This window comes from Theropithecus gelada, chromosome 18 (assembly GCF_003255815.1).
Source record: "Theropithecus gelada isolate Dixy chromosome 18, Tgel_1.0, whole genome shotgun sequence".
Classification (NCBI taxonomy): Eukaryota; Metazoa; Chordata; class Mammalia; order Primates; family Cercopithecidae; genus Theropithecus; species Theropithecus gelada.
Genome location: NC_037686.1, coordinates 18,675,819 through 18,819,997, shown reverse-complemented (window position 1 = coordinate 18,819,997; position 144,179 = coordinate 18,675,819). Strand labels below are relative to the sequence as shown.

The following is a 144,179-nucleotide window of genomic DNA, read 5'->3' as shown; positions in this document are numbered from 1 at the left end:
ATAGTACTAAGGGGTGTGTGTGTTAAATCCAAGTGTAGGACCTTACATTAATCCTTGCTGAAGTCTGTCTTGTAAGATTTTACTCACTGTTCTAATAGTTCTGGATTTGTATTCAGTCATTCAATAGTTTTGCGAAGCTCATCCAGCTTCACAAAATCAACAAAGGTGATCAGCATGTCATCAATAATCTCATCCAAGTTACTGATAACAAACATTGAACAGTACAGATTAAATACAGCCCTTCTTCAAAGCTCCAGCAAGTTGACAACGATCCATTAGTCAGCAGGATTCAGGAACTGGTGGGTCCATCAGGTGACAATGCTGCCGAAACGCAGAAATATCGAATCCGCAGGTTCCCTCTAATTCATAAAAGAATTTGCTAAACTGCCTTGCTGAAATTCAGTAGTTTGTTTGCCCATGTAGTTCTTGTGCCATGCTTACAGGCAGCACAGTTAAGAAATGGAAATACAATACTCCTGTGAGTATTAACTTTACCCTCCTCTACCCATCAGGAAAGAATGTGGCCAGGGGCCAAGGTTCAGGATGGTGTATCTCAAGCCATCTAGACGAAGAGGGGTCCCTGGCTACACCTGCGGGCAATTACTGCCTGCTCAGACCTGATGGGCTCTCTCCCACCTCTCTGAGAACTACAGAGGGTCCAGATGGATTCCCCTGCCTGCCCTCGTTGGATTTCTTGAGGAGGACAGATTGATCACATACCCATATGGCTGTAGTTCAAAGCAGTGAGTTAAGAGGCAAGGTGCCTGAGGGAGAGGATGTCTTTCTGCCAGAGTGAGAACACAAGACAGCTATAAATTCAAAGTCCAGAGTCCAGACCCAAAAGTGCTACCACAATGGAATAGGAATGGGGAAGCCATTCAGGGAAGTCAGCTCTATCTTTTGAAAACTTTTTGTGCTATAAAGGAAGGAAAGATAAAGACAAAAATGACTTCCTCTAAAGAAGAGTGGGAAGGCTGCCTCCAATCTGACCTTCCTCTCGCCTCCCACGTGGTTATGATCTCTGTGTCTAAAAAAGATGTACCAAAAAGTGGAGGAGGTTAGGAAAAAGCAAACTAATTGTTAATTATAATATGGCTTGTTGTTTTTGTATTTACATTTTCATTGTTCCCCCACCGCCCCGCCATTTGACTAGGACTGACTAATTAGTGATTGATATATGTCTTTCTTAACACAGATCTCAGCAGCCAAAAGAAAAGATTTGTCAATACCACAAATGCGTCATCCTTTTAGGTGAGTGGCATGAAAAATGTAGGCAAAGGCAGTCAGAAAATAATCAGGACCCAGAATCTGTAGGTCAAATATATTTCACCCCACTTTCTAAGCTATATCCTATTTGGTTCTTCATTAAGCCTGCAAACAAGTAGAACCACTCATTCTCCAAGTTCCTAAAAAACGAACAAACAAAACAAAACAAAGTATAATGTTTTGTGGAAACAATTTTTCTTTATTAATCAAGAAGGAATAAGCATGAACCGTTTAACTATGTGAACACAGCAGAATCAGACATGCCAAATATCAGAAGGCATGAATCCAAGTCATTTTTTGAAAACATCAAGAAAAATGTACCTTTATTCATTCTTTCAAAAAATATGTAATGGCATTTACTATATGCAAAAAAAACAAAAAACAAAAACAAAAACTTTTACTAAATACTTTGAGGGAGATGCCAAGGCACATAGACAGTCATCTCTGGCCGGGTACGGTGGCTCACACCTGTAGTCCCAGCACTTTGGGAGCCCGAGCCAGGCAGATCACGAGGTCAGGAAATCAAGGCTATCCTGGCTAACACGGTGAAACCCCGTCTCTACTAAAAATACAAAAAAATTAGCCAGGCATAGTTGCACGTGCCTGCAGTCCCAGCTACTTGGGAGGCTGAGGCAGGAGAATCGCTTGAATCCGGGAGGCAGAGGTTGCAGTGAGCCGAGATCGCAACACGGCACTCCAGCCTGGCAACAGAGTGAGACTGTCAAAAAAAAAAAAAAAAAAAAAAAAAAGACTCATCTCTTTCCTCTCCAGAATTTTGTTATAACATTTTTATAGGCTGGATGTGGTGGCGCATACCTGTAATCCCAGCACTTTGGGAGGCCAAGACAGGAGGATTGCTTGAGGCCAGGAGTTGGAGACCAGCCTGAGCAATGTGGCAAAACCCCATCTCTACAAAAAATACAAACATTAGCCAGGCATGGTGGTGCATGCCTGTAGTCACAGCTACTAGGGAGGCTGAGCTGGGAGGATGGCTTTAGCCCAGGAGTTCAAGGTTTCAGTGAGCTGTGAGCTTGCCACTACACTCTAGCCTGGGTGACTGAGTGAGACCCTGTCTCAAAATAGTAATAATAATAATTGACATTTTATACAGGTAAGAAAAAACAAATGTCTGTAACAATGAAGGAATTATATGTGACAGCACTATATTATTGTTTGTATTAGTTATCTGCTGCTGTGTAACAAATTGCCATAAACTTAGCCACTTAAAACGACACACATTTATTATCTCAGTTTCTGTGTGTCAATAACCTGGGCATAACTTAGCTGGGTTCTCTGACTCATAGTCTCTCATAGAGCTACAATCAAGGAGTCAACTAGGGCCAGGGTCTCATCTGAAAGCTTACTTGGGGAAGAATCTGATTTTTAGCTTACATATGTAGTGTTGGCAGGATTTGATTCCTTTTGGCCTATTGGGTGGAGAATCTCAATTTCTAGCTAGCTATTGGCTGCAGGCTGCTCTCAGATCCTTGCCACATGGGCTTCCCCAACGTGGCAACTTGCTTCATGAAGCCATCAGGGAGGATCTGCTATCAAGATGGAAGTCACACTCTCTTGTAATGTGATCCCAGAATTAGCATCTCCTCAAGATCGACATGTCCTACTCATTAAAAGCAAGTTACTCAAAGGGTTGAGATTACACGGGCAATGAATACCAGGAGATGGGGACTATTATAGGCCATCTTGGAAACTATGTAGTGCAATATTTAAATAGAATAGGAAACATAAGTACTCAAAGGCATCCATTCAAGTTTGCTCAACATTTTTTCTTTATTACATAAGGAGAAACAGAGGAAAACCTCTTAACCTTTACAGCCCCCTGGTATTGGGAAGATAAGAATCGCAGTTACCCTAGAGGTACCCTCACATGGAAAAGAAAATAGAGAGGAAAGGGTGTGGGGAGGAACAAGGCTTTACTGAGTGCTGCTCACAGGCCAGGCACTAGCGAAGCACCAGCTATTCACAGGGCTCAGAGAGGGCGCCCCTGTGGACTGGAGTGTGTAAAGCATCAACGTGATATAAGATAATGGAGATACTTCATTGCATTGTTAGAAAAGTAAGCTTTTGACTTGAAAACAACAGAATCCAAGACACCTTCCCATCATCAAGGGATAGAAACCTTCTACTTTCTTAAACCTAGAGCAGTAAGCTCCACCTAAAAAGGCATGTGTCTCATAAACTTTTCATGATTGAAAAGGTCACATGTGCTCACCATTCCTACAATGTTATCCTCAACCAATAAGCCTTGTGAAAATATGAAATTCAGCCAGGCACAGTGGCTCACACCTGTAATCCCAGCACTTTGGGAGGTAGGTGGATCATGACGTCAGGAGATTGAGACCATCATGGCCAACATGGTGAAACCCTGTCTCTACTAAAAATACAAAAATTAGCTGGGTGTGGTGGTGCATCCCTGTAATCCCAGCTACTCAGGAGGCTGAGGCAGAAGAATTGCTTGAACCAGGGAGTCAGAGGTTGCAGTGAGCTGAGATCACGCCTCTGTACTCCAGCCTGGCGACAGAGCGAGACTACCTCTCAAACAAAAAAGAAAAAAAAAGAAAAGAAAACACAAAATTCAGAGGAGTTCTTATATTTGCAATTTGTCTGGCTATGACTCTTATTTAAATGACTAGCAGGCTGGGCGTGGTGGCTCACGCATGTAATCCTAGCACTTTGGGAGGCTGAAGCAGGTGGATTGCCTGAGCTTAGGAGCTCGAGCTCCTGCGCAACACGGTGAAACCCCGTCTCTACTAAAATACAAAAAATTAGCCAGGCATGGGGGTGTGCACATGTAATTCCAGCTACTTGGGAGGCTGAAACAGGAGAATTGCTAGAACCCAGGAGGCGGAGGTTGCAGTGAACCGAGATTGCACCACTGCGCTCCAGACTCGGTGACAGAATGAGACTCTGTCTCAAAAAATTAATTAATTCATTAATTAATATAACATAACACTCTGCCCCCATATACTACTTCTTTGAAATTCGTGGCTTAAAAACTAGACACTCCATTTCATTTGCTGCTTTCAAGTGTCCTAGTATGTTTGCCATGAATTAGGCAGGGGTTGGGGGAAATTTGAATGGACAGGACAAGCCATATCCACAGTAGAAAGTTGAAACCAGCTACACTGGCTCTGTTTTTCTAAGAGGAAAGTGTAAAGGAACATTTGTTTCTCCCCCTTCTCTCCAACTCCAAGGCAAGCTATTAAGAGTTCTATGGGACACACTAATAGGGAATAAAGCATCATGGATTTGACTTTGCCACTGAACTACTAGTGTCAGGTTGCCAGTTGATCATCTTATCCAAGTTTGAGATGAGAAAGCTTTCCACTGATTTCCCTTCCTCTACCAGATTCTCCAAGGATGAAAATCTTTAATCTGTGCAAAGCAAATTTTGATTTTCCTTTTCACCACAACAATTATTACGAAATGCAAGAATCAGTAGCTAAGAAACCTGAAGTAAAAGCAATTTCCCATGACTTGTTTTAGTGGTACTGAATGGAACCTAAACCTGTTATTGGCAATTCCCATTAAGTGTCGTATGTACTTTCCTCCCTCCCAATTTATTTTCTTTCTCCTCACCCAATGTCCCTCCATCCTTCTCTCCTGACAATCTTCAAGACAAAAGACCCCTCTCCTCAAAGAGCAATGTTGGCTTGTGAAGGCTGCCATCCCGAGTAGTGCAGAGAAGTTGATGTGCTCTTTAAGCTCTAGGGTCGAGTCCAGGCATCCATATTTTTTGTTTCTTAGGTAATAATTCTACAGTGAAGCCAGAATCAAGAGCTTCTTTCATGTTTGGCCCAATTCTCTACTGTATTTGGTGCCTATATTTGAAAAATTAGAAAGCTTTTGATTGAGAAATAGAAAGCAGAAGAACTTACAAGGCATGTCAGAAAGACAACACCAGTGTGTCTATAACACCAAATGAACGTGTTTATCCTTAACAAGGTGGGTTCAATTAAAACTGAGGATCGCAAACCATGCACATTAGAATCACCTTATGAACCGTTTTAAATCCTGATGTCCATACTCCATACTATGTAGGTCAGAACCTTAGGGAGCGGGACCCAGGGTGTTCTCCCGAGAAGGCTCCCAGACTTGTTCCTCTTCCACTGAGTCAGTTTCCTTTCACCAGATTACCAGATGTCCAGGCAATTGCCAAGAGCGGCAAGGTTGAGAACTACCAATTTAGGATCTTTTCATTTTACCATCTAGCCAAGCAAGACATTTTGAATCAAATCCTTTAATATGCAACAGACCAGGACTTAAGGGAGTACAAAAGAGGGTCATTTCGTTCAAGGTGGTGGGTAGGGGAGAGGACAGGGAGAATGGGAGTAAACGAGCAGCTTCCTAAGGACAGTTCCTAAATGGAATGTTCAAGGTGGCCATGAGCAGAGGGTATCCCAGGTACAGGGAACAGCTTGAAGGAGCCAAGAGGTGTGAAAGTCCATGACACATGAAGCCCAGCTGTGTGCTGTAAGGCCCAAGAGAACAGAAATGGGGCTGAAAGTAAAGCCCCAATTAGGAAGCGATGGCTGTATCCAAGGGCTGGGCTTTTTCCACCAGAAAGGGGCATGCTGAACATGCAAGGGAGTGATTGGAGCAATTCTGCATTTTAAAGAGGGGAGTCTGGCACATCTTGACTGAATTTGAGGGTCATAAAGCCTAACTAAAAGGAATAGAGAAATTACAAGGACCAAACTAAGCCCATGGCAGCAGGAAGAGAGTAGAGAGGTATAATTGGAGATCTTAGGGTATGGGATTTGGTGACTGATCCAGTGTGTCCTGACTCTCTGGGTTGAGCAGCAAGGCGAATGAATGGTGGGGTGTGAAGAAGGGAATATCTGAGAGGCTCTGATCCCAGGAAAAGATGAAGTCTGTCTGTGCACCTTCTTGGAAGAGCATCCTAATTATCATAGTTACAACATGTGACGGGTTTTCATACGCACTCCAGGGCCTGGGACTCAGCTGCTGTTGGGAGAGCTTAGCTGAGCGCCTCCTCAAGCCCATGACTCTAAAACTAGACAGCCATTTAGGGTGCCTGCTGGAATTCCTGATTATATGTTAGGATGATCACTCTCATTTCATCCAGAACTCAGATGAGCCCAAGAAAAACTCATCCTTCAGTGCTTGCTGGAATATGGCTTTACATCCCATTCTCAACCTCAGAATTCCAGGACCAGAGCCCCTGCAGTTCCAATCAAAAGGGAAGGCTTGGACTCATTATGATCCCCAGCCCAGGGGACAAGCAGGAGGCCTAATAGGCTGTGCACCACAGATGGGTCCATATTAATTCTATAGCAGTAGGTGGCTCTGACAAAGGAGAAGGAAAATGGGGAGGTTAAGGACCCTACACCCAAACCTTTAGAGCATTCTCCAAAGCCTGGATCTCTGGAGATGAGCTGCATTAAGCTGACTTGAGCTGAATCAGACTATACCAGGTCAGTTAGTAATACTACTTCACCTGGAGGGTCTCACCCAACACTTTCCTCTAGGAAAACAATGAGAATGGTGATGTAAAATCCTAGAAAGTGAATTAACTGCTCCCCAAACTTCATGCTATTTTAACATTCTGTGGTCATGTTGTTTTTTGTTTTTCTGGTAAACGCTGACAAATGCTGAGAATTTTGTCAAAACAGACCGAACTGCAATCATGCTGTGTTACACTGACATTATTCACACTTGCTAATGATTAACTCCCTTTGACACTGTAGCGTTGTAGAAGGCAGAGTTGAACAAACAGCTTCAGGGGGCCCAGAAATGAGTTACACGAGACTGGGCCAACTGACTTGGAAGAGCTCCAGTGCTATTTCCCTAGTTTAGACTTGTCCTAAGGGGCATTTCCATTTGGGGACCTGAAGTCCTGGAATTCCTTCCTCTTCCTGGTTCAACAAAACTCTAATTTATTGACCTGCAGGGCACAGTCTAAGACATCTGTTAAGTTTGGCATTTCCTTGACCTGTACAGAGAATTCTGTGGAGTAAAAATGGTTTGCCTTTTTCATTCCAGTTTTTGTAGTGTGCATGCATCCCAACTCTGATCTAAAGGAAGTACCTTCTTATCAGCCCAAGAAACAAAAGCGTTTTGCTTTTTTTGCATCAAAGCTGCTCCCTTTGGAGCATCACCTCAATGCAGTCTTCTCTTTTCAGTGTGACAAAACTTTGGATAAATATCCAAGAATCCTTCCTTTACTGTACAAGGAGAAAAGAAGAAAGTGTATTGAACAGCAATTTTTTGTGCTTTGCATGAAGAAAATCAGCTGCAAGAATGTGAGAAATTTCGGTATACAAGCCAAACCATTGCTTCATGAGCACTGCCTAACAGCTTATGTTCACCTTGGAAGAAAAAGGTAACGAAACATAAACAAACTTTGGAACGAAGGAGAAGGAACAGAAACGCTTACAAAGCTCCCACCCTGCACAGGCGGCAGACACAGCTACTGACAGCCCAGGCAATACTTGGCAGGTGTCAGAGACGGAGGAAAGAGAGGCTAAAGGTGATTCGTTCTCAACTTCAAATGAGAGGTCCCCTGGGTAACACTTAATATTGCTTCATCTCTGATTTCCTATCAGCTGCCTTTGCCGTAATGGGAGATGTCCATGGGAATTAAACTGAAAAGAGGCCTGGGGTTAAATCTCTATAGTCCTTCTGTCAGCTAAGGAGAGAGAGATGGGAAACTTGCACAGGGCTGGTGGGCTCCCCACCCCTCCTTTTTATCAGGAACAGGCTCCCCTAACTTTAAAAAAAATGAAAAAGCTTTTATCCCAAAATCAGAGATTTATTTTTCAGTATATCCAGATCAAAAGGAGAAATAATTCCAATTTGTTTATAGAAAATGCAGACATGCCCAGGGGTTATGATAAATTGAGATCTAGACTTCATGTGGGATTTGAGGCTGCCCAGCTTACAATAATGCTAGACTATTTGCAGTGTCTTTAATGCAATGTCCTCAGACCTTTCAAAGCCGGTATAATTGAAAATCGTAGGCAGGGGAAGATTAAACTGTTTGATCAAGGATAGGAAGAGATACTTTTTCATTGAAGTTTAAGAGGATCCAGGAAGTTGGGGGGGGAAAGGCAAAAAGTAGACTTTTGTCTATGCATAAGAATTTCAGGAGTGAACACATAACACTATGTAAACTTAATAATCTAAAATGTGAAATATAGCTTAAGGTTTGATGAAAAAAGGAAGCTATTTTCTTATGTTTTCTGTACTTAAGTATTGAAAGAAAGCAAAATATATATTCTTAAAACATCTGATTATACATTTTTGGCATGTTTCTAAAGTACACAATAGAGTCCACTGAGAAAGAAGAAAGAGAACCTGTTTATGGTTCACATTAAATTAACTAACAATAATCAAAAGTATTACACTTGGTAGAAGGTCAAAGATACTGCCCCAGTGAGTCATTTTCTTTCAGATTTCCAGCACTGGCAATGAAATACATCGACCTGCCATACTAATTTTTTCTAGAAACAGCTACGAAGACTGGAGTGCGATCTACAGTTAGACAGAACAGCTAAGTGGTGCTTGCCCAGATCTGAACCATCAGATTGGTTTTCATGGGCACCCTTAACTATGCCAGAGTCATCCAGCAAAACAGAGCAGGACATTCCCTGTGTCTCATGTGGTTTTGCTAATTGAATGCAGACTAGTGCCGGGTCCTTCTTAAATGTATCCTAAACCCTGTAGCCATTTGCAGTGGTAAGGAAGGGTTGGAAGCCAAGATTTATTTGACTTTAAGACTTCTTTCAACTTTTTATGTCCTGCCCCAAATAGCATTATTATGAGAGCATTGACAGGGAACTCAGGTGGGATCAAGTTTGGCTGCAAAAGGAATGAAAACAATGAAGAATCTGATTGTGAAAGTAAGAAATGTATATGACAAAATCCACACTTATATTGGTTTGCATAACAAAATTCCACAGACTGGGGTGGCTTCAACAACAGAAATTTATTTTCTGACATTTTTGGAGGATAGAAGTCTGAGATCAAGGTGGCAGCAGCGCTGGTTTCTTCTGAGGCCTCTCTCCTGGGCTTACAGATGGCCGCCTTCTCACTGTGGCCTCACATGGCGTTTGCTCTGTGTATATCTACGTCTTAACCTACTCTTCTTATGAGGATACCAGTCATATTGAATTAGGTCCCACCATAATAACCTCGTTGTAATTTAATTACCTCTTTAAAGACTCTATTTCCGAATACAGTCACACTCTGAGTTACGAGGGGTTAGGACTTCAATATATGAATTTGAGAGGACAGAAATTCAGCTTATAACAACAGTTAAACATGCTAGTATCCCCCAAAGGGACCACTGCAAAGAAGAAAGGGAAGTACAGACTCAGAAACTTGAAGAACTGCATGGGGTTTATTTGGAGCAATTGGATCTGCCACACGTGTAGCTAAAAGTTACCCGCACTTGAGATGAAAAAATTCGAGTCCTGCTTTCCACCCCTCAATAGAAAACACCCAAATTCATCCCTGAAGTGTGGTTAGGTGGCTTCAGAACTAAACAGGACCACAAAGAATCATGCTCCATCCTTTCTACATGAAAAGGAGGTAAGCATTTGTTCATCTGTGAGGGTACCTTCTGTGGCCAATGAGAAACATGGATGCCACTTGGCATAGTACCCGGCACATGCAGGCCCCTCAGTAAAGCTTCTTTGTATCATAAGTATCTGATTTGAAACAGGTATAGGCTGTGTAATTACAAATATTGCAAATAATTTTTTTTAAGAATTCAGAAAACCTATGCCTTCCCAGGGTCAGAGGACAAAAAGGCATTTGTTTCCTACCCTGCTTCCCTTTTTACTATTATTTCATCAAGTAAACATGTATCCAGCAGTGACTAAATTCCTGGAACCACACTAGGCACTTCAGATAGTGTCTACCCTGGAGGTAGTCACAGCCTAGGAAAAAAGGCAGATATGAAAACACATCATTAACCAACTAACAGACAAAAGCTACAGTGTCGGTGTGATGGCTACTTTTATGTACCAACTTGGTTCTGCCAGCATGCCAAAATATTTGGTCAAATAGAATTCTGGGTGTTTGTGTGAAAACGCTTTTTGGTTGAGGTTAACATTTAAACTGGTGGACTTTCGGCCAGATGTGGTGGCTCACGCCTGTAATACCAGCACTTAGGATGGCCAAAGCTGGCAGATCGCTTGAGCTCAGGATTTCAAGACCAGCCTGACCAACATGGAGAAACCCCATCTCTACTAAAAATACAAAAATTAGACAGGTGTGGTGGCGCATGCCTATAATCCCAGCTGAGGAAGGAGAATCGCTTGAACCAGGGAGTCGGAGGTTGCAGTGAGCTGAGATCGCGCCACTGCACTCCAGCCCGGGTGCAGTGACAGGGCGAGACTCTGTCTCAAAAAATAAATAAATAAGCTGGTGGACTTCGAGCAAAGCAGACTGTTCTCCACAATGTGGGTGGACCTCACCCAATCAGTTGAAGTCCTGAATAGAACAAAACTTGCCCTCACCTGAGCAAGAAGAAGTTCTGCCAGTAGACTGCGTTTGGACTGAAACTGCAAATCCCTGAATCTCCACCTTGCCAGCCTACTCCACCTGATTTAGCAGATTTTGGACCCACCAATCCTCCATAATTCTGAGCAATTTCTTTAAAATAAATCTCTCTCTGTATCTCTCTTCCTGTTTCTCTCTCTCTCTCTGTCTCTCTGTGTGTGTACATATATATACATATATACGTATGTATATATATGTATTATGTATATATACATATATGTATATATAAATATGTGTACATATATACATAATACATATATACATACTATATATGTATATATACATATGTATATATGTATATATACGTATGTGTGTATATTATGTATATATGTACACATATTTATATATATATTTATATACGTGTACATATATGTCTATATAAATATGTTCTGTTTCTCTGGAGAACCCTGACAAATACAATATGTATAATGTTTTTAAACCTTTAAATTACAGAAGGCTTCCCAGAAGAACTGGTATCCAAGTTGAACCTGGAGAAGAGATTATTTCCTAAAACTGGCCAGTTAAAAATCTGGGCATTAAGCCAAGGGACAGTTTTTCTAAAACTAGTGTCTGTCAACGAGACAAATATTCCAGAATCCAAAGATCTCTCCAATAATTTTTTTTTTTTTTTTTTTTTTTTTTTTTTTTTTTTTGAGATGGAGTCTGGCTCTGTCGCCCAGGCTGGAGTGCAGTGGCCGGATCTCAGCTCACTGCAACCTCCGCCTCCCGGGTTTACGCCATTCTCCTGCCTCAGCCTCCGGAGTAGCTGGGACTACAGGTGCCCGCCACGTCGCCCGGCTAGTTTTTTGTATTTTTTTAGTAGAGATGGGGTTTCACCGTGTCAGCCAGGATGATCTCGATCTCCTGACCTCGTGATCCACCCGTCTCGGCCTCCCAAAGTGCTGGGATTACAGGCTTGAGCCACCGCGCCCGGCCTCTCCAAGAATTATTTTTCATTTCATGCTTCCATTCTGATACTCTTTAAGATTAACATGAGCATACCTAGTATCACATGGATAACTGCATAGAACCAGAGTACTTTCATATAACGTTAACATCTCCCATTGCATTTATGCTGATGATCAAGTTTGCAAGAAATCACATTAAAATCATATCTAGAAACGACATGATGAGAGAATTTTAACACCACACAGCATGCCTGTGCTGAATTGCCCAATAGTTAAAGAAAGGAGAGGGACATGCATATAAACACACACACAAAGATTCATTCACATGTTTTTTTATTTTTATTTTTTTTTAACGATCTTGATATTTCAATAAGCCTAGAAAATGGTAGATTTAAACTCATATCCAGCTGGGCACAGTGGCATGTTCCTGTGGTCCAAGATACTCAATAGGCTGAGGCAGGAGAATCTCTTGAGCCTGGGCAACAAGACAAGACCCCATCTCTTAAAAAAGAAAACACACACACACATGCACACACACACACGCGCACACACACACATACACACACAACAGAAATCCTTTACCTGCAGATGCCTAGAAATGCTGCATAAAAATGGAATAGTTGAGCTCTGAAAGAAGAAAAAGAGGGAGAGACAGGCCTGTTGATACTAGAAATAAAAATGAAACTGAATCTTGATTCTGGCAATCACTCATGCTGATGAATAAGCATGGGGCGGGATAGGGGAAGGGGACTAATTGAAGGCAGTGAAGCCTAAAGTCTTAAGTTTTATAATGAACAGAGAGTTATACAATGTAGAAAGCTGGAAGTGTAACTCATACATAAAGTCACATCTTGGGCCAGGCCCAGTGGCTCAGGCACTTTGGGAGGCCAAGGTGGCCAGATCACCTGAGGACAAGAGTTAAAGACCAGCCTGGCCAAAATGGCAAAACCCTTTCTCCACTAAAATACAAAAATTAGCCAAGCACAGTAGCAGGCACCTGTAATCTCAGCTATTCGGGAGGCTGAGGCAGACAGAAGTGCTTAAACCCGGGAGGCAGAGGTTGCAGTGAGCCGAGATTGAGCCACTGTACTCCCAGCCTGGGTAACAGAGCAAGACTCTGTCTCAAAAAAAAAAAAAATTCACGTCTTGAAGGGCTGCAATTCTGGCCAAGTAAAACTAGAAAAACTCTGCAGGCTGTCTGGAACCCAGCAAAGAATATCTCTGCTTTGGCTGTGTGTAGGGGAAAACATGTTAAGAGAAAGCAAAAGACTTGGCCTGGACCTCTGATGGGTTTTAAGTCTGAATGCTTTTCTTCACAAGGACTGGGAAATCCCAAGTCAATAAAACATCACATATTTGCTCACAACTTTGAGGCACCTTGCAGAAGACATGCAAATCCCTTTTCGAAGGATGTTACTGCATCTTTGTCACACAGAATTTTCACTTTAAAATGTGCAAGTCCTGTGTAAAATGAGCCCACAAGAAGAAATTACAAGAGAGAGTCAGCAGACACAACAGAAGGATTGAGTGGCCTAGAACTAGAACTAATAAAATCATAATCTCAGAGCTAATATGAAAAATATGAAAAGTATATTTAAGCTGATTAAAGACATTAAAAAGCATAAAATAAACAGAAGAATATAAATGACAAAAAATAGATTTGAAAAATAATTAAATAGACATACTAGGGAAAAATATACCAAAATTTAAAACTCGATGAGTTAAAGAACCAATTAGATGCAATTGAAAAGAATCATTAATGAGTAGCCATGAAAAAGTTAACCAGAATAGATCCTAAAATTATAGATATTTTAAAGGATAATTATGAAAAATTAAGACATTTAGAAGAGAATAAAAATGTTTAACAATCTATTAGGAATTTAGAAGAAAAGAATAGAGTGTCAAGGAGAGGCAAGATTTGAAATGATAATGGCTGAGTATTTCTCAAAAGTGATTGAAGAGATGACTTCTCAAATGAAAAAATATGAGTCTTAACCAGACTAACTAAAGTAAAAATGCTCTTTGATATAATATACCATTGCGAAACAGAAAGAGAAAATCATAAAACTAAAGTAAAACAATAGGTGAGCCTAAAAAGAAAAACATTCAGACTAGCAATTGACTTCTCAGTAACAAAAGTAGAGACCAGAAGATAATGGAATAATTTCTTCAAAGCGCATAAAAAAGCAAGAATTCTTTAACCACCTAAACTACCATTCAGTAGTGAGGGTATTGAAATATATACATATAGATAATTAATATATAATTTAACATATATAATTTAATATAGATAATATTTGTCTATTATATAGTATATAATATTAAAAGGATTTATTCACAAACCCTCAATGAAAAAAATTTCTGTTTTAAGGACTCCAACCTCCCCTGTCCCCACATAATTAAGTTTGAAAGAAATGATGAGGTTGGGTGCAGTGGCTCAGACCTGTAATCCCAGCAGTTTGGGAAGCCAAGTTGTGGGGATCACTTGAGGCCGGGAGTTTGACACCACCCTGGGCAACACAGCAAGGCCCTGTCTTTACAAAAAGCAAAAAACAATTAGCCAGACTGGTGGTGCAAGTCTGTGACCCCTGCTACTCGGGAGGCTGAGACAGGAGGATTGCTTCAGCCCAGGAGTTTGAGGCTGCAGTGAGCTATGATTGTGCCACTACACTCCAGCCTGGGTGACAGAGCAATTCCCTGCCTCAAAAAATAGTGATAATAATAAAATTTCAAAGTAAAAGAAATGATGAGCAAAGTAATTGATAAACATGTATAGAAATTTAAACAGCACTATTTTTAAAAATACAGGGAAACAATAAGAAGGAGTGATTTTAAAGCATTCTAAGAGCTTGGCATTTTTAAAGAAAATAGTAAATATACTGACAACTGTAGATTTGATCTGGTCAAATGATCATTTAAAAAATTGGGCCAAGTGTGGTGGCTCACGCATGTCCAGCACTTTGAGAGGCTGAGGCAGGCGGATTGCCTGAGGTCAGGAGTTCAAGACCAGCCTGACCAACATGGAGAAACCCCATCTCTACTACAAATACAAAATTAGCTGGGTGTGGTGGTGCATGCTTGTAATCCCAGCTACTTGGGAGGCTGAGGCAGGAGAATCGCTTGAATCAGGAGGTGGAGATTGCGGTGAGCCAAGATGGTTCCATTGCACTCCAGCCTGGGCAACAAGAGTGAAACTCTGTCATAAAAATAAATAAATAAATAAATAAATAATTTAAAAAGTCACTAAAAGAATAGAAACCAAATGTTTAAAAGAAGATAAAGGGAATTTTTTTTTTAAGTAGAAAAGATGGTAAGAAGCACCAAAGAACAAGCAGGCAGTTAGAAAGCAAAAATGAGATGGTAGGAATTAATTTTAAATATCAGTAATCTCAACCAATCTAAATGGATCAAACTCCTCTGTTAAGAGACAAAAGCTCTCAGGCTGGATTATTTCCATTTAAATGAAACATAGGCGCTATAGAACAGGACACATAATGTCACAAAGGAAAACATAGACTTCAGAAATGCAAGATATGGAGCGGCCTACAAGAAACTAACCTGTCTCTGAAATAAGTCAATAGCATGAAAGAAAAAAAAGGGGAGCTGCTCTATATTAAAATAGTTTGAAGAAGTATAACAAATTAAATACATTGACCTTGTTTAGCTCTTGATTTAAATTACCAACCATAATAGGGCCGGGCGCGGGTGGTGGCTCATGCCTGTAATCCCAGCACTTTGGGAGGTCGAGGCGGGCAGATCACCTGAGGTCAGGAGTTCAAGACCAGACTGGCTAACATGGTGAAACTAAAAATACTAAAAATACAAAAATTAGCCAGGCATGGTGGTGCGTGTCTGTAGTCCCAGCTAGTCAGGAGGCTGAGGCAGGAGAATCACTTGAACCCGGGGTGAAGACAAGACACAGACACAGAGGAGAAGCCATATGAAGATGAAGGAAGTGACTGGAGTTATCAGCCAAGGAATGCCTGGAGCCACCAGAAATTGGAAGAGGGAAGAAAAAAATCTCCCCTAGAGAATCTTGTTCAGAGGGAGCGTAGCCCTGCCATCACCTTGATTCCAGACTCTCGCCCTGCAGAACTGTTAGAGAATACATTTCTGCTGTTTTAAAGCAGCAAATTTGTGGGAATTTTTTACAGGAGCCCCAAGAAACTAACACATATATACCTCTCTGCATAGTTGGTAGATCAAGCCAACAAAAAGTAATAAAAACATACAAAAAATTTCAAGCGCATAGTCAGCAGTTTTTATCTAATGAGCATATGTGCAATCCTGCACTCAATTATTTGTTAAAATACCCCTTATTTTTCATTGCACATGAATCATCTATATAAATTTGAGTCATCTTGTAACAAAATGATTTGTCAATATTGTAGAGCTGAAATCATTTTTATCCTCTAAAAGAGCAGGTGCATTGCCCAAGTAAGAGGAAAATTGGCTAAGAACTTTCTGACCTTTTAGTATCCTAGAGACAGCTTGTCTTTTTTTCTGCTTAGGAGAGAATATAGTTCACTAATTAACCACAAATAAACAACTACAACCAGGCTCTTAGTTTTATCTATTTTGGACGACTCTTACAGGAATTAAAATTTTCAAGGACACACAGATTCCTTTGTCATTTCAAAGTAAGCACTCATGTTACAGGCATTGTCATCGTTACTAGCAGCATAATTACTCTTAAAGTAACAGTCCCCAGAAGGAAGACGGTTCCCCCCTCCACCCCCGCCCCCCGTGTTGCTGATCAGCCCTGAGGCTTCATAAGTAAATACACACAAAGTTAACATGCTTAAATAAATGTTGCATGAATCAGATCATGCATTTTATATGCCTCTCACACACACACACACACACAAAAGGTAGGTTCACAAGTATAACACAGTGAACATCCAGGGAGAAAAAAATAAAATAAAAGTAATTTTCAGAAAATAGCCCTACCTATCCTTCTTAACTAGTATACCAACAAAAAACAACAATCAAAATATAGCAACATGACGGGAAGATACTGACAATATAAGCTGTCTTTTCCTTTCTCCTTGAATTGCATCATTCATACCGTTACCTCCTCGGGGCAAGGACTAGGTTATTATTTTTTGGCACAACTCTATTTAACCATGCAATGTGTGTGCACTTCCAGCTTGTAGAAATATTAGATAATTTTATTAAAAGAAAAAAAATCTTCACACTTTTGCACCCTATTGTGTCTCCTGGCCCCCAGCAAGGAAGGAAATCTTTAGAACTGAATCCAGTTTGGAAGAAGGGATGTTTGCCTAGTGAAGCATAAAGTATATCCTAGGATATCTGGGAGAAAGGTCACCATACCAGGGTTTCCATTTCATCAACTATACACTGTCACGGCATTTCCTGGAGGGATTATGTAATGTATTTGGACATAGACCTCTCTGGTTGCCCACTCTTAGTGAAAAGTAAGCTTTGGAAAGAACAGTTAAGGCATAAAAACACAATTCCTGAGGGCAGCTTTGCAGACAGGGCCAAAACGTCTCATGACCCATAAAATACGTTAAGTTCTAACCAGCCCTACCACGGAGAGTGTCAGAATCACATCGAACAGCATGAGCCACATCTGCCAGCAGACGTCACACGATGGGTTCCGAATTTCAGTTTAATTCTCATTCTTCCTCATATTGTGCTTTCTTTCTGAACTACGTTGATTTCTTTTCAATTGTGACCTAGGCAGTTTGCATGGATGCCTTACATAGGTAAAATGGTACCTTCTGAAGAGCCATCCAGAATGTTAGGTAACATCAAATTCCTTGTGCCAGATTTTCAGAGAAAAAATATTGATGTTCTAATTGCCCTTTCTGAAAACAATGATTTAAAATTTTCTTTTCCTTTCTGAAGGGGTCATCCCAACCTATCTGACGATAAACTGATGTGTTAATGTTACTCCTTGATTTGCAGGAACAGAGCAGTTAGAACCAAAAATCTTAAGTGAATTACAGCATGCAAGTGTCTCCTGAATAAATAGAAGCACATTCCTTTAGGGAGGTAGACATCATAAGCCAGGCGTTGTTAATGAGTGAAGAGAAATGCTTAGAGCTTGTGCTTGAAGACACAAGTCCTGCAGTAAAAGGACTTAGGAGTTGCCCTGTCCCTCTGATGTTCCCTGGATCTGCAGCTGTAGAGCTTCTCCCTGGTTACTCCTATATCTGGACCATTACAACTTTCTTCTCCAGTAGATTCTCCATATTACTGCCAAAGGTTGTCTTTTCTTCATTGTTTTCAACTACCCATACATTTCTGGGACGCTACGGCCATTTTCCATTGCCCTAGGCAGCAAGACTTAGACTCGAAGAAATTCGGCCCTGACAGTCTCTGAAGACTCTACAATCAAAATACCCTATGCTTCAAAGTCTCCCAAGGGCCCTCCCAAATGGTCTTTATTCCCTTGTTTTCTCCCTTCCTTTGTTTATTTGCTGCCTCTACTTCCCCTCCCCCCATAAGAAAAAGGAGAAGATATACAATGCTCTACCAGTTATGCTGAAGTCGCACTGACCCCACGACACCAGCTCGTAGGCTCACCCTGCCCTCTCCAAGGTAAACAGTGCCTGAGCCCTTCCTGTCCTCTTTGGCAGCTTCATCAGCCACCTGAGAGCTGTCGCTGTCCAGTGCCAGCTTCCTTGTTCTCTGTCATCCACCCACCTCACCCCCACCCCGCTGCGTCTCCCTAGTCCTTGGCTTTTTAGTGGGTTCCAATCAGACTGCCAGGTGGTGTACACATGCATCAGATAAACACGGTTTATCTCACAGGGGTGACCATTTTTCTCAAATTGAAGATGGGTGGAATGAAGGGAAAGGAATTAAGTAACTTATCTGAGTCATCTGAAACATAATTTTTGTAGTAAACAAACACGGATGTGTTACGGAGTAGAATGCAAAATCTACATTAATTTTTAAAATGAAAATGAGACTTCAAAGAAGTTTAGCATCTGTGGAGGGTGGCTTCTGGCGGCACCAATAGGTCTCTCCACTTGTACATTTTCACTTTTCTCAATCTGAGGGGCCAGGAGAGACACAAGAAAACGCATGCCAAAATCCCAGGCTGTTCTTGACTTATTAGTCAATTTCTTCCTTCACTGATTTGAGCACCTCCTATGTGCCGGGCCCTGTGAATATAAATATGATTTAAACAAGTCCCTACCTTCAAGCAGCTCACAGTCTAGCAAGATTAATGCAAATAACCGGCTCTAACAGAATGTAATCACTTTTACAATAAAGGTATGTGCAAAATGTTATGGTATCACATATAACATAGCAATTAACCATTACATATGTTTTTCTACCATATGTTTTTCATATGTATCATATGTTTTTCGTATGTATCATATGTTTTTCTACCATATCTCCTACCCTCAACAAAGACTGCCTCAGGTGTTACATTTCTGTGTCTAATTAATTTACTTTGCATAGTACCAAATGCATATAGAACCCAATGCATTATTTTGATGCTGGGAAGTGGTCATGGTTAAACACATTGTTGTGGATTGAATTGTATTTCCCCCAAAAAAGATATGCTGAAATCCTAACCCCTAGTACCTCAGAATGTGGCCTTATTGGGAAATAGCATCTTTATGGAGGTAATCAATTAAAATGAGGCCATCGGAGTGGCCTTAGCCCAATATAACTGGTGTACTTATAAAAAAGGAGAATTTTGGACACGTACACACAGAAGGAAGACAACAGGAAGGCAGACAGGAAGAAGGTGGCCATGTGACTGGAGTGATCTGTCTACAAGCCAAGGAGCACCACGGATTGCCAGAAAACACCAGAAGCTAGAAGAGACAAGGAAGAGTCCACCCCGGAGCCATTAGAGAGGACGTGGCCCTGCCAACACCCTCGGTTTCGGACTTCCAGCCTCCAGAACGGGGAGAAAATAAATTTCTGCTGTCTTAAGCCACCCAACTTTTGGTACCTGTCATGGAAGCCCTAATAAACAAATATACAGATGCATGTCATTTCAGTGTAAGTTTCTAATATTTTTTGGAAAATTAAACCTCGCCTTTGTCATTCTTGGCAACATTCTTTGCTTGAAGCTAACCTCCAAGTCATTTTCTCTACTGCAGTGGTTCTCAACGTGTGGTCGCTGGGCCAGCAGCATCAGCATCAGCAGGGGGCTCATTAGAAATGCCCTACACTTCAGGTCCCAGCCCAGACCTTCTGAAGTCAGAAACTGTGTGAGCAAGCCCTCCAGGTGATTCTGGCTTGAGAACGATGGCTGTACTGAATGCATGAGCCAATCTCACTTTGCTTCTGAATCCTGTTCTATTCCAAGTATTAAGGATTATTACAGATTAGTTCTCATCTTCCGAAATATCGTAACAATAAAAATAAGCTACAGCTTTCATTATCATTGTCCCCAAGCTAAACCTCTAAAGATCCAACAGAGTTTCTTTGGAAGGGCTTTTAACTCCGTGATAGACAAAACTGGCAAGTGAATGCAATGTAGAGATTTGGGGAATTTTCTCCCATACTTGGCACCGCCCTGCTGCCTTCGAAGCACCTCAGTGCAGATGTTCTCATGCCACAGAATACCCACCCAACTCACCCGACTGCCCCATCCAGGCCTTGTCCTGTCATTCCCCAGAATCCCAAATTTCCTCCTCTCTTCCTTCAATAAAATGTCCAGGCCAGGCACGGTGGCTCACGCCTGTAATCCCAGCACTTTGGGAGGCCGAGGTGGGCTGATCATGAGGTCAGGAGTTCGAGACCAACCTGGCCAATATGGTGAAATCCCATCTCTACTAAAAAAGTACAAAAATTAGCCAGGCCTGGTGACGTGCACCTGTAGTCCCAGCTACTCGGGAAGCTGAGGCAAAATTTCTTGAACCCAGGAGGCAGAGGTTGCAGTGAGCAGAGATCGCGCCACTGCACTCCAGTCTGGGCGACAGAGCAAGATTCTGTCTCGGAAGGAAAAAAAAAAATCCATTCACTTGCAAGTTTGGTCTCAAGAGAGTAGTTGGAGAAAAATATTGATTAATTTATAATTAAAATATTAATCACTAACGACCTCCCTCCTTAATTGATCCAGGTTGTATAATTTTCTAAGTTTTTTTTTTTTTTTTTCCAACCTCAAAGAACTCTATTTGGGAAGGTTTCGAGTACTGTGTCAAAACAAAATGAAGGTCTTTTGTTTGTTGTTTTTTTGGAGGGTAGGTTTGGAGACTGGGGTGGCCAGTGCCCTTTAAATGACAGGTTCATGGAGCAAACACTCAGCTAACACGAGGCCAGTCCTGTTTGGCAACTGCCTCCCATTCCTGGGTCAACAGCCCATCAGTCTGTTGACCTTGAAGCCATGGTACCAGGCTTATCCTTGTACTTTTGCTGCATTCCATACTGGGTGGGGTTTTGGTTTGGGTTTGTGTGTGTGTGTGTGTGTATGTTTTGTTTTTTTGTTTTTTGCTTTTTCTTTTAGATATTTCAATTTCTTAACAGGAAATTTTAGCTGCTGGTTTGAATTTAATTGAAGTATTTTGTATGTACACCTAGAGACCCTCAGGCTAGGGTATATTTTTAATAAATCAAACAAATAAATTCCAAGTTTGTACTAACTGAAATGTCCTCATGTCTTCAATGATGGCCCTCTAAACGAAAATACTGAAAAATGCAAGAATAATGCTGCCTTAGTGGCAAATATATATATGAAAAGCAGCCCAGATTTTAAAAGAGAAAAAAATTCATGGCCTAAATTTTCCTGGAAATTAATCCCAGTTCCAACTTCCAGAGATCACTCTGAACCGAAAGCCCCAAATAGGAGGAAAGGGAAATTGGTGTGTAATGAACATTGTGCCAGGTGCTTTATTTCTTTATGGGACAGTTGGGTTAAGTGATTTCAACCAATCAGATACAGCTCCCTGAAGAGAAACTCCCATTCCTGGTCAAACTGTAGGACTGACTCAGGTTTGCATATAATGCATCAACCAAAGTTAGGCCACTGTATCAGTCAGGATATTCTTTTAAATAACCAGAGGGCTTTGTTGTCTCTTAGAATTGGAATGTCAAGTGGGAAGATAAGTTTCAGGGGCTGTTTGATTGAGCAACCCAAAAATGTCATTAAGAAAAGATCCGGTTTCTTTCCATCTCTCCACCCACTCTGCTTTTTACAAGTCAATCAACCCAAGTTGTCTTTTTGTTTTGTTTTGTTTTGTTTTCATGATGACAAAATGGTGGCAGCCATTCCAGACTTCATACTAACACGCCACAGCAGCTGGAAGAAAGACTCTTTTCCTCTGTTGCCTCTCTCAGAAGAGTGAGGAGGCTTTTTTTGCAGAATGCCCCAACAAAACTCTTTTCTATTTGTTCTTTCATCGAATATTTACTGAGACTTACTATGTGGCAGGCACTTGGGTTTTATTAGAAAACAAAACAAGATGTTTGCCTTCATGGAACTTCAGCAGAAACTTACATTTTAATGTCTTTTGAGTCTGATTTGAGCTGTCCCTTGACTTCTTAGGTTCTGGTAACCTCACTTATTCCCTTTGTCCCACAAACGTAGGTGTGGTATCTGTTTTTAGCCATTAGTGATCTCTGGTTACCTGAGTGTTCCTTTTTTCTCTCTTAACCTTTCAAAGAACAAATATGTATCTCCTTTCTGAAAGGGATCCTGACTGATATGGGATGAAAACCTAAACAAATATCTGTTTGCAATGAGAAAAAGTTGGGAAGGTGAAAGCAAAGCCTGAGTAGGAACCCAGTCTATAATCACTAGATGATGTATCCCCAGCTGGGACACTGCCAAGCAAAAGGCCATGGGTCAGCTATACTAACAGAAATTGAGGACTGATTTCTGTAAAAGCAGCGCATATCTAGGCATCACCAGTAAATTTATCCCTAGGCATCTATCTACATGAATGGGTTTGTGTTGAACAGAAAGAAACCTTCTAGGAGAAGTTTTCTGAATAGGTACCCAGTGGCAGAGAAGGTACCAAAGCGGGGAAGGAAGAAGGAAGAGACTGTAGAAAGAAAGCGCAGTGATGCTTCCTCTGTCCACTCACAGGGTCTAGGTCTGCCCCCCATGGAGAGACAGGGAGCAGGCTGGCCAGAGAAGACAAGTAGCACTACTTGAAGCCCAGGTGACAGCTGGCTGGAGCGTTCTCTGACTCTGAACTCTGTGGGGTCTGGCTCATTCTCTCTTTGGGCCCACTTTATCTGGGCTTTCATCTCATCATTCCACCAAAACTGCTCTTGTAAAGGCCACAAATGACCTCTGTACTGCCAAATCCATCACTAAAATGTCAGTTCTCATCTGACTTCAATATCAGCATTGCTAATCTTTTGTTTTCTTCTCCAGAAGCTTGTATTTTAGAGACATTCAGCTGCTCTGAATGAGTGCCAAATAGCTAAAGGAAAATGAAACCATCATCTAATCCATTTGACTAATAAGAGTGATGACAATAGTAATAGCTGACATTATTGAGCATTTACCATGTGCCAGACAACATTCTAAGCACCTTATGTGGATTATCTCATTTAATCCTCACTGCAGTCTTGTGAGATAAATGCTATTATTATCTTCATTTTATAGATGAGGTCTCTGAGGTACAGAAAGATTAAGTAACTTGCCAAAAGTCACACAACCAGTAAGTGGTAGAACCAGGAAGTCTCTGTATTTCCATTGTTTGAACTCAAGCGAATCGAATTCCCTATCAGAATTTTCAAATTGTCCTCCGCATATGTTTTGGTGATGTACATATCAGAAGGAGAGAGAACTGAGTTTAAGGATGTCAGGTTCTTAGAAAGATCACCACACTATTCTGCCTCCTCCACACTACTGTCTTAGTTCAGACCATGGCTGGCCATGGTGTACTGACCTGCAGCCAGAGGGGTCAGAACACCATTCAGAGGGACCCGGAGGGGCGTGTAGTCCAGCAGACAGAAGGTCTATGGATGGCCAACAACATTCAAGAGGCCCGGGGTTCACAGAGCAGGACAACAGGAAATCTCAGGAGTGGATGATATTCTCATCAAAGACCAATGGAGACATCCATTGGAGGGTTCCAGGGACCGAGACACCGGGTTGAGATTCAGGAGTAGAACTATTACCCCTGAGAAAGGAACTGGAAGAACAAAGCAAAACAGGAGCCCTAGTGGGAAAGATATTTCAGCAGATTATAAAAATTGAGACTCAGGAGCAACATACAAAGCATAAAACCATAGGCTCCAGGAGGGCAGGGAACCTGTTTGTCCTGCACCATCATATTCTCCTACACAATCTGGCACACACCCCATACTGTTCTATGACTTCCAGGTATCCAGTCTCAAACTGAAGGCCTGCCACCAATAGCATGGTCAAGTTCATATTCAGTGGATATTGAGCACTACAAGAGGTGCTGTGCCAGTTTCTCTCATGCTGGGTCTAGGAGCACTGGACTAGGAGTTCTTGAATGTCCTCAGCTAAGGATATACACACACTAAAGACCAGGTTGAGGCTGGATCTGCAGTCTGTTGTCTTAGCAGCCAACAGAGAAGGCATGTGAAGGATAAAAACTAGACACACCAAGCAATTTCCTTTTATCTTTCTTTCCAGAAGTATTCTTCATATTTCTAAATTTTTATATAATTGCTCATTCAAGTCATACTGCTGGCAGAGGCTGAATGTATCACCAAGCACTCTCAAAGTCTGATAAAAACTGATCGGATAGTCTGATGTTTTTGAATAACCTTAGCAAAGAAATCAATTAAGATCAGAAGCAGATTGTTTCCCAAAATTTTTTTTTTTTTTTTTTTTTTGGTAAATATCCTTTATGTATTGATTTAGACCTGGCTAAAATGTTACTATACATTTTTAACCATTGTTGAAATACTTCATAAAAATGACTAAATACTAAAACTAAGTGACATCAGTATTCAAAACAAAATCAGCTAGTTAAAAAGGACTCATTCACATAAGTACAGAAGCACCTTTTGGTTTTATTATTGGTTAATTATTGCTTTATTGTTAATATGGTTAATATATTGACTTCCTATTATTTCAAAATGTAAAATCGTGCAAAACTATGAATTCGTTACAGCAAAACTTCCAGTGCTCTTAAAATATATTTTGTTTCTTTGTGACAATGGTGCACTTCCCTTTCTTGTTGGTTTATCATCCCATGAACCGTAAAGTCCCAGTCTCAGTGACTGAATCTTTAACTCCGTGAAGTCTCTGCATCATCAGAAAGTTCATGTCACTCAAAGGATGACACGTAGAACAATGGTCCCCAACCTTTTTGGCATCAGGGACCGGTTTCCTGGAAGACAAATTTTCCATGGACAGGGTGGTGGGGATGGTTTTGGGGTGAAACTGTTCCATCTCAGATCATCAAGCATTAGATTCTCATGAAGAGTACACAGTCTAGATCCTTCACATGCACAGTTCACAATAGCTTCGTGCTGCTCTGAGAATCGAATGCAACTGCTTATCTGACAGGAAGCAGAGCTCAGGTGGTAAGGCTCGCTTGCCCACCACTCACCTCTTGTTTTGCAGCGGCTTCCTGATAGGCCATGGACTAGTACTGGTCTGTGGCCCCGGGGTTGGGCCCCCGAATGTAAAGTCAACTGTCCTTGCTCATAGAATTCCACTCCATCTTATTATTTCCATCTGACCAAAAATACTTCCATTATAAAGAACGATGAAACAAGAGACTACATCAGAGAAGTTAATTTAAAACATTGTAGTTCTAAATTTGAATTGAAAGTAACAGTATAAATTCAGTATAAACTGAAACATTGGAAAAGAAATTTTAAGACAACTAGAAATATGAACACTGACTGGATATTTGGTAATATTAAAGAATTATTGCTAAATCTCTTGGGTATGATAATGATATCATAGTTGTGTGTTTGTTTTTTTTAACAGTCTTTATCTTTTAGAAAACCATACAAACATTTTCAAATAAAATGATATGATGCCTGAGATTCTCTTAAAAATACTGCAGGAGTGGAGGAAGCAGGTGTTGAATTTGGATAATGGGTATGTGAGTGTTAACAGTACTAAACCATCTCTCTCTGTATGCTTCTACTCCTTCTGCATCTCAATTTTGTTAATTTTCAATAGGGCCAATAATAACAGTCATAAGATTATTATACATATGTATACATATGAGTGTGTGTGTATATGTATATGTGTATATGTATAGGTATATACACACACATACTGAAATAGCTTGAGTATGACTGGAGAGTCATACTTGCCTAGCGGCTCAACAATGTTTTCCTCCAGAAACTCTTCATATGTTTTTGCAAATTAAGATACTTAATTCTCTTGCTTTCAAATAATCTTAATTGTTTTGCTTTCCACTATCATAGGGTTTCCCACCACACATTCACCTCATCCTCCTCTTTCATTCATAGAAAGCAGGTTGAATCAGATTGAATGTGAATAAAGAGAATCAAATTAGACAGCAATCCAAAAGGAAGTCAATTAGACATGTCATTTTGAGGGGTAGAAGAAGTGGTAAATGCTGGCTTATTGTATTAGTCCATTTTCAAACTGCAATGAAGAAATACCCAAGGCTGGGTAATTTATAAAGAAAAAGAGGTTTAATGGACTCATATTTCCATATGACTGGGGAGGCCTCACAATCATGGCAGAAGGTGAAGGAGGAGAAAAGCACGTCTTACATGGCGGCAGGCAAGAAAGCATGTACAGGGGAACTACCCTTAATAAAACCATCAGATCTGGTGAAACTTATTCACTGTCATGAGAACAGCATGGAAAAAAACCCACATCTGTGATTCAATTACCTCCCACCAGGTCCCCACCATGACACACGGGGATTATAGGAGCTACAATTCAAGATGAAATTTGGGTGGGGACACAGCCAAACCATATCACTTACTTTTTTAGTTTCTAAGGAACGTACTGTTTATTACTAGTCTTCAGTACTAGAGAAAAACCTTTGACCATCATATAGCATAAGACAGCCCTAATTCTTCTGTGCATCTGGGGAAATGTTACTTCTGCAATCTCTAATATGCAAAAGGCTGAGGAACATTACTGTGTCTCTTGTTACACTTGCAGAATTTTCCCTCCAATCCCTTGAGTTACCAGCAGTTAGCATTCATTAAGAAGTCAAGGCCAGGCATGGTGGCTCATCCCTGTAATCCCAGCACTTTGGGAGGCTGAGGCAGGTGCCTTGCTTGAGCCCAGGAATATAACACCAGCATGGGCAACGTGGCAAAATCCTATCTCTACAAAGCGGGGAGGATCACCTGAGCCTGGGGAGGTTGAGGCTGCAGTGAGTCGTTATCGTGCCACTACACTCCAACCTGGACAACAAAGTAAAGAAAGTTAATACCAGAAACAAGTTTCTGAGGGCTAACTTCAGTCCACTAATGTAAACAATAATAATAATAATAATATAAATTATTTCCATTTTATGTATAGGAAAACTAATGTTAAAGAAGGTTAAATAACTTTTCCAAGAAATTCAATAACCAGTGAGAAACAAAGCCAGGATTCAACCCCGATCTCGCTTGATTCAATGTCCATGCTCTCCGCCATGCTCACAGACCTCCTTCAAACTTAGAGAAGCTACTCCAGGGAAGTGCACACCATGTTCTCTCTTTAAATGCATGACCACAAATTCTCAGTAGGTGCTCAACTCTGCTGGGAAATCCTGCTACACTCCTCTATTTAGGTCAGTCCCTCTCTATTATCTATCATTTATAATAAATAAAAATCACAACACTGCCCTTTGCCACACATCTCCCTCCAACTACTGCCCCATTTCTCTGCTCTCCTTCATAGTAAAATTTCTTGAATGAATAGCCTCCTTTTCCTTCCTTCCTTTTCTCTGCTCCCCTACTACAATGAGGCATCCATCTCACAATAGAAATTGCTAATGTCATAGGCTCTAATGACCCCCATCTTCCCAAAGTTAGTGCAAGATCTTCTCAACCAACATCAACCACTCTCAACACAGTTGATCATACCCTCCTTGAAACTCTCATCTCTTAGACTCCATGACACCAAGCCTTGGTGCACCTAGGCAGGAATGAGGGTTGGGTGAATTCAGGGCATAGAAAGAAAACCAGTGTGGCTGGAGGGTGCAGAGTGATGGGAGAGCAAGATGAGGTATTTGAGGTGCTAAGGAGACATAGCATCATGTGAAAATCTAAAAGGTGAAGGGAAGAGTTTGCGAGGCTTTAAGGGGATTTTAAGCAGGTGACCAGTGTGCTCTTCAAAGGTCACTCCAGCTGTTTGGCAAGTGGACCATGCAGGCAAGAGAGTAGGAACAGGGACAATTAGAAGGCTCATAATAAATTCTAAAGAAGTGTTTGTTGGCTTGAATTAAATTGGGAAGAAGAAGGAGGGCACCAGTAAGCAGAAATGTCTGGAGGACAGAAACAGAGCCAAAGACTGCAACTCCAGGCAGCAGATAAAGTGCTCTACGAATTAGTGAGGGGACAGTCTCACCCGTGGGATTCAGCCCAGTTTCCAGCAAACCCAGGAAATTGCCAAATGAGGCCCCCTGTCCAGAGGTGGCCGTGGAGTCCAGTTGCTCCTCTAAGTGGGGAGTAAACTGCCTTCTTCAGCACCTGCAATTCCTATCAAGTAATGTTCGGCAGTAGGGAGAATTTGACTCATTATCTTCCACTGTATCTGTCATGTCACATTACTCCTAGGGCCCTGACAGAACACTCTAGAAGCATGATGCATTATGACTTGACACCAGTTACCCAGTGCTGTACCTCATTAGAGGGAGCAGGGAAGGCGTGAGCTAGGGGTAACCCGCTTTGTACTATCCCAACTCTCTCCATGACTTCATTAGTCTCTTGATCTTTTTGTGGTTGTCATTAGGGGCTCAGAGTTTTATGTCCCGGTCAATTTCCAAATGACAGCTTTTAGTGTCAAAGTGATCAAGGAGAGTTGCTTTCCCCTCCCCCTGTGACAGCGGCAGACAATCACAGGAAATTGATCATGTTGGATAAACTCACCTGATCCTAAAAATGATATTGGCTTCATGCTCCAGGGCAGGGCAAAAACAACTGAAAAATAATTGCCAGTACACCCCAGAGGGAAATTCCTTCCCTTCCCCAAATTTGACAATCAATCTAATCCAGTACACGTGACTAAAAATCACTGCTGTAAAGAACGTAATTCCATTTACACACCAAAGACGCCATGGCAGTTTGGTTTGAATAGGGGATCATTTTGTCTAGGCTTTTATTTTTCTTCATGAGAGACTATATTTGCAAGACTGGCAAGGACATACAATACTAAAATAACAATCACATTTAGGACAAAATAAGCATGTCCTGATGCATGTTCTTACCAATCTTAGATTAACTTGTCTTTAGCCGTGTTTTGATCATTCCTTCTCAATTTCTAAAAACATTCCAAAAACAAAAACTATATGCATCATTGCAATGTTCTTTTCCACCTAGTCTCAGAGTTAAATATGCTAGCTATCTTCAGAAAACACTCAAAACACTCAACATTTTGTGTTACTTTAGGCTTTTATAAATGGAAAGTTTCCAGATGGGTTTATTCATCTCTCTGGAAGTGAGGAATCAACCTGACCAATCTGATTCAGAGAGAGAGAAAGAGACTTTCTGTAACCAGGAAAAACAGTTTACATTCCTTTACATTTAAACTCCAGATGCAACCAGGCTTTGAATTTTTATATTCCTTGAATTCTTAGGGAAGTACTGGGGAAGGCACTTGGGTAAAGTTGCTCTCTAAATTAGTATGAGAGCGTTCATTTAGAGGTTGTGACCCTATAGTGTGTGCTTCTGTCTTGAACATATTCAGCCAAATATGGCATGTCTACTCATCACTTAAGAGTACCTGGCTGGGTGCAGTGGCACACTCCTGTAACCCTAGCACTTTGGGAAGCCAAGGTGGGCAAATCACTTGAGCCCAGTTGTTCGAGACCAGCCTGGGCAACACAACAAAACCCCATCTCTACAAAAAATAAAAATTAAAAAAAAATAAAATAAAAAAGAGTACCCAACTTTCCACAACAATATGGGCTGGTGCTCATTTGTATGTTATTAGAGTCTGTTTGATTTGTTGTTTTTCTTCTGAAACCTCTGCTCTCTCCCTAAGTCCTTCAAGGTCCAGAGGTCCTCACCTGCCATGCACCTGCCTCAGGGCCACCCACTATGCCAGTTTGCCACCATGCCTCCTGTCTGCTTTTTTCCAACTAGGAAAATGGTCCTGATTAGTGTATAAGAAACCAAACTATTTGGGAAAAAAAAAGCCAGAGTTCTAGCAAACGAACCAGGATTAAATTTCAGAACTGTGTTTCCTAAACTCTACAAAATGTAGTTGGAAGGAGATTCAGTAGCCAATAAACATACAAGAAACTCTGAAAGTGTTCAGCAAGGAGGTAAGTTGATAAAGGACAAGGGAGACATCAGAGGACACATGACAAGCTTGCCCAATGTCATCCAACAACAGCATCTAACTATAAGCAGTATGTCAGTAATATTTCCCATTCACAAAATATGGTCTGTTTTTATATCCACGTATCTATCTATTTATTTACTCACAAGATGAATGTATGTGTTTTTCTTCACATTTTCCTGAAGATATCAAAGGCCATAAAACTTAGAAAGTAAAAACTACAAATGAAAATTATGTGGTGTACATGTTTTCTGGATTTGTTTTAGAGGGCTTAATAGGCAAATATTTTTGTCAAATGAAGGTTAAATTTACTTGGATATAGGGTGATCTAAGAGCTCAGAATGAATGGAGCTATGTCACCTAGTTAGGCAGCGTGGACTCATGCAGGATCCTAGCTCTACTATGGATTTCTTGTTGTAATTCTTTGGGTAAGCTTCTACTCCTTCTGCATCTCAATTTTGTTAATTTTCACTGGGGCCAATAATAACAGTCATAAGATTATTGTAAGGATTTAGTAAAACAGTATGTGTCAGGCAACAAGCATAGTTCCTAGCATACCTTAGGTGATCAATGGATAACTAGTTCTTTCCCCTTTTACCTCCAGTTAGATTTTAGACATATACAACAATCTAGGTTCATAACGTTTTTTAGAAGTCCGTACTTACATTGTAGTATAATCTGTAATCAGCTTGAATATAACTATGAGATGTTTTTCCTTCATTCTAGATTCAGGTTTATGTCTTCCTCTTGCTTATTTGAGGACTAAAGTCAAAATGTCTATACCATCCTGTATAGCCACGTATGGGTCTTGAGCACTTGAAAAGTGACTGGTCCAGCTTCAAATGTGCTGTAAGTATAAAAACACACCAGATTTCAAAGACTTAGAACAAAAGAGAGAATGCAAAATATCTCATTAAGTTTTATAGTGATTGATTACTTTTATTATTATTATCATTATTTCAGAGAAAGAGGCTCTGTCTTTCTCCCAGGTGGGAATTCAGTGGTATGATCGTGGGCTCACTACAGCCTTGAACTCCTGGGCTCAAGCAGTCCTCCCACCTCAGCCTCTTAAGTAGCTAGAACTAGTGCCACCACACCCAGCTAATTTATTTTATTTTTAGTAGAGACAGGGGCTCACTATGTTGCTCAGGCTGGTCTTGAACTCCTGGCCTCAAGATAGCTTCCCACCCTGGCCTCCCTAAGTGCTGGGATTACAGGCATGAGCCACCACACCTGGCACATTTTTTAACGACAATATTTTCTGTATAGTGGGTTGAATCAAATCTATTATTAAAATTACCTTCACCTATTTCTTTTTCCCTTTTTAGTGTGGCTACAGGAAAATTTAAAATTATATATGTATTTCATGTTATATTTCTATTAAACAGCATTAGTCTAGAGAGTAAAGACCCAGAGATATCCCAAATAAATCTCGAAAGGTGGGGCTGAGTGTGGTGGCTCACACCTGTAATCCCAACACTTTGGGAGGCCGAGGCGGTCAGATCACTTGAGGTCAGGAGTTCAAGACAAATCTGGCCAACGTGGTGAAATCCCATCTCTACTAAAAATACAAAAATTAGCTGGGCAGGGTGGCAGGCACCTGTAATTCCAGCCACTCGGGAGGCTGAGGTAGGAGGATCACTTGAACCCTAGAGGTGGAGGTTGCAGTGAGCCAACATCACACCACTTCACTCTAGCCTAGGTGACAGAGCAACACTCCATCTAAAAAAAAAAAAAAAAAAAAAAAGATAAACAGTGAGCGTTGACCATGTTCACCAACAGCCCAAGGGCCAAACTCAGAATTCAGAGTCCACAAACTTAGTGAGCTCAGTCCTCCTGTTGCTTTATGTCTGGCTTAACTGACCACTCCCCTTCGGTTCCTGCTTTTTCTGACGATGAGAAGTAACCCACCACTGCAGGAAAAGAGCTAAACCAGGGCTATCAATCTAAATGAACCATACTTCCAGTGTTCAGTAGCACAGGTGATTAATGGGGACTGCACTGGGCAGCCCAGTTCCAAAGAACAACACCCTCATATCTTCCCGACTATAATAAGATAGTTCCCTCTGGTGAAATTGGGGTGGATTTTTACAATAGAAATATAGCCTCCCCCAAAAGAACCAAGCTCAAGATATTCCCCTAATCTTAACCAAGCCTTACATTTTTATGTGTTAAGATTATAATAAGGCCTGGCGCAGTGGCTCAGGCCTGTAATCCCAGCACTTTGGGAGGCTGGGGCAGGCAGAGAGCTTCATCTCAGGAGTTCAAGATCAGCCTGGGCAACATGGTGAAACCCCTTCGCTACAAAAAGCACAAAAGTTAGCTGGGCATTGCGGCGCATACCTGTAGTCCCAGCTACTCAGGAGGCTGAGACAGGGAGATCACTTGAGCCCAGGAGGTCAAGGCTGCAATGAGCCAAGACTGCGCCACTGCACTCCAGCCGGGGTAACACAGTGAGAGCCCATCTCCAAATTTGAAACAATTACAATAACACCCTTAACTCAAATACTAGCCTCAATTTAATAGTTTAGGTTTGGCCTGGCAATGAGAAGAGCTGGTCTCATAATAGGCTTATAAAAGACTGATGGCCTAAGAGAAAGCAACCGAATTGCTCATTTGCTACTAGGTGCCGGATGTTTAATTTTAACCCTTGAAGAATTCAGAGGCACACACCTCGACTAATTGCACACTGGGTATGGAACATAGAAAACAGTGGCCACGTAGGAGTTTGAATCAGAAGGACTTTTTTAGGTTAAGTTGTTATTCTTGCCTTTCACTGAATGACAAAATATTTTTTTAAATCATGAAACACCATGCAGTGTGTATCTCAGGTGTCTAAGGCCCCATTAGTAGACCAGTTGTATTATGGAATGGTGTGTGATCTACAAAACCACCCTGGCTTATTTTACACTGAAGATTGTACATAGGATTTTTAAAGTGACACCTTTAAAATACTGGGGAAATAAGATGAACGCTTTCCATATAGAATTCTGAAAACTAATTTTTGCAAGGGCATTAATTATTATTCTGGGATAAATGCAATTTGAGATTTCCCCACCCCCAAAGAAAGAAGGCTGAAGTGGAGCTCGTGGTCAGGGAGAATGGGGGAGCTGTCATGAACTCGCCAGAGTTATGCTCATGTGTTATGCTCAGAACACTAACCATTTCTCCTCGCTCCTTGATTTGACCAGATATCTTAAATTGATTTATCCACTTCATAAAATGTGCTCCCTTTAGAAAAGCAAATCTGCGCTTTTTAAAGAGCAAATGTCACTTAGTTGAGTTGTTGGACCACACGGGAAGCACAATGGCAGGAGCAGTGGAATTAGGAAAGCCGTCCTCTCTTTCTCTCAGTTCTACCCAAATAACCATGAACTAATTATTCAGCCCCTCTCAGTCTCTGTTTCCCATTAGTAAACTGAAAGCAATGACTGCAGCTCTCCTTACCACACAAAGACGTCTGGATGGCTAGCAGAAATGACAGCATGGCTCCTTCCTCTACTTCGGGCACACAGGGGATAAGGACTTGACTACCGATTCCATCCCCTAATCCCCCTCCTTCTCCTACCACCCCATGCAGCTAAGAGCAGAGAAATAGAAGACAGTTCTGTACAGCAGGACTCAAAGAAAAAAGTAGTTAACTGAAAGCAATTAATTCTTGGTAGTTTTGAGAAAACCCAGAACTCCTAGCTAACTTGATCTAGCTTCGTAAGTCACTGAAAGCCCAGTGCCTTTTCTGTCTCCAGCACTGTACCAGCCTCCGGAGGAAATGCAAGAGACCTTCCAGACCTGATCACCATACCATATTTATAATCTTGCCATGGAGAAGACATCCACTCATGAAGCCAGCAGAACAGATGTGGGCAACTTTCAAAAACAAAGTAACAAATGGTCAGCTCCTGTTATTCTGTAGTGCTAAGGATGGAGAGAGAAAGAGTGAGTAAAACATACGCCTAATCCCATACGTGGCTGACAAAGTGTAGCGGGGTTTGCACAGGCCAGCTCTTGAAAACTCATTATGCAGTGGTCAAGGAACAGCAGGGATTCGGGTGCATTCAACCACTGAATACGAGGAATATACCATTTCAAAATCGGAAGCATACACAGTTAAATCCATAGATGTCTTCAGGAATTTTTAGTAGAAAATATGAAATTTCAACAAAATGTGTGTACCGTGCTGTTTCAACTTGTCCTGCTCGAAAGGACACATTCACTTCCCTTTGCCCCTAGTGGTTCTTTAATGTAACTTACATTACATTCTTTTTGAGAACTTACATCAAATTTCTTGAGCTTTTTTGCTACCACTAATGGTACTTGTCACTCAAGTGTTTCAATAGACATATTCTCAGAGAGGATCCTCTCAGGCACAGGGATAAGTGCTAACCTTCATTCTTCTGAAAAACAAATGTAAAATGGTCAAGCCAAAAAACAGGACCACCTCTGGTAGGTCCTCAGAAGCATCAGGCCACGCTGTGGGGCGTTCCTAGAGGCAAACAGCACACGTCCATGAGGAGCTCAGTGTGTAGTAAACAGATCCAGCCCATCTTTTTTATTTTCAATTTATTTGTCAATACGGCCAAGTTTAAAAAGTTCTGGAGTTGTGGCAGGCAAGTGGGTTACATTAAAGGTTCTGTTTGGAGGCAGAGAGATGGAAGATAAAGGATGTGCCTTTAAATTTCCCCTGAACTTGTTACTTTCCAACTCTAAAATGCTTTTGGCAAGAGAAAATAACACATAAGACAACTTCTGCTTATAGATGAAATATCAGAAACTGAATTTATCCTCCTGCTTAAACAAGAGGAAAACAGAACAAAACCTGTGACTGGTTTTCAGACATTAAACAACAGGCAGTGTGAGACTGTGATGTCAAGAAGATAGTCACTAGCTACAGTTGGTGAAAGCCATTTTCAGGCTGCAGGACAGGGAGGATGAATCCAAACACAGCCCAGCAGTTCTATTGAGTTGTAGAGTCAGAGACTAGAAATCAGAGAAGCCAAGGCAGCTAAAACTTGAGGGGCAGAGAAACCAGGAGCGAAAGGACTGTATATACAGAGAGAACTCCAGTATCTATAAAGGAAGGTCCTCAAGTATTTGGCTGAGTACTGATCTGCAATTGCAAAGATGAAGGAGGAAGAGGAGGAGGAAGAAGAGGAGAAGGAGAAGAAATTGCCAGGATCGAGAAAAAGAATCACCGGCAGTGATACACAGAATAATTTCCAAAGCTTGTTCAGGGCTGGAAATAATTTGTACTCCACCAGGCAAAGTAGTTAACTGAAATCAATTAATCCTTTATGGTTTCACGAAAACCCAGAACTTCCAGGTTATTTAATCTGGCTTGGTAAATCAGAAAGATCTCATAATATGGGGCATCGGGTAGGATCCACAAAAGGGTATTACCTTAACAACGAGATTAAATTAGACCTAGATTAAAGATTGCTGTGAAACTGCCCTAACAAAGTATAAAAGCAAATCAAAAAGAAAAGCTAATTCGAAGTCACTTAACAGTGCACAAAATCCAGCAAGTAACAGTATAACCTTCACAACATACAATATCTGATTTTTAAAAAATTACAAGGTATGAAAAGAAACAAGAAAATGTGTTCTATAGCAATAGAAAATCAATACATGGAAACAAGCAAAGAAATAACAGAAATGATGGGACTAACAAACAAGAGTGTTATAACCAATAAATAGTGATAAAAATTGGAAATGCATAGCTACTAAGTTAAAAGAAAAGATGACATGAAACCAAAAAAAAATTAATCTAGGCCGGGCATGGTGGCTCACACCTGTAATCCCGGCACTTTAAGCAGCTGAGATGGGAGGATTGCTTGAAGCAGTTTGAAACCAGCCTGGGCAAAAAAGAGAGATCCTGTCTCTCCAAAACAAACAAACAAACAAACAAAGAAATACAAAGAAAGTTAGCTGAGCATGGTGGCGGCTACCTGTGGTTTCAGCTCGGGAGGCTAAGGTGGGAGGATCACTTAAGCCAAGGATGTCAAAGCTGCAGTGAGTTGTGATCATGCCACTGCACTCTAGCCTGGGCAACAGCAAGATTCTGTCAAAAGAAAGAAAGAGACAGAGAAAGGAAAGGAAGGGCAAGGCAGGACAGGGCAAGGCAGGGTGGAGAGTAAGACATGGATAAGTTAAAAGTAAAAGGATGGAAAATTTTATGCATGAAAACACGAATCGAAAGTTGGAATGGCTATATCAGACAAGGCAGATTTTTAGAACACAGAATATTACCTAGGATAAGGATATTTTATAATGACAAAGGGATCCACTTATCAAGAGGACACAATAATCCTAAATATATGTACCTAATAACAGAGTCTTTAAATATATGAAGAAAAATTGACAAAATTCAAAGGAAAAATAAATGAATCCACAATTATTGTTGGAGAGTTTAACACTCCTCTCTCAGTAACTGATAGATCAAGTAGACAGAAAATCAGTATAGCTATGGAAGATTTGAACAACACTATCAATGAATTTGACCTGACATTTATAAAACACTCCAGTCAACAGCAGCAGAAGGTATATTCTTTTTTGAGTACACCTAGAACAATCACCAGAATAGATCATACTGGGGGCCATAAAACAAGTCTGCGTGTGTTCACTTGTGTATGCATGTACATATAGAAATTAATTTAAACGAAAACAGAAAAACAATGGAAACAAAAGTTGTTTTTTGAAAATATAAATCAGATTGATAAAACTCTAGCCAAACTGATGAAAAATAAAGAAAAGAAGATACAAATCACCAACATCAGAACTGAAAGATAGGCCATCACTACATTTTCGATAGCAATTGAAAAGATAATAAGGGAATATTATGAATTTGATGCCAATAAATTTGATAACTTAAATGGAATGAAAAAATTCTTTGAGATGCAAACCTCATTCAAGAAGAAATCAATAATCTGAATGGCCCCTTCACAATAAAGAATTAAATTAAATTATTAAGTAAATTGAATTCATAGTTTAAAACATTCATATGAAGAAAACTCCAGAAAACTTCACATAAGGAATTCACTGATGAATTATTCCAAACATCTAAGAATTAAATAATACAAATTCTATACTCAATTTTTCCAGAAGAATACAATACTTCCCATTTCATGTTATGACATCAACATTACCTTAATACAAAACCCACACAAGATATTATCAGAGAAAATTACAACCAGTTTTCTTAATAAATATAAACATTAAAAATTTTTTTAAAGTTTGAGAAAATCAAATCCATCAATACATAAAAGGGATAACACCTTATAACCAAGTGAAATTCATCCCAGGAATGCAAGATTTAACATTAAAAACCAATTGATGTAATCATCATGTTAATAAATGCAAAAAGAACAACCACAAGTTCATCTCAATAGATTCAGAAAGAGAATTTGACATAAGTCAGCCTTCATTTATGATAAAAGCTCTCAGCAAAGTAGAAATAGAAACTTCCTCAACTGGATAAAGAGCAGCTACAAAAAGCCTACAGCAAACAGTATCCTTAATGGTGAAAGACTAAGTATTTTCACCCTAAGATCAGGAGCAAGGTGAATTTCTTTCTCTCACAGACTGGGAGAAAATGCTTGCAAAATATATGTCAAATAAAAGACCTGTATCTATAAAACTCAATAATTAAAAGACAGGCCAACTTAAAAACAGGACAGGGTTGGGTTCACACCTGTAATCCCAGCACTTCAGGCGGCTCAGGCAGGAGGAGGCCAGGAATTTGAGACCAGCCTGGGAAACAAAGTGAGACTCTCTCTACAAAACATTAAAAAATTAGTCGGGCATGGTTGTGCACGCCTGTAGTCCCAGCTACTCAGGAGCCTGAGATGGGAGAATCGCTTGAGCCCAGGAGTTCAAGGCTGTAGTGAGCTATGATCACACCACTACACTCCAGTCTGAGTGACAGAGTGAGACCTTGTCTCTCTTAAAAAAAAAAAAAAAAAAAAATTAACCGGGAAAAAAAAGGACAAAAAATTAGAATAAACACTTCACTAAAGAAGATATATAAATGGCAAATTAACACAGGAAAATATGTTTACCATCATTAGCCTTTCAGGAAATACATATATGAAAACCATGAGATACCATTCCACACTCATAGAATGGCTAAAATTTAAAAGACGATGCTGACTAGGATGATGACAAGGGAAGTGGAAGAACTAGAACCATCCATCATACATTGCTGGCAGAAATATAAAATGATACAGCCACATTGAAAAACAGTTTAAAAAGTTTGTTTAAAGAATGCACATACCATATGACTCAGCAATCCCTTTCAGGTATTTATCCAAAAGCAATGAAAATAAACGTTTTCACAAATGTTTATAGCATTCATCCCAGGAATGCAAGATTTAACATTCAAAACCTTCATGTGAACCAAAAACTAGAAACAATCTAAATGCTCATCAACTGTTGACCAGATAAACAAACCTCTGTATGTTCAAATAACAGACCACTACCTAGAAATACGAAGGAACAGACCAATGATACACACAACGATATGGATGAATCTAAAAAATGTAAGCCAGACGAAAGAAACCAATTACAAAGGACCACACGCTGTGTGATTCCGTGTAAATAAAACTCTAGAAAAGTCAAAACTCTACTGACAAAAGGCAAATCAGTGATGGTCATACATAAGAGGTAGGAGGAGAGGAATGCCTATAAAGCAGCACAAGAGAACTTTTTGGGGCGATAAAGTTTGCTGCTGTAGACATTTGTGTAGACATTTTTGCGTGAACATGTTTTTGTCTTGGGTACACCCCCAGGGAAAGGAAATTACCAGATTGCGGATAACTCTGTTTAACTTTCTGAGGAACTATGTCTCTATCATGATTGCAGCAGTGGTTACACACTGTATACATTTGTCAGAATTGTACACTTACAGTACAACTAAGTAACTTATTGAATTGTCTGCTTAAAATTGGTCCATTTTCTTGCATATAAATTATACCTCACAAAAGCCAATTTCTTAAAGCAAAAAATATGAAATCCAAGAAAAAGAAACAATTGTAATTAATCCTGAATTACACACTTTACTAAAGTACAGTGCTCAAATTAATAAGATGCAGCCAAATTTCTACTTACTTTGTGCTGTGTACACCCTGCTAGTCTCCTGTGCTTATTCTACAAACTGTGGTGGAAATATGGCCACTAGAGAGGAAAGGCCTGGGTTTCCCTTCTGGAACCATCACCTACCACCAGACGGGCATGTGGCATGTTAGTTGCCTCCAAATCTCCCCTGCTTCAAGGGTCCTCCACCTCCACCTCCAACAAAGAGTGCCTTCTCTGAGCATCTCTGATTGGAGCTTCTTCTTCAACCTGATTCTGTCTGTTTTTCCTTGCCAGGATTCCTCACAGTTTATGGTCCATGGGAAGATTCCTACTCTAGTCTCTGAATACATGTATGTGTATATGTATGTATTAACATGTTTGTGTGCATATACATGCACATGTATGTGCGTATTTCTATCATTTCTAATGACCTGGAACAGGGGAACACTGTGTGTGCTTAGTCCACCTTCTTGTACCTCTCAGAGCCTAGTTTCAAATAATGACATAAAGGAGCTGCATAAATGGAAAGCAAATAAAAGGCTTATAATTAAAGCCAGTGTGTTATTTCGACTGACTTGGAAGTCAAACATGAAATTTCTCATTAAGAATTTAACTATTTCACTAATAAATTTATCTAGTCTGCATATGTCCTATTTGAGGTCTCTCACTCTTCCCAGAAAAGTCCTGAAGTGTATTTACCCAGAACGACAAAGTATATTAGTGCTGGATTTTTAGAATGATGTATAGATGATAGAGGTAGCTAAATAGATCATTGATTGATAGATAGACAGAGAATAAATAGATATAAATAAAAGGTTTTCTTTATTTTCTGTTTTTTAAAGGAACATTAAATATATCTAGATGTGTTTTTATTTAAAAGCAATGAAACTGCCATCCTGTACATAAGAAAACCCCTCCCCTGCAGTGACCTTCTAAAATTCTGCCTTAAAACACAAGTGGAAGTACATTCGATATCTCGTTCTCTCAGTCACAAAACACAAATTCAAAATCTCAAAAAATTTTCTTAGCTCCTCTCAGCAAACAGAAATGGGTTTTCTGCTTCTAGTTGTACAAAATTTCACACAAGCACTCACTGGATGGTGTCTGCCCAGTCAGGCCTGCAGTTGCCCTGCCAGAGGTTTTCTCAGGACTGGAGAAAGTGCCAGAGAAAGAATTGTCAGGGAGCCAAAGTCAGAACACCTGAGACAAGAGTGAGTTGCATGGGCAGAGCTGAGTTATACTTGCACTGTGCTGGTGTCCAGGTACCAAAGTGACGTTAACTATTTTGAAAGGTAACAAATGAAACTTGCCATGCACGAAGGCATGCAAATATCTGATCTAAATGCCAACTCTATTTCACTAACAAAGGAAAAACCGGACTTGGCCAGAATTATGAAACCCTAAAAACAATTTGCAATCATTTCACCATTCTAGCAAATGTTGGACAGCACCCACAATCAGGAGACACAGCCAGAAGGTTGATAACACACACCACTGCCCCACTGCGGTGGCTTATCCCGTCCAGCTGAAAGAAGAAGGCAGTTGTGATCAAGACATTTGCTCAGAGGATTTCCAACGCAATGGAGGCGAATGTGAATATGGAGTAATAGAGAGTGACATTCCTTATGTTGTGTCAGTTTCGAAATCCAGATCGACGGAGATATAGATGTCAGCTCGGAGGACAGGCAGGCTTCATTGCCCATGGACATCACACTGCCAGCACCTGTCCACTCAGCAGGTTGTGTGCCTTGAAGTGGAGGAGTACACATGATCTCCTCCTCAGCCTCCCCTCCCCGGGCTGCAGCGGCCGTAAAGGGGACACCTCCTCTCAGTCTGTGTCAGCACATGGAGATCAGTCAGGGGAGACCACTAATAATTATTTGATGCAGATGGTCACTTCATTAGCATACACACCAAGCAGCCAGTTACAGGGTGTTACCCTGCGTCCCCAGCCCTCTTCCTGAGCCGGCCTTCAGGCTATCAGGCAATATATTTTAAGCAAAAAAATAGCCCGCTCATACCACTCTGGAGTCCTCTTTTGTGAGACACGCAGCCCTTTCTTTTAGTAAATCCTAAAAGAACGACAAGTTTCTGGGTTCCTGGGACTTAACAGCCAGATGCAGAGACTCACCTATTCCTAAATGAGGTCATCAGAATGCCTGAAACTTGTAATGAGAGCTGGCAGGCTCCTCAGCTCCCCTTCCATGGGTCGAGCCTCTGCGCATTTGTGGCAGGTCCTGAATCAGAGAAATGGGCTCTCACAGTGACACTGAGCTAAGGCTTGGTAGGTCCACAGCCTCATTTTGACAACTCACCTCCCCCAACACAAAGAAAGGACCTGGGGAGCAGGGAACGGCTAGAGATGCAGGGCTCCAAATTTTAAAGTGAAAAAGAAATGTAAGAGACACACAAGTCCAGTGGGTTTTCAATATTTTTTAGTAGGATATCTCATTTTGCAAATAACACCATGGAATGAATGCTAAAGTATAGAACAGGAAAAGCAAAACTGCTTTAAAGGAGAGTTTGGGGCTCCAGAACCCCATCTGCCTGCCTCTACCCCCATTCCCAGCTGCCACAGAATTATCTGACAAAACCTAGGTCTTCTCACAGAGCAATTTGGAAAGCAGTGATTAGTCAGATGCTCCTACTGGGGAGAAGAAACAGAGCCCCAGAAAAAGGAAGTGACTTGTCCAAGGTCAAACCATGTGAGTCTTCTAAAGTGGCAAAAAATAAAAATAAAAAAATAAAAACCCCCGTGAACCTATAATCTCATCTCCTTATTCCCCATGCCAGGCAGTGTTCCATACTGACCCACTCAATTTGAAGTGTTATTTACAAAAGTGCAGTAACCTCCTTGGACAAAAAGTAATTTCTTTCACCTTCAGCCCCACATTTTCTCCCCATAAGAAATGATCACCATACAGGGGTTACGCATATAAGATCATCCAACACAGCCCGCAAAACTCCCCAAAAAGACACCTTATTCTCACCATCAGCCCAGCATAGAGCTCCTTGTCACCAGAAGGGCACGCCCAACCCATGCTATGCGACATATTTTGTGGTGAATTGATAAGTGAGTCCCTTCTTCCGAGAGAAAATGAAACAGGGACTCAAGCGTTTGAACGTGATCAATAGGGACAGACCATCTGTAAGAAACCAGGATCCCCCATTCCTTCTCATCCTCCCCTCAACAGGATGCTTCTGCCTGAGTTACATAAATAAATGTACTTTGCCTGACCTCTGTATACACAACAGACAAAATTATTCCTGTTCATAAACGGGAATTTGCCCTGGCTCTTATTGATACATCTTTTGTGCATTTTAAGGTCTTTTAACAGAAACTTGTGCCATTCTTAAAAGCGCCAGCTATCTGGAGAGCGTATCTGAATCTCAGAGTACGAGGTTGATTTATATTTCTGAGGGATCACAACTAAGATATGCTGTAGCCACATTGATTTAATGGTTCCTATAAGGCTCCTTGCTTGGTGCAGTCTCCATGCATCTTTTCACTAGTCAACATTCGTGTCTTTTTAAAAACACAGTAAATCTCTTTGATTGGGACTTGAGGCTGGAATCATTCAATTTGTGTTAAACTAAACTGTCTTATCTCCTTGTGTGCCAGGCTGTCCCTGGCATGTCCAGAACGGCATCCCAGCATGGCCCGGGATGCCCGGGCATAAAAGCAGCAAACAGTATCATTCAGACAGGTCAGACAGGCTTTCTCTGGCCCTCCCACTACTCAGCTCCAATGATGAGAGACAGGAAAATGTCACGTGATTACTACGCCATGAAATAGAAGAAGGCACTTTCTCCTCTATGGAGACAGACAGAAGCTTGAGCAAAGACCAATTAATTTCAAAGGGGAAGAGACAGCTGCACATATGTTCCCTATGAGTGATCTTAGGCAGAGTCTCCCAAATGCCAAGAAGAATATTTCTGTTGGGAGCTTCTTTAAGAATAGCATTTTTCCTGCAGTTTTAATGCTCTTTTTGATACATTCATCTCATTGCCTAACATTTATTGAACACCTACTACATGCAGGCATTTTCTTGCTCATGGATGCTTTCAAGCATCTCCTCATCATGGATTCATCCATTGAACAACTATTGAACAAGCTCTTTAATGTCAGGACCCTTGCCAGGTGCTGAGCACGCAGAGAGCAAGGACACCATTCCTTGCTTGGAGAGGATCAAGGAGCATAGCACTGAGTCAATTCCCACTTAGCATTGACCCCTGCTAAGAGCTCTATGACTGTTGTCTTGTTCACAACTCACAGCGATCCCGGGCACATTTTACAGATGAGAAAACAAAGGACTCAGAAATTTTAAGGCACTGTTCCAGGCCTTTCCAATTTCATTGTGGAAATTCTTTCCAGCTCACTATTGACTATCACCTCAGAGAGCAAAGAATGTGCTATAAGAGAGATACATAAAAAATAACATGATAGCACCATCCTTTCCAGCCAAAGATGACAGCAATTTCCATTTTTCTTTGTGCCCCTGCAGTTAAAAAGAGATAAATGATGTAAAAAAGAGTTTGGCAGTTCTTTAAAAAGTTAAACGTGGCTGGGCACAGTGGCTCACACCTGTAATCCCAGCACTTTGGAGGCTGAGGCGGGCGAATCACCTGAGGTCAGAAGTTCAAGACCAACATGGCCAACACAGTGAAACCCCATTTCTACTAAACATACAAAAATTAGCCAGGCATGGTGGTGGGCGCCTGTAATCCCAGCTACTTGGGAAGCTGAGGCAGAATCACTTGAACCTGGGAGGCAGAGGTTGCAGTGAGCTGAGATCACTCCGCTGTACTCCAGCCTGAGCAACAGAGTGAGACTCTGTCTCAAAAAAAAAAAAAGAAAAAAAAAAGTTAAATGTAATTACCACATGGCCCAGCAATCCCAATCCTAGGACTGTACCCAGAGAAATAAAAACCTTTATTGAACAAGAATGTGTACACAAATGTCCACAGCAGCATTATTCATAATACCCCAAAGCAGAATCAACCCAGACGTCAATCAAATGATGAACAGACAAATCAAATGCGATATATCCATACAAAGGAATAGTATTCAGCCATAAAAAGAAATAGAATGCTGATACATCCTACAACATGGCTGAACATGAGGGAAGCCAGACACAAAAAAGCATAGATTGTGTGATTCCATTTATATGAAAGTCCAGAACAGGCAAATCTGCAGACAGAAAGTAAATTAGCAGATGCCAGGGCAGGAAGGAGGAATGACAGCTAGTGGGTACAAGATTTCTTTTTGGGATGATGACAATGTTCTGGAATTAGATAGTGCTGATGATCAGACAGTCTCGTGAATAAACTAAAACTGCTGGATTGTATGTACACTTTAACGTGGTGACTTTTGCAGTATGAAAATTATATCTCAATTTAAAAAGTGAGATGAATGGGCTGTGGTGAATCAAGATGCTGGTAAGGATCCTGCATCCTGCCACCCTGAGAGTCACAGCCCAGGAAGAGCCTCAGAATGGAATATACTCAGCCATAAAAAAAAGAATAATGTGTACACATGGACATAGAGTGTGGAATAATAGATATTGGAGACACAGAAGGGTGCAAGTGGGGTAAACCGTGAGAAATTACTTAATGGGTCCAAGGTACACTATTGGGGTGATGGTTAAGCTCAAAGCTCAGACTTCACCACTACCCAATATATCCATGTAACAAACATGCACTTGTGCCCTTTAAGTTTTTTTTTTTTTTTTTTGAGACAGAGTCTCGCTGTCGCCCAGGCTAGAGTGCAGTGGTGCAATCTTAGCTCACTGCAACCTCCACCTCCTGGGTTCAAGCAATTCTCCTGCCTCAGCCTCCCCAGTAGCTGGGAATATAAGCATGCACCACCACCAAGCCTGGTTAAGTATTTTATTATTAGTAGAGACAGGGTTTCACCATATTGGCCAGGCTGGTAACTCCTGGCTTCAAGTGATTCACCTGCCTGGGCCTCCTGAAGTGCTGAGATTATAGGCGTGAGCCACCACGCCTGGCCTACCCTTTAAATTTATACAAACAAAAAAAAGAAGAAGAAGAAACACAATCCTTAAAAAGAAAAAACAAAAGAGCTGGGCGTGGTGGCTCGTACCTATAATCCCAGCGCTTTGTGAGGCAGAGGCAGGAGGCTCACTTGAGGCCAGCAGTTTGAGACCAGCCTGGGCAACATAGTGCAACCCCATCTCTGTAAAAAAAAAAAAAAAAAAAAAAATTTAAAACCTAGACAGGTATGATGGCACGTGCCTGTAGTCCCAGCTATTCAGGACGCTTAGGCAGAAGGATCACTTGAGCCCAGTAGTTGAGTCTGCAGTGAGCTGAGCTACGATCATGCAATCTCACCACAGCACCCCAACCTAGAAGACACAGCGAGACCCTGTCCCTGTCTCAAAAAAAAAAAAAAAATTGCCTCCTTGAAGAGCACCTTTGACAGCTCCTGCTGCTTCTGCTGCTCACAGCAAGGATGTCACTCTGGGGGGACCCAGCATTGCTAATGCACAGGTGCAAGGAGGGCAGCCCTCAGCAGGGCCCAGAAGCAAGTGACAGCCAGCCCCAGGCTATCTGTCCTTGTCCTGAGCCGGCCCTGGGCAAAGTGTCAGGGACCCTCGGCACTCACTTGTGTTTTGACTTCAGACAAGTCTTAGTGCTCTTTCCAATGGGCTAACCCTTCAGATTCTTTGCCTCAAATTAACGAATGAGGGAAGTGTGTTCACCCACAGTAATTTTTTCTCCTCTCATAAAATAGCAGCTGCCTATTTAATCTTGGGCTTCAGCCCAGCAACTGGAGGCTGCAGTGAGCTATAATCGCACCACTACCCTTCAGCCTGGGTAACAGAGTGAGACCCTGTCGCAAAAAAATGAAAAATAAAATAATATAAATTAAAGTAAATTAAAAATCGAGCAGTCACTGAATGCAGATGTAAAGCCCATTACTACTCAGTCTACCCATTCTGAAGTGAGTCACTGCAAACTGGAAACCTCCTCCCAACGGGGCGCCCCACATTAGGGGCATCCTAGGAGGCTGAGAAGCTTCCTACTCCCCTGGAAGGGCTGACTGGGTGCTTCAGTTCATTAAGTCATACATCTTCCGAGCTGGAAGGATCTTCCAAACCGTTTCACTCAGGCCCTTCGTTTTATAAATGAGAAAGCTGAACCCTGGCCACTTAACTTCCTTATCCCCAAGTCACAAGCTAATAGAGGCACAACCCCATTCTCTGCTGCTTCCTGCCCAGGGCTCTTTCTAACCCAGCACACTGCTTCTGTAGAGTCAGCTCTTATTTGTAGAAATTCTACACTCAAGATGACCAATATACATTTCTCCTAACGCCTGCGTCGAGCCCAGTCCTCTCTGAACACACTGCAACCTAGATATGAAATTTCACTAATTAAGGTCTTTTTTTTTGCAGGTTCACACAGAATGGGACCCTAGTGATATGAAAGTCAAGAAAAAGCGACGAGTATCATTAGGGGAAAATAAATGCTGGACCTCAAATGCTTATCTTAGCGGTCTTAACTCACGAAACCATTCCTCACCATTATAGCATCTGTTTGATGGGTGAAGGCTATTGTTATATGTTGTGACTATCAGAACTCTTGATTGGGAGTAAGAGAAAAACCAGCTCAAACTAGCTTATGAAAAAGGAACATAATTAGCACACAGAAGTAGACTTTAGGAAAGCTTGATCAGGGCTTCAAAAATGTCACCAAAGATTCAGTGTCCCTTTCTCTATCTCTTGACTCTGCTCTCCTCCAGATTGGCTCCACACGCATGGCGGACTCACCCCATTCCAGAACATATTCTTACTTTTAACTGGTGGAGAAGAGTAAGTGTCCACTTTCCCGAGAGCTCCAACAAAAGAGAAGTGAGGCCCCAGGTGCGGTGGCTCACACCTGTAATCCCAGCACTTTGGGAGGCCGAGGCGGGCGGATCACCTGAGGTCAGGTGTTTGAGATCAGCCTGGCTAAAATGGTGAACACGAAATACAAAATTAGCCAGGTGTGGTGGTGCATGCCTGTAATCCCAGCTACTTGGGAGGCTGAGGCAGGAGAATTGCTTGAACCTGGGAGGCAGAGTTTGCAGTGAGCCGATACCACGCTACTGCACTCCAGCCTGGGCGACAGAACAAGATTCCATCTCAAAAAACAAACAAACAAGCAAACAAACAAAAAGGCCAGGCACAGTGGCTCAAGCCTGTAATCCCAGTACTTTGGGAGGCTGAGGTGGGCGGATCACAAGGTCAGGAGTTCGAAACCATCCTGGACAACATGATGAAAACCCCTCTCTACTAAAAATACAAAAAATTAGCCGGGCGTGGTGGTGGGCGCCTGTAATCCCAGCTACTCAGGAGGCTGAGGCAGGAGAATTGCTTGAACCCAGGAGGCAGAGGTTGCAGTAAGTTGAGATCGCGCCACTGCACTCCAGCCTGGGTGACAGAGCAAGACTCTGTCTCAAAAAAAAAAAATGAGTCTCAATACTTCAGATTGTCCCAACAGATATTTTTTTTCTTCCTCCCATAGAACCATAGTCTGATTTTTATTCTTTCTATGATGCTGAGGACTAATTAATAAAGGGCCATTAAACATAGAAGAGAATTCTGCAACCATTGGACCTACACTTATTAATAAAGAGATCTCAACATCAGATTCTACTTTCTAAAGAGTGGCTTTCTCAGTCAGCTTGGACATCTAAAGAACTCAGTAAAGGGATGAGGAAAAATAAAGCTTATGAGAATACTCTACTAGATCGACACAATATTTTCTTTAGAGTAAGAGATGATTCTCTGGAGGTTTGCATTGCTAATTATAATACACAGTTTGAGACCTTAAATTGATCTAGTATATAAGCAAACGAAAGCCTCCTGCTATCTGGGGTGATTTATCAAAACCAGGAAGTGTGCCATGTCACCCCATCCCCCCAAAAAGGAAATTGCTGGAAAGCATGTTATCTTTATAGAGTCATTTGGCTCAGCAAATACTTTCCTGTCAGTCAGCGTCAGCCACAGGCAAAAGTGTGAAATTAAAAAGGTTGGATCTTCACTATGAGCAACATCCCTCACCCAAGCCTCTTTTTGGTTGTTTTGGTTTGGGTTGGGTTGGGTTGGTTTTTTTGTAGAAACAGGTCTCACTAGGTTGCCGAGGCTGGTCTCGAATTCCCACCTCAGCCTCCCAAAGTGATAGGATTACAGGTGCCTAGCTCCCAGCCTCCTTTTGGAGCAAAATTTTTCTCATTTTCAGTGCCCTTGACCTTTCCCACACCCCCAGCAGCACCCTCATGTGCCCCCAGATGCCCAGAATCCCCCTCTTTGGATCCCTAGTCTTGCTTTTCCTGCAAACACTTCATCATCATTATCAACACACATTAGTGAAGTACCTATAAGGTGAAGGCATTTGTGGGGTGATTTGGACATTGTTACTTTGTTGGTTCCCTATATCAGTTTCTTTGTAAGACTGCCTCTTCCCTCTTCCCTGCAGCTCTGGCAGGGATGTCAATAAAAAGAAAACACTGTCCTCAGCAAATGGTAGACCTGCAAGTCAGGCTGGCCTATCTGCATAGACAACTATGTGACCCAAGTAAGACCAATGAGAGCCCTTTCTAGGGATTGCTATGAAGAGTGAGAGAGTGACAAAGAGTATTTTCCTTCTGCTACACAACCATGTGCTGTAAGAACCACCTAAGCCAGACACTGATGGTGTTTATCTTTGGGCCTGAGAATAACGTCAACCCAGAAGAGAGGAGAAGTGAAAATGGGAGAGACATGGTTCTAATGGCATTTGGAGTCTTGGATTAAGCTGCATCTAAAATTTTATCCCTAGCTTTTTATTTACAAAGCCCTTAAATGTTCTCTTTAGTTAGGTTACCCAAGTCATTGTCTTGCATGCAACCAAACAATCTTGAGTGATCTAACAGAATATCAAGAAGTATAACGTATCAACAGCTTACTATATAGTCAGCTGAAGAGGGCCATGGCTACATGACCCAGATAAGAAATTTTAAAAACAATGCATCAACAACACAGGCTTCCTATCAAAGCTTATTGCATCCCAGAATTTTGTAACCAGCTGACTGATCTTCCTGTCTCCTGGTCCCTAATCTTCACTTTTTTTTTTTTTTTAAACCAGGCCTTGGGTTGGTTGAGTCGCTATACCTGCTAACCAGAAGTTGGATTATTTTCCAATGACATGATTCTGTCACAGCATTGACCTGCAAGCCCGAACCTGATACCTAGTGTCCTGCTAGAGCCAGAATACCCCTTTATATGACCAAGGAGCAAGAGGTATAGTGATTCCCAGAGTGGGACTGGTACCTGCATCCATTCATTGCACAGACCTGCCTACCAGAATGAAGGAACACCCACCCTACTAGCAAAGTGGCTCTGCAGTGATTCAGGCCTTGACAAGTAACAGTGTGTGTGGCCTCTGGATCAAGGGGTTAAGGACTACCTGAACATTAAAACCAAAACCAAAGCCAGAAAGTCACTAATCCAAAGGAAAGAGGTAAAGGGAAGAATCCAGGTAAAAGCATCATGACAGAACCCAGGATACTTCAGGAACAGGCAGCAGTCGCTGCTCTCCGCTCTCACCCAAGTTAGCCTCTCTCGTCCCTCAGATCACTAACTTGGTTCCTGAGCACTCTGGGAGCTGACTATAAAGTTGGTGAATAAGATGTGTACAAATGAAAGAATGTCTACAACAAAGATAAGGTTTTTTTGTTTTCTTTTTTTTTTCTTTTTTACTTTTTTCATTTTTTAAATTTTTAAAAAATAGGGCCAAGAGTCTCACTATGTTGCCCTGGCTGGTCTCAAACTCCTGGGCTCAAGTGCTCCTCCAGCACCGGCCTCCCAAAGCACTGTGATTACAGGCATGAGCCACTGCACCTGTCTCTTTTTTTTTTTTTTTTTAGAGGCAGGGTCTCGCTATGTCAACCATGCTGGAGTGGCACAATCAGCTCATAGCAACCTTGAACTCCTGTCTTCAAGAGATCCTCCCAGCTCTGCTTCCCAAAGTGCTGGGATTACAGGCATGAGCCATCACACCAGCCCAAAGACAAGATTTGACTAATGAATGATACAGGTAATGAACGTGAGGAAATCAGATGGAGGAGAGCTTACTTCTTTCTAGGTAGCTCAAAAATACTGCAGAGAAAAGATAAGAATTGAAGTGGACAGTTGAGGCAGAGTTGAATTTCAATGGCAGCAAGGGTGTATTTAAAGCAATAGAAGATAAATTCACAAAGGCCCCATAGTCAAGACAGCAAAGGGCCTGTTGAAAATACTTTACCCAGCCTCTTTTCCAATCAGACTAGGCTTTCTATCTCCTGTTCCTTGGGGTCTTATTTTCTCTCCTCTGATCTGATAAACTAATCCTTCCTGAAGTGCAAATGGATTGATGAGTAGCCCTTTCTGAGTAACATATTTGCATTTTAATAGAGACCTTCTGGACAGAGAGCCTTAAACCAAAGAAATGGCTGTGAATACTGGTCATTTCTGCTACTATGATAAATTGGTAGGAGAGAAATTTAGGACAGGAAAGTTTTCCCTCAAATAACTATTTTCTTGCATGTAGAGTTGGTTCTCATCTCAGAGTTCAGAGTTTAATAAAACTCAATTTGCCTGGTAACCCGTATTTCTCATGGGAATGCTAGCATTCACATGCCAGCCATCCAAATCATAGCTACCTAAGAAAAGCTTACTTACCAATCACTGGTATGTTTCTAAATGTTCTGTAGGTCAATTGATAACTTCAAATGGACCAGAGCTTTCCCATAAGTGCCATGGACCTGTCATGCCTGCTAAACTGGATGGGAAAGTCCTTTAAATACAATAAATATTACAGGTTACTTTAGGTTTCTTGAGTCTAATGCTCTCAAGTTTGGGAAATCTTGTGAAGCAATGATTATGTAATAAAGATAAATCACAAAGGAAATTGTGTCAATTTTTTTTTACAATAGCAACAAGTCTTTTTTTTACTTTAAGGTTGTTTTTTATTAGTATTAGTAGTAGCATTGTTCTGGAAAGAATGTTCCATTCGGAAGCATAAAATGGGAAGTAACTGTGAATTTACCATTTTCTGACTCTAGCTCATATTTATTTCTTTTAAACACAAGTACTTGTCATCAAACCAAAGTTAAATATTATGATGTCACAGATGCTGAACTAATAAGTACATTAAGATACACAAAATACACGGGTACTATCAGAGTCCATGACAGAAAAAAACTCATTAATTAATCTTTGAGACAAGAGAAAAAGGTTGGTTGGAACCCTACCTCAGCTTCTCTCATGACATGAATATGTTCATTAATCTTTCTACACTTTAATATTCCCATTAGCAAAATGTAGGCCTTGTCAACCCCAAAGTATTGTCATCATAGCTTGTCAAATTGTTTCTTTTGAAGACTCAACTGAATGCCAAGTTTAAAATATTAATTATTTTGTATTATTTCACTCATTACAACTCAGCTTTAAAATATAAGGGAATATATTACACAACGTTATTTTGGAAGTAATTCTATAAAAACTTCAAAACCAAAGGATATAATTAAGTATATAATTAACTTCTACCATATCCATATGATAGAAAAATTGGCCTTCTCCTGTACCTTTACTGGAACATTGATTAAAGTCAAGTCCAAACTGACTGTTGTTGGCCACAATGGAGTACCTGATATTATATATCAAATACCCCTGGTTCTCAATACAGTCATACCTTCAAAGAATTTTTTTTTTTGTAATTCCCAGAAGAACCACTGTAGGAGGCGTCTTACTTTCTCCAGAGTTTAACATATGTACAATTTCAGACCAAACACATTTCTTTTAAAAGCCCACATATCAAAACTGTGCACTGCATCTTAATGCTGTCTGTGCCCCAGTATGTAATTTGTTTGGGGTTTTTCTGTTGCTTTTTTGTTGTTGTTGCCTTACTTTGAATAAGTAAATTAACCAATGAATGCCTGAGGACACGCAGCACATGTTCAGGGCTTGTGACACAGGAGGGCATAAAAGCAAGGATGGTAATATCTGCTAATAGAACTTCCCATCCCAGGAGGGGGTTTTCATTTCTTTTGTTTGCACAATTTAAATAGGCAAAGCTACCCCTTTAAATGACACGAACCTTTTGTCCCTATGAGATTTCGGTTATCAGGCCACAGTCTGTCAGTTTGAAACCATTTCCTTCCCAATTAGCTTGCAGTTGGGTGGTGCGTCGTGCTGTTTTGCGGTTTCTCCACCTTCATTTGACCTTCAGCATCATCTGCAATGCTCTCTGTTTAGCACCAAAAATCACAATCAATGCAGAGAGGCACCTGGTGTGTTTGCTCAAGAATTTCGTGCTTGAAACCTTATAGCTTGAAAGGATTTGGGGACTGTGGTTTGTCTGTAGTTGAAGGTTTCCTCTGTGACTGGGATACTTTCTCTTCCTGAGACTGCAGGGAATAACAACCCCAGAAAATCTCCCGCACATTTAATGCTCCCGCGTATTAGTGGCAGTGCAAGGGAACACACCTTTATCAGGAGATTCTATCTCTTCCACGTTTATCTTGTTTTAACTGAGATTTGGGCTATTTCCCCTTAAGCCAATTCTCTCCGGCTATTCCCATCCCCTTCCTTCCTGCTTCACAATGATTGCCTACAGACAGCGTACTGCAGCCCACCTGAACATCATTTCTCATACTTTTCTTTCTCATCACTGCAACTACCCAATTATAAAATACAACTGAATAGCATAGAATGACAATGTAAGTGGTGGGGAAAAAGTCAATGAGTCCAGTGCAGACATCCAGTCTGTCTGAAAGAATCCCAGAACAAATGTAAAATAAATACCAGTTTACCCAGTACCTCTGCAGTTTGAGACTGAATCCTACCGGAGTGAAACTGCAGCATCTGAAAACAGTAAATGGCATAATTAAGGAAACCCTTAAATCAAAATATAAAAGTGAGACCTGTTTCCATGAAAATATCAGGTTATTATTAAGCCATTGGAGAAGGTGTAGGAAATACTAAAGAATTACTTATAATTTTTTAAAGCAGTATCTTCACCTCCAAGCTTTAAGAAATTTCTTAACTTCTAACAACATAGAAAGTTAGTTTTGAAATTTCAGAAAGTCCTAAATGCCATTTCTTCCAACCACCCTGTTCTACAAGTGAGGAAACTGAGGCCCCAGAAATTCAAGGCACTCAATCAACACGAATGAAGAGACCCAGAAGCATAGCTGCACACGTAAGAGCAGAGGCCTGTCCTTCCAACCCCTACCTCATTTTTTCCATCCCATTCTCTGGGAATCAGAAGCAGCTTGAGAAGTAGTAATGGCAGAAAAGAAAGGTCTAAGTCCTCAAAATTGTTTGTTCAGCATTTTATGTGGAGTCTGCCTCTTTTGACATTTAAATCATCAACGTTTTGCCAGGTGAAAACTCTGAAAAAGAAGAGAAATTGCAATCTGGCTTAAGAAGTTTGTCTGACAAAGAAGTAAAGCGAAGAACTGTCAAAGGGTTAAAGCTGACATCCAGACTGCACAAAGAAGCCCTAAGTGAGCTGATTGTAGTAGGAGCATTAGCCTGAAAATCAGTACTGCCCCGGGAGCACTTCCATCTGTCAATCAGAAAACATTAGAGTGGGTACTTAGAGAGTTAAGAGCAGACCCAATAGCCAAAATGATGAGCTTCCAAGTGAAATCTAAGGAATATCGACAGCAATTTGCTACAGAGAGGTATCTATCACTCTATCATAACTATTGCCATTGTCATCAACATCAATTTTCTACCTAGACACCTACCAGAATGGCTACATTAAAAAGGACAGATAACTCTAAACACCAACAGGGGCATGGAGCAATACCATACATTGTTGGTGGGACTGGAAAGGCGGAGCCACTGTGCCAAGTTTTGATAGTGACTTATACAAATAAACATGTATCTACCCTTTGTCCCAACAATTCTACTTCTTGGCATTTACCCAGAGCAACAAAAACATATATTTACAAAAAGATTTACGCAATAATATTCAGAACAGCTTTATCCATGAAATCCAAAAACTAGAAAAAGTCCATCAACAAAAAATGAATAAACAAACTATAGAATATTCATACAATGAAATATCAATCAGCAAGTAAAAGGAATAAACAACATTACCCACAGCAATACGGATAAATGTCAAAACATTATACTAAATGGAAGAAGCCTCACACAAAAGAGTCGTTGGTGGAAAAGTCAGAACAGTGGGTGTCTCTGGAGGGGTGGGGCTGGAGAGAGGCAGAAATTGACTGGGAAAGGGTGTGAGGGAACCTTCTGGAGTGATAGTTACATTTTATATCTTGAGAGAAATTTGAGTTACACAGTATTTATCAAAACTCTGTAAATATGTACTCAAGACCGGTGCATTTCATTGCATGTACATCCCACATCAAAAGAAAAAAAAACTGTAAACATATATTAAACTTTAGTTATATATGTGCATTATGAAGTACTTAGGGTTAAGTGTACTGATGTCTGCAATTTACTTTGAAATGCATCAAAAATATAGACTCATAGATGGATAGATGAATAGACAAATTAGAGAGATAAATAGATGATTGATAATAGCTAGATAAAAATTGCTTTAGTATAATATTAATAGCAGACACTCCATTGTATATGTGTTCACTATATAATTCATTCAACTTTGTTATCCATATGAAAAATGTTATAATAAACTGTGGAGGGCCAGGTGAGATGGCTCATGCCTGTAATTCTAACACTTTGGGAGGACAAGGCGGGAGAGTTGCTTGAGCCTAGGAGTTGAAGACCAGCCTAGGCAGCATGGCAAAACTTTGTCTCTACAATAAAAAATAAAAAAATTAGCTGGGCTTGATGGTGCCCATCTGTAGTCCTTACTACTAAGGAGGATCTCCTGAGCCTGGGGTGGTCCAGGTTGCAATGAGCCATGATTACACCACTTCACTCCAGCCTGGGCGACAGAGTTAGACCTTGCCTCAAAAATAAAATAAAGTGTGGAGAATAAATCTATTAAGATTTATGACTATGTTTAATCTGTATTAGCAAATGTCTGTCTCTCACATACACACACACACACACACACACACACACACACACACACTTTACCCGATTCTCTAGGAATTTCCTATCCCAGGTGTAAAGTTCATTAATTTGAATGTGAACCTATCTGTGGGAACTTCATCTAAAGGTCCCTTCAGCATGTGCAGGAGAAAACATGGTAGTCCCATGTCTAGTTTTTGCTGCCTGACCAGCTTGGGCTTGGATCCTGGTTGTACTACTTTAGAAAAAGTTGTCTACTCTCTCCGAGTCTCACTCTCCCCATCTGTAAAACGGCTAATGAGCACCCACCTCCGTGAGTCAGTATAAGGTGGTATGATCCATTTAATCACCAGCCAATCCCCAACCCCTGCCGAGTGCTCAATACACAGACCCTCATCAGATGGGCACTCAATGAACAATGATCAACTTGGTTTGATAACAAGTTAGCTTCAACACACTACATACTCCTTCATTTAGGGAAAGCCGTGCTTGAGAAATGCCCTATTTGGAAACACACTGTTTTAACATCCTAACTTCCTTCAAAGTTTTTCAAATAAAACCATCTTGGATGAGACAGGGTATGTTCGTGCGCTTTGTACATAGTGCAGCACGATGTGAACCAAAGCAGGCAAACAATTCCATGAACTAGGGACAGTCAGGGCACGAGGGCTTCTTGTACATTTCTGTAATTTTTCTAATCTTAAACACACAGGCATGCACACATACAGCATCGTCTTTACACGGTTGGAAGGCTGTCTGGAAGGGCAGGCTAAATAAACCCATCTCATGAGGACCTCCCACTCCTCACCCCTCCACTGAGCATAAGTACTTCATCAGCATTTCCTTGACCAGCACAGAGCCCTGATATGCTGAACAATAAGCGCTCTGTTTCTCACAGATGCGCTTGTGCCAAAAAAAAAAAAAAAAAAGCTCTTGTACCTCGCCAAGATGAAAACCTTCCCCTTGTTTTATTCAAACGCCTGTGTTTCAACATCATGAATTCTTAGAAGAAACCATAGTAAGGTAGTCAGAATTGCACATCGCCATCCTATACATCGTACTTCTTAAGGAAATAAATGGAAAAACTGTTGTCCCTGGACAGTCTGCTCCCCTCTTCTTTCTGCAAAGTCCCCAAAACAAGATGTTTGGTGTACCTCTAAAACAAGATGGGGGTAACAGCATGGGGTTGCCAAGAGGCAGTCACAAACGAAGCCACCAGTGTGTTCTCATTAACCTTCCTTGTCTACTGAGACCATTCCCTTGGTAGTTTCATAAATAGTGCACATTGCTTTGGGAGCATTTCCTCTGATTGAAAGATTTTAATTATGGGTTCAAAGGACAACCCATAAGGCAGAAGTCTGAGAACTGAGAACTAAGGTCATTCAGCAGTAGCCATCCAAATACGATAACCTGTGAGCTGAATGTAAATCTGCATGTTGCATGATGGTACAGCTGGCCTTGCCCACAGGACACCCTAGAGATTATTTTCCCAGTACAAGGGCAGGCCTCATTCATCTTCCCTGATAGGGAACTGAACCATAGAAGGCATCATGTCCATTAGACTTGGCACCACTAGTACCCAGCACACATCCAGGCACGTAGCAGGTCCTCGATAAATGTTGGTTGGAACTAAATTATAAGGCTGCGGGGCAGAGGCAGCACGGTGCAGTGTTCATATGCACAGGCTCTGGAGCCTCTTAGGTTCAAATCCTGGCTCTGCTGCTTAGACAAGCTGTTTAACCTCTGTGTTCCTATTTTTCCATCTGTAAAATGGAAACAAAAATAGAATACCAGTCTCATGGGATTGGGAAGATTGAATAAGCTAACAAATGCAAAACACACAGAACAGTGTTTAACATATGGTAAGTGCTATATAAATGTTAGCTACTACTTTTGTTTTATCTGAGCAGTTCAGCAGGCATGGGATTCACATGAGAACTTCCTAGGTTTTCCTGGGAGGACATAAGAAAACCGTCAGGCTGAGTGCTGTGGCTCACACCTATAATCCTAGCACTTTGAAAGGCCATGGTGGGAGGATTGTTTGAGCTCAGTCCTCAAGTGTTCAAGACCACCCTGGGCAACATAGCAGGACCCCATCTCTACAAAAAATTTTTAAAAGTTAGCTGAGTGTGGTGGTGGCTTGCCTGTAGTCCCAAGTACTCAGGAGGCTGAGATGGGAGGATTGCTTGAGCCCAGGAATTCAAGACTACAGTGAGCTATAATTGTGCCACTGCAATCCAGGCTAGGTGACAGAGTGAGACTCTGTCTTTAAACCAAAAAAAGAAAAAGGAAGAAGAAACTGTCAGACTAATCACTGAACACTACCCCTAAAAAGATCAGGCACACGTGAGGAAGAACAGAACGGCAATCTCAGGGACCCCTGTTGCACTGGTGTCATTATTCATAGCACTTCCATTCATTCTCAAAATTATCTCAGCTCGGACCACAAATTATGTGGTCACTGTACACATGATCCACCTTCAGACCCTGGTTCAGAGTGAGTGAAGAATTCAAGAATTCTTGCTGTTCCCTCAGCAAGTCGCTGTGCCATCAAAAATTGCCCTTTACAAACCCAGCTGCTCTGATTCTGGAGAACCCGTTCTCCACGTGTCTCGGCAGAAACCACTACCAAACACAATAAGCAAGACTCTTTGATCGCCCAAGAGTTGCAATTAGTTGGAATGAGGAGGGATACCCTCCAGCTTTGAGAATGCTGGACCATGACCTGACATGCTGGCTCACTCCTGTAATCCCAGCACTTTGGGAGGCTGAGGCAGGCGGATCACCTGAGATCAGGAGTTTGAGACCAGCCTGGCCAACATGGTGAAACCCTGTCTCTACTAAAAATACAAAAATTAGCTTGGCATGGTGGTGGACACCTGTAATTCCAGCTACTCAGGAGGCTGAGGCAGGAGAATTGCTTGAACCCAGGAGATGGAGGTTGCAGTGAGCCAAGATCATACCACTGCACTCCAGCCTGGGTGACAGAGCCAGACACCATCTCAATAAAAAATAAAAAAGAATGCTGGACCTAGAGTAGTGGTGCGTAAAAGAGGACTGGCCATGAGGAAAGGCAGCCACACAAGAAACAGAAGTACAGGAAGAACAGAGCAGAATATCCACATAAAAGAAGCTTAGAGTCGGCCACAGCTGCGACCAAAGCAATGGCAGCAGCCAAGTTACCATGGATGCTGAGGAAGATTACGAAGTGCCCTAACTCTGTCCCCCAGAAAGGGAGGGGTCTTGGGAAGTTGCAATCTTAGCAACCCAGGTACAATATTGGATTAGTACCTGCATCTAGCGTGTAGTAGGTACCTAACAAATTATCTTTGTGAAACACAACTATGGTCACTCTATCCTTGGCCCTGTTAGCCAACCTTACTCATCTGTGTATAAAACACCCCGCCGGCTCCCAGAGGTAGGCTGCGAGTGTGGAAGCCAGGGAGCAAGACGACTGTCTGGAACACCACCCCTTTCTAGTTCCTCACATATGTAAGGAGCTCATGGCTCCAGGGCTGACCTTGATGCCCATCTCTCAGCCCTCTTGCCTGGTATTTATCATGTGATCTCTGATATCAGCCTTGGATTTCTCTAGCCAGTGAACAGGCTGGTCCTTTGCCTCCTAGCTCCTCCAGTGCCCAGTTCAAGCTCCCTGCTTAAGACAGGTTCTTTCAGAAGCTGTAACTAGGTCAGTGCCACAGATAGGCACTCAGTGGCCCTTGGACAAATGAAGGCATGTGCTTGGCAATAAGACTTGTACCTGATTCCTGAGCCTCCTTCCAAGCAGAGGGAGCTGCACCAGCATTAACACGCTTTGCCTTTCTGCACATTCTCACTCCTTGCCGGCAAAGAAAGACTAAAGTATCTAATTGGGAAATTCAGGGAGAATAATTTGGTGATGTTGACTCAGCGCCTACCTTTCTGCTAACTGGTGAAAGGGTCTGCCCAGGGGTGGTGGCCAGCTTTTTCCAGAGACACCTGTGCTGGGTGGTTAAGTCAGCCAGATCCTGAGTTTGTGGATTTGCAAGCTCACCTGGCCCCAGAACAAATAAAGTCATGCTCTTTTCAGACCAGCTTTATCTGTGTGGCCGCACCTCCTCCTTCGCAGGCAAGGAGGGCGGGGAGTCCTCTAACTCCACCCTAAGAAGCAGAGTGGCCAGGAACATGTATACCTCTGAAGAGCTCTTTTTCTTCGTAACTTCATGGCAACACGACCTACAGTTATTCATTTTTCAGGCCTGAGTTGATCGTTAATCATCTTAATTATGTTCATTCTGAAGCCAACAGGAGAACCAAGACCAAAACTTTATTGTCTCTGCTTTCATTTCTTGATTAAACCTTTGGACTAAGCACACATCTTCCTTGTTAAACTCACTCAAAGGAGTGTGGAGTGCTTCATCTGGACATCCACAGGAAGAAGGAAGACATGAGGTAGGCGGTGTCCTTGTGTTCGAGTCAATAAGGAAGAAAATGTTGTGATCAAGCAGTGCTGTGAAGTAAAGGAAGGAAACTCCCTGGCAGGCATGCAGCCGTACCTCTCTCAGGACACTTGCACTTGGGAGTAGACACAGGCTGTTGGTTCAGAGAGGAAGAGTCCATCTTTTTACAGTTAACATGTCCCTAGAATGAATCCGTCTTCTCTAAGGATCACCATTCCTGCCATGGTTTTGGAATTTGTAAGCTCTTCCTTAGGTAGAGGTTCTCAAACTCTAGTCTCAGAGCCCCTTTACACTCGGCGATTATTGGGAATCCCAAAGAGCTTTTATTTATGTAGATTATTAGTGATTATATTTGAAATTAAAATGGCTCACACCTGTTAATTCCAGCACTTTGAGAAGCCAAGGCAGGTGGATCACTTGAGGTCAGGAGTTTGAGATCAGCCTGGCCAACATGGTGAAACCCTGTCTCTACAAAAAATACAAAAATTAGCCAAGCATGGTGACTGGGGCCTGTAATCCCAGTTTCTCAGGAGGCTGAGGCAGGAGAATTGCTTAAACCTGGAAGGAAGTAGCTGCAGTGAGCCGAGATTGTGCCACTACACTCCAGCCTGGGCAACACAGCAAGACTCTGTCAAGAAAGAAAAGAAAAGAAAGAAGAAAGAAAGAAAGAGAGAGAGAGAAAGAAAAGAAAAGGAAAGAAAGAAAAAAGAAAGAAAGAAAGAGAGAGAGAGAAAGAAAGAGAGAAAGAAAAGAAAGAAAAGGAAGAAAGAAAGAAGAGAAAGAAAGAAAGAAAGAAAGAAAGAAAGAAAGAAAGAAAGAAAGAAAGAAAGAAAGGAAGGAAGGAAGGAAGGAAGGAAGGAAGGAAGGAAGGAAGGAAGGAAGGAAGGAAGGAAGGAAGGAAGGAAGGAAGGGAAATTAAAAGAGTAAGAAAACTTTAAACATTCATGTAGACATTTATTTTAAAAGAACAATAAACCCATTACATGCTAAGGTACATAACACATAGATAACATAAATAGCATTTTTATTCTACTTAAAAAACTGTATTTTCCAAAGCAAAAAATTTATGAGAAGAGTAACATTATTTTGCATTTTTGCAAGTCTCTTTAACACCTATGTTAAGAAAAGGCAGCTAGATTCTCGTATCCACTTCTGCATTCACTTTGTTGCAATATGTTGTCTTAGTGGTATATCTAAAGAAAATTCAGCTTCACATGACTACGCAGTTGGAAAAGGGATGGCCTCACGCATTCCCTGAGAGGGTCCCTAAGTGAACTGTGGCCCTAGTGAACTCCGGAAGTCATAAGAGACCTCCAGAGGACCCCCCTCCGCTCCCCAGAGCACACTTGAGAACTGTGGCACTAGCGGACTCTGGAAGTCATAAAGGAGAGTGCCTGGGGCTGGGTTCTCTCTCCCACCATCTCTCCTCTGAGCACTGTGCTCTTAGATTTCCAACCTACTCTACTCTGCCCTCTTCTTTCTCAATGTAAGTAGTGAGGAAAAGTCACATCTGAAAGTGGCTTCTGCTGGAGAGGCCTCCCCTAACCATGCACTGCTGGACTGCCAAACAGAGCAAGGGTGAAACCAAACTAGTACTTTGCCTGGAATATTCTGTGCTATGAATATCCCCTGGGAACCCAGGGTAATAGCAGGCAGCTTATTGCACATTCAACCATCTAGACATTGGTTATGGCTTTCTTCCCATCAAGAATGTCCTAACCTCTTCTCCTCGCCTGCTTTCCTTTCTTAGAATCACCCAACAGTCTTCCCAGCTGTGCCTGTGGGACATGGGTGGTTTTACAATATTTAAGAACCTGTGGTTGAGCCTCATCTGCAGAGGGAAAAAACGCTCCTTAAAAAGAGATACAGAAACCATCCTGAGAGATTTTAAGCAGAAGCAAATGTCAAAGATCCAAGAGGAGAGATGAAGAGAATGTGTGTGTGTGTGTGTGTGTGTGTGTGTGTGTGTGTGTGTGTGTTTCATATGTTCCATTATCACTTCCAAGGAATTATTTTACAAAAGGAAATATTTTGGACCCAGAGTAGAAATTAAAATTCCACTTAAGGATGGCGACACCCACATTAGGGACCATCCCATCTGATAGACAAGCAATTGACATTCTTTATAAGCAACCTTGCTAAAAGTTAGCCAATGGACCACCAAATCATTTGACTTTTTCATTAGCATCTCTAAGACTAGAGTTGATATCTATTTCTGTTGGAGGGTATCACTGATTTCCATAACCTGAGAATCCTTGACTTTCCACTTTTACTGAATATTTAGATGAATAAATGATGTTGGTTCGAATATCTCAAGCAAGACAGTGAGCTCATGCCTCCAATTCCAGAACAATGAATGGCCTCTATTGTTCCCTATTTATAGTAAGATTGCTGAGCTATCAGAAATGCGTCTGCATCAACTTATAGCAGTGGTTTTCATGTTTGTATGCGTGGCCTCAGCCACTACCCATCATCAGGTTCTGAAGTGTGTGTGCTCACACAGCCCTCTATCCACTCATCCTCCATCTCTGCAGAGAAAAGGAAGAAGCAGCTTTTCTCTTCCTGCACCCATTTATCCCAACCCTGTTAGTGTGCCTCTCATTCATTCCTTTCCCTTTCCTTACAGCCCCAAAGCTTTAGTCTTGTAAAGAATTGTACCCTGCCCAATCTCTGCCCCGCATAGAGCTATGAAACTTTCAGTACATTATAAAGAGGCTAGGCACAGAGGCTTAGGCTAATTCTCAGTCACCTTTTGTGCGGCTAAGTGCAAACAAGCACTTTTTATCAGCTCTCCCCTCCCCAGTGTTAGAGAATATTATTAACCCCAAAGAGCCTCAGGGCGCTCTCTCTCTCTCTCTCTCTCTCTCTTATTTTCTAGCTGCAGGATCAAACCTCTCTTCATTCCGGTTTGTGGGTAAGAGACGTGCATTACAGATTCTTGTGTGTAGCCATGAGTGTACAAGCATTTCACTTCCTTTTTCGTTTTATATCCTACCCTCATGCCTCTGTACCCCAGAGTCCCTGTTTCCTGGAATGTCCTTGGTAGCTGACCCCAAACTCTACAGGAAAGGAGAACAGTGCTCCTGCAGCCCTGCGCCACCCCCACCTGATATCTCATTAGAATTAAGGGCATTCAAAGAAGAACATTAGCTGACAAGGCTCTTTGAAGAATTTTTTCCATTCCTGTAAGAGGATCTTCCCAAAGGGAGATTCAGATCACTGCTTTGGTTTGTTTAGTGCTTTAACTTTAGTTTGCAGCTACCCTTTTGCAGGGAATCAATCAACAAATATTTAATCAGCACCTACTATGTATCTATCACTCCCAGCCTCTCCAAGTGAGAAACAAGGGAAACTAAAGCATAATCTTTGCCCTCAAGGAGAACGTGACCTACTTAGGAAGACAAAGCTAACACAGAACAATTAAATGCTACACTGTGGATCTAAATAAGGGAGAGAGTTGTAGAAAACTATATCCTAGAAGAGAGAGAATTCGTCTTACAACTTGAAAGATGGATAGGATTTAAACAGGGAAAGGAGAGAGGTCCCTAAAAGCAAGAGTAGCTTGTTTAAGGAGGGCCGCTAAGGAGAATGCACCAATTTGGAAGAGGATAACACCCTGGGAAGTCTTGGGAAAGAGGCTGATTAGAGCCCAGAGTGTGGCAAGTCAGAGACTTCAGTCAATTTGAACACAATCTTGATGCTTTCTGTACTTCATAATTTTAGAGTTTTCCTCAGTGTTTTTTTTTTTGGGGGGGTGGGGGGTACTTTGTTGTTTTTGTTGTTTTGAGACAGGATCTTGCTCTGTCACCCAGGCTGGAGTTCAGTAGTGTGATCATAGCTCACTGCAGCTATGATCACTGCAGCCTTGACCTCTCTCGCTCAAGCTATCCTCCCCCGCTCAGCCTCCCAAGTAGCTGAGACTACAGGCATGTGCCACCATTCCCAGATAATTTAAATTTTTGTTTGTTTGTTTGTTTGTTTAGAGATGGGGTCTCACTATATTGCCCAGGCTGATCTCGAACTCGGGTTCAAGCAATCCTCCCACCTCAGCCTCCCAAAGTGCTGGGATTACAGGCATGGGCCACCATGCCCAGCCTTCCTCAGATTCTTTCCCTGAAAAACAGGGCACATTATCCTGAGGTTGTGATGTCCGACATGTCTGGAATTATGTGATGTATATGTTGCCTGAAATTCAGTCTCTAGCTAGGAACATTGCCCTTTTGTCAAACAAGTTTTAAAGCATTATTAAAACAGTCAAGCTGTAAAGACATTAATTGCAATATTTCTTTAGGGCATTTGTTTCCACCCCGACTCCTCTGAGCCCCAGAATTCCAAAGTGGGAGCCTCAGGGGCAGCTTTGGGAGATGAGACAGAGATAACTCAAGTGAGGGCCTGGGTGCCTTGAGGCAATACTGCTTTTATATTACTTGTTATTGGTTTTCCATTTAGGATTTTCAAACACATCAATAAATTCCTGGTGAAAGTTTTTTGTTACTAGTCATTCCACCATTTATAGGTCATCAAAACCACTTATCCACTTATTTGGGTTGAATCTTCCTTTTATTTTATTTTATTTATTTATTCTTTTTGAGGCAGGATCTTGCTCTGTCACCCAGGCTGTAGTGCAGTGGCTTGAACTCCTGGGCGCAAGCAATCCTCTCACAGCAGCCTCCTGAGTAGCTGGGACTACAGGTGCTCACCATCACGCTCAGCTAATGAATCCTCCTTTTAAAGACACACACACACACACACACACACACCACTGCACCACTGTAATTACAATATGATTGATAGATTCATTCACTCATTCCCTTATTTCTCATAAACTTGTTGATGGCTATGTACCTAGCACCTACTAGTCAACATCATATGATTGATGGAGTTTGGCCTTGAACACCAGCATAAGAAAATAGATGTGAGGAGGCTGGTTAATGACAATGATGACAACAACAGTGATGATGATGATGCCAGTGCTGAGCGCTTACTGTATGCCAAGCACTGTGCACCAAATACACTTATTAATTTAACTTTTGACACATTCTTATGAGTTATTATTAAACTGAGACTGACTGAGGTTTAACATATTTGCCCACAGTCATGCAGCTAGGAAGAGGTGGAAACTAGCATCAAAGGTCATGCTCTCAGCCAGAAGGATTAACTGACGTGGCTTTATAATGAAGCCATGCTACCAGAAACATTCATTTGTTCTTTAAATATTATTTTACACAAGCGGATATTTTCTGAATATTTTCTTTATAAAACCTCTCACACTTACGGGTTAAATAACTATCCCCTAGACCCCTAACCAGGGAAGACCCTCCCATCATACTTTTCCTTGCTTTGACAGCTGATCCCTCCCTCCTGCTCAGAATCCACAGTCAGCCAAATGCAAGGCAGCAAATTAAAATGAGAAAATGGACACAAGACCTGAAGATCACTTTCAGAGAAAATAGGAGCTACCAAGCTCTAATGCAGTATATTTTTCAAAACATGCAACTGAGGTAGGACACCAGCGGGACTCATATCCAGGTCCCAAGGGGATAAAGTGAAGAAACCTGCAGGACCCAGCAGATGGTGAGGAAAGCTAGCTGCCCTCATTGCCTGTTAGGATGAGACTCTCCACCAGTGCTATGATGGTTTACAAATGCCATGGCAACGACCTGAAAGTTACCACCCCTTTCCGTGGCAATGACCTGGAAGTTATTGCCCCTTTCCTAGAAAGTTCTAAATAACCCATCCCCTCAAATTGCATTGACCCACCCCCTAATTTGCATGTAATTGAAAGTGGGTAGAAATACAGTTGCCAATCGCCCAAACATTGCAAGTTGTAGGCCTGCTGCCTAGGAGTTAGCCCTGTTCCTCAAGGAGCACTACTGTTCAATAAATATTGCTGTTTAACACCGCCAGCTTGGCATTGAAATCTTTCCTGCACAAAGCCAAGAATTCTCCAGGATAAGCCTTAAAATTTTGGGGCTTCACAACCATTAAAGGGAGGCACACCCTATTAAATTGTTAGTCCGGAACTTAGAAATATAAGAACATTATGTGCTAACAGGATTTGGGTACGTGCTGGTGTCACAATGCAATTTTAAAAAGGGGAGGGGGTCAATTGCTCTGGGAAAGGGGAGTCTCCCCCAACATTATCCAGTTGTACAGTAAGTTACTATTACTCTTATGGTCAGTAGGAACAAACACAGGCATACTTTGCAGAAATCAGCAAAATTAACCAGGCCCTAAGCAACTTCTTATTTGTTGGGTTCAGCAATGCATCGTCAACAAAGGCAGGAGGAAAAGTGAAACTGGAGGGTGCCACCAAGATGTTTCCTGGCTAGAGTTATTTCAGAACACTATCATTTCCACCAGAGAGCTTTAAACATTTGCGTTTCTCCTATGAATCAGGCTGTATGGCATCAAAACAGACAAACAGAAAAAGTATATTATTAGCATAAAACAATATTAGCATAAATAGAAAGGGAATCAGGATATTCGGAGGGGTGGAAGAAAACAGCGTGTATAATATGTGGCCTACTCATTTCAGTCGACTTCAGTGTAGCTGATAAACTGTGAAATTTCCATAATAATATAGAGTACAGAAAGCAAACAATTTTATTTGATAGGGAAATTGCATCCTGATACTGGATATAAAATTCTACAGCATGTTCAATGATATTTTCAAAGCACTGAAAATATAGACGTATGTTTTCTTTTTACAATGCAGTTGTAATGTAAATAATAAATCCACCACAATTTGGCTGGTCCAGAGACTGCTGGCATCATTAACTCAGAAACTCAGAGATGCAAACGCTCTACTTACCTTGCCAGGCCCTCAGCCAGAAGTCTCCTATAACTCTGCGGATGTTTATACATGCCCTCTGCTTCATCTACATTTCTGTCTTGCTTAAGGGTCTTCTGGGGTTCCCTATTGCTATTTGTATCACATTTTAACCAGCCATTGCTCTTTGATGCCCTTCTTTCTCCCTGCCTGTATCCTCTTTTTATTTCTTCCTACTTCTCCACACACTTTTTCAACAACAAATCAAGACCATCTTCCCTCAGCTTCCCAATACTGTTCATGATAGTAGATTGATCGAAAAATGGCCACGCCGCTCGCTTTTTTGTATCTCTGCCCTTTGAAATGTAACTGCAGCTCCTCTCATCAAAAAGGCTGGTCTCATCGTTTTTTGGAAACTATAGTAGCATGCAGTGGAAGGAACAGAAGATGAGATCAAAACCAATCCTTAGAATACCTTCCTTTTATGTGTCCTCTTTTTCTTTTTCTTTTCTTTCTTTCTTTCTTTTTCTTTTCTTTTATTCCTTCCTTTCTTCCTTCCTTTTTTCTCTTTCTCTTTCTTTCTTTTTCTTTTCTTTTCTTTCTTCCTTCCTCTCTTTCTTTCTCTTTCTTTCTTTTTCTTTTATTCCTTCCTTTCTTCCTCTCTTTCTTTCTCTTTCTTTCTCTTTTCTTTTCTTCCTTCCTTCCTCTCTTTCTCTCTTTCTTTCCCTTCCTTCCTTCCTTCCTTCCTTCCTTTCCTTTTTTGAGACAGGGTCTTACTGTATTGCCCTGGCTGGAGTGCAGTGACATGATCTTGGCTTACTACAAACTCTGCCTCCCAGGCTGAAGCCTCCTGCCTCAGCCTCCTAACTAGCTGGGACTACAAGTCCGTGACACCATGATCAGTTAATTTTTGTAATTTTTGTAGAGACGAGATTTTGCCATGTTTCCCAGGCTGGTTTCAAACTCCTGGGCTCAAGCAATCTGCCTGCCTCAGCTTGCTAGGATTACAGGTGTGAGCCACCACACGCAGCCCCACTTTCTCTTAAAATTCTGCTACTACTATGGGAATAAGTGCATGTTAGCCTTCTAGAGGATGAGGGACCACGTGGAGGAAAGTCCAGGTATTTCAATCAACAGCTGTCAACTCCCAGAAGACCCGCATAGTCACCCCAGCGTTGCAAAAGACACATGAAAAAGATGAGATCAAAACTGCCCAGCTGAGCTCAGCCCAAATTGTCAACCTCCAGAATCACATGCTATTGTTTTAAGCCACTAAGCTTTAAGGTAATTTATTACACAGCAAGAGAAAACTGATACATCTATGTTGTCGTGTTTTCCTCTTCCTTCCCTGCGTTCATCACACCTGACAAAACACTTATTTCTTCTAGGAATTTCAACGTATCTTGGAAAATGACATCCACCAACCAAACAAATCAGACCTATCAACAACTCCCATATATGAATGTGTGGGTAGATGGGTAGTCACCATGCTAAAGGATATGAACGTTATTACCAGTTTCTACCAACACCACTCCCATGATCATTTTTAGTTTTTATTTTCTGCCTCCATATCTTTTAACATGGGAATGAACATTTGAATTTACCTACTATTGAGAAATTACTAATAATTACTTCAAAATTTTTCATAGATTGCCTAACATCCACTAATTTTTCTAATTTTAAAACTGAAAAATACTTGCTTTCCTTCAAAGTCACCTAGTAATGTGAAGTACCTCTGTGAAACAAATAGAATTGAATCCAGTGATTCCTATGTAGTTTATTAATTTCAGCCCTGACTAATTATTTTCAGCCCTATAGCATCTGAACCATAGCTATTGTGAAGCAAAGGCTTTCAGTGCCTATACCTCTATGACCAACATTTATCCAAACTACAATATGCATAGTACCTTGCTTCTCATTTCTCTCCTAAAATGCCTCAAAGTCTTATCTTTGAATGTGTAATTTAATTGATTTTTAACCAAAAATTAAATTTGTGTATAAAACTCATACTTTCATCAAGAACATAACTGGAAGGAGGCATCAAACTTCCTAATTTCAAAATATATAACAAGCCAGGTGTGGTGGCTGACACTTGTAATCCCAGCACACTGGGAGACTGAGGCAGGAGGATTGCTTGAGACCAGGAGTTTGAGACCATCCTGGCCAATACTGAGACTTTGTCTCTACAAAAATCAAAATAAAATAAAAATATGTTATTAAGCTACAGTAATCAAAACAGTATGGTACTGGCTTAAAAACAGACATATAGACTAACAGATGGTCAAATAATCTTTGACAAGGGTGCCAATAATACACAATGGGGAAAAGATAGTCTCTTCAATAAACAGTACTGGAAAAACTGGATATCTCCATGCAAATTGGACAATTGTACCTTTATCTTAAACTATACCAAAAACTCAACTCAAAATGGATTGAAGATTTAAATATAAGACCTGAAACTGTAAAACTCCTAGAAGACTACATAGGAAAATAACTTCTTGACATTGGCCTTGGCAGTGATTTTTTTAAATATAAAACCAAAATGCAGGCAACGAAAGCAAAAGTAGGCAGATGAGATTACATCAAAATAAAAAGATTATGCACAGCAAAGAGAACAATCAACAAAATGCAAAGGCAGCATAAGGAAAGGGAGAAAGTATTTGCAAATGATATATCTGATCAAGGGTTGATATATCCAATATATATAAATAATTTCTACAACTCAATAGCAAAAAGCAAGTAAGTTGATTAAAAAATGGGCAAAGGACCTGAACAGTTTTCAAAGAAGACATACACATGGCCAACAGGTATAGGAAAAGGTGCTCAACATCGCTAATCACCAGGGAAATGGAAATCAAAACCACAGTGAGATATCACCTCACATCTGTTAGTATGACTATTATAAAACAAACAAATAAACAAACAAACAAGTAAAAGATAACAAGTTGTTATTGAGCATGTGGAGGACAGGGAACCATTGTACATTGTTGGTGAGAATGTAAATTAATAAGTCACTATGGAAAACAGCATAGAGGTTCCTCAAAAAATTAAAAATGATGGCCAGGTGCGGTGGCTCACACCTGGAACCCCAGCACTTTGGGAGGCCAAAGTGGCTGGATCACCTGAGATCATGAGCTCGAGACCAGCCTGGCCAACATAGTGAAACCCTGTCCCTACTAAAAATACGAAAATTAGCCAGGCGTGGTGATGCATGCCTGGATTCCCAGCTACTCGGGAGGCTGATGCAGGAAAATCACTTGAACCCAGGAGGCTGAGGTTGCAGTGAGCCGAGATCGTGCCACTGCACTCCAGCCTGGGTGACAGAGTGAAACTCCACCTCAAAAATAAATAAATAAATAAATAAAACAACCCTATGACCCACCAATCCCACTTCTAGGTAGATATCCAAAAAAAAAGAAAAAGAAAAAGAAAAAAGGAAATCAGGATCTGAAAGAGATACCTTCACTCCCATATTCATTGCAGCATTATTCACAATAGCCAAGATATGGAAATAAGCTATATATCCATCATCAGATGAATGAATAAAGAAAATGTGGTACATACCTACACTGGAATACTATTCAGACTCACAGAAAAAAAAAAAGAAAACCTTGCCAGTTGCAACAACATGGATGAACCTGGAGGACATTATGCTAAATGAAATAAACCAGACACAGAAGGACAAATACTACATGATACCACTTACGTGAGGAACGTAAAATAATCAAATTCATAAAAGCAGAGAGTAGAATAGTGGTTGCCAGGCACCAGGGGGAGAAAGAAATGGAGTTATTAGTCAAAGGGTACAAAATTTTATAAAAGAAATATTTTGTTAAGGAAAGAAAAAATAAATTTGTACCTTTATCATTGACAAATTCCATTGGCCTAGCACAGCACCCAGCAGATAGGAAGAATTGGGTCACTTTGGTTTGCACTGAATCTAACTTGGACATTGCTGCAATTGCTTATATAATATATATTGAAAGAATATATCAACATCATATGGACTTTACATACATTAGCTGTACTCATTTTCAGTTTCATGGATAGTTAAAGAAAGATTGAGAAAATAATTTCTTGTAAAACATATTCTTGGAACTGCCATCAGGAAGTCTTAATTAGGATTAAGCTTGATGCTAACAAAAACTCAAAATAACAGTGACTTAAATAAGACAGAGGTTTATTTCTTTCTCAAGTAAGAATTCAAATGTTGGCAAACCAGGGCTGTAAGATGGCTTGCTCCCTGAAGTTCCTATGGATCCAGAATCCTTTTAGCTCATGGCTCTGACATTTCTGAAGTAGAAATCTGGCCTCATGATACAAGACGATAGTTAGAATTCCAGCCATCATACCCACATTTTGGGCAGCACGATGAAGGAAAGGACAAAGAAAAAAGGACAAAGGGCACATGCTTGCTGTCATTTAAGGAAATTACTTGGAGAAGCTGCTTAAATCCCATCGGCCAGAGATTAGTCAGACGGCCATGCTGAGTCACAAAAGAGTCTGATGAAGTCTTTTTAAAAAATCTACTATATGCTCAACTGTAATCAGGATATTCAGAAGGAAAGAACAACTATCACAGTATGTAACCAGCAATCCCTGCAGAAATGTGCTCTACATTGGGGAGATTGTCTTTACATTATCTCAGAGCATAAAATTGCCCATGACTTGCCAGTTTTCCATTTTGTCCTTGGTTTGCGAAACAGCCACCTAACAGACAAGCTCTATCTATACTTCACTATGGCATTGAGTGGGGAGAAAGAGATCCTTTTCCAGTTAGGACTCTTGTATTAGTCTGTTCTCACGCTGCTATGAATAACCAAAACTGGGTAATTTATAAAGGAAAGAGGTTTAATTGACTCACAGTTCCACAGGGCTGGGGAGGTCTCAGGAAATGTACAATCTTGGTGGAAGGCACCTCTTCACATAGTGGCAGGAGAGAGAAGGAGTGCAAGCAGGGGAAATGCCAGATGCTTGTAAAACCACAAGATCTCATGAGAACTCACTATCACAAGAACAGAATGGGGGAAACCGCCTTCATGATTCAATTATCTCCCACCAGGGCCCTCCCATGACATGTGGGGATTATGAGAACTAGAATTCAAGATGAGATTTGTGTGGGGACACAGCCAAACCAAATCAACTCTCTTCTGTTGAAAATGAAAAAAAAAAAAAAAAAACCAACCAAACAAACAAACACTCCGCCAAAACTAGCTCAAGGCAGAAGAAAGTGTATTGGCTCACATAGGTAAAAAGTCCAGGATGGGATTTTCTCCAGGAACAGAGAAATGTTCAAAATGTCTCCAAAAATGTCATCAAGACTCATTTTCTGTCCACCTCTCTGTGGCCTCTGTGTTCGTCCACTCATTGGCCTTATTCTTGACTTACCTGTGGTGGCAACAGGAGCACCAGCTCACCTGCTTCCAGGTTCGAGTCCCTTGGGAAAGAACAACAGTCTCCTTGTGCCTCATTCTGACCGGGTCACATGGCGGATGAATGAACCAAATCCTCTAACAGAAGAGAATGTTAAGAATGGATGTGATGCTTTTTACACTATGTGGCCTGCGAGTGGGAGAGAGTGGTTCCCCAGATGGAATTTGGGGTGTCATTTTACCCTAAAAACAGTGAATGGATACTGGGAAGACAAATAGTAAATCTCTCCAATGGAGACATACTTCACACGATGTGGGATTCGATTGGTATTCTCCATTACTCAAGATGTAACCACTTCCCAAAATATTCCCAGGACCATGGGGCTAAAAATAAAACCAATTTCATAGGCTTGATGTGAGAACTGAATGACAAAACATACTTGCAAGAGGATAGTGTAACATCTCCAAGCAGGAAGAAAACTTGTCAAGACCCCATTCTGGGAGGGTTACTATTACCCTCTGCCAGATTAGGTCACTAGAAAATTGTCATCTTCAGTATTGTTTCCGGCATTCAGTGGTGCCCAATTGTGGAACTGGAGAATCCCTAAGCCAGGTCTTTCCTGCCTTTCCCTGTACACTATTATCATTTCACCATCCGAAGTACGTATGTCTTTTCTGTATTCTACTCTGTGAGATACCTTTTATGAAAACTTTTATTAATACTACAGAATCATGGTCAGGCGCAGTGGCTTATGCCTGTAATCCCAGCACTTTGGGAGGCCGAGGTGAATCATTTGAGGCCAGGAGTTCAAAACCAACCTGGCCATTATGGTGAAACCCCATCTCTACTAAAAATACAAAAGACTAACTGGGCGTGGTGGCAGGCACCTGTAATCCCAGCTACTCAGGAGGCTGAAACAGGAGAATCACTTGAACTCAGGAGGCAGAGGTTGCAGTGAGTCAAAAATCACGCCACTGCCCTCCAGCCTGGGTGATAGAGCAAGACTTTGTCTAAAACAACACAAAACAAAACAAACCTCCAAAAAACCACTACAGAGTCATTAGTCCGTCTGTTGTCAGTATCACAAAGTTCCCATTTCATGTATAAAGCCTTCATCACATTAATTTCTAGGTAAATTTGCCATCTCCCAACACATAGTCTCTGTAAAAATACCAGCTGTAGAAGTTATCTGAAAGCAACTGCCCTTTATGATTTCTGCCTTTACTTTCTTTCTCTGTCTCCTCCCTCAGGGAACGCTGGAACAGGAGACAGGCCCCAGGTTTGGGCAGGAAGTTCGAGACCAGCCTGGCCAACATGGTGAAAACCCGTCTCTACTAAAAGTACAAAAAATTTAGCTGGGTGTGGTGGCAGGCAGTTTTCAGGCTGAGGCCAATCTAACTACACACACCAGGAATATTCCAATATTTCTTCAGCAACGTTGTCCCAGCACTTCACTGGTTAACTTTTTATGTCCACCATTTGTGGATTCCACAGCTACTTGCCAATGGTGAATATTGATCATCATGATTATCTACTGAGCAGCTACCATATCCCAACTACTCCTTGCATGTTGTTCATTATTTTCTCAACACTCAGCATATTTGCAATGTGTTATTTCATATCACAGACAAGGAAACTGAACGCAGACACGTTTTATTTCTTGCCAAACATCACATGAGGATGAATAATGAAACTGATTTGAAACCAGAATTGTCCAATTCCAACATCTCTGTTTTTTTTTTCCACTCTGATATGCTGCAATTAAAAAGTTATTTCTAAGACTGTACTTTCCGACATCGTTTCTATAGTTGGTTGTGAGAGAACTTTCTCTGAACTTGTGGATCACGGGAAACCGGGAGGAGGAGGCACAGGGTGCTCTCCACATGCGTGAAACCCGCTGTGGGTGTTGCTTTCCTGCAACTGCCATTTGCCACTGATGATCTTCTCTTCCTCTGGAAGAGTAAGAGGGGAAGGACACAGTTTCAGTGCTTCCCATTTATAATTAATTAATTAAGGGCAGGTGCAGGGGCTCACACTTGTAACCCCAGCACTTTAGGAGATTGAGCAAGGAGGATTCCCTGAGTCTGGGAGTTTGAGATCAGCCTGGGCAGCAGAGTGAGACCCTGCCTTAAAAAAATTTTTTTTTCTTTCGTTTTAATTTTTATTTTTTTGAGACAGGGTCTCGCTCTGTTGCCCAGGCTGGAGTGCAGTAGTGTGATCTCGGCTCACTGCAACCTCTGCCTCCGGGTTCAAACGATTCTCATGGCTCAGCCTCCCAAGTAGCTGGGATTACAGGTGCCTGCCACCACACCCAGCCAAAAAAAGTAATTTTTTTGTACTTTTAGTAGAGACGGGTTTTCACCATGTTGGCCAGGCTGGTCTCGAACTCCTGACCTCAAGTGATCTGCCCACCTCAGCCTCCCAAAGTGCTGGGATTACAGGCATGAGCCACCGCACCCAGCCAAAAAAAAAATTTTTTTTTTAATTAGCCAGACATTGTGGCATGTGCCTGTGGTTGCAGTAACCATGGGGGCTGAGGTGGGAGGATAGGTTGAGCCCAGGAGTTTGAAACCAGCCTGGGCAGCAAAGTGAGACCCTGCCTCAAAAAAAGAAAAGAAAAAAAACTAAAAAGCTATTTCTTACAGATATTCATTGAGTGGAAAGCAATTTAATTTTACATATAATAAGTTATTTCAAAAAGAACTGTAGTTATGTGTGGCAATTTTTCATAAAAGCCTGATACAAATAAAGATCTACCACGGAGTCAGTAGGTGTGCTCCAGAGATACCCTTCTTGACCAAAACAAAGCGGGGCAGAGGTTGGGAGGCCTTTTGGGCTGGGCTCCAGGACACAATGACTAGGAGATGATGCAAAGCGCATGACAGAGTAGAGAGAACTACACAATTTGCTTCCATATTAGACTCTGCAAAAGTAGTTCTTAAATGTTAGCTCACATGCAACCCAGTCACGTTACTGAGCAGATTCCTGGACTCCAGTCCTGGGTGATTCTTGCAGGTGGTCCATTGACCAGATTAGGAGAATCATTGTCCAAGGTCTCAGAGCCAAATTTAGGACGCTGAGAGAAAGAATCCTAAGTGGTTGAATGGGAAACTGATTCTCCTTTTGAGCACACCTTAGATTCAAATAATTGATTGGAGAAGATCATTCTATACAAAAATCTTCTGACCTGCAGAGTTTCTATAGTCTTGAGAAAGAAAAAAAAAAAAACATGTATTTTTGGAAAAGATTGAATTTAATTATAATTTTGCAAATTATACTGTGGGAAAGGTCAACAAAAAGAAGTGTATTGCGGATGATCTTATAAAAAGAACCTTTTGTAAAGCAAACAATTACCTTCTGATTTGTCTACTCTGAACGCTTGATGTTTATTTAAATTGGATGTTCTCATAGCAGGACACACCTGATACCTGGCTTGTCTAAACACTTAGAAAGTCAAATTGTCTAGTTATCAAAGCTCATCTTATTTCCTGAACACGTATGGATGGTCCTTCAGGAGTCATTTCACAGTGATGTGCAGAGAGAAAAACGAAACAAACAAACAAACAAAAAACAAATTATTGTTCCTGAGTGCATTTTCTAGCCTATGTCTAACTTTCTAGTGGATAAAGGCAATAAAAATGTTTGGGTCCAACACTGCAATATAATTTGAAATTCCTTGCTTACTGAAATCCTAGCCAAAAGGCTTTCTTTAGTTTTGTATTAAATTATACCACTTGGTTGGCGGCCTTAATCAACTTAACCGATTATTTACCAGATCACCATTTGCCTCTGTGCAGACACCCCGTCAGAGCTCAGGTGGACAATTTCTTGGGCCAGAGCGCCTTTCAATACCAAGACTGTCTCCTGCCACACCTTTAACAGTGCTCTCCATCCGTAACCTCAGGTTCATAATGCAGCTTTGTTACTTGGTTTGTCTAAAAGCAATTAGTAGTTTCAGATTTTTATTTCCTCTTTAGGGGAGAGATGATTTTGGGGAGAGTTGGTGAGGTGACTGAACAAAGCCAGTTGAACAGTTAATACTTTAACCTTGCGTATAATTTATACAATAAACAAAGTCACATGCTTCCCTAATAATTTAGATGTAAGCAAATGTTGATTTATTCAGGAAGGCTACTGCCAGAAGCAAAGCCTGCAGCACTAAAATTTGAATTAAACTAGGACAGAAGCAGGCTAGTCTATAATAACATTTGTATAATTTTATTTTTGCCCTTGGCTCAGTTCATTTCCTCGTACAGTAGATGCATGAAATTGGTTCTTCAGCCACCTTTAGCTGATGCTCATTGATATCCGGGCAGGCAGAGAAGCAAGAGAATGCACCTTTCTAAGCTTTGTGTTTTCAATCATAAGGCCTTGACTTCCTAGGTCATTTCTGACAATGATTATCTTTCTCTGAATTGTGTTTTTGGCAAATATCTCAGAAAAGCTTCATTTAACCTAGAGATACAGTTTCCCCCCTCTTACTGTGAGGGGACTGTTAGAACTGAGACAGTTAAATAGATGCAAATGTTGTGCTGTTTTTATTCCTTTATTCAAGCCCTGGGGCATGAAATCTGAGTTCTCTTACTCTGCTTTCAGCAGTGAAATAAGGGCCTGAAAAATTCTTTAAATGATGGTGAAAAATAAACATTAACTTGAAACAGTGAGGAATCAACCCCCCCTTTTACTATTAACCTTTGACTTAAGTAAAAACTCGGACCTACATTTTACAACTTACCACTTGTGTTGGGATCTGAGGCTCCTTTTGAGGGAGCAGGCTCAAGCTGGTAAATAATTTTGGAGAGCTTCTGAAAAGTAGATGAAGTTTTACATCCAAACATAGGGAAACCTGGTTTTTTCATGGCAGTTCCTGAAATAATGACATTGCCAACACACACAGCACACACATGGAAGCATTCTCAACCCCCATAATCACCTGGAAATGTCTTACAATTTTTATTCTTCCTCCTCCATACTTCCATTTTAGGCAAAGTAACAGCATTTTAGAGCGTCAAAACTTCTGAAATGAAGAATTTATTCCCTTAGTTCAGGAAATCAATTATGCTAAAAATTCTTCCTGACCTTTTATTTAAGGGGAGTTAAGAAAAAATAAAATCCTAATAATTTAGAAACTAAAGAATTGGTTTTTACACTTTATGTGCAATAATGCATTTATGCCTCACTTCTTCCAGCTGAGAAGGTAAATAGCAGCCCTAGTGTTTTGGAGGCAAACATTGTTCTGTCCTATTCTTGGTAACAAAATCTGCTCCCAGGCCTTCTCCATCCCTGTCTGATTGTGCCCTGGGGCTGTTGCAGGCGGCCAGAGGAGCCTTTCAGAAAATCCAGGCCATGTTTTGACTTCATTAGAGATTCCAAATAGAACAAGTTTTAGCCTGGCTCAGGCTTTGGTTATGAAAGTTTCCCACAGCTCTCAAAAATATACAGAATAATAAATGGCTGGGCAGAGAAATAGAAGGCAATAGTCATTCCATCAAAGGTTTCTAGTCACATCATAAACTACAATTGCAGAGCCTGAGGAGCTTATGTCACTAGGACCCAGAGATAAAATGTTTTGCCTTTGGCCCCCGAGGTCACGCGCTGGGGCAAGAGCTTTGAGGTTGGGTCCTTTGTTTGCAGACTGGCAGGGGAAGGGCACTTGATCCCTGCCTAGGAACAGAAAGAATGCCTCTCTCCCCCACCCTGTGGCCCCTTGGCCTTCCCTGGGGACAGGCTGTGTGGCTCAGCGGGCATTGTGAAACCTTCCACCCCAAGGGGTGGCTGTGAAGCTTCAAATGTTTTTGGGCATTTCCAGCATAAAGGCAAAAATTGATGAGTTTCAGTGGGATAAGCTCTGAGGCTCCAAGGAAAAACCCCTAAGGCGGTGGGTGTGAGGAGGAAACTTTTTATTGTCTTGCTGCAGATTTTTTCTTTCATTTTTCTTTTCTTTTTCTTTTATTAAGTCAAGATGTTATATGAATGCACCAGTTAAATATTACATGCAAACTTCTTAAGGGAACAATTTCCTCCCCAGTTTACAGATCAGTCTCCAGTTTGTCCATATTCCTGTTTCCCATCCTTCTTCCTCCTCTCTCCCTTGTTCCAGGTTCTCCCTTTTCTTACCCCCAGCCTTTTTTGGGAGGAATCATAAAACCACACTTTAATGACAAACTCCAGAAGGCTAGACCTGATGAGGATCCTAGATATTCACCCTGCCAACTTCCATGGAATGGCCTTCATTTTCCACACACTTTTATTTTAGAAAACATATAAACTACTAGAAGTCACTCAAACAAGGAAGGATTTACATTCATTTTTTCCCCCAAATAGTCTTAATATACATGTTTCTTGCTAGAAGCAGATTTTGTTGATGCTTTATTTTTATTTTTTAAAGCCAGTAACTAACTATAGCCTGACAATTCCTATCCCATCACATTGATATTAGATTGGTGGGCTGTGACTTTATGACATCAAAGAAATTGATTACAACTTTTTTATATGTGGCTCACACGCAGCCATTGCCATGACCCAAACATTATATGCTAACCTTGGAATCACGGAAGTGACAGGAGAAACACACTGTGGTTAGTGATTAAAGACTGGACTCAAAATTGTCTCCAAACCCATTTTTTAAAAGTCTTTGAAAATGACCAAAATTGTATTAATGAGCTTTGGCTGGAAAGAACACTACCGTGTGTCTCTATCTCCATTTCTCACATTTTAGTTAAACTTATAAACCCTTCCCCCAGATGGGCTTCCCCTGGTAACCATATTAAACAGAAACATTAGGTAGAATCCCTAAGAAAATATTCATGCTTGTAATCCTAGCACTTTGGGAGGCCAAGGGGGGCAGATCACCTGAGATTGGGAGTTCTCAACCAGCCTGACCAACATGGAGAAACCCCGTCTCTACTAAAAAAATAAATAATAATAATACAAAATTAGCCAGTCATGGTGGTGCACGCCTATAATCCCAGCTACTCTGGAGGCTGAGGCAGGAGAATCACTTGGACCCGGGAGGCAGAGGTTACGGTGAGCCGAGATTGCACCATTGCACTCCAGCCTGGGCAACAAGAGCAAAACTCGGTCTCAAAAAAAAAAAAAAGAAAAGAAAAAAGAAAATATTCATTCCTTTTTTTAAATGCATAAACCATCCATAAAATATATACCTTAAAAATAAAAAAGGGGTTTAGTAAATATTTTATATTTCACTCATCTGGAATTATAATAGAAACGAAAACTGTTTTATTAGAAAATTTACCATTTGCAGGGAGGTGTGTGTGCCTATGCCCCTGAGTCTTTATTAAGGCAATGGAGGAAAAGCAGCCAGGAACAAGGTGAAAAGAAGTTCATTCACTGTCTCAGAAAATAAAGACCTCAGACTTTCTAAATGAAAATATACCATTAGCATCAGATACTAATCACAAGGTAATTATTTTTAAAGAGGTTCCTAAGTAAGACACACACACCCATGACACCCTGAGGCTAATCTATGCACCGAGAGACTTATTCTGCCCTTCGTTGTATGTGAGTTAGTTGTCCTTGGAGTGAATAAAAGCTGCTTTCCATGTTATTCTACCCTCCTGTAAAAAGAAGAAAAAAATGTCACTTCAGAAGATACGGATAAAAATGCATCTGATTAAAAAGCATTCCTCAAGGGCAATTTGGATAAAAGTTAAACTGGGCAACATCAAACTAGGCCCCTTCCTATAAAATATATCAAATTCAAAGAAGTTTCTTGTTTTTGTTTTCTTTTAAGTTACTAATCTTTTTAATGAATCTCAGACTCCATCAGCCAAACTGCTTTTTTGGTAAGAACAGTTTTTACCTATGTAAAGGCAAGGATTGGTTTCACAGAAAGCACCCAAAATATTAATGACACGGCAAAATATCTTTCTATTCTTTAGTTAAGAAAAAAACTCTGTTCAAGGAATTTCAAGTGAACAGAATTGTCCACACTGGAAAGGACAGTCCTCATCAATCCAGGTGACTTACTATGGGCTTATGGTCCCTAAAAGTGGCCCCCAGTACCCCCCCATATCCCTGCTGGCATGAATTACAACACCGGGTCACCTCTTCAAGAAATCCCTATTAATAAGCCTCCAACAGTGTAAAATATCAGCTGTTGTGGAAATTTTTTTCAAGTATAAAGAGAGTTTCTGCCCTCATTAGGCTACATGTTATTAGACTGCATGTATATCCATATCTTATACCAAGCCTATGAGCTATCCAATGTCCTATAACTCCCTTTGGAGCTATATGCTAGTCAGTACTCTTCATTCATTCATTCATTCATTCATTCATTCATTCATTCATGTAACCTCCCTTATTGAAGACCCCACAATGTGCCAGCACTGCTTCTAAGAGCTGGGACATCAGACATGAAGGAGACAGGTAACATCCTGCTCTAGAGGAGTTTATTTCCCCCAGGCAGAGGCATTCAATAAACTAGCAAACAAATGAAGAAAACCATTTTGGAAAGTGATCAGTGAAATAAAAATAAAGGAACGTGGTCAGATAGGGTGGGCTAACGTGGACGGAAAGTCTTTGTTGGGTAGGTGGAGATGTTGAGCTAGAATCTGAATGTCAAGAAAGAGCCAGTTGTTGAGAAGCTAGGAAAATGAATTCTGCTTGTTTTTTAGTAAAGATTGATTTACTCACATTATTGTATGGATTGTACAACCTCACAAGCAGTATCACAGACAACTCACAGGATTCCAAGCAGAAATTCAAAACCCAGGCATAGCAAGAACGCTTAGCTTTTATTTGCCAGCAGGACAACCCCAGGCATTATTGCTCAGCTGAGGGCATATTTAATTACCAAATGCTCTGCAAATGTCTTCCAAATTGTATAGATAAAGCCATCTAAATTGCTGACTTTCAAGAGGATATATTCCTTCCTTTATCATAGAAATGCCCCATTCCCTGATGAATTTGCATTTCCAATGATTCACCAATCATTTTAAATTCATTTTAAGTTAAAATTATTTTCTTAAATTCCTCTACACAGCTGGGAATCTGTAAAGTGCATTTGCTTTATTTCATTAGATAACTAACTTCATTGCTACCTGAGCAGTTCTTTGCTTCAGAAAAACATGCAGCACTTCTGCTATTTCACTGTACAGGCAGCATACTCACCATGCCAGCCAGATTTAGAAATGATTGCTTTTGCTTGTGGCTTACAAGAAAAGACTTCATATCATATATTAATTTTTAAAGTGTTTTCTTAAGCCTCATTTTAGCCTCTATGGCAAACCCAGAGGCCAGGTAAAAATGAATGGTTATAATATGGTTTTGTTTAAAGGCACGAAAGTTAGCCATAGCCTTTCCCCATGACACATCTGGACACTTCCATTATGGTCACTTAGGTGTCTGATGGTTTGTCAGAAAGCTAGCCATAACTTAGGCGGAAAACTGGACTCCATTAAAAAAACATTAAAAGCTGAGAGGGAGGGAAGTTGATGTGGCATGGCTCCCAGCACTAAGAAAGCAAGAGTGCATGGTGAAGCTTAGAAATAGAAAGTGATGTCCTCATAAAAACATGGCTCCAGGCTGGTGTGCCACTAGAAATTCTTCTGTCAGTTTAGAATATTTAGCTCTAAGGGATTTCGACTTTCAAATGTATCTTTGGATGCAAAATACACTGCACAGGAGGAGATAGCATAGAAGGGAAAGAAGCATTTGCTCCCAATTATGATCAGCTTAGGTTAAACTGAAAATTCCTTTTCTTCCAGATAGAATATTTGATTAGAAAGGGGGGCAAGTAGATTAGAGGAGCTACCTTGCTGACATCAAGTGATCCTCTGGCCTCCGTAACTAGAAAACGTTGCTGATAACTGATAGAGCTAAACAATATTAAAAGCTTCAGCACTACTGGTTATCAGGGGAACCTTTCAGCCTAATTGGAAAGCTCAAAGCTTCAGGCATCTGAAATTTTTTGGTTTAGGGCTCTTCTACAGCATTCCAATGCAGTATATCCAATCAATAATGTGATGCTATGCACAATACCATCACGAGGCTTATTAACTCCCCTGAGTTTTGTATTTGACTTGTTAAACTGTAAAAAGAGTTGGAGAAAACAAACAGAAAAGAAATATCTCGGTCCCTAGCTGCCAAAATATAAAATAAATAAACAAACTCCAGTGCTCAAAGAAAACTGAAAAGGGCAAAGTGGAAAATATATACAGACGTACTTTCATGCACAAAACATGAGCATCTTGGATGATTTCTCTTAGTGTGATCCGTCCTGTGTTTTAGGCAAAGGGGGCATCCATCCAAGCAGATTGAATTATGTGCTAAAATTCAGTTATGATGATGTAGATTCCACTCTAAAACCTATGGACATGAGGCTTTTTTCCACAGCAGACTGTGGTGCTTTTCAGCCCACCCTGGCTACAAGCAGTGGTTACAGCTGCAGCAATTAGAGGCGGGCATCCCAAGGAAGTTCAATATAGTCGGTTCCTCAGAGCGACAGCTGTCTGCATCTGGGATACTTCACAATTTTCTTACCAATCTCCTTGCACAGAACTAAACAGCAGAATCTTCACACTCTGGTGACTCTGACAGAGCCCGCTTGATTCAGATGTTTGTGAAATTGTCTGCTCCAGAGAACTTCCGCTGAAATCATCAGGGAGGTTTCAACAGCAACAACCAGAAAAAGTTCTTCATTTGGTTTTGAATTTTCCTTTTCCCCCAAAGGTTCACCAAGCTGCCGCTATAAGAGGTTTGAAAGGGAACACAGGTGGTATTAACAACCGAGTGAAAGGTAAGGAGCAGAAGTTGGAGTTCAGATCAAATCCAGCACCTGCTCCTGCCCTGTGATGGGAAACAACAACCTCTAGAAACACGTGGCACAAGCCTCTTTTCTGTGCCTGAGTTAAGAGATACACAGACCTAAATCTGAACTTAAACACACATATTTACTCACATTTTAATCTATCTGAAGTGATACTACAGCCCACAATCGCTGTCAGCCAGCAGCAGTCAGCCGTCGCTGTCATTGCGTATACACGGGCATGAAACTGTGCAATGGCTGGGAAGAGAATCCTGAAGATGAGTGGGGACATCTCTTAGGAAATGCTACATCACCAACACTCTTGACAGCAAAGCAGATGATCCTGTGCAGCCAAACAGGAACTTGATGACTCCAAGTTGGAAAATAATTCAGAAGAGTCAGACTCAGAATGTGAAGTTTCGTAAATACCTTAACTAATTTATTTCATGTATACTTTCCTTATTACATACGCACAAGAGATGTATATGAGAGAAATCCATGCCAAAATAAGTTTAAAACCTTTTTCAGGGTCTCACTCTGTTACCCAGGCTGGAGTGCAGTGGCTCAGTCTTGGCTCAGTGCAACCTCCACCTCCTGGGCTCAAACAATCCTCCCACCTCAGCCTCCTGAGTACTGGGACTACAGGTGCGCACCGCCATGCCTGGCTAAATTTTTTTGTATTTTTTGTAGAGATGGGATTTCGCCACGTTGCCCTGGCTGGTCTCAACTCCTGGGCTCAAGTGATCCACCTACCTCTGCCTCCCAAAGTGCTAGGATTACAGGCGTGAGCCACTGAGCCTAGCCAAGAAACTGTTCCAATAGGTATACAATGAAAATTCTAAGGAATAAAACAATTACTGTGGTATCGTTGTGGTGGTACATCTTTCTTTCTGCATGGTACATAAAATCAATACAACCTAGACATCTAAAATTCAATGAAATATACAATTTTTGTAACCTGGAAGAGTTTACCTAGCTTCTCTGAGCTTCAGATTTCTTTCCTAGAAAAGGAGAATAACTCCCAGAGAGATGGGGGCTGACAGAGCCAGCTCAGAAAGAGTTCACAGAAGTCTATGTCCAACATTGTCTATTCCTAGTCAACAGTAGTAGCTACTCACCTCTTGTCATTCATCTGTTTCAGCCTGGACACAATGCAAGTATCACAAACATACTCATTTACTTAACCCGGTGTACTTTACTTTGTTCATTAAACTCACCAGCCATGCACCAAGTGGACAAAAAAACAAGTACCAAGAAGGCCTTGATGTAGTGTATTTTTTTGGTGATCATCTATGAAGCAGATAAAGTGAAATGAAATGATTGTTTGAATCCAGTGTTCTAATGGTAGAATAATTGTGATGTCAAAACAGATTTTTTAAAATGCTACTCCAGTGGAATAGAAATGAATACATCAATCTCAAAGTGGATAGAGAAAATTGTTTTTTTTTTTTAAAGGAAAACTTTTGACAGTGAAAGAATGAGCCAACTAAAATGCCAAATTGTGTTTAAGTCAAAAGGTTAGATGACAGTTATTTTTCTCTGATTCCAACAAACAGGAAAAGGGGAATATGCAAATGAGCAAACGCAACCTAAAGTTAGCTTATATTTTTACTTATTGTTTTCCTTTTAGAAAATCCAGTTTTAACTGGTTGTTTCCTTTTAAAATAGTAGAGAAACAGAGCCAATGGGCTTCCAGTTTCCATTTTCATTCTTTCTTAGTATTTTCCTGCACAAATCTTCACCATAATACTGTAGATATCTCCTTTCTGCTTTGTAAGGTCACAGTTGGTAGAGTCATATACAGAAAAGAACAAGTTAGCCCCCTTATGCCTTAACAAATGTGCAACTGTGCTCTTTTAAAAGACTAGATGGCTGTTCAGAGAGATAGAAGGGCATCAAAGTAGAGAATATGAAGACAAGCTAACAATCACTAATGTATTCTTAGAGGCAAGGCCTCTATTAAAATGATGGAATTACAATTTATGACCAAATTGTAATCTCATAATTTTAGGTCAATGTACACCCCAAACAAACAAAAACACAACCTGTTTTTAATGCATAGGGTGGGAAAGATAAGATAGAATATAACACCAAAAGAAAATAATTCTGCCTGACAGAGTCCCCGGAAGAGTGAACTGAATAAGTAAGCAAGTGGACATCAGCCTTCACCTGAAGTACCCTTCTTCCTTCAGTCCACTAAGCTAGGCATTTGGAGTTGCTGTTGCAGCTGTAGGATATTTACAAGGTCCATTATTTTATGCTGTCTGCTGTTGTGCACTTTTGCAAATAAATATTTTGCATGTCCCAAAATAAGCTCACAGGTGGAGATGGCATCACACCCAGAGCCAAGAACAGGACCGTAAACTGACATGACATGGCTTTGAGTGCCTGTGACAGCACAGCTGCTGCTGGAGTTAAGACAGAGTGTTCCCTATGCCTCTGCCCCTCTCTGCTAACCCAGCCCCACATTTTTAGATAAATATAGTTGAATAGAATCTATTCAGCGAACGTAGAGCAAAATGGTACAGACTTTGAGCTCCCACAACCCCACCAAACCTGCTCTCTTTAAGGACACCAGTGACTTAGTAGCCAAATCTTTTGGACAGCCTTTAGCATCTTTCTTTTCCTGTCTTGACCACATTCTCCTTAAAATCCTCTCCTTTCCTGAGGGCTTCAGGACACCATCCTCTCTTGGGATTCTTCACAAAAGCTATGGTCTCTGCCTCTTGTGTTTCTTTTCTTCTTCTTCCTTCTTCCTCCTCCTCCTCCTCCTCTTCTTTCTTCTTCTTCTTCTTCTTCTTCTTCTTCTTCTTCTTCTTCTTCTTCTTCTTCTTCTTCTTCTTCTTCCTCCTCCTCCTCCTCCTCCTCTTCCTCTTCCTCTTCCTTCTCCTCCTCCTCTTCTTTTTCTTCATCTTCTTCTTCTTGTTGTTGTTTTTAGAGACAGGATCTCACTCTGTTGCCCAGGCTGGAGCACAGTGGTACAATCACGACTCATTCCAGCCTAGAACTCTTGGGCGCAAGCGATTCTCCTGCCTCAGCCTCACGAGTAGCTGGGACTACAGGTATGCACCACTATGCCCAGATAACTTTTTTTTCTATTTTTTGTAGAGATGGGTTCTCATTACGTTACCCAGGCTTGTCTTGAACTCTGGGCCACAACTGATCCTCCCACCTCAGTCTCCCAACATGCTAGGATTACAGGTGTGAGCCACTGCACCTAGCCTTGGGTTCCTTTTGACACCCCTTGAATGCTGGTGTTCCCCAGGACCTTCCCACTCAAGCTGTTGTTCAAGAGCCAGCAGCATGTACCACCTGAAGGCTTGTCAGAAATCCTAGTGCTCAGGATAATGCTTTGAGAACAAATCTACCTCCCAACATCTGCAATCTGACTCTATCTTTCTCTCCCCACTGCGACTATCTTGGTCTATGACCTGATCATCCCTCATCTGGAGTATTAATCAGTCACTTAACTGGTCTTCCTTAGTCCATTCTCTCCTCTTCCATCAATTTTTTAATGCAAATTTTATTATGTCTGGGGCAAGTTGAATAACGACCCCTCAAAAATATTCACATTCTATCCCTGGAACTTCTGAATGTTACCTTACATGGAAAAAAGCGACTTTGCAGGTGTGATTAAGTCAAGAATCTCGAGATGAGATTATCCTGGATTTCCCAGGTGGACTCGGTGGACTCTGAAGGTGTCCTATAAAAGAAAGGCAGGAGGATCCGAGTGAATAGTTGGAGATGTGACAATAAAAGCAAGAAGCTGGAGTGATTTAGAAGCAAGAAGCTGGAGTGATTTGAGGAAGGGGCCATAAGCCAAGGAATGCAGGTGGCCTGCAGAAACTGTAAAAGGAAGCAAGGAAATGGATTCTTTTCTAGAGCCTCCAGAAGGAACATAGCCCTTCTGACGTTCTGATTTTTAGACTTCTGACCTCCAGAGTCGTAAACTAAAAAATGTTCACCAGGATCACTTGAGGCCAAGAATTTGAGACCAGCCTGAGCAACATAGTGAGACACCATCTCTACCAAAAAAAAAAAAATTAGCTGGGCCTAGTTGTGTACACCTGTAGTCCCAGTTACCCAAGAGGGCCGAGGCAGGAAGATTGCTTGAGCCCAGGAGTTTGAGGCTGCAGCGGGCTATGATCATGCCACTGGACTCTACCCTAAGTGACAGAATGAGGCCCTGTCTCAAAAAAAAAAAAAAGGAAGGATCTCCTTAAAAAGGAGTTTAAGGCTGGATGTGGTGGCTAATGCCTGTAATTCCAGCACTTTGGGACGCCAAGGCAGGCAAATCATTTGAGGTCAGGAGTTTGAGACCAGTCTGGCTAAAGTGGCGAAACCCTGTCTCTACTAAAAATACAAAAATTAGCCGGTCATGGTGGAATGTGCATGTAATCCCAGCTACTCAGGAGGCTGAGACATGAGAATCACTTGAACCCAGGAGGCAGAGGTTGCAGTGAGCCAAGATCGTGCCACAGCATTCCAATCTGGGTGACAGAGAGACTGTCTCCAAAAAAAAAAAAAGAAAAAGAAAAAAAAGAGTTTAAGATGGAATAATCATAGCATCTTCCTCCTTGAGTTACTTGATAATCCATCCTAAGTGGTTGACACCACACCAGAAACTTAGTAATTGCTCAATACTTTTAGCTGTTAACTACACTTTATTAGCATTCAACTAAAAATTGTTAACATTTATTAAGCCTTTATTATATTCTAAATACTGTTAAGTGTTTTACATATAGGCATTTATTTAATACTCACAACTACCGTCTCAAGTAGATATGATTACTATCATCCCAACGATGAGGAAACTGAGGCACAGGGGTTACATGGCTTGCCCAAGGTCAAACATTAAATAATAGAGCTGAGATTCAAACCCAAGCAGCCTGACTCTAAATCCTGTACATGTAATCACTGTGCTACATATTTCATTGATTCTAGGATGCATATTTTTTCAATCAGTGATTATGGTAGTTTAATTGGCTGGTTTCTTTTTTCGTGTGGAACATTGTATGAGTCTGTTCACATGCTGCTAATAAACGACATACCTGGGACTGGGTAATGTATAAAGGAAAAGAGGTTTAATGGATTCATAGTTCCACATGGCTGCAGAGGCCTCACAATCATGATGGAAGGCAAAGGAGGAGCAAAGGCATATCTTATATGGCAGCAGGCAAGAGAACGTGTGCAGGGGAACTCTCCTTTATAAAACCATCAGATCTCATGAGACTTACTCACTATCATGAGACCAGCAGAGGAAAACCCACCCCCATGATTCAATTACCTCCCTCGGTCCCTCCCACAACATTTGGAGATTATAGGAACTAAAATTCAAAATGAGATTTGGGTGGGGACATAGCCAAACCATATCAGACATAAAATAATGTTATGACTTACAGTTGATGGCACCTTAAATTCCATGGTGTAGAATGTGTTGCTTAATGACACAGTCAAGGTGGAAAAGCTCTGACTCCTATGACATTTTCACTCTCGTTTCCCTTCCAATCTCAATCCAGAAGAGGGATTCTGATGATAGGGAGTACAAGACTTTTTAGGAAACTGAAACTTCCTTTTGTTGTTAGGAGGAGGCCAGGGCTAGGAGTCTTACTCTTATGTTCATTTGGACAAGGATAGGTCAGATGCAGCCTAAACGGGAGCCACATGTCTCTCTTCTCACCCAGAAAGTGTGGATGTGCGGGATTCTCAGAGTGTTTTCACAGATAAGGGTGAAAGGCTGGCCAAAGTTCATAGCAACAAGGCCCAGAAACAAATTAATAGAGTAAGATTCTGTGTATAACCCTTAAGGGAAAACTCTTCCTTAATTAGAGACCAATTCGTACAATAGGACTAGAGCTCCCAGAAGCTTCCTTCTACTAGTATCTCTGATCAAGCTTGCACTTAAGCCAATACAGAATTAAGTTTAGCAAGAGATATGTAAACAGAACCATTCCTGTCTTATGATAGGAAAATTATATTCATTCAAAATCTCTGTTTGTTCCTTTCCCAGGGGTCCTTGGGTCCCTACCCTAAGAGACTTGGAACGGGCAACATCCTGAGACCGTAATTCAGGTCTTATATTTATACAACTCAAAGCCCCTTGTGGGCCTTTCTCCAGGTATTTTTGGACCAACTGTAAGAATGAATGAATGGATGTAATGAACAACAATATTCTCAGAGCCCCAAAGTCTAGGATAGAAGATGGTTTAGAGGAGGCTGCTTGGGGTCAGGAGGTCTGGAAACAAGATTAGGGACATCTGGTTGGTTTTTAGGGAATCAGGAGCAAGGTCATGTTCACAACTACATTACATATTGTACTGGACTCAAGTGTTAAGTGCAAAATCTCCAGAATGTTCTTAGGCCCTAAGAACTCCAAAGAAGTCCTACATATTTCAAATATATTTTGGGCTTTTTTTTTTTTTTTTTTTGAGATAGAGTCTTGCTCTGTCATCCACGCTGGAGTGCAGTGGCATGATTTCAGCTCACTGCAACCTCCACCTCCCAGGTTCAAGCAATTCTCCTGCCTCAGCCTACTGAGTAGCTGAAATTACAGGTATGCACCACCACGTCTGGCTATTTTTTGTATTTTTGGTAAAGACAGGGTTTCACCATGTTGGCCAGGCTGGTCTCAAATTCCAGACCTCAAATGATCCGTCTGCCTTGGTCTCCCAAACTGCTGGGATTACAGGTGTGAGCCACTGCGCCTGGCCTTTAAAATATTTTGAATAGACAGAAAGATGGAAAGAAGCTTGCTGGCTGGTACAGGGCTGAGCTATTCTGCTAGACTGAAAAGTAGTGAAACAAGAATGACATCTGTAAACACTCAGAGTCACAAGCAGAGGTTGGTTCTGAAGCTTACCTTGAGGACTTAAAGAGGAAGTGAAGCCGAGGTGCAGTGGATGGGGAGAGATGATTAGGAAGGTAAGGGGGAAGAGGGTCTGGCATGGTAGCTCATGCCTGTAATCCCAGCACTTTGGGAGGCTGAGGCAGGTGGGTCTCTTGAGCCCAGGAGTTTGAGGCCGGCCTGGGCAAAATAGTGAAATCCCGTCTCTACAAAAAAATTACAAAAATCAGCCAGGTGTTGGTGGTCCACACCCTGTAGTCTCAGGTACCTGGCTGCGGTAGGAGGATGGCTTGAGCCCGGAAGGTTGAGGCTGCAGTGAGCTATGATGGTGTCACTGCATTCCAGTTCTGGGCAACCAACCAAGACCCTGTCTCAAAAAAACAAATAAAATAAAAATAAAATAAATTTTTAAAAAATCAAAGAAAGATAAGGGGAAAGAGAGCCTAAGAGTGATGAAGACACCTTCACTTCTAGTTGAAAGGAAAGCAAGAGCAACTGTCATGAAGAGGAAGAGGAATGAAAGGATACAAAGGAAGGGAGGGAGGGAAGGAGAAAGGGAGGACCCCCACATCACAGAGTAAGACTCTCCAAGAAGCCCAAAAGTAGTAACCTACTGTGACTTTTGCTACCCAAGAAGAAGCACCCCGAAGCCCTTCTACTCCTTTCCCCAAACCTCAACAACCCAGGTTGTAGGTGTCTCATTGGGGAAATAACTTACAGAAATGAAAAAGCCATTAGGTTTCAAACCCCAAGCATCCAAAAGATTTTAAAAAGAAATATGCATACATCTAGTCACTGAGTAATAGCTTGAGTTGCTAACACAATAAATGGAATTAGAACAACATAGATTCTCTCAGGTTTTGCCTATGAAACATACTAGGTGCAATCGGGGGAGGTGATATGTTGATGCTTTATAAGCAACCCAGACTTAAATGCAACTTTGGTGAGTGCCTACTAGTGAGGAGAAGAGAATTCATTTTGTCTTATGCAACAGGGAGAGGTCTGAGTATGAGAGCTGCATTGAGCAGCTAGATCACCCCACAAACTGGGTTTGATATTATAATTGGGGGTGACTCCCAAGAGAAAGTCCGCAGCAGTGAACTTGAGGGAAAGGAGCATACTCCAGGAATAAGAAGAAAATGGTTAATAGCAAGCTGAAGGGCAAAGAAAAGCTCAACCCTCAGAATCAGCTGGAGGCAGTTCAGACACCATGCGGAGGTGCACAAGGTCTGAATGCCTCTGAGCACAAAACCAAAGTCTGAAAAGAGGAGGTAAATTAAAGACTGTTCAACAGAAAGTGTGTGGATTTTTGAAAGCAGCCTTTAAAAACTGCACACTTTACCAGAAACTAATGAAACAGAAGAGTCCTCTCCCTCTTCTCCCCTACTCCCTTTACCATCATTAATCAAAAGAACGGAAAAATAAAAGATCATGAAAATTTGAAGGGGGAAAAAGAAGAGACAGACAGGGAGGGATCGGTGAGCAAAAGAGAATTCTACATTTGAAGATAGAATCCTACAGGTGAGACTGGGGGCAAGAGTTTCCAATTACAGGGAAGGGTGAAAATGGCAGAGAAGATATGAAATATCTTATTTGTGTTTGTTCTGTACCGAATATGAGGATCTTCCTACCCCAAGGACAATTTTTACAGAAAGCAAGATGTACTGTGAGAGATGATGGAATCTCTCTACATGTTCACAGAGCAGCCCAAACAGGACTGTTCCAACCACCACTGACAGCTGATCGCATGCTCTGACCCCTCACTGTAGCTATGAGGAGCCCAGCAATGACTCATGGGTCCTCCACCCACCCCCAACTAAAGCAACCACCGTGAACCCAACCAAAGCATGAACACAAACACCCAGAGAGGCATCTCCCTTTTTTTTTTTTTTTTTTAATGTAGAGACCAGGTCTTGCTAGGTTGCCCAAGCTAGCCTCAAACTTCTGGACTCAAGCAATCCTCCTGTTGGCCTCCCAAAGTGCTAGCATTACAGGTGCGAGCCACTGCACCTGACTGCATCTCCATTTTTAATCAGAAACTACTGTAGTTCTCCCGCCTCCAATTTTTCTTCCCCTTGCTGGGTCCATCCATGTTCTGCTCTCTGATAAGTCTGGAAAAACTTGACTTTCTCCACCCTTTCTACCACCCCAGGGAGGCCTTGGACTGTCTCTGAGGTTATTGCTCAACCTTCAGTGACCCACCTCAGCACCTCGCCCCCGTCTCATACTCTTCAGGGTGAATATTCTCTTCCATTCCCACAAATCCATGGTCACAGACTTGGGTTACATGGTCCATTTTCCCTCTGCTCTGCCCTTCTGTGAGCTAGAAAGCCTTGCATACCACCTGGTATTGTTCTCTGATTATTTCCTATGTAAAACATTATTTTCCTAACTAGGCAGTAAACATCTCATTGGCTAAAACTATTCTATTTCGGATTTGTACTTGGGAAGTAAAATGCTAATAAACACTTAATGGGTTGACAAAATTTTTGGAGAGTTTGAAATGTTTTGCTTTCTTTTTTCTGAGAGGTGGAGGATAAGTTAAAGACACAGAATTTCCCTTTCAGCTTCTTGCCTGAGTGAAGTAAGAAGGTATAGATGTGACAATGCTTCCATTCAAATTCACATAACCCCTAAAAATAAAAACAGAGACCGGGCATGGTGGCTTACTCCTGTAATCCCAGCACTTTAGGAGGCCGAGGCAGTCGGATCATGAGGTCAGGAGTTCAAGACCAGCCTGGCCAATATGGTGAAACCCCCTCTCTATTAAAAGTAAAAAAATTAGCCAGGTGTGGTGGCACACGCCTGTGGTCCCAGCTACTCAGGAGGCCGAGGCAGAAGAATTGCTTGAACCCAGGAGGCAGTGGTTGCAGTGAACAGAGATCTTGCCATTGCACTCCAGCTTGGGCGACAGAGTGAGACTCTGTCTCAAAAAAACAAACAAAAAACAAAAACAGAAATCTGTGTTTCAGAGATTATTACCTGTTTTTTAAGCAAGGCTTTATAATATAAAAACTAACATATAATTTGGCTTTTTCCTTGAAACCCAAGATACACATAATCTACCACACACACACACATATGTCTGTACACGTGTGCTTTTTTTGCATGTGTATTACATGCCCAGGGCTTTATATTTGTTATGTCTGATCCTTCGGACACCACCACAAAGTAGTATTAATTGCCCGCATTTTATAAATAAGCAAACTGATGCCCAAAAGATTCATTCAAGCAAGGCTGTGCAGCTAGTAAATGGCAGGAGCAACTCTGGCCTGATATTGTTTTCACTGTACCACACTACCTCTTTCAGATGTCCAAGATGGAGCCACGTAGCTTGGTTATGGAGTTCCATTAGTTTGCCCTCTTGTCTTCTTTCAGCACCTACCCTGTGACCGTGAACCATTGATTCATAATCTTCCTGTACTCTCAATCGAATCAGGAACCACCAACCCTGACAAGGCTACCATCTATTGACTCTAGGTTAGAACTAAAAGGTGGTTGTGGAGAATTGTTTCCCACAGAGGACTGAATTCATCCTGAGGGAAATCTCAAGGCCCTCTCCTTACCTCTTACAGACAGAACAACACAAAATATTTAGACAAAGAACATGGACTTAGCTGTGTTCTCTAAAGGTTCCTCCTCTAAGTAATGTGGACCAGTGTTTCTTTCTTTTTTAAAAAATAGAGATGGGGTCTTGCTGTTTGTCCAGGCTGTTCTCAAACTTCTGGCCTCAAGTGATCCTCCTGCCTTGGCTTCCCAAAATGCTGGGATTACAGGTATGAGCCACCATGCCCAACCTAGACCAGCATTTCCAGTGTGTGATGAGGCTTACTTGCATCAGAATGTCCTTAGGTGATGGTTTTGAACACAGATTTTCACACTAAATTTACTGAGTGACCCTCTCTAGCGCTGAGGTCCTGGAAATCTACATGGGATTGTTACCTTCATTCTAGAAAATACAGTAAAAGTACAGTATTATAATTTTATGGGACCACCACCAGAAATGTGGTCCTTCATTGATGGGAAGGCACTATGTGGTTCATGGCTACAGTTCCTCCTTATGGAAGCTAATGGTAATTAAATAATCCCATAAAGGAATACTTCCAAATTGATTAATACTCACAAAAAAAAGTCCAGTGAACTATTAGTGCTTATTACAGACAGCACTGATCTGGTCCCAAAGGGAAGAAAACCTTCCCTAATGAAGTGATATCTGAGCTGAAGGATGAATAGTCATTACTAGGCTAGAGGAAGGAAACCGCATTCTACTTACAGGAGATGCTTCCTGTGCAAAGGCTCTGGGGCAGTGAGCTGAGCTGGAAGAGCTAAAGGAGGCCAGACCAGCAAAGGGTACTCAGAGTGGGAAGAGAGGAGCTTCATGAGAGTGCAGAGGGAGACGGGCCAGATCAAGCAGGCCCTTGGGAGATTTTGGTCTTTACTCCGAGAGCAGAAAGAAACCATTGAATAGATGGTTTTATTTTTAATTTTTTAATGTTACTTTCAATTTTTTTTAAGTTGATCTTATTTTTTGTTAGGCGCCTACTGAGGCCCAGGGCCCTTGTATCAGCAAGGTAAGTCTATGCCCTAGGAAGTAGAGTCTCTGGCTGTCTTCACTGCAGTATTTTTCCTGCTTGTGAAAGGGAGAAGCAACTCCTCTGCATAACGCAAATGTTGTGGGTGTAATGGGTGACTGACTTGATTTCTATATCACAAGTCAGTGGCTTAGGTTCATACTCTTTTCAAACATCTCTTCTTATTGTCCAGACAGCTACTACTACAGTGCTTAAGCATGGACAGGGAGTTTCGAATTTTTTTTTTTTTTTTTTTTTTTTTTTGTGAGACGGAGTCTGGCTCTGTCACCCAGGCTGGAGTGCGATGGCCGGATCTCGGCTCACTGCAAGCTCCGCCTCCCGGGTTCACGCCATTCTCCTGCCTTAGCCTCCCGAGTAGCTGGGACTACAGGCACCTGCCGCCTCACCCGGCTAGGTTTTTTGTATTTTTTTTAGTAGAGATGGGGTTTCACCGTGTTAGCCAGGATGGTTTCGATCTCCTGACCTCGTGATCCGCCCACCTCAGCCTCCCAAAGTGCTGGGATTACAGGCTTGAGCCACCGCGCCCGGCCGGGAGTTTCGAATTCTGCATCAACCAAGTCTTTTGTTGACTCTCAAGGACATTTGGAATTAAGCAAGCCAAGGGTAATCAATTCTGATGCTTTAGGCTATTAGACTACCCGTGGGGCCTGGGAGATATTTCCTGTTGTATATAAAATGGTACAATGGCTTCGTCTGTGACAAGCTCTCCTCCCTCTCGCCCTAATGTGTTACATAGTGGCCTCTGCCGGAGGCAAGTACCTGACTACCCTTTGCAGGGTTCAATTCAGTTTGGGCAAACTTAGAGTCACTAAGAAATAATGGAATTTGTTTTCATTTGCAGGAGCAAAACTCCTTTTTCTTCGTCAAAAGGAAATATGCGTATCTACATCTATAATCAATATGAAACTACATATAGTCATAGAACAGGCAGAGAAAACTGGGAGAATCTTCTAACTTTAAAGTGTTCAACTTAGACCTCCTCAAGATTTTTTTCTGTGATTTGGCACATGGCAGGCATCCTTCATTGGCTTCCATTCGGCTTCCAGGCATCCTGCATTGGACCCCGTGAACGAAGCCAAGTTACAGGGATTATGACCCAGCTTGGTGGTGCGGGCATATTAATCAACATGGGAGCCTTGGAAAGGTATTTTCTGCTACTTGTGTACTCATCTGCCTCCCTGTTTCCCTCCTTCCTTGTATTAAAAAAAATAGGTGTGGGCATGGGCAATAGAAACCTCAACCTCATCGTGAATAGTTACCCTTACTTTGGGGCAAAGCCACCCCTTTCCTGCTAACTCACAGGACAGAAGTCTTACTGAGGTTCTAAAGAGCCACACTGTAGATCACTATGGCACACATTTACCTATGTAACAAAGCTGCATGTCCGGCACATGTATCCTGGAACTTTAAATTCAATTAAATTATAAGAAAGAGCTGCACTTTGTTTGATGTATCTGAGTTATGCATTTGACGAGCACACCAATGAATGAGCGTGCTGACTCCTACCAAGCTCTGTCTGTAGAGAGATCATCACAGAATCTCAGGAGCCCTTCCCACAGGTATGACATCGGAACAACTACAAGAGTCAGAGCCTTCATAGAAAAGGGAAACAGAACGAAGAAGGAGGAGGAGGAGGAGAGGAAGCAGGAAGTCATTAGTTTCTTCCTTCATACGAGAAGCTTGATATCCCATGGATAAAGAAATTGGCTGATTTGATGTCTCCTGTTTTATTTACTGACTTTTGCGACATAGAACAAATTATTTGAAAAGTTTATTCACTGTTTTAGTTTATATATGCTTCCTACAAGAGCCTGTTTTTTGTCTAGGAAGCCAGAGATGGATATAGAGAAGAGGGACTTGAGAGCAAGACAACTGGTTAGGAATAACACAAATGCAGGGTTTCATCTGGTACAAAAGGTGCTGGTCCTAGAGTCAGACGAAGGCTCTTTCTCCTCTGCACCATGACTTTCAGGAGGTCATTCTTTCTCTTTCCTCATCTTCAATACAATTAGATTAACAACCTGGGTAAAAGAACAAAATGAAGCAGTGGAAGTAAGTGTTTGGTAAATTGTGCAAATACAACTTCTCATTGTCTCTGTCTGAATAAGGAGTGTTAGAAAATAGGAACATTATCACAGGAAAATAGCAGGACTAGGTAAAATAATGTCAGTGCTAGCTAAGGCTAAATATATCAGAGATTAAAATATAGACTCAAAACTGTGTCATAATGCTTTGAAACTTAACATGTTGTCTAAAAGTGGAGATTAACATTATCATCTTAATTTACTTTCTGGTTCTTCCAGGAATGACAATGAGAACCTGTGACATCCATGAACTCAAAGAAGAAAAGGGAGAAGTGGTTTTACACCTTCTCCACCACCTAACCCCAATCCTACTACCTATAAACCTGCAAAGAAGCAGACTGCTTGGGCTTGTATTTGTCCCTTAATTTATTCATTATCAATTTTTCATTTTTTCTTAAGTTTCTACCATAGGCTTAGTTCTTTCTAGATCAAGCACAAGTGAAAACCTTCTCAGTCCTTTTGCCCTGATGCATTTCTAAGAGAACCAAGACACAATTTGGGGAGGATGAGTTGAATATCCCAGTATTTAGAAAAGGCATGCCTCTAAATATGATTATGATAGGCCACTCTGCCATCAGCACCAATGTTCCTTATAAATAATCCACAAAATATAATAAAACGTGAACTGCAGATGGAGGTCAGTTTTCAGGTTGAATAGATTTTAAAATCAGAGAGTGGCACCCTCATAGGAAATGAAGGAAGCAGAGAAAAGATGTGTTTTTAGTCTTCAAAATCTAAAATGTTCTCTTGCTATTATTTCCAGAACAATAAAAAACAACAACAACAAAACAAACAAGCAAACAAAAATAAACACCTCTATTTTCAGAAAATAAAAGAGCACCAATAAAACTATAGCAAGTACAATGAGACCAGAGGTAGCTATTTAGGCTGAATGGACAGATCAGGCATCTCTAGATGGCCACAGAAATTATGAAAGAAAATCAAGGCTGTGGCTATCTCTAACCCAATCCAAACCTAAAAAAAAAAAAAAAAAAAAAAAGTAAAAACAGGTTTTTGTTTTATGATTCTAAATAACCAGTTTAGTTCATTATTTTATGAATCTGCAAGCTGTTGTAGATTTTGTATTTTCAGGTACAAGTTCACAGCTACACAATGACAAACACATTAGGGCATGTCTAAAATATTGTCAAACACCAGGCTGTTTTGCCTACATAATTTCAAGTATCCAGACACACCATTCGGCAATTTCCAGTGATTTGATCTGGCTCAGAATATCCAAGTTTTTGTAACACAGTGAAGGAATCTGCAATGAATGGGGCATTTTAGCTGTGCCAGACAAAGAATGGAGATCAGTCCCAGCTTCCACTCACGCTGGGTCTTCAATGTGATGACATGGTCAACACAAGGTCCTGGGGTTTCTGCCCCACTTCTTTATGAGCCGTCGTGACCAGGTGTAACTCAGATGTAACACTAATTAAGGAGAGAATCAGAGAACTAGATGCTTTGCTTTGTTTTTTACCATATTGTACTTTTCTCCTTTCACCTATTTCTTAGAGTTTAATATTTGTATAATTTATTGATTTTTAACTGTGGCAAACTATATATATAAATTTCCATTTTAATGATTTTTAAGTGTACAGTTCACTGGCATTAAGTACAACATTCACATTGTTGTCCAACCATCACCACCATCCACGTCTAGATCTTTCTCATCCTCCCAAATCGGAACTCTGTACCCCTTAAACAACAACTCCCCATTCCTTCCTCTCCCCATCCCCAGGTAACTACTATTCTACCTTCTATCTTTATGAATTTGACTATTCTAAGTACCCTACATAAATGGAATTATACAATATTTGTCCTTCTATCTCCACTGTATTTTGATATTACCAGAAAATCCAAAAGTTAGAAAGAGTTAAACCCTGGGTATGATCAATAAAACTAAAATAACAAATATATATGAATACTGGCCATTTTCTGGGTTCTGAGTTAGATGCTTTCTCTTTGATACCTGTGTTTACTACAAAAAGATAAGTTTTAAACTTTGTATTTGTTGTAGAAGACCAAAGGTTTAGCTTCTTCTCCCCACAAAAGACATCTTTAAGTAGGCTTTACTATAGGAAGAAAACCTGCAGTAATGCTTGCCCTTGCCTTGGGGAAATAAGGAATAAGAGGAGTATAATAATGCTTTATCTATCAAAATCTTCAGACGCAAAGAAACAAAATAAAAGGCTGATGAGTTACTACCATTATCTGCAAGCTCTTTCACAGAGGGTTTGTTTTGTTTAGGGACATCTACAATTAGAAAAGAAATAGACACACCAACTTTGTTTTCTCAGCAGGAGCTGCTGTACGTTTGGTACAATCGATTTCTTTTTCTCTTTTAAAAAATTAAGATATTCATTATCTACAAAGCAACCTTAGAGGGACAGATTGAGGATTTAATTTCAGATTTTCATGTCTGACTCTCGTAGCCAGATGGTCTTTACACAATGGAAGTTTTGTACCATCAGTCATAATTGTTTCTTATCACTACTATTATTAATGCCATTAGTAAAAATAATGTTGAAATCATTTAAATGTCCGTATTGAATAGTCCTGTTGATTTGCTCTCCATCTCCCAGTGCACATTTTAACTGATCAGGCTAATACTCATTAAGACCCTAGAAACTGCTTTCTCTCCTGATAACTTTGAAGAAAGTGCACAGATTCTTGCTATCAGTAGCAATTTGTTTATAGCAGCTCTTGCCACAGTTGGAAGAGTTAATACTTTATTTCTCTTTCTTTTTCTTTGTGTTTATTTGTTTGTTTGTTTTTTGAGCAAGACTCTTGCTCTATCCTGGCTAGAATGCAGTGGGGTGATCTTGGCTCACTGCAATCTCTACCTCCCAGGTTCAAGTGATTTTCCTGCCTCAGTCTCCCAAGTAGCTAGGATTACAGGTGTCCACCAACATGCCCAGCTATTTTTCATACTTTTAGTAGAGACGGGTTCATCACGTTGGCCAGGCTGGTCTTGAACTCCTGACTTCAGGTGATCCACCTGCCTTGGCTCCCAAATTGCTAGGATTACTAGGTGCACCTGGCCTTGTTTCTTGTTTAATTATTACTTATTGACAAGATTTGTTGTTGTTGTTCTTGGCCTTTGGGTTGTGTGTGTGTGTGTGTGTGTGTGTGTGTGTGTTGTTTTTTGTGATTTTTTGGGAGAGGGGAGGGTTGGCTATAGCATATTCACAATTCTTTTTCTTTTAAATACATTTTATGTGTTTAACCATAGCATGATTCCACCGGATAAGTTTTATTGGATTTTTTCAGGGGTGGAGCAGGGAAAGGTTTTTTAAAAATTGAAATATGACATCCATATCATTAGAGTTTTAAAGTTAGTAATATGCTTAAGGCAGATTTTTTATGGTTAGCAAAGCTGAGAGGTTCTGACACCCAAAGGATGCAAGAAGAGATAACTTACATAAATGTATATGGTGCCCCGGAGGTGCCACAATTGTATTATGGGGTTTCTCATGAATGGTCTTGGTTCAGACAGTAGAACAGTGAAGCAAAGCTAAGTGGTTCTGTACCGGATGGGCTGTGCATGTGACACACTACACTGCAAACAGAAGTACCTTTCAGTGCCAGATAGTTTACTAGGAGGCACTGGAATATGAACTAGTACAAAATATCTAAGGAAATGTATATCTTATTAAAAATATTTCTTTAAAACAGCCACTGCATTTCTTTAAAAAGCCACTAGCTTTAAAATGGATAGCCTAACAGATTGCATGGAATAATCTGAAAATGATAAGGTCTGAAGCTTAGCAAAGAATATATTTAATACATAAACTGGAGAATGTAGAAAATAGGACGGTATGATATGATTGATTGATTGAACTATTTCTTAGAGATTTCAATCAGCCCTGAAGTTTATTTCTTCCTATTTTGAAAACTGCATTTTCTTTTTTTAAAATTTTGTTTGTGAAGTGCTTGCTTATACTGATTTTGTAACTCCTGAAAGGCAAAAAGCAAATAATTATGAAGAAAGAGGTTCGTGGCAGAATTCTAGTCAAGTACCACTTCTTACACGAGCAATTATACATAATGCTTAATTAATTGTTTTATATGTGTGAGGCAGTCTTGTCAAAATCAAGGATCCTCAATGGAACTAAAAGAAAGTGTGCTCGCTAGTAAGCAGCATCACAAACATACAATTTTTCATAGCTAGGATTTACCTTGGAGAAAATCTCATTTCACCCCATTATTTTACATGTGACCAAGTGAGATGTCCATGTAATTTCTTGATGAAATAATAAAACAAGATTTGGTTATTAGCTTTTAAAAAGATTAGCCACAGACATGTTGATAAATTAGTACTCCCATTGCAAAGATATCCTTCTTCTATGCTGTTAACTTAAACACTAGAGACCATGTGACTTATTCAACTAATATAAACCAAAATGATAATAGTTGCTATCATTTATTGAGAACTGACTGTGTGCTAGACTCAGTTCTAGACAGTTTCCATATATTATCCCATTTAACCTCAAAATAACCCTTCAAAATAGACATTTTCATTCATATTTTATGGCTAAAGAAACTAAGAATCAGGTAATACCACAAGTTGAGGTGGCAGAATTACTATTGTAACTCAACTAGAGTCATAAAACCTACTTGCAATTATTTATTTAAAACATAGAAGGTAAGTATCCAGCAAAGAATTTCAAATGCCAGTAATGAATACAGATGCTTCACAACTTTCTCCACACATCTGCCTTCTTGTGGACAAACAGATTTCTCAATTGAATAAGACTACCAAAAACAGCGGTCAGGATATCCAATCACAGTCGGGTTTTATTTCTTCATACATCTGTATTGTTTTATGATGTGAGATTATAACTAGCGTTCACATTAGATGACCAGAGAAGAAACTTTGATAAAAGACCACATTGGGCCAGGCGCAGTGGCTCACGGCTGTAATCCCAGCACTTTGGGAGGCCGAGGCAGGTGGATCATCTGAGACCAGGAGTTCAAGACCAGCCTGGCCAACATGGTGAAACCCCATCTCTACTTAAAAAAATACAAAAATTAGCTGGGCATGGTGGCACATGCCTGTAATCCCAGCTACTGGGGAGGCTGAGGCAGGAGAATCGTTTGAACCTGGAAGGCGGAGGTTGCAGTGAGCCAAGATCGTGCCACTGCACTCCAGCCTGGGCAACGGAGCGAGACTCCATCTCAAAAAAACAAAAAACAAAAAACAAAAAAACATTGATTTAAGGGTCTCAATACAAGGACTTGGTACGTATTTCTGTTTCAGAAATATGCCCATTGGCATATCTGCAACTGTTAGAAGATTTACCTTCTCAGAAGATGAGATATTACAAACTCAATATTGACAGTGATACAGGAAACTAATAGGTTTTCCAGAGGCTAATTACAAACAGGTGGTGGCTGGGGCCAAACTCCAGGAATCACAAACCCATTTTGTTAGAGCTCATTAATGCTTCTATTCAACTCCAGGAAAATGTGCACATTCCACAGTATTATAGGGGGTTTCAGGTTGGCTGATAAAAAACAGGTGATTTTTCTCACACACAAACTGACCCAGGGATAAAATAAAACAATATAATTAGCCTTCCCATGTGGCAGGGCCTCTCGTGGTAGTTACAGGTGGATTCTGCTGGAGCGATAACGGAAATGCTGTTGTTTAGTGACCAGGTAGGGGAAACTGTGGCAGCTTCACCACAGCTAGTGGTATCTATGCACACCCAGGTTGAGCCCAAGCACTGAGGCTTCTCTCTTCTCCCTAATGGAAAGTGCAATGGGATTTTAAAATTTGATCTGAGAGTCTGCTTCAGTGGAGGGCTCTGCAATTTCACATTTCATCTCAGCAGCTAATGTCCAGATCTTGTCAAATCACCACCAAGAATATACCGCAGGGCTACCCTGGACAAAACTGTGCTGTTCTGTGGCACCTTCTGAGGGTTCAGTGACTGTGATGCAATCAAATGTGCTGTCTCATGCTAACATTAGAAGGGGGGCTGCTGCTCCCCTGAAAGAACATCTTGTTTTCTCTTCCACAACCGTCGTAGTGCTAACCTTTTTCAGCTGAGCTGCTAGTTTCAATTCAAAATATCCTATCTTGTTTTTTTCTGCCTTTTAAAAGTGGTAGAACTTATTTTGACGGTGAGACCCTGGAAGATGAAAACAGAAAGAAAACAGTTTTCTTCCTGATTGTTTTCTTGCTGACAATTTTATTGCCATTGTCTTCCGTGTGGCTAATGGTTGTTAGGCTGCTGGTCTCATACCAATTATTTCCAAAAAAAAAAAAAAAAAAAAGGAAGTTAGATGGATTTTTAATATACTCTTTTTCCCAGTTCCTTAAAGATGGGCAAAAAACATTGCTACCGACACCACAAAATGCAGATTATTAATTAGATAAAAAGTACAAAAGTACTTTCAGGTCATTTTATGATTACAGAGGCTGATTGAAGTCTGTTAAGTTTGTATGTCATTCTTGGCAAGATATGAACGTGACTTTTCACATGCTATTTCACTGACAGCCTATTTTAAAATTTAAAATAAATTGTCATTACTCTGATTTAAAGGTCATGAAGTTTACTGATTTCTTTGTATTGCATGGAACAAAATAAATTTTCAAAATATTTTATACAGCCTCAACTTTGAGATCCTTTTGAAATGCAAGAAAATAAAGATACCCACCACAACAGAATGAAAATTTACCTTCAGTCTATTTGCCACTGGAATTACTACAAGTTCAAGATCAACCAAACAGGTTGAATCACTTTAAAATGTCAATGGCCTAATGCTTAAAAAGATCATCTTTTTGTAAGTGACGTCATTCTGGAATATGAAAATGTCTTATAAATGTACATTTCAGAACTTAATTCACTCAAATGCATGTTATTCCCTTCAGAACAGTTATCTGAAAAAGGAAAGCCCCCTTTCCAGTAATAATTTCATTGCTTAAAATATTTTGAGAACTGTCTTTATTCCTCTTAGGAACTAATAAGAAAACGGTCCTGTTTTTAGTCCTATTTTCTTTTTTTGACTCTAAGTAGCATAAGCCATCTTTCTCATCTACTTAATGTCTAGACCTGGCAATCATTTTTTTGTGTTGTTCTTGTTCCCAAACTTAAATGATCAAAGATCAAACATTTTTTGCCATCAAAGATATTTAGAAGATTGTGCTACAGGATTTGAGGACAATCTCAAAAAGGGAATTTCAAAAGCACGATTCAAGCCATGTCAACAAAATTTAGAATGCTATGTGCAACTTCGCAAGGTCAGGACTCACAGAGGGACGTCACTCACCTTTCTTCTTGTCTTGCCTCTTGTGGCAGATCCCCTTTCAATGGCTGGCTTCTGACACTGGACCAGCTGCCTGTTTTCCTCGTCTATAAAATGATGCCAAAGGACTGGATGTCTGCAAAGGATCTTTCCAGTTCTAAAATTCTAGGACAATGATGTGTGGTTCTCTATGTGACACGTGGTTGTTTTCGTTTGTTTGTTTTTAATTAAAAGTCACTTTAGGCCACACCTTTAATGTATTCAGTCATCATATCAGTGATTGGGGATATTTCTTCCATAGTCTCTTTTCTTCTCACATTCTCCTGTATTAACATTTAGTGCCACTTAGGGGCAAGAACAAAGTTTTTATTCCATTGAATTTAGGGCTTGTGGACATTTAAAATTTTTTATTGTAGATCAGAGAATGTATCAACCTTGTGCGTGGGGAGAGAGAGAAAAAGAATGTGCAAAGATACTCATGTAATATAAACTTGTTACATTAAAAAAAAATCTGCCAACACCCCTGGTTCTCACTCTGATGTTAATCTTTCATGTATTATAGCACTAATCTGATTGACTCTATTTACTTGTTAAAAGCTCGGTCCTTCCCTTTTCTGTTGGCATTGCAGCAGTTGCTTACCTTAAAGGAAAAATGATGGTTAAAAAATACTTCCTGTGAACTGCTGCCAGTTGCAGGTATTTGCAGGACATATCTGGTTCTATTTAGGGTTTTTTCTTTCTTTCTTTAGTATCCTTGGCCATATAACTTGATCTTTTTCATAAGAAATGTCAGCAAAGTCTTTGAATTAATGAGCTGTGAAGTGCTCAAAAACATACCGTTTCAAGAAGTATCTTGCAAGGATGTAACACTAATGGGACGTGATCCTTGAGTTTATAACCAAATATCCCACCCTAACTAAAAAGAACTAAGATAACGACTGGCCCAGGCACAATCTCCTTGAACAAAGACATAGAGAAGAAGTGATGAGGAGTGGGGGAGGTCAGAACCAGAGTAGCAATCTGGGGAAATGTGTTTTTTTGTTAGCCTTTCTAGCTCTGTTGAGCACTTCCGTCAAATAATGGAATTATACAAACCTCCCTTTAAAAGATAACCAGGTGGAGTATAGCAAAGAGAAGGGAGGAGGTGAGGTGTGTTCAGGTTGATCAAATAAAACTGAATGGTAGGTCCTCGGCTACACCTAATGTGGGTTTTGTTTTCTTTTAATTTTGCCATGAAAAAAAAATGCGGTGTCACTCCTTCAATCTTTTTACAATTCTGCATGGTTGAACATTTGAAATGAGTTTGTGTATCACCCTCAGGCGCTGATTCAGACTTGATTGGGGCAAAGCAGACTGCATGTGCTTATTTTTATCCACGTCATTTGGGACGTTATGTCGCCAAAGGAACCAAAAATGTGCTGCTTTATTGCCAAATTATCACCTATCCTTTGATGAGACAGGGCGATGATCCTCAACAAGTTGTGCGACCTTAGTGTAATAGCAATGTCAGGTCAACTTGAGAAAGTGAAGAGAGAGCCCTAGACACAAATAAAAAGAAACAACCAACAATCCTTATAATTATCATCATCTGCTGCTTTTCCCTCTTTTGGCAAAGAAACACTCCATCCATTTGCAGAAATCGCCCGCGGAAACGTTACATCAAAACTAATCACAACGATTAAAATCAGCTTTTCTGTGCAAGAGGAGGGTAACAAGCAAGTTGGAGGCTGGAATGAGACTGTTTTTCCACCAAAAAAAAAAAAAATCTGGAAAAAAATTTCCTATGTGTATATTTCTCTATACATATATGTAGAGCTTTATTTTTGAAGGAGATCAATTGTCTGCCCTGTGACCAGTTAATTTGATTTAAGTTTTATTTTGGAGATTGATTTAGACTAGAGGTAGAGGCATGAGCTAATTGTATCCTGATCCTTGCCTTGAGGGGTTTCAAAGCCCTGGAGCAACTCTTCTCTGTATTTTGTTCTGTCTACCTTAGCCAAGCTATTGCATTTCTCTCTGGTGTGGCGAGCCGAGCAGATCGCTGGGAGAGAAATCGGAAAAGGGGGGAGAGGAAAAGGAAAAGGGGACTTGGAGAGAGACTTTGTGCTTCAATGTTTCAGGTAAGATCTGACGGTTTGGGTTTGTTATTATTTGCTAAGGAGGGTATGGCTGGGACTTTGGGCGCAACTCGCTTTTACGCATGTGCCAGGCATGGGGCGAGAGCGCGGCACACTCGCACACACGCCGCCCGCCACGGCGGGCGACTCGGGATCCGCTCGGACCCGCGGCGGGGCAGGGGCCGCCGCCTCCTCCGGGGCTGCCGCTCCCGGTTCTCGGCTTTCTTCCTCCGGTGGGAGCGGGTGGGAGCGGGCGCCAGCAGGGCGGAGCAGAGCGGGCAGGAGGAGCGGGTGCGGCCGGCCGGGGCCGCGGCTGGGGGCCGGGAGCCGGCGCGCCGGGGCCGGGTTTCCGGATCTCGGGGCCGGGTTCCGGATCTCGGAGAGGAGCCGCCTCGGCTCTGGGAGCCCGTGCCAGAGCCGCCCGCCCGCCGCTCCGCGCGCCAGCCTCCCCGGCGGCCGCTCCGCCGCGGCTCTCCCCCGCCCTCCCCGAGCCCCTCCCTCCTCCCCCGAGCCCCGCGCGTCCCTTTCTTCCCCGGCGCAGAGCTCCGCGCCCGCGAACCGGCCCCGCCGAGACCGCCCAGCGCCGCGGGTTCCCGGCCGCCGCCGCGGGGGCGCCCCGAGCCCAGCGCACATCCCTGCGGGGTGCGCAGGGGGTGGCGGCGCCCGGGGCGGCGCTTCCGCCGGGGGTAGAGGGCCCTCCGCCCCCTTCTCGCAGGCAGCCTCGGCGGCGCCCCCGGACGCCCCGTGAGAGACGCCATTGTGGCGGCCGAGCGGACTGGGGCCCGGAGCGGTTTTTTCTTCCCCCTTTTGCCCGGGCCAGACCGCGCCGCTCCCCTTTGTGAGCCGCGGCTCGTGCCCGGCGCTCTTCGTCTCCAGCCGGGCTGATCCAGATTCGTCGCTTCCGCCCACCCGGGCGCCTTTAAAGCCCCCTCCCACTCCCTCCCATCTCCAGCCCCCCTCCCCCTTTTGGATGCAAACGTTTCATTTATTTTTAAAAAGCTCTCATTCCTCTTCCTCCCCACCTCCTCCCCGGATAAAGGGCACGGCACATGCTCCGGATTATAAGTCTCCTTGGGAGGCGGGGAGGGGGTGGGGGCGGCGCTGGGACAGGGGGAGGATGCGAGCGCTGCAGGTAATGGCTGTGGCTTTGCTGCGCTCGCCTCTTCCCCGCGCTGCCGGCAACGCCGAGTCCGTAGCCCGCATCCTTCCCTCCCCTCCTGGCGGCCTAGGTTCCCTTAAAGGGACAGAGTTTCCCGGCCGCCTGTGGCTCCGCCGTCTGAACCAGCGCTCGGGGCGCAGAGGTGGGCGGGAGGGATGCAGTTTGGCTCCTTTCTGACCTCTTTCCTCCTCCGCTCCCCTCAACTGCCGCCGCCCCCCCTACCCACTCCCGCCACCCCTCTTTACTGAAATGTGAAGTGTGCTTCCTCTCCTGCCCCCAAGAGGGACCTGGCTGGAAAACAGAGTCCGCGCCTTCTGGAGAAAGAACGGGGTGGGGGGCGCGTAATGGTGAATTCGCGTTAAAAGTGAGGTCGAGCCCCAAAACATCCAGGAAGAGGAAAGCAGACCTGTGGTGCAGGAATCCCTTACCTGCACGCGCGCTCCGCACAGCCTCCCCGCCACCGCAACTTGCGAACTGTCGCGGGTAGACAGTGTCTGCCTTTGTGCTTTCGAACACTTGCACTGTCGTGGAAATGATTTTCTGGTGTCAGAACGTTTTCAGTGACTGCTTCGGGGTTCGGCTGGGCGGAAGCCAACTAAGTTAGCAAAGTTGCAAATGGAGCCGTTGGCTTTGTACGTGGAGAATGGCACGCGAGAACTGTCCAGGATCCCAGTGGCACTGGCTTCGTCGCTAAAAGGTGCACCGCAGTAGGCAGGAGTAATTTGGTACAAATGTATTACCTTTTAGATAATAGAACTGGCTGCTTTCAAGCAAATCCTTGACTATGCGTTGTGTGTGCGTGTGTCTGTGTGTGTATCCTGGGTGGTACTGGGAGACCTAACAGTTTAACATATTCTTTAAGAAACGTTTGCCTTCTGTTTTCAATCAACTAAGCTGGCAGCTAGAGATACAAGTTTATTTGAGAATACCCTCTGGGTACCAAGCATGCTTGGATTGTTTTAGCAAATTAAAAATGAGCAAAATGCTTTTACCTTCTCAGCAGTAGACTCCTTAAGAGACCTCCTGTTTTGTGTGTATGTGTGCGTTTTTTAGAGAAACATTTTCTGTGTGTATCTCAAATGTGTTTTTAATGTGGAAAAGGAGAAAATAAAGGATTTTAAAAGGCTGAGGCTGATTCTGTAGAATGATTCATTAAACCTGATTCTACATCAAGGAATTCACCTACATATATGGGAATCTGTGGCAACTAATAGCCTACTTGGTGAATTTAAAATAGCAGTGGATCCATTTGTCTCCTGGATAATGGGCAGTGTGCCGATTTATTCCTCGTTTTGTATTTGTGTGGCATTTGGCTTACTACGAGGGGCTGATGTTCAGGAAACTAACACACTGACTGCAACAGTTTGACTCAGGAGTCCTGCTGCTGCCTGAATGGAAAGAATTGTAAGCAGTTGTTATGATGACAGTAGGTTAAATGTTTACTAATTAGGTTGCAAAGGTGACCATGAAACTTTAAAACTTTGCATCACGGAGAAAACTTCATTGGGTTAGGCTTATATTTGTAAGAGGGTAACTAATTAGGCAAAAATGTCACATATTAGCTGGGAAGAAATTTTGAAATGATTTGAGTGTGAAAGATATTTGGCAAAAATCTCCCACCACAGTATGCAAAACGACTGCAGTGATTTTGCTGTATTAATTATGCCTGAAGCACAATATATAAAGTTCTCCAGCACACACTAGAGGTCTCTCTTCTAGCTGTAAGGTTTTTGTGTTTGTAATTCTTTGCCAGGGCTTGCATAGTAGGGGTGCACAGTAACAGGTTGGTTCATATTTACTTAAGTAATGCTGATTTACTGACCATTCAGCTTACTCTGATGTGAGATATTTATTTTGGGGGGAGCCTTCAGTAATCATTGTACAAATTATACCACTTAAGGACTAGGAAAGTAACTTCACTAAGACTTCAACTAGATGATGATGAAAGCATATTATTCGATTTGCGTTGAATAATGCGTTATGGACCTTTTGGCATCAAATTATTTATCCAAAGCAATTTGTTTTTAAATGTAAGAGTAATTAGTGACAGATGTATTTTATCAGAGAACTTTCTTAAATTAAACCTCCATTTAGCTCTACGTTTAGCAGTAACAATTGCTTGCACAAATGCTTTCTTGTCTTAATGTTTCTGAATCAGAATGATCGTTTTCTACTTCTGATGTGATGTTTTTAGCTAAGATCTTTTCCCATTTGCATTGCATTTGAGTCATTCAAATGATGTTTGTGAACTATCAGTTCACCAACGTTTTTATTTAGTTGTTTATTAAACTGCATTTCTGAACCTTCTTTTGGATTGCAGTTTATGATTTCCCAAGCAAACAGAGCATTTATTTGCTCCATCTTTAGGATGAACTATCTTGGGAATAAAAATGAAATTTTTGGATGCAAGCGTGTATGCTTATTTTAATAGCTTACTCATGCAGAAGTGAGACACAACTCGCTCTGGCTTTTCATTCATAAAAACATGGTAGATATAAATAATGTTTTGCTTGTTAATGAGTTTGGTTTGAGATAACTGAAGAAACAAAACAGAGAGATTATCCTTTAAGAATAATAAGCCTGTGTTCATTAGGTCCGTTCATTCATTCATTGAACAAATATTTGTGCCTGCTGTATAAGAACTACTGTGTTAAATGCTGGAGACACAATAGTGAGAAAAAGCATTCAGAGCCTCCAATCTCCTGGAGCTTATAGTCCAGACAGAGAGGCAGACATTCATCGAATAACTGAACAACTGACAGAGATGAGTGCTTTGAAGGAAAAGGAATATGGGTTCTGGTAGCATTAACTTAAAGAGCGCCAAAACGGCCTGGACCAGGGTCAGAAGTGCCACACACTGAGATCTGAAGGATGAAGGGGTCTAGGCAAGAGAGAGAGAACAGAGACTAAGTTCAAGGGAGAGAGAAGAAGGAACAGCATTTTACCAAGCCAGGAGAGGCTTAGCAAAGGGGGAGGAACTCAAGGTTTAACTGGCTGGAGTAAGAGACGGAGGAAGCAGTGATGCAGACTGCAGGGACGGGCACCTGGTCTTCACCCTACAAGTAAGCGATGGGGAGGATCGGGAGAGGAGCAGCAGTGACATAATCAGATTGGTGTTTGGAAAGAATGACTCTGCTGGCACTCTGGGAAGTGGTTAGAGGGACCCAGGTGGATGAAGCATAGCTCTTGGAAGGCTATTACAGTCATCCAGGCAAGAGAAGACGTAGCTGGGTTTAGGGTAGGGGAACCACTGTTGGAAGGGTTTGAGATCTATGTAGAGGGGACAATTTATAGAACCTAATAAAGGTTTGGCCATAGGTGAACAAGAAGAGAGAAGTGTCAAGTGGACACCTAGGTTTCGGGCATGTTAATTGAATAGACAGGGGAATTCTGAAGCCTGGGTGGATTTTGTATCTTTCACTTCATTTGTAATAGCCAGATTAAGTAGCAGTGAGAAGCCTCATTCATATCCGGTGTAACGGCATTCACAAAGGAAACCAAAGCATCTAGTCATTCTTTAATCCCTCCATTTGTTCAGCAATTGGGTCTGGAGTGCCTACAGTGTATCAGGCACGCAATGGCCTGCTCTTTTCATCCTGTTATCCAAAATGCCTTTTCCTTTATGAAGTGTACCATGTGGTTCCATTTATCCAAGTCTGACTAAGTTGGAAGTCATCATTAAAGTAGGCCTATGTTGAGCCTTCTGAAACAAACCTGTGCCTTATAGTGCAAATTAATTGTGTTAAAATATTATAAACGTGTCAAATGATTATAAAATGAATGGTTGGATGCTTTTTAAAAGTCCGTTTACATACAAATAACTGACACAATTATGCAAATCACTCGACTGAAAACACTTTGAATATCACTCTCTCCATAGGGGTTTGATGTACAAATGCAATTCCATAAGCTACTTTTCTTGGTGGTTCTCATGTGGATGGCCCTCAGGGCAAACTCCAGTTGGAAAAACACCGTATTTTGACCTATTCCTTATTTCTCTATAAAAATGGGAACGATGCCATCTCTCTAACCTGCATTATAGGATTGTTAAGAGGAAAAATAAGAGTATGTCCAACTGAAGTGTGTATACATAGTATCCATCAACCCCAAAGGGCACTTTCTTTGGAGGAGCCGCCGCAAGTCTGGCCCCTGCTGTCTTAGTCCCTCGGTCCACATCAGTCCCACCTTATCCCGGCTGCCTCTGAAACCCCAGGCACTGGTAACATCCATGGCTAAGATTTAGGGAACAAGTAGCAGAGGCCATCTGGAATACCTACCTCCCTGAGCCCTGCAAACAAGACTGTGAGGTAAGTAGTATTCCGCACCCATCTTATTCTGCACCCACCCTAGGTAATATGCCGGAAACCTCGGTGTCCACTTTGCACTTCTCTCTTCTTGTTCACCTACGGCTAACCCTTTGCTAGGTTCTGTACACTTTACCTTCTTCTTCTTCTTTTTTTTTCTTTCTTTCTTTTTTTTTTTTTTTTTGAGACTGAGTTTTGCTCTGTCACCCAGGCTGGAGTGCAGTGGCTCGATCTCGGCTCACTGCAACCTCTGCAGTGATTCTTCTGTCTCAGACTCCCAAGTAGCTGGGACTACAGGTGCCTGCCACCATGCCTGGCTAATTTTTCTATTCTTAGTAGAGGTGGGGTTTCACCATGCTGGCCAAGCTGGTCTCAAACTCCTGACCTCAAGTGATCCACCCACCTCGGCCTCCCAAAGTGCTGGGGTTACAGGTGTGAGCCACCGCACCTAGCCAACTTTCCCTTCTAAATAGATCTGACTCTTCCATCAGTGTTCCCCCTACCCTAACCCCAGTTGTATCTCCTCTCACCTGGAGGATTAGAAAGGTTATGTGCCTTGCCTGAAGTCAAAGACTAGGCTAGTGGCAGAGCAGGGATTCTAACTCAGCTGGCTGACTACAAAATCCCGTCATTAGCCCCCGTTAGCCATTCTGCTTTCTCATCTACACCCATAGTCCTTTCTGTCCAGGACATACTATTTAAGCCCTTTTCAAGGGCACTTGGCAGAGGGCTTGCTTGTTCTGCCACCAGCTTCCATTCCTCCTGTTCTCTCTTCGTCCTCAGCCCTGTATCTCTCTACCACACCAGCACCCTACTGTTATGCCAAGAGAGAAAGAAAAAAAAAAAAAAAAAAAAACAGCGTGAGATTGTTGTGATCAGAACATGTGAATTGGTCTCTATCTCTTGCTGAGCAAAGTACTCTGTCATGCTGACCAAAATAGGGATTTGTTTTCTATCCAATGGGAACTGACAATTCAGCCCTTGCTGCCGACACCAATGCTGCTATTAAGAAGAAGAGTTATGAACTGAAGAGAATGTTAACGAGATAGATTTCAAAGGCTGGCTAGAGGAAGGGATATTCTTCCTGATAAATCTTTCCAAAGCATCTACTGCTATCATCACTTACTTGTTTTTGTAGCTCTTTCACTTTGCTGGAAATTTGTAGCTAATGGAACAGAAAATGTGTATAAAACAAAAGACTCAGACTTTCTATGTGAGGGGGAGAAAAAGCTACCACATTGGTCCAGTGGTACTGATCCTTCTCTATCCTACCCATCCACTCCCACCACCCCATATGCAAATCCCACTCCATCTCTGGAGTCTGTGCTGTATTTTCTTGGTAATTACTGAATCTCTCTAAGCTTCAGTTTTCTGAACTACAAATGAGATAATAATATGAGATCATTGCAAAGGAGATAATAATAGTCTTAGAGTTGTTCAGAGAATAAAATGAGATGTAACGGGATGGATATGCCTAGCACAAAATAAGCACTCAGAAAATATCCATATATTATTAAGAGTAGGGACTGTGTTTATTCACCTTTGCTTTCTCAGTTCCTTAATACAGGGCCTGGCACACGGGATAAGTGCTCAGTGAATAACTGTTGAATACATGAACACATAATTTCAGAGAACACAAGAATAAAGCCAAATGTTGATTTCACTTCCCTGTAAGTACTTTTTGCCATTGACAAGAGGACCCAAGTTCTGCCAGACGCCCTCACCTGCTGGTTATGGGCTTTTTCTTTTTTCTTTTCTTTCTTTTTTTTTTTTTTTTTTTCTGAGACGGAGTCTCGCTCTGTCACCCAGGCTGGAGTGCAGTGGCGCAATCTCAGCTCACTGCAAACTCCACTTCGGTTATGGGCTTTTTCTAACCAATTAGATCAATCATTTGGGAACAGATCAAATTTGATCTGGGGAAGCACTGATGCTAGGTAGGATGTTGCCTCAAAGATGGTCCTGTTTTGCCTTTTGATTACCCACGTGGAGGTCCTCCTGTGCACATTTGTCATGGGATTTCCGAAATCTGCGGACACTTATGCTATGAAATGATGCAAATACACCGCTAGGTTCTGAACCCCCACAATGGGAATCACTGAATTTGTGTTTTAACATTGCAAAGAAACACGGGACCCGGTCTGATACCCATTCCATCCAGCAGATGGCAGTGACACACATTGGCAAGTAAACTTGGAATCGCCTCTGGTCTTGCTGTTAGTTTCCATTGCCTGTCTCTCCTGGAAAAGCGAAGCCCAGCCAGCTTTAAAAAGCTGCCTTTTCCAGCACTTTGGGAGGCCGAGGCGGGCGGATCACGAGGTCAGGAGATCGACACCATCCTGGCCAACATGGTGAAACCCCGTCTCTACTAAAATACAAAAAAATTAGCCGGGCGTGGTGGCGGGCGCCTGTAGTCCCAGCTACTCGGGAGGCTGGGGCAGGAGAATTGCTTGAACCCGGGAGGCGGAGGTTGCAGTGAGCTGAGAGCTCGCTACTGCACTCCAGCCTGGGCGACAGAGCAAGCCTCTGTCTCAGAAACAAAACAAAACACAAAACCAAAAAAACAAAACGGCCTTTGCTCCTTCACCCAAACAACCGAGGCTCAACGGGGACAGCTGGAAGGATCAACACCTCCGAGCCGCCTGTTTCTTCCTGGGCTGTGGGGCAGGAGGAGAAAGAAAGCAGACCTTGTTATCTGGTGCAATCCACTTACTGCCAGTTTCCCAGAGATATGAACCATAAGAGGCCTGCTTTCCTGTTTATTTAATCAAATCAACAGAAGAAAGTGCCGTCCACCTCCAGCGTCTACCATGCTCTGGATTGAGAGCACTTGATGCCAGAAGTGATCAGGAATACTAGTAAAGATAATAACCCAGTCTTAGGCAGTCACGTGCTGCCAGGGAATGGAACAGTGTCTTGTGCTGCTGGAGACCCATGTGAAACCCTCTCATGTGGGGTCGTGAAATGACTTGGTCTTCTGGTTGCTTAGAAATAGAGACCCACTGTTAATTGTGTGACCCCAAAGCTTTGATTTCATTATTTATACAATGTAGGTGAGGAAAACCACCTTAGAGGGTTGTCGTAAGAACTGAATATGTAATACCAATACAGTGCTTTAAGTGCCAGACTGTTTTTCAAGGGCTTTGCAAGATATTACTTGTGGAATCCTCATCCATCACCTAAGGGGGTGATATTATTGGCACCCCCATGTTTTAGATGAGGAGATGGAAGTGCAGAGAGATAAAGTAACTTCCCCCGGGTCACATATGATGAGTGTTCAAGCCAGGAGTTGAACTGTGCATTCGAGCTTCCAGTCTTTGCTCTTAGTCTCTACGTGCGGCTGCCTCTTACTAATATTGATTAGTAATTACTAATACTAATAATTATTAAGCACGTTCCGTATGCTAGGAATGTTACATATTTTAACTCCTCTTTCATTTTCACGTTCACTTTCCTCATCTTAACAAATGAGGAAAAAATATTTACTCTGTGCCCACTCAGTAGGAAACACAATAAAGTAATTCCAAAGAGGTGTAAATACTTCTGCTCCAATTTACACTTGGCTACAGGTAAACTAATGACAAGACTGTCATTTATTTAAGTGCTGTAGGATGGGTCCCTCTGTAACTCCCCTTGTAACTGACTTAGCAGTAAGAGAAATCCGTGGTGAGAGTATATGGGGCTTATGCTCCCATTGCACATGACAAGGTATGTAAACATTTTTAAAATTGTCTTGCTCTTTAAAATTTTCATCAGGGGCCCTTGGGTATTTACAGCCTCACAGCCATTTCCGGAAATGGTGAATGGCCTGCTGAGATTCGGTTTGGCCCCACTCCCATTTATAGCACTGCTTTCTCCTGCTAAGAGTCACCATCATTGTTTGATGAAGAGGTAAGATCTAGGTGACTTAAAGCCTGGCCCAGTGGCTCATGCCTGTAATCCCATCACTTTGGGAGGCCGAGGTGGGTGAATCACTTGAGGTTAGGAGTTTGAGACCAGCCTGGCCAACATGGTGAAACCCCGTCTCTACTAAAAATACAAAAAAATTATACAGGTATGGTGGTGCATGACTTGAACCTGGGAGGCAGAGGTTGCAGTGAGCCGAGATTATGCCACTGCACTCCAGCCTGTGCGACAGAGAAATAAGACTCTGTCTCAAAAAAAAAAAAAAAAAAAAAAAAGAGATCTAGGTGATTTGTTAAATGGCCATCACCTATGAGGGCCAGCTCCTTTGCCCGTGAGTTCCAGGAACTCACAATGGTCAAAGAAATTTACCTGCAGTATCAACTACCTTGGTTTCTCCCTTATCAGAAATGCCATTCCAAGTCTGGGATGGAAGGCAGGTTTTAGGATCTGGAGTCTAATGACTTTGGACCCTACTTTGTGCAGTCTGCACAAATGAGGTTTGGGTAGAAGAGACAACTCTCAAAGTGAGGCCAAAATTTCAGAATTCAGCCTTTTTTTTCTTTTGAGATGGGTCTCACTCTGTCTCCCAGGCTGGTGTGTAGCGGCATGATCTCGGCTCACTGCAACCTCCACTGCCCCGGTTCAAGTGATTCTCCTGCCTCAGCCTCCTGAGTAGCTGGGATTATAGGCACCTGCTAATTTTTGTATTTTTAGTAGACGGTGGGGGAGGGTTTCACTATCTTGGCCAGGCTGGTCTTGAACTCCTGACCTCATGATCCACCCGCGCAGCCTCCCAAAGTGCTGGGATTACAGGCAGGAGCCACCGCACCTAGCTGAATGCAACCATTTTTAGTGGCTGAGAATATTGTATTTCAAAGATCCAAAGTATCTGAAAAGTGAGTCATTCAAAGGTTGCGTAAGTCACACTAGTTCTATAAGAAGTGCAGGTGGTTTTCTATAGGAAAGACAGATCTTGATCTAGACCTGCTCCAGTCTAGCTCATCCCCACTTAGTAGAAATAGCCACAGGAGTTCAAGACCAGTGGAGTCACAGACCCCTGAGCGATCATGTATATTGCTTGAGCCAGGGTTGAGTGAGTGAAAGACAATGGAAATTCTGCACACTTCCACCTTAAGAAATCAGGGGAATTTCTTATATTTTTTTTCTTCCCATTAAACCTTTGTGTTCATGCAAATCTTTGCACATGCTATTCTTTCACTTCTGATGTCTTTATGTCTAAATGCATTAGAAACAGAATGTTTCTAGCTGAAGTTCAAATCATTTAAAAAGCTCAAAATTTTAGCTATGCATAATTGTTCAAGGGGTCTTCTTTCTTTTTCCCTCTTAAAAAAATTCTGAGTCAAAATGCATTTTAGATTTTAGGCTGAGATTCAAATTTTACTTTTGAAAACATGCACCCAGATTCCTTTTAGAGTCACACTTTTTTTTTTTCATTGTACAGTTGAAGTGTTCATATAGCTGAGTTATTTTTGACAGCTATTCTGCAAACTATAAATGTCTGGTAAGAATGTCTCCAAATTATTCTGCTAAGGAGCATGACAGATACATTTTTAACACCTGAAAATTATATCTTCTGATACGTTTGGTTATTCAAGAACTGATGATATAGCTTATATACGATCTGTCTTCTCTCTTTGCTTTTTACTGTTGTCTATTTTTGGCCTCATAATTACTTTTTTGGTGCCTCTGTCAAAGGATGGAGAAAAAGAAAAGAAGGGAAATACATTTCAAATCCGTTTCTCTTTCTTTCTCCCTCCTGCTCCTCCTAACAACTTGACAAAGTATATTGGAAAGGAGTCAGCTCTTGATCCATGCTAACAGAGGGACGTAACAGCATGAAAAATCCAAAGGAATAGTCAATCCAATATCATTTTGTTAATATATTGATGTGATGTATTAATTAGGCTAGTATTAAATATTGCAATCTTAATTTGCATATTACTATCGGACTCACATTTTTCTTCTTCATTTCAACTTCTGCAGTCTTACTATATGACTTCAGCATTAATATGAAACATTTATCCAACCCCTTACCAAATAGTCATTTCCAAATATGAATATGAACCAGCCTTCCCAAAGTATTTTCTAGCTCAGTCATTCTTAAAGTTTAGTATACAACAGAATTGTCTGCAGAGCTTGTTAAAACACAGATTCCTGGCTCCACTCCCAGAGTTTTCAATTAGATAGGTCTAGGGTGAGGCCTGAGAACTTGCATTTCTAGCAGATTCCCAATGGATGCTGATGCCACTGTCCGAGGGACCGCACTTTGAGAACCTCTGTTTTAGGGGTATAGTAGACCCTAGAGATGCTCCTGGAGGGAAATAAAAAAGGATTCACACAGCTGGGCACGGCAGCTCATGCCTGTAAACCCAGCACTTTGGGAGGCCAAGGTGGGAGGATTGCTTAAAGTCAGGAGTTTGAGACCATCCTGGGCACCATATCAAGACCTCATGTCTACAGTAATAATACAAGGCATGGTGGTGCACGCTTGTAATCCCAGCTGCTCTGGAGGCTGAGGGAGGAGGATTGCTTGAGCCCAAGAGGTTGAGGCTGCAGTGAGTTATGATTGTAGCTCTGCACTCCAGCCTAGGTGACAGAGCGAGACCCTGCCTCAAAGAGAAACAAAAAAGGATTTGTGTGCCTGTAATCCTAGCTACTCAGGAGGCTGAGCCAGAATGATCACTTGAGCCTGGAACTTTGAGGCTGCCGTGAGCTATGATCACACCACTGCACTTTATATTTTTTAATACGGGGTCTCACTCCAGGCATCAGTGAGACCCTATCTCTAAAAAAAGGATTCATCAGTTAAATAAGTCTGGGAAACATAATACACTCTTTTGAAGCCTTTTTAAGTATTTTGAAGATTTATGGAAGTTGGCAATATGGGGAATCCATTTTCTAACTTGCATTTTCTAAAGTTATTTGACCACAGAGCCCTTTATTCTGTCAGTACAATTTAAGTCTCAGAATTACTATTCTTGGAACACACACATTAGGGAAGGCTGTCCTATTTTGCAGTGCCTTGATGGGCTAAACTTCAGTACCTCTCACTTCTGCTTCATGTGGGCAACCCACTGTCATAGACACAGGTTGGCCGTTTGCATCACTTGGCATCTCTACAGCTCAGCAATCTCCCACTCCCGCATTCTGTTGACCAGGGTGTATTATTCTCCAAGTGTTCCCACTAAGCCTGCTTTTCGACCTCAGGGCAGTCTGCAGTCCCTTCCCTGCTTCCCCTCTCTCTCTCTCTCTTTTTTTTTTTAGACAGAGTCTCACTCTGTTGCCAGGCTGGAGTGCAATGGTGCAATGTCAGCTCACTGCAACCTCCACCTCCCAGGTTCAAGCGATTCTCCTGCCTCAGCCTCTGCAGTAACTGGGATTACAAATGTCCACCACCACACCCAGCAGTTTTTGTATTTTTAGTAGAGACAGGGTTTCACCATTTGACCAGGCTGGTCTCAAACTTTAGACCTCAGGTGATCTGCCTGGCTTGGCCTCCCGAAATGCCAGGATTAAGGTGTGAGCCACCATGCCCGTGCCCCCTGCTTCCTCTTTACTCACCCCCACTGCCTGTCTTCCTTGTCACCTCTCCCTCCTTACTCAGCCTGGGTTCAGTGGACACTTCTTTCTACAGTGTCCTCACTGCCACCCTTAATTCTTTCATCACCTTGACCTCTCTGTCTTTTCTGTCTTGCCAACAGTCGGTCTTGGATAACCTTCCTTTTTCCTCACTTTTGATCCTGGGGCCCTGAGTGGCACTGGTGGATTGTCACATAATTCTTCCTGCTGCCATTACAACATCCATCAATTCATCCAGTATTTACGTGGCTTTTTCTATGTTAGGCACTACTTTAAGCCTTAGAAATACAAAGCAAAAAATCCAAGGTCTCACAGAGTACTTTCTCGGGAGAACGGAGATGAGAACCAAATCAGATAGGACTAAGTGGTATGCAAAAAATTAAAGCAGGTGAGACCTCCATAAAGAGGTGACGTGTAAGCTGATCTCTGGGTGGCAGTCATGTGAGCTCACCTTAGCAGGCCCCTTGATATTGCCTGGCAGTACCCAGCTAACTTCTTATTTCATTCCCCACGGAGGCTGTTCTTGATCTCTTTACTCTTCCCAAATTCCAGGCTCATTGCCACTTACCAGATAATTTTGCCTCCTGATTTATTGAGATGTCCACTCCTCTCTCCTGACACCAGGTCTCCACTGTGGCTCTACTAATCCTCTCTTTCTTTGTTGTCCCTCCTAACGTCCTGTCTTTCCTCTCTCCATTGGCCCCTTCCTGTAGCCTACAACCACCTATTGAACAACCCATCTGTTTGTGTACCCCAGAATTTCAATATGTTGAAACCCCACCCCCATGGTGGCTGTATTTAGAGACAGGGTCTTTGGGGACATAATTAAGAGTAATTACCAGTTCGTAAGGGTAGGGCCCTGATCCAATAATGGTAGTGTTCCTATAAGAAGAGACACCAGATAGCTCAGTCTCTCTCTGCTTTCACACAAAGAAGAAGCTGTGTGAGCACACAGCAAGAAGGTGACTGTCTGCAAGCCAGAAAGAGAGCCCTGCCAGAATCTGCATCTCCGGCTCCTTGATCTTGGACATCCCAGCCTCTAGAACCATGGGAAATACATTTCTGTTCTTTAAGCCACCCAGTTTGTGCTATTTTGTTATGGCAGCCTGAACTCACTAACACATCATCCTTCAACACAAAACAGACTCCCTGCCTCCTGCTTCCACTTCTCTTGCCTCCCCTCACGCCAGCGCACGCCCCCCCACCCACCGCCATCTGGCTTGGCTTCTCACACCTTCCGCCCTCCTCCCCTCCCCGCAGGTTGTACTTTTCAAATTACATTTCCTTCTAGTGTGTTCATTTAATGCATTCTTACGCCTTTTCAAAATGGGACAGCATTATAAAACATAGGATGGAACATGCTCTAAAAGGTTTTATTTTTAACTTCTCTTGGGATTGCAACTTCTGCAGTCTTTCAGTGTTTCACGCTACTTAACTGACCTCAAACGCCAAATGTAATCTCTGCCTCTCACTGAATCCAACATATTTCTCAGTGAAGTTCCCTTTTCTACCTCCTTAACAGTTTTTTTGAATGACTTAGGGAAATAGAGATTAGTTAGTGCTCTAGTTTGTATTTTTTCAACATCAACACTGTTGGTTTCCTACCACTTTCCAACTGAATGGTAATAGCCCTAAGCAGGACTAAAAATCAAAATTGGGAAGCTGGTTTATTCTTTCTCAGGAAATTTTCCCTGCTAAACTTTTGCATTCTCTTTTTGATTAGAATCCCATCAATCATTGCTTATTTAGTGGAATATTTTCACAGGACATGCCCGAGAGACACCGATTTCTGGGAGAGGACAAATGTCATTGCTTCCGCAAGTTGATATATTGCATCCAAGGCCGTGGTCACTCTCTCTGAGGAGAGACGATAAGACATAGAGATGAAGCAGGATTAGGACATTCACTTCCACTGCTGTGGATTTCCTCCAAAGCTCCTGCACTGATTACAAAGAGTTCCTGGGACTACTCTGTCACATCCCCACAAAGAAAGCCAAGAAAACCCACCCTGCATTGCAGTGATTTACGATCAAGCCCGATTCCATAGGGCATGGAAAAGTGTCAGGCAGGGAAGAGAGGATTAAATAGAGCGGACATCTAGAGAGCACTCTGCATAGTGCCCGGCATATAGTAAGTACTCAGAACATGGTAGTCATTGTCATCAATGCCATTGTCAGTATTTATTACTGGTCCTCATCATATAAATATATGTATGCATATGTATGTACACATGTGCATGTGTATATGAGTGAGGATTCCTTCTGGCTCTAAATGGAACCTATGAGTCTTGAAGGAACTCAAGGTGAAATGGTGAAGCTCATCTCGAGATCTGATACCTGCCATTAGAGTTGTCTAGAAGGCTGGTTGAAATGTTACTTTAGGCACTGATTTTGTGCCTAGAGAAGGGGCATGGAACAGGCTCTGCCCACCCAACCCCATCAGATCAATGAATACCTACAAAGAGTTAAACAGCTTGGCAAATACGGCACGCCAGAAGGACTGCGCCAGGGGTTCTAGGATGGGGGGTTGTCATAACTTGGGGATAAGAGGGGTGGGAGGCTTACTGCGATGGAGACCAGTGGGGAAATGAAAAAAGGAAACTGAACAGAAGGTGAAACTTCACTCTTGGGCTGCCTGTGAAGAGTAGCAAAATGCTAGCCCAACAGGAAAGAATATGCCATGGGAAGCAGTCACAAAGCTGTGTCTGAGCTAAAAAGGGCAGAGGAGCTTCTGGTGTCTCGAGAAAGAATATTTTTAAAAATCCGAACTATACAAGTAAAATATTACACTCTATGCTGTGGGTTACAAGCAACCAATTAATCAGCACCTGGTTCTCAGGCACCGTGGGGTTACAAGGAAGGCAAAGGCTCTGCCCCCAGATGTTTGGAATCTTGGGGGAAATGCGGTAAATGACAGTGGGGTAGGGAACTTGAACAAAGTACAAGGCCCAGCGGCCAGTGGGTTGGGAAGGCTTCCTGGAGGAGGTGAGGGTATAAACAGGCCTTACATACATACACAGCAAGCCAGGCTGAAACAGTGAGATGAACTGCAGGTAAAAACGATTTTAAAAGGCAAGTAAGAAATCAGTCTGGCAGAAACAGGAGTCTGGGGAGGAGAACCGCAAATTCAGCCCCCTTTCCTGTTCCCATCCACCCTGCTTCTGGGATCTTGGCTACTCTCTCAGATCTAGATTCCACAGTACCATCCAACTCTGCCATCCTTGTCCTCTCTGTGTCCCCAAGCTTCCTCCGCAGATGCCTCCTCTTTCTATTTTGACCACTCTTCCCAGGGAACCTCATGTTCCTTGACTTCAGAACAAACCAGTGCAGCTGACTCCATTCTGTTTTTCTACCTGCGTGTGTCTACCTGCCCAGTGCACACCCCCACCTGACAGACAGCACACACACTCATAAGGTCCCAAAGTAAACTCATCACCTTCCTCCTGTCCTGAACATTTCTGCCTCCTATAAGTGCTCTGGTGCTCAGTACAGAATCCCCGTGATTTTCCTGATTCCTTCCTTTCCCCTAATCCCTCCTGTACTCACATAGACACGTGTGTGTGCAGATGCATCATGGTGCATATGCATTTGCTCACACACAGACTCATCAAGGTCATTCCTACTTCCACGCCCCCATCCCCTCTCACTCTCATTCCTTTTTGTATGTCTGTTTTTCAGAGACAGGGTCTCACTCTGTCACCCAGGCTGGAATGCAGTGGCACCATCACAGCTCACTGCAGCCTGAATCTCCTAGGTTCAGCTCCCGGGAACCTCAGATCCCCCACCACCTGCCCCACCAGTACCTGGGACTACCGGTGGGCAGCATCATGCATAGATCATTTTTAAATTTTTTGTAGGGATGAGGTCTCACTGTGTTTTCCAGACTGGTCTCGAACTCCTGGGCTCAAGCAATCCTCCCACCTCAGCCTCCCTAAGTGCGGATTATAGGCATGAGCCACTGCGCTCAGCCACACTCTCATTCTCTACACTTACTCATCTACCCTCTCTCCTCTGGACCACTGGAGTTTCTCCTTTAGACCTCTCTTCTCTGGACCATTGCTGTGGCTACCATGCTTGTCCCTCCTACCTCCTCCCTGTAAACCACTCCCCACCAACACAAGCTCCTTCCTGCCCTTACCAAAATTCTCTTTTGACAACCCAGTTCAGAATATCAGGATGCCAAACTCTTATCTTAAACAAAACTGGCCATCTACTGATGCACGTGTATATTGATTCTATGCTGTGTGACCCCCAAGCAGCAATGTGGCCCAGGGATTCAGAATACAGGTGTTGGAGCCTGATTGTCTGGGCCTAGACCCCTACGCTGCTGCTTCCAACTGTGTGACCCAGGCTTTGAACATTTCCTCATCTGAAAATGGGAATCAGCATTTGACCTACAGCACAGCGGTGTTGTGAGGATTAGACAAAGCAAGCCCTTGTAACAGACCCTGGCACATCATCAGCGCCCATTACACGGTAGCTACGATGGGGTGGGGGAGAGAGATAATAAGAATACAATAATGTTATCGATAATGTTTATCATTATCATATTGTCGTACAATAACGTTTAACTCTGGGCCCTAGGATTTTTATTTTCTCATTGTTTTCTATATTTCTTCCAATTCTCTGTAATAACCATGAAATCCTTTTACAACCATTAAACTGATCATTTCTTTCGAAATTACATGATGTTACATCCTTGCTTAAAAAGGTTCAATAACCTCCCACTGCCTACAAGATAGTAACCAAAGCCCTGGGCCCGGCCTCGGGAGCCCTGCATCTGCTGGCCTCAGCTGGATGGACTGGCAACTCCTCCCACTGCCTCACTTGCATTCCAGGCTCCAGCTTCTCCAGACTTCTTTGCTCCCAGATGCTGTGTCCTGCATCGTCTTCTCTTTTTATTCTGTCCTTACTTCCCAGGGATTCTCAGCGATTCTGACTTCACTACTGCCCAACGAGACCCCTGTTCACACTAGGAACTCCTGGACGCAGGCAATCTCCATGGTTCAGATCCCAGCTTTTCTGGGGGGAAATGTTTCCCCCCGGGGGATTCTAGGGCAACATGCGTTGCTCACCAAGACTGAGAGCTCCCTAAGTCTCCAGGCTGGGTCACAGTCCTGTGGCCATCTCCAGACATTTGCAGAATCCTCCAAGGTTTGAAGAGAGGTAGAGGGATGGAGAGGCAAAGAAGGAAGGGAGGCTGTTGCATGCAGGACTCTAAAAACAAGACACAGCAAGAGGGAATTTTGCATGCTTTTTTCGAGAACAGCATGATAAAAGCAACATTTTTAGGAATAGATATGGGCAATAATATGCAAAATGAATAACGTGCAGAGGTCAGAAAGTCAGGAAAGAGGCAGTTGGCTGTAGCTGAATCAAAAGGGGCGAGGTCTTGTTCTCAGGTGGACTGGCTGCTGAAGACAGCACCGAGAGCTCCCACAGCGCCTGTTCCTGGCCACTTGCCCTTTGCTGCCCTGCTGAGCACTTGCCCAAACACGTCCAATGACTACCACCAGCCTCTGTGACTAATACTAATGTCGTTGCCACCTAACGTGAGACGTAGTCACACAGCTAACTGTTAAGCAGTAGAGACGTGATTCAAACCTGATAAAACTGACCCCAAAATGGGGGCTGCTAACTAAGCCTCCTCCACTGCGGCTGCTGCTACAGCCTGAACAGCCAGCGGATCTCTTGGCCTTCAGAAATGCTGAGGTTAAAAAATGAATTGTATGCTGTGCTCACGCCGGGAATAGTCTTGAAGCTGTATTTTAAGACTTTTTTTTTAACTACTGGAAAAACTTTGGTGAGAGATAAATAACATATTAAAGGAGAAAAAGAAGATATTCAAGTGTCTTCTAGGAAGTTATGAAGGTTATGAATAGAATGAACTTGGACTGATTTGACGTTGAACTGTGGAGCGTGGGAGTTTCTGGATAAATGAAAGATGCTCTATTACATAACAAGCTGCAGTGCTTTTGAACTTTATTACCTGCAGGTATGATACAGGCTGAAAATGTAAAGTGAGTGCAAAAGACCTGGATATACTGATAGATAATAAATTTGCAACTGATTTTTAAAAAACAAACTATGTATATATGAGAGAGATTTCCTTAGGTCTTTGATGTGACACGCAGGAGAGCCGGCCTACAAATTCAGACTGTCCTTGCTAAGACGGTCTAACATTACAAAAATGATAACAATAGCCACAAAGTGCCAGTCACTGCACTGACACCCTCTTACTCAATTCTCACAACCACCCTTTGGGAAAAGCATTATCATCTCCACTCTTCAGATGGGGAAACTGAGGCACGGAGGGCTTATGTAACTTTCTCAAGGCTGCACAGCTAATAAACTGACAAAGCTGAGATTCCAGCCCAGGTCAGTGGACCTCAAAGCCCAGGCTCCTCCCATTATAGACACTGCCTCTAGGGTGAGCCGACCGCTGGACTCACAGAGACATGCCTTCTTTCAAGTTCTGGAATCTTCTCCAGCAGCAAGAAACAGGCTTCATCTCACTGAAGCGACAGGGCTACCTTTCTCCATTGAAAGGACGCCAGGCTTCTTAGTCATGGCTTAACTTCCCTCTGTTTCCAGCTCTTGAAATCAGCAGAGGGGAGGGTGACCACACTAGGTGGGCTGACCCCATAATAGAAGCCTTAACACATTTCACATTTCTGCCCACACACCCAGCGCCTCCTCCTCGCAGCTCACATCAGCACCACCCCCAGCAATCTGGATAGTCCTCCTGCCATTTGAGAGAACATTCTTCGTTGTTCACAGTCTCTGGGGTTCACATAAAGCCAAAGTTTACACTTTGAAGTGTTCCTTTGTCCTGTGACAGATCTGGCCCAGGGTTCAGAAGGAGCATGGGAGGCACCTAATCAGAAGCAATCCAGAGAAGACAGAGTCAGAAAGAGGAAGGAGGGGAAGAGCAAAACATGGGAGACGCCTGGAGAGTTCCAAGTACCACACAGGAACAACAACAAAAAAATTTAAACAGTTTGAAAACTAGGCACAGTGTTGGAAGCGTCAGCAGTAGATGGAGCACAAACGCGAGGGGTCTGAAGGCCTCCGAGGTGCTCTGGAGTGGGCGAGGCGTGGCAGGGACCGCAGCGGGAATCCCAGCTTCTCTGCTGTTGAATGCCAGGGGAGTTGCTTCACCTCTGGGGACCTCAGTTTCCTCTTCTATATAATGAGGATGATAATATTCAAGAAAATGAAAATAGTTCCAGCAACTGCCGGCGAGGTTGGAATGGGGTCCAGCTGTTGGATGTCCAGGCCCCAGGCAAATAACTTTGGTGGAGGCCCAACTGTATGAACACTTCGGGTTTCTCTGAAGCATGGCAGGACCATTCTGGCAGCTCAAGCCACTCACCAGGCTGCCCTCCTGGATGAGGTGTCCAGACACAGGGCCATGGGGGATCACATGGGTGTGAAGTCCTCAGGGCATCCGGTGACCCCAATGCTCAGGTATTCGTTGGTACAAAAGGAATTGTGGCTTTTGCCATTGAAAGTAATAATAAGAACCGCGATTACTTTTTCAACAACCTAATAGAAATTCAGAAAGCACTTTGAATGGGAGAAATGGGAGTTTCAGTGGGGACTCAGGGCATCCCAGAGTGATGGCACTGCCAGCTCTGGCTAGTCTCAGGCAGCGGGGAGGGACCTAGAAAATTCCAGGAAGTTGCTCCAATGTGAGGAGCCCTGAGAGGCACAGGGTCCCAGCTTGCTCAGGTCAAAGGACAATACTAGCTGTGATGTTCCTAGGGGAACATAACCATCACTCACATAATAAAAACAATAATCAGACAGGGTCCCTCCACGACCTTGTGAGAACAAACCAGCAACCCAGACCGCCATGAAACAGAGAGATGGGCACTCTGCAATCACAAACATAAACTCCTCCCTCTTCTGACTAACTTGACTATTGCTTCTCTCTTCACGGCAATCTTAGCCCACTTTAATCTTGCACCCTCCTGGACAAATGACCAAGATACCCCCAATTGTCAAATCGCCCTTGCTCTTGGATTGCACTCAGTCTAAAACTGTCCACTCATTCCTTGATCCCTCCTTAGACTCTCCTCCCATGCCCTCCTGCAGTTCCCTGGCGTGCGTCCTCACTTGCTGCAGCAAGCTGAATTAATCTACCCCGGCGTGACTAGAAGTGTGTTCTTGGTGGTCTGTGGTTGGGGAGCTTCATCATAAAAGAACCCATCTCCCGGGACTCTTTTAAGGATTGTGCAGAACTGTGCCTGGCGAGTAGAGGGCTGTCATTATTTGGGGACATTTCACAGTCCTTCTGACCTCACCAAACGTCTAGCCCGGCTCCTCAGTCCTCAAAGCACTGTGGTTTGTGGACCAGTAACCTCAGCGTCACCTGGGGCTTGTTAGAAATGCAGACCCTTGCACCCCACACTGGACTGACTGATGTGGTTTTTAACAAGATCCCTGGGGGGATCTGTGTCGCAGTTAAGTTAGAGAAGCACTGCTCTAGCTTAAGAGATCCATTCGCTCACCACAGGCTCAGAACGACTGAGAGGGGTGCATGATGGGTGAAGGCTCCTGCGGCTGCCTTTCAAACAAACGTTAGGTTCCAGGCGATTTTCCAGCTATGGGTGTGGGCACGCCAAGCGCGCAGGAGCACAACCAGGTCTGGGGATTCAACTTGCTTATCCATTCATGAGCAACTCCAGTAGCAACAATATGCCTGTTGCACTCGAATTTTGTATTCATATCTTCTTAGTTTCTCACCCTAGTCCTGTGGGCACGGTGGGCAGGGAAACTCTTATCATTCCCACTTTGGAGATGCACAGGTTTTGTTTAGTGTCACGTGGTGGCCAAATGGTAGAGACAGGCAGGTCCGGCACAACATTTAAGGGACACTAAAAAACTCAGAAATTGAGATAAATAATATTTTAATGCAATATTTTTTGAAATAAAAATTAATGCCAAAAAAAAGCCATAATGAGAAACAGATCAAAAGTTAGTAAAGACAAGGTTCCAAGGCAGCTGGAATTACATTAACGATTTTGATGATTTTGTTCAATGTGGATGTTTTTAACATTAATTTTATTATTTTTAAAATGCTGTTTCTTTTGCTTTCTGAGTCTCTTGGCACCCCCTTAAATTTTGCCTCACTCATTTCTGCTAGAGCCTCAGAGGGCGTTTAGCAAATGGCCAGGGTTGTGTGTGGTTTGTGGAGTTAGACTACCCGGATTCAGATCCATGGTGGGTCAATTCCTAGCTGTGTTCATTTGGGGAAGTCAATTAAGCTTTACTGCTTTAGTTTCTTCTCCGTAAAATAGAGAGGGCTGAAGTTCAATTCAGTAAAAATAAAGAAGGACCAAGATGATGTAGTCCAATTACAGAGCTCTGAAGTTCTAGTTTAATCCAAATTTAAAATATCTACAAGATTGACAGCATTTACTTGAGTAATCCTCTATAAATATAAATTTTAATTATATAAATGTGCACATGTAATCATATCAGACATACTGTTGTTTTTAGCTCGGTCTTTTAGCTCAATGCCCCTTTCCTCCTCTTTTCCTTCCCTCCCCTCCCCGTGTAACTCATGCTAACATGCCTGGTACGTATTTTCCATATTTTCCTTTATATTTCTATAATGAGGTACAGACCACAAAACACACATGCATATACATGTGTACACATTTTGATACGGAGGTTGGGATCGTTGTTTCACAAAATGGATTATATCATAAATGCTTTTCTGTACTCACTTATAAATCATATCGTATAGAAATCCCTCCAAGCCAACCGGTGTAGCTCTATTCTTTGCTTTTTCCTTGGCAGTATGCTGGTCTAAAGGTGCACTACCGTGGTTCATTTTCCCATTTTGTACTAATGAGGATTCATTTTTTCCAACTTTTTTGCCACCCTGGATAATGCTATATTTAAACATACTGATACATATATTCTAATACTGTAGATCGTTTTCCCTGTTCCAGAATTTGATATAAATGGAATCATACAGTCTGGAATCTTTTGTATCTGGATTATTTTGTCAGTATGTTTTTGAGATTGAAGCATGCTGTTGAGTGTAGCATAGTTCTTTCCTTTTGATTGCTGAGTGGTCTGTTGTATGCATATACCACAGTTTGCTTATTCTTCTGAGTATGTATATTTCAAATTTTAATAGATACTGCCATGTTACTTCCCCAAAACGCTGTACAATTTAATTTCAACTTTGTAATATATGTTGTAGTTGTCTTTAATTTTGGCAGGCCTGATAGGCATGATCTGATGTCTCATTAGTACTTTAATTTGCATTTTCCTAACGATGGTAAATTCAAGCATCTTTTTGTACATTTGTTGACTCTGCTTTTGTGCTTCTATAAATTGCTTTTCTTATTCCTTCATCGTTTTTCTATTGAGTTGACAAATTATAAGATCTCTTTCTATATGATAGAAGTACATTCTTTGCAGTTTCAGTTACAAGTATTTTTTCCAAATCTATCATTTACATTTTGAATTTGCTTAGAATATTTAATACTCTACACTTTGGGGGGTAGTTATTTTATTTTATTTTAATTGACAAATAATAACTGTGTATATTATGGGATCATACCACATTTACCATATGGTCAACTGTATCCTTCTTTTATGGCCTCTTGTGTTTTCCAGTCTTGTTAAGGTTTCCTTGTCCTTGGATTATACATGAAGCCTCCACAATAATTTGTCTTGTTTTGTTGTCTACAGTTAAGACTTTACTCTCTGGGGAATGTATTTTTGTTTATGGTATAAAACGGGGATTTAATTTTACTTTAATTCAGGTGAATAGCCAGTATTGCTTTTGAAATAATTTATTATTTTCCCACTACATTGAACTCCCACATTTGATATATGATGTATATTACATTCTCATATCCAAGACTTCCAGATCCTCTTTTCTCTTTCAGTGATCTATTTCTCTTTCTCATACCAATACAATATTTACTTCATAACAGCTTTATAATATCCTCTGATGTCTGGTAAGGCAATTCCTCTTGCACTGTTCTTTTTTATTATGTTCCTGCTCTTCCTGAGCATTTATTCTCAAGTGAATAAATGTATTCCTTATGAAATTTTAAATCATTTTATCCAGTCTCTTCTCCTCCTCACCCCCTCTCAAGACTGTTGCAATTCTAATTGTAATTACATAAAATTTCTATATTTCTTTGGAATAATTGATAATTTTATGCCATATTCCATTTTCATATCCAAGAACTTGGTATATCTTTTCATTTGTTCAGACGTTGTTTTGAGACCTTTACTAAGATTGAATTTTATTCATATAGATGTAGCTATATTATTAATTATATCCCTAGCTATTTTTGTTCACTATTTTTTGAAGAGGATACTTTTCTCTTCTCTATTTCTATATGCTTATTAGAATAGATAAAAGCTAATATATGTGTCATTATCCTGTATCCTCATACTCTTGTATTCTCTTACTAATTCTAATTTTTTTAGAAACTCAGTATCTCTTACATTTTCATATCAGCAAAAATATTTATTTCTTCTTTCCAATTGTTTATTTCAGTTATTTACTACCCTTTCAATGCATTCACTAAATCTTCCATGACAAAGTCAAATTGTAATAGTTAGAGCAAACTTTCCTGTCTATATGTTGATTTATTTTATTTTTTAATTTTAATTTTTTTTTTTTTAAGACAGAGTCTCACTCTCACCCAGGCTGGAGTGCAGTGGTACGACTTTGGCTTGCTGCAACCTCTGCCTCCTAGGTTCAAGCAATTCTCCTGCCTCATCCTCCCAAGTAGCTGGGATTACAGGCACCTGCCACCATGCCCAGCTAATTTTTTGTATTTTTAGTAGAGAGGGGCTTTCACCATGTTGGCTAGGCTGGTCTCGAACTCCTGACCGCAAGTGATCTGCCCACCTTGGCCTCCCAAAGTGCAGGGATTACAGGTGTGAGCCATTGCTCCCAGCCTATATGTTGATTTTAAATGGAATGGTTTTTAAGTTGTAGTGCATTTAATGGAGGGTTTTTTGGAAATATTTTTATTCTATTTAAGTGATTTCCTTATAGTCATATTTTCATTAGAATTTTATTGGGAATAGCTGCTATGTTGACTTCTAATTCCTCATAAGCTTTTATTGATAAGTTTATATTAATTTTCTTTCATTGTTGAAGTACAGTCAATCATGCATTGTATAATGATGCTTCAGTCAATGACAGACCACATATACAGTAGTGGTCCCATTAGATTATAATACCTTATTTTTACTGTACCTTTTCTGTGTTTAGATACATACTTACTATTGTGTTACTACTGCCTACAGTATTCAGTGCAGTAACATGCTGTACAGGTTTGTGGCCTAGGGGCAATAGGCTATACCTTGTGGCCTAGGGGCAATAGGCTATACCATATAGCCTAGGTGTGTAGCTGGCTATAAAAGGGAGGTCTGTCTAAATATATCCAGTGATGTTTGAACAAGGACAAAATTTGCCTAATAATGCACTTCTCAGAACATATCTCCATGGTTAAGTGATACATGAATGTAATGATATGTTCATTTCCAGCTATGAAAATACTTTTGCATTCCTGGAATAAGCCCTACCTGGTTTATTGATAAGGTGCTTGATTTGGTTCTATTTAGAATTCCAGTATCTTTATTTATAAATGAAATACAGTTTTTCACAAAGGAGATTTTGGTAAGTTTCAGTGGCAAAATTAGAGATTATATTGTCTGACAGGTAACTAGAATAGTATCACCACCAATCTTATCAGAAAAGCATATATAAGTGTTGGGAGGATATCAAGGTCGCAGTTGCAGAAAGAAGTTTTCCAGAATTCTAAAACTTTCACTTAAGAGCTTCAAGTGAAGGTCTCAAAGCAGCAAAGACTACCAGTTGTTTTCCTTGAGGTGATAAGTATCCTTCATTCAAGGAAACATCTGCCAATTACCCAAGTCTCAATAATTATAGTTCGTCTGCCACTTGCTCTTTCAGATAAAAATGGCGTTCCATGACAAAGTGGCTAGTGCAGCTCACAACTCAACCACACGAGTACTTTTCCTTGAGATCATCTTCATAGCACAGTATTCAGCAAAAATGCTTTATGCATACTTTCCAGTCAGCAACACAGAACACTAAGCAGACATGTGGGCTGGGCACAGTGGCTCATGCCTACAATCCCAACATTTTGGGAGACCATGGTGGGAGGATCGCCTTGGCCTCTCAAATACCTAAGAGTCCAGGAATTTGAGACCAGCCTGGGCAACATAGCAAGACCCTGTTTCTACAAAATATTTTTAAAAATTATCTGGGCATGGTGGCATGCCCATAGGTCCCATCTATTCAGAAGCCTGTGGTAGGAGGATCTTTTGAGCCCAGGAGTTTGAGGCTGCAGTAAGCCATGATTGTGCCAATGTACTCCAGCCTGGATGACAGTGAGACCTTCTCTCTTAAAAAACAAAAAACGACATATACTCAAGGGTCAAGACTTAATAAAATTAACAATTTTTACTGCTTTATCAAGAGCACTTTTAAGTGAAACTGGATTTTTTTAAAAAAAACTGGGGGTGTGCAACAGTGAAAAATACAGTGATCACTCATGTAGTGTGGTTGCTGTTGCCTGTATTATCAGGAAGGCACTGCAGTTTTACCCGTCTTTGCTTTTGCTCCATTCAGATAAATGTCATCACAGTGAAAAAGCATTAGTGTTATTACGAACACAGTTTTGACCTTGCTGATCTCTCATGTGGGTCTCAAGGGACCCCAGGGTTCTGTGGGCTACACCCTAGGAACCACTGCTCTGGACAGATGAGCCTCCTTTTTTATTCCTTGAAAGGGCCAAGCTCCAGGAATTAGTAACCATCCTGGCCAACATGGTGAAACCCCATCTCTACTAAAAATACAAAAGTAGCTGGGCATGGTGGCAGACGCCTGTAATCCCAGCTACTCGGGAGGCTGAGGTGGGAGAATCGCTTGAACCCAGGAGGTGGAGGTTGCAGTGAGCTGAGAGCACACCACTGCACTCCAGCCTGTGTGACAGAGCAAGATTCTGTCTCAAAAAAAACAAAAAAAGGATCAATCTAGGCTTAGCTGCTGTGCTCTGTGCTCTCGGTAAACCTCGACATTTCTATCACAGCTCTTATTACAATTGTAATTAACATTTACCTGCATGTTTATCCATGAATGTCTGCTCCCTCAAGAATGTAAACTTTTGACTCTGCCTACCTCTTCTGCCTTGGTATCTCCTGCACCTGGCACCTTACTTACTTATTGCATTCAATCAATATTATTGAACAAATTAAGGAGTGAATGATCTGTTTCGCTTATGGCTGGTTAGTTCAGTTGGTTAACTTGCAGGGCAGAGGCCAAGGTCATGGGCTGGCCCAATTTTACCCTTTTCTCCTTTTACAGCTCCCATCACCAGCTTTTCCTCCTCAAGCCTGCACTGCACACCAACTGGGATGGAGGGTACAGATGAATAAAGGCAAATCCATCGCCATAAGTAAGAAAACCCTTCCACACTTCCTCCCTCATAATTTGTTGTAGATTTGTTGCCATCTGCAAAGCCAGAAAGACAACTCCAGCACTTCCTGACCATCTTGAGACCCACTTAAACTTCCTGAGACTGTGAAAATCTCTCCTATTTATTCATTTACTAAAAGTCCCCTGGTCCCCCAGCAAATACACATGCCTTGCAGAACCTAGAAGAGTAATCGGAAACTCTCCAGCAGTTATGAGCCATAGTTTAAAAACCTCTGAACTAACAAAATTATCATTCTGTCCCAGATTTAAACCGAATTGTGGTGATTATAGCGTAGACTCTGCAGTTCTGGTTGAGAGGTCAATTTAATTAGAAGCCTCTATCTTCAGGCTCTTATAACTCCACCCCATACCCCTTTCCCAAAAATAATTCTTTAGGATGAAATTTCTAATACTGTCTCTCAGCCTAAAGGTATATTTTCTTGTAGAAGGTTGAGTAAGGTTTCATTTAGGCTATTTTTAAAACATAAGAAAAAAGGCAAAAAAGGGGGATTTCACCACTTAAGAAATCACTCAGACACTTTTTTTTTACTGTTTTTTTTTTTCCCCCCAAATGCAAACGGCTTCCTTTAGAACTTTCAAGTTGTCCTTCTTAGTGCCTTTGGCATGTTTGAAGAAATTTGGTTAAGCTGTAATGAAGTTGTTCACAAAATGTGAATTGCCCATAAGTAGATTTATTTCCACTCTTTAAAAGAAACTTCATGGAAATGTTACATGGAAATTATGATAAATATCAGTTCTATGAAAAAAGGTCTCTCTCTCTCTCTGTGTGTGTGTGTGTGTGTGTTATAGATGCATTAATATCTTACCAATGAAAATGTCATTGGTCTACCACATGGCCTGTTACCAAAAATGACCTTAGAAATATTTAGTCCAGGTCCTGTTTACAAGTGAGAAGACTGAGGTCCAAAGGCTTATATAAATGTTTTAGTCTGGATGAAAAATAAATGATTGACTCTGAAACATGTATCTTACATAGAGAACACAGACTCATAAAACAAATGTAAATTATATGACCACGTTACCATTTTGGAGGGAAAGGAGGGCCTCTAGCCCAGGGAAGGTTATAATTTTCACCACTCCTGGCAGATCACGTGGTGGGAAGTGGGGTGGGGGCCAAGGCAACCTCGCGGCAGCCTGCAGATCCCTGGGGGCACTGGCTTGTCTTCTTCCAGTCAGGCATGGAAAAGCAATTCCAACACCAAGTTCCTACAGCAAGAACCAGGTGGATTCTTCCTTTATGGATAACCAGGTACAGTCATGGCTTCTATTAAGAGTGGCCAGGAATTTCTTGACTGAGGTCACACATGTAGTAACATCCCATTGCTTTCCTCAAATTATATCACTAAAAACTAATCACATCATAAAATTCAAATGCAGCATCTAAGCCTAAATGAAAACAAATGCTAAATTGCATAGTCTTGTTTATTCTTGCTGTTTTGATTATTTGCTGCCCACAACTAATTTAAGGGACAGTCTGGTGGCCAAAGATACATAGCTTCATTACAACCGAGCATTTCCTTAGAGGACCCAGGTTCCAAAAAGAGAATTTTGCTGGAACCATGACCCATGCATTGGGACAATTAGCTGCACAGTTGAACTATAGTGTCATATAAAATGATGTTTTAGTGTGTGTTGAGCCATATGACAATGCTGATGTTTGATATTTTTGACCCCACAATGCATGACAATATTCAAATGCACCCTGGTAGTGAGACAGTAAATCGAGAAGCTTGGTGTATTTTCACAACAGTTAGGCTTACTGGCATTAAGCTTTTGTGATAGGTGCACCAAAAACAAAACAAAACAAAAAAAACCCCAGAAAATTGTCTCAAAGACTAGAATCAAATTGAGGAGAGTCAATAAAATCATAAGAAAAACATCAAAAGCCGTAGAAGACAGTACATGGGAGCTACTTTCCAATTTCCAGTTTCCAGGTGCTAAGGACGGGAGAGCCCAGGAACTCTTTAGCACAAAAGAGAAGTGATCCTTAGCTCAGTCAGGGAGAGTTCAAGAAGGAGCTGGGGCATAAGTTAGGCCTTGAAGTCTTCAAAAGATGTTTAGAAAGAGGGGAATGTAATTAAGAAAGAGGAACAAGCATCATTATTCCATACCTTTTATTTCATACCATTATTTGCTATTTCATACCCTTTGTTCAGCCGTAGTGGCTCCTTTCTGTTCTTGTAATCCACCAGGCAATTTCCCACTGCATGGCCTTTGCACTGGCTGTTCCCTTTGCCTAAAATCTTCTTCCCCCTCATCTGCCCATGGATAGGTCTTGTTTCTTATTAAATAGTACTTCCTGCTAGGCACAGTGGCTCATGTCTACATTCCCAGCACTTTGGAAGGCCAAAGAGGGCGGATCATTTGAGGCCAGGAATTCAAAACCAGCCTAGGCAACATACAGAATCCCTATCTAAAAAAAAAAAAAAAAAAAAAGTTAGCCAGGCATGGTGGCCCATGCCTGTGGTCCCAGCCCCTCAGAAGCTGAGGTAGGAGGATTAATTGAGCCAGGAAGTGGAGGCTGTGGTGAGCCATAATTGCACCACTGCACTCCACCCTGGGTGATGGAGCAAGGCCTTGCCTAAAAAAAAAAAAAAAAAGAAAAAAAGAAAGAAAAAAGAAAAAATCACCTCTTCAGGGAAGCCTTCTCTAAATCCTAAATCTAAAGTAGCCATCACTCTGCCCAAGCTGTGTCTATCATTTTATTTTGTTTTCTTCATTGAACTTACCAATAGATAAAGTTATTTATTTATTTCTTGATTTTTGGTCTGCTTCTTTCAAGCCCTGTGTTAGGAGGTTAGCTTCGTGAGAATAAGGACTTTTCTGGAACAGTGCCTGGCATAGGTTTAAGCTGTTTGGATGCTCTTGATTGCAAGCAACAGAAAGTCCTAATCGAGTTGGCTCCAACAATAAAAGGGTTTTTTTTGGCTCGTGAAACTGTAAAGTTTAGTGTCCCATTAAGGAAGGATCCAGTTTCTTTCCATGTCTTCACTGTGCTTTCACAGAGTTAGCTACAGCCTAAACCTCATGGTGGCAAAATGACCAGAGCAGTTCCAGGCTTCACATCCATATGTACATCATCCAGGACACAGCATCTTTGTTCTAGGATTCAGAAGTCCCAAATGCACTCTGATTGATCTGATTTGGGCCACTTGGCATGCTCTCTCCAAAGCAACAACTGTAGCCAAGAAAGGGGAATATATGGTCTGGCCAGGGTGGACTATGTGGAAGAGATATGAAAACCAGAAGGAAATGCTGGATTCTGTTAGGAAGGGGGACTAGAGAGGCAAAAGGCACTACATCACTAAAACTTGAGTGCATGAAGATGCCTGGGATCTTATTTATGAATGGGGCTTCTTATTGTAGTATAAAGGAACAATGTTATAGGACATTACAACAGAATAGCCAATGTATTACTCAATTCTTACACTGCTATAAAGAACTGCCAAAGACTGAGTAATTTATAAAGGAAAGAAGTTTAATTGACTCACAGTTCTGCAGGGCTGGGGAAGACTCAGAAAACTTACAATCATGGTGGAAGGGGAAGCAAATACATCCTTCTCCACATGGTGGCAGGAAGGAGAAGTGCTGAGTAAAAGGTGAAAAGCACCTTATAAAACCATCAAATCTCATGAGAACTAACTATCATGAGAACAGCATGGAGGTAACCACTCCCATGATTCATTTATCTCCCACTGGGTCCCTCCCATGACACATGGGGATTATGGAAACTACAATTCAAGATGAGATTTGCATGGGGACACAGCCAAACCATAACATTCCTCCCCTGCCCCTGCCAGATCTCATGTCCTTACATTTCAAAACACAATCATGCCTTTCCAACAGTCCTCCAAAGTCTTAATTCATTCCAGCATTAACCCAAAGTCTAAGTCCAAGGTCTCATCTGAGACAAGGCAAGTCTCTTCCACCTATGAACCTGCAAAATCAAAAGTAAGTTAGTTTCCTCTCAGATACAATGGGGGTGCAGGCATTGGGCAAACCCTGCTCCAAATGGGAGAAATTGGCCAAAACAAAGAACTACAGGTCCCACACAAGTCCAAAATTCAACAGGGCAGTCACCAAACCTTAAATTTCCAAAATGATCTGCTTTGATTCCATGTCTCATATCCAGGTCATGCTGATGCAAGAGGTGGACTCCCATGGCCTTGGGAAGCTCTCCCCCTGTGACTTTGCAGGATACATCCCCCCTTCCAGCTGCTTTCATGGGCTAGCACTGAATGTCTGTGGCTTTTCCAGGTGCACGGTGCAAGCTGTCAGTAGATCTACCATTCTGGGGTCTGAAGGATGGTGGCCCTCTTCTCACTGTTCCACTAGCCAGTGCTCCAGTGGGCACTCCTTGTGGGGGCTCAACCCCACGTCTCCCTTCCACACTGCCCTAGTGGAAAGTCTCCATGAGGGCTCCGCCCTGGCAGCAAACTTCTGCCTGGACATCCAAGCATTTCCATAGGTCCTCTGAAATCTAGGTGGAGGTTCCCAGACCTCAGTTCTTGACTTCTGTGTACCCACAGGCTCAATGCCACATGGAAGCTGCCAAGGCTTGGGACTTGCACCCTCTGAAGCCTGAGCTGTGCCTTGGCTCCTTTTAGCCATGGCTGGAGCTGAAGCAGCTGGGATGCAGGTCACCATGTCCTAAGGCTGCACAGAGCAGGGGGCCCCTGGACCTTGCCCACAAAACCATTTTTCCCTCTCAGACCTCTGGGCCTGTGATGGGAATGGCTGCTGTGAAGGTCTCTGACATGCCCTGGGGACATTTTCCCCATTGTCTTGGTGATTAACATTTGGCTCCTCATTACTTATGCAAATTTCTGCAGCTGGCTTGAATTTCTCCCCAGAAAATGGGGTTTTCTTTTCTATTGCATCATTAGGCTGCAAATTTTCTAAACTTTTATGCTCTGCTTCCTCTCAAATGCTTTGACTCTTAGAAATTTCTTCCACCAGATACCCTAAATCATCTCTCTCAAGTTCAAAGTTCCACAAATCTCTAGAGCAGAGGCAAAATACTGCCAGTCTCTTTGCTAAAGCATAGCAAGCATCATCTTTATTTCAGTTCCCAACAAATTCCTCATCTCCATTTGAGAATACCTCACCCTGGACTTCATCGTCCATATCACTATCAGCATTTTGATCAAAGCCATTCAGCAAGTCTCTAGGAAGTTCCAGATTTTCCCCACATCCTCCTGTCTTCGGAGCCCACCAAGTCTCTAAGAAGCTCTAAAATTTCCCACATTTTCCTGTCGTCGTCTTCTGAGCCCTCCAAACTGTCCCAACCTCTGCCTGTTACCCAGTTTCAAAGTCACTTCCATATTTTCAGGTATCCTTATAGCAGCACCCAACTCTACTGGTACCAATTTACTCATCTGTTCTCATGCTGCTATAAAGAATTGTCTAGGACTGGGTAATTTATAAATGAAAGAGGTTTAATTGACTCACAGTTCTGCAGGGCTGGGAGGCCTCAGGAAACTTACAATTATGGTAAAAAGGGAAACAAACATGTCCTTCTTCACATGGTGGCAGAAAGGAGAAGTGTCAAGCAAAGGGTGAAAACTCCCTTATATAACCATCAGATGTCATGAGAAGTCACTCTCATGGGAACAGCATGGGGGTAACTGCCCCCATGATTCAATTACCTCCTACTGAGTTCCTCCCATGACACATGTGGATCATGGGTATTACAATTCAAGATGAGATTTGCGTGGGGACACAGCCAAACCATATCAGCCAAAATGGGGCTACCTTTTAAGGAAAGAGGAATTTAATCATTATCTGATAGACAATAGGAAGCCATGGAAGATTCTGAGTGATGGCATAATAGAATGAAAGAAGCATTGAGGAATATCAGTTGGCAACAGTTTGCAGACTTAGTAAGAAGAAATGTTAAGGGTGGGGAGCAGGGAGGAGGGATAGTCAGGGAGAGGGAAGAGATCTGGAGCCAGGAGAGGCAATGAAGAAATTCTCAAAGCATGAGGTGAAGGCCCAGACCAGACATTAAAAATGAAAAAATGTAAGAGACAGAAAAGATGTTCAACACATATTAACCAGATTTGATGGCTGATTGCATATAGATGATGAATAGGAGGACTTAATAAAAGATGACTGGCCATTTTCCTAGAATAAAACCATTCCCTGGTTGGCCTGAAGAATGCTGTATGCCTCTTCACCTGTGTCTTGCCCCTTTCTGGCTTGTTCACTACCCCCACGTCACGCTGGTCTTCTCAACACTTGGTCTCCTCTGACGCACCCTCTGCAGCCCCAGAGCCTCTGTACACACTTCCGCCACCCCCTCTCCACCCCTACCCATCTGGTAGGCTCCTGCTTCAGATCTCAACTTAAATGTCATCTTCCCAGAGACCTCTGCCACCCAAACTAGGCTCTTTTCTTTATCTCACATGCGTATGCACATTATTTTTTATTAAGAATCCTTCCTGTCTTTATGGAATTCATCAGTGTTTATGTTGGCATATGTATTTGTTAACCCTTTCACTGTCCCCCTCACCAGAGTTTAGCTCTATGGTAAGAAACAGAGACAATGGCTGGCAAGGACTCCAGGGTTGGGTGTAGGTGATATTCAGTGTGCTACCCAGCAGCAGGCATGGATACTGGGAAAGAGATGGTTTATGGGGAGAAGAAATGACTTTGATGTGGAGCAAGTTGAGTCTATGGGAGATATCCAAATGGAGATACAAAGTAAGAAGTAGCAGAACCTCAGAATGTAGAGCTTGAAGAAAACTTAGTCCAGTGTTTTCTCAAAATAAGGTAACTCTTTACCAACCCGAGCCTTTGCACCTCCTCTTCGGCTCCCCTCCTGAGTTCTTACAACTTGGTTCTTCTTAGCCCTCCTCACCTTCTTTTTTTTTTTTTTCTTACTTCTGTGATCTTTGGTAGAGAACTTAGACAGCTTGCAAGCCATAGTTGTACTGGATTGAGAAATGCCCTTAATAAGTCCCTCTGTTTTGCAAATAAGAAAAATATGTCCCAGAGATGTTAAATCACTTAAAACCACACAGCTAGTTAGAGAGAAAACCTGGACTAGAATCCATCGTTTTAAAATTCCAGTTCAGTGCCCTTTCATTAGCCCATACTCAGTGCAGAAGTGGAGGTCAAGCCTTGGGGGTGAATTGTCAGAAATCCATGAACTTCTTGGCTCTTTTCTGGAACCAATTTAACTCTCCTGCAAAGAGGCCACAGAAAGCACGTGAGGACCATCAAATGCATATTTTGTTCCTATTTAACAAAACAAAAAATGTGTTTTCTGGAATGCATGATGACACTGTGAAAGAAGGGTTTGGGCCTTCCAGTGCCTTTTAATAAGAGAAATTGTATTTTCAAACCAACTCCGTATTAACCCATATTATTTTAAAAATGCCATTAGCAAAGACCAAGAGAGCCAACAGGTTGGCGTTCACCGCGGCTCTGCTCTGCCCCCTTGTGCAAGTTTCCTATTAGTGCATTTCCTTAGGATGGCTCGGAGTGGGGCGAAGATGGGCTGCTTCTTTCCTCTGCCTTCCCCTCCCTCCTCTCCCCCGATGTGGCCCCTGCTTGCCTCTTTTCTCCACGTATAGTTCAGATTGCAGACTTAGCTCTTGGACGGCTAAGATTTTTGTGCAAACATGAATTCCGCCGCCCCAAATTTTAATCATTCATTCACCAGGTATTTATGGAACAACTAGGAAGTGCTGAGCTCAGGGATGATGGCTTCCCGTCTAGCAGGAAACACGCACCATCAGGTAGTCTATGGACAGCGTATGTGGACGCTGGAGTGAGTATTTTGTGACATGGGAAGCACAGGAGGTTAGGGGAGCAATAATCAGGGTACCCAACAACATTCATCCAAATGAGTAAGTAGCACCCCTATATTTAAAAAGAAAAAAAAGATAAAGAAACATATACCCCAAATCCCCCCAAAGAAATAAATTCTTCAGCATAGCTTTGTAAAGAATTCTTTTCAAGTGTTTGAGGATGACTGCTATGCATGAATAAAGCTACACCACCACCTTATCTTTTATTTTAAAATTGCTATCACATTTGCAATTTTAGGCCAGGCTCAGTGCCTTACACCTGTAATCCCAACACTTTGGGAGGCTGGGGAGGGCAGATCGCTTGAGCCCAGGAGTTTGAGACCAGCCTGGACAACAAGGTGAAACCCTTTCTCTACAAAAAATACAAAAATTAGGCGGGCGTGGTGCTGCATGCCTTAGTCCCAGCTACTCAGGAAGCTGAGGTGGGAGGATAGCTTGAGCCTGGGAGGTGGAGGATGCAGTGAGCCATGATCGCACCACTACACTCCAGCCTGGGCAACAGAACAAGACCCTGTCTCAAAAAAAAAATTGCAATTTTGATCACTGTCATAAAAGTGTCACACTAACTTGTTATAGCTTTTTTTTTTTTTTTTAAGATTTACCTTCAGCAAATGCAAACTCCCATGTGAATTTCATAAGGACAGCTCCCTGGAGAACAGTGAGGACAATCTGTCATGCTCAATAAATACTTGTCACCTTCTACCAGGCCCTTTTGGCCACAATAAGCAATTCAGTCATCAGTCCCCGTATTCCACAGAATCTTAGTGTCTACATTGTGCCAGACATTGTGTTAAGGTCTGATTATGAGACGGAAGAAATACCATAAAACAAACAAAAATCCTTCATCTCTGCCCTTGAGGAGTTCAGAGACCTGTGAGGAGAGACACAAGCAAATAACAACTACCGTTGTGCAGGGTTTCCTTGTGAAGAATATTGTATGACTAGGTAAGTGCATACAATATACTATTGAGGAAAGAATGCAAGATAAGTTAGGATGATTTTGGCTGAAAGTCACAGAAAACACAGTTGAAAGTGATTTAAATGAGAAGGCCAAAGTTTGTAAGCAACAAAGGCATCCATACACAACATATATCTAAGTTAAACTTTTTTTTCTAGTACTCAAAATTAGACTCTTAGGATAGTACCAATCATTGCTAATTCTGCCAAACAGACAATAGTTATCCAAGACTCCAGAGAAGGCAGAAGACTCCAAGGAAGGCAGAGCCTCCCTCTATAGACAAAGGGAAATGGACACTGGCTTTCCCTGGAGGACTGTAAAAGGCCAACTACTTATTCTTAGAGAAACACTGGGACAGACGATTTCTGCAATTTGCGAAAGGAAGCATCCAACCATAAATGCAGTTCATCTATGCATAGTTTCCCAAGTGTCGGTAGAAACGCAGCTACTTTAATTCTAGATAATAACCACCCTGATTTGGAAAATAGTTGAAAATAGTTGGAAAATAGTTGAATTTTCCAAGTATCTATAGAAATGCAGCTACTTTAATTCTAAATTATAATAACAACCCTGATTTGGAAAATGGTTGAAACTAATTGGATTTGCAGCACATCAAGTCGTGTACAGAATTGTAAATTAAATTGGCCCACGGAGTCAATCTTGAAACAGTCTTGCCTTAAGGTCCTTCCTCGTTCACCTTTATCCTTATCACAGGATCTGGGTGTCTGAGAAAGATGAAGAGAGAGGCATCGTTTATTCTGAGAATGTGTTTTCTTGAGTCCTTGATTTGTGATTCTCTGAAGACAGAGTAGGTAGGTGGTAGGTGGAATGCACCTAGTTCCTGAAGCAAAGGCTCTAGTTCACTTGGCAGGGTTCTCTGAAACCATAATTTATCCTACAGGAGTACCGACAAAACTAAATATGCTGATTCATCTCCTACTCCATTCAATTAACTTCTTGGAGGTAAATTGTCTTTTGAACCCTCACACGTGAACAACACTTGACAATTTCTAAGGACATTCCCACTGAGTCTGCATAACCACTTGTAAGATAATTGTCTTGCCTATTTTGCAGATGAGAAAAATAAGATTTAGAAAGATAAAAAGACTTGCTTAAGGTCACATGGCTTTGAGTGCCAGAGTCTTTCTTTTCTTTTTCTTTTTTTTTTTTTTTAACCTAGGTCGTCTTATTTACCCAAGTTCAGCATTTTTTCCTCATTAACACTGCCTTCATAACTGGGCATAGGCAGAACCAGTCAACAAAGAAAAACTGATTATTTGTACTGTGATGAGAAGGTTATAGCTTCAAAGTTCACAGAGACTTTCTGTCTTCCTTTTTTTTTTTTTCCTTCTTTTTGTTTCCCTCTCCCTCCCTTACCTTGCCTGCCCTTCCTTTCTTTCTTCCTTCCTTCCTTCCTTCCTTCCTCCTCTCATTGCTTAATGCCAAGCTCACAGCTGTGGTTTTGGGGATAAAAACAAATACATTTAACTAAGTTCTCTCTTCTACCCACACTCTTTTATTTCTCTATCCAACTTTTGGTTCAATTATAACCAACATATGGGAGATCTGGACACCGCATTGTACATGCCCAAACCATTCTCTACCACATAGGAGGCTGTGGCATAATTTGAAAAATTACATGCATTAAAACAATATTGTTGGCTACTTAAAATACCTCTCATCATTTATAAAACATTATTCCCTCTAGCTTCTCATATTTTCAGCTCAATAATAGTACCCAACAGACTGAAAGACTCTTGTTTATCCTGATTTTCCCGTATCATATTTCAAAAACTAAATTGGTAGGTATCCTGTCTATTAAGAGCCTTTCCTCCTCAAAGACAGCATGAGAGAGAGAGATATGTTGAGAAGCGTCAGCTGTGATACACATCTTTGTATGGCAGTTGACGGCATACATTCCTCTTGGCTGACATAACTAGCTCTGTGGATTACTGTAATGCCTGTTCCTTGACCCTGAATGTAACAGTACTCAAGACATACTCTGTTTTTTGAGCAGTGTTTTTGAATGGACTTAGCCTGGAGAAATGACCTGGAAAGGTTATCTTGGAATGGCCAATTTGTTTAAAATGCATGAGTCCACTACTCATAGGTTCATAGGTGTTAAGTGAGCAGAGCAAGACATACCCAGCAATTCCTACCCCTTTCTTTTCCTTACTCCACCAAATCAAAGTCAGGCAGTGTACACTTAACAGTCTGGGCAAAGTTCTGTGTTTATTTGGTCAATAATAACAATAATGGCAAGGTTTTCTTGTTTTCCACATTACTGAAATACAAAAAAATTGAATTTATATGTAAAACTATTGATCTAGATTCAGCATCCTGTTCTCTTTGAAATAGCCTCCCAAAAAGCAAGGTCTCTGTCCATCACTGGGAGAGTGGATTAGCAAAACAAGTGTAGATTGCATTACAAGTAATGGATTAGGCTGGATGCCATGGCTCATGCTTGTAATCCCAGCACTCT

General features: G+C 41.7%; 1 non-coding gene across 1 annotated transcript; it reads left to right on the top strand.

Annotated features, from left to right (window-relative positions):
• The first annotated feature begins 73,554 nt into the window (after positions 1-73,554).
• Positions 73,555-73,767, top strand: LOC112611787. The gene has a single exon (XR_003116750.1). It is a non-coding gene; the product is annotated as a small nucleolar RNA U3 (small nucleolar RNA).
• Positions 73,768-144,179: the final 70,412 nt, after the last annotated feature.